The sequence below is a fragment of the Pagrus pagrus genome (genome assembly GCF_965226575.1).
Source record: "Pagrus pagrus genome assembly, chromosome: 5".
Taxonomy (NCBI): Eukaryota; Metazoa; Chordata; class Actinopteri; order Spariformes; family Sparidae; genus Pagrus; species Pagrus pagrus.
The window spans coordinates 34,067,987-34,212,165 of NC_140189.1; the positions used below are offsets into that span (position 1 = coordinate 34,067,987).

The 144,179-nt window shown below is 41.8% G+C and overlaps 3 protein-coding genes across 6 annotated transcripts in view; 2 read left to right on the forward strand and 1 right to left on the reverse strand.

Annotated features, from left to right (window-relative positions):
- Positions 1 to 10,031: 10,031 nt before the first annotated feature.
- On the reverse strand, positions 10,032 to 60,865 carry pdgfc (platelet derived growth factor c). Its single transcript, XM_084352999.1, has 6 exons — positions 60,130 to 60,865; positions 27,760 to 27,952; positions 22,316 to 22,496; positions 12,205 to 12,412; positions 11,856 to 12,076; positions 10,032 to 11,178 (listed from the first exon to the last, which is right to left on the reverse strand). Exons 1-6 carry the CDS (start codon positions 60,305 to 60,307, stop codon positions 11,065 to 11,067), a joined length of 1,095 nt encoding a protein of 364 aa, XP_084209125.1. The 5' UTR covers positions 60,308 to 60,865; the 3' UTR covers positions 10,032 to 11,064.
- An 8,503-nt stretch (positions 60,866 to 69,368) lies between these two features.
- Positions 69,369 to 101,215, forward strand: glrbb (glycine receptor, beta b). Its single transcript, XM_084353962.1, has 10 exons — positions 69,369 to 69,827; positions 72,916 to 73,054; positions 76,343 to 76,449; positions 78,330 to 78,397; positions 84,147 to 84,373; positions 86,070 to 86,152; positions 88,054 to 88,194; positions 92,671 to 92,823; positions 96,965 to 97,257; positions 100,042 to 101,215. The coding sequence occupies exons 2-10, from the start codon at positions 72,933 to 72,935 to the stop codon at positions 100,336 to 100,338; spliced, it is 1,491 nt and encodes a 496-aa protein (XP_084210088.1). The 5' UTR covers positions 69,369 to 69,827; positions 72,916 to 72,932; the 3' UTR covers positions 100,339 to 101,215.
- A 10,219-nt stretch (positions 101,216 to 111,434) lies between these two features.
- The window catches only part of gria2b (glutamate receptor, ionotropic, AMPA 2b), a 53,408-nt gene continuing 20,663 nt past the window's right edge, over positions 111,435 to 144,179 (forward strand). For 2 of the 4 annotated variants that reach the window (XM_084353529.1, XM_084353530.1), the window contains exons 1-3: positions 111,435 to 111,817; positions 111,903 to 112,043; positions 137,897 to 138,136. In XM_084353529.1, the coding sequence (XP_084209655.1) occupies positions 111,733 to 111,817; positions 111,903 to 112,043; positions 137,897 to 138,136 (466 nt within the window). In that variant the 5' untranslated portion in view covers positions 111,435 to 111,732. The remainder of the gene's footprint in view (positions 111,818 to 111,902; positions 112,044 to 137,896; positions 138,137 to 144,179) is intronic. The other 2 variants (XM_084353527.1, XM_084353528.1) reach the window with 1 other exon arrangement.

Consider the following 144,179-nt stretch of genomic DNA (forward strand, 5'->3'; position numbering starts at 1 on the left):
GGTGATCAAAGTCAAGCGCCCCCCTCAGCACCAGGCCGGGCTTTTGTGGCTGAAAAATGCCACCGCACAACATAAACTGAACAGATAAAAATGTGAGAAAAAAATACTGAGTTAAAAAATGTAAAAAGTAGAAAGAGGGTGAGTTTGTTTAAGAGATTGGCAGGAGAGACAAACACTTGGCATCCAATGTTGTCTTTGGTCTCCCTTCAAAGCAAATGTTGCCCACCATTATGTTTCAAAAATGGTGGCGTGTTCAAACATCGGTGTTTCCTCCTTAAAAGGACACAGGCCGGTCTGTGTTTACACGGTTCTGTGATGGGAGAGTTTATTTTAGCTTCACTCAGGACTTAATTTGAAATACTTGTCCACACTGTTAACAGAGAGAGGAGACACAGACAGGCAGACTTATTCAGAGCTCTACTTCGGTGTGAGTCTCATTAAATGAGTCCCAGTTTGTGCAGAGTGCACCACTGATTTAAGTCAAGACAAACATTTGCTTCAGATTAGTCTTGCACTGATTCTATCAGCACTGAATGTTGGGTGTTCACCGGTGCCTCGTGTAATTATGAGCGATGTTGTGTTGAGATTTTCCAGGAGCTGAATGACTGGAAAGTCTGCAGAAAGAAGACGCCCCATGTCATCAAGCAAGGCCGGTTTCCTAAATTTGTACACCTTCGCTCCTAGAACGTAAACTGACCCCGTCCGTTGTGTTTTTTTTCCCCGTGACCACATCAGTCGGGTAGATTTTTAAGAACTGGCTCAGCAGTGCCTCGACATGAATGGGACATTTAGAGGACTGCTGACTGGGAGCTGTGTTGTTCCTCACATGTGGTCTGTGACCCTCGTTTCAAACAGTGTCGAAAAAAGAAAACAGGATGCGTAAAGCATTTGACTCGGCCCATTTGTGCGTGTGACTAAAAGTGAGGCAATGGGGCAAGTCCAGACTTGCAGAAAAGAAAATAATTCATTGACCGTCAGCGTCTCCTGTGTTGGCTGCGCCAGATCTGTGATCTCTCTCCAAATACAAGGCAAACTTTAAACCAAAACCATTCACACAATCCTGGATGTATCCTTCCTGTGAAGACAAATATCTTACAGACAAATTGTTGAGAGAATATTACATACATTTCAAGAAGACACTGAAATTAGAAACAGTTCCTCTTAATTCGGTGTCATCCTTTCGTCTTGTAATCTTTCATGCCAAAATCTTAACTTTAGGGCATTTGAGAACTTTGTAGATAACAGCAAAGATTAGTTCTCCTAATCCCTTTATGCTCTATAATATCTGTTTAAGAAACTCATGCTCGAATTAAGGTTTAAAAATATGATGTATTTTTGCATATTTTTTCTTGATTTTGTCTTGTCCTCTAATATCTCTTTATATGATTAAACTCCACAAATCATCCCTGCTTGCACGCACGGGCAATGCAATTTCAGATACACTCATGCATCTCTAAAAATAACACTATACCTGGAAAAGTCTGGTTTGCGGGTACCGTATCACCCTTTCACCCTCAGAAAGAAACATAAAGTGGCATTAGAAACCATCCATCTCTGTCGAGTGTGTGACAGAGAGCCCTTGTGTTTAGTTAATACTCTGAAGTGAAAGCCAACATGGAGCAGCAGTGAGCTCGCTCTCTCTCCAAGGATCATGTTGTAACTAGCTGAGTGGAGGAGGCAGTCAGTGTGGCAGGTGGCTGAATGTGAAGCTATCATGATGAAACCAATGTTTCTTTATGTGTGAAGTCTAAAAATTTAACTTAAAGCCTTTTAAGTTAAATTATGTGGAGTATCTTTTCTTAGAAACTTTATTATGAGCAGCCATAGACTTATGTTATGTTACAATCAAGCTGTTGGGCTTCATCTGGTCCTTGAGACAGTTGTCCTACACTTCTGACAGTAGAGTAAAGTGTTGATAAAACCTTGAAGTTCTTACATGTTAATTTATCTGTTTAAACATACTTCCACAGAGGAATAATTCAGTCATGCTGTGGACAAAAGCACAGCAGATACATAGTTATTACATAAAATAATAACAGGAAGAAACTTCCTCATCACATCAACTACAGGTCTTTGTCACAGCAGACATTTTGAGGTAAATACTGATTGCACGGTGTCACAATAGCTGTTCAAAAATGACACCGTCCGTAGAGAGTTTCCTCTGGTCCATGTAAAAAGTAAAATATTGCCCTGTAAATGCCTTTTGCTTGTTATTATGTAAAGAGCAAATAATGTAATATTTAATTCAAAACGTATTGAATATCCTACATATCCAACACCATCAGCTCGGTGCAGTATATGTCTTGACGTGTCATTGAGATCCTACTCAGATATCCGTCAGTGTCAGAGGACTGTGGGGATCCAGGTCCCCAGGCAGCCACACGGAGCTCCAGGTGAATGATTAGCCACAGACCCCTGGGAGATCATGTGACCTTTACCACTGAGGGTCACACAGAGCAAGCATGTGTCACCTATGAGCCCACAACTAATCCGTCACTCGCTATGACATCTCCAGGTTTGTATTATGCATTCATTTTTGGGATGCAGGCATAACAGTCCCCAATTCTAAATGAGAAAGTGAGGAAGAATTATCTGATGAGATAACGTCTCTTTTACTGCCCGAGAAACTCAGGCTGATAAAACCGTTTATTTTAAACTTTTTAATAAAAGCAGCACAAGTTATTGCTTAATTCTTAAATATGTGGATAACCTTAGAAGACACTAATGACAATAACGATGCTTTCAGTCTCTGGGAGCCACGTCAAGGAGCTTACATGCACATAACTTGGGCCATGGAATGGGCAAATTTTAATAAAAAAAAAACAATAATCATATTATTAATTACATCTGTGCATTTTCTGCTGTGTCATCAAACGTGCATAGGTTGTTGTGACCTTGATTGCCATGAGTGATCTCACTCTACTCCTCAATTTCAGTAATTCATACTTACTGAACCCTGACCAAACCACTTTCCATGACCTAAACCTTTCTAAAATGTTCTTTTTCTTTCAATATAACTGCTAACTAATCTTTTCATGAAACTGACGTGAAAACAGTGGATCTAAATCATGCTCTTGTGACTTATTTCTGAGGTCACAAAGACTGTGTCCAGGCTATGTAACCTGCATTCGAGAATTTGTGTTCAACCTAAAATATTCTGTCTGACTGTTCTGGCTTGGAGCCCAAACGTCTTTAGTTCAGAAACATTTCTTTCATTCTGTGGATTACTTTTATTTCTGCCCTTCAGAGTATTAAAATAGCATACAGAAGACTAAGAAAAGAAAGAGCTGCCTTCCCCTTAGTTTGAATTCATCATTAGAGACCCACAAAGTGTTCCTCCAGGGTTAGAAAATCACAATGCCAATTAACTGGATGACATAGAAATCAGTGTCTTTTGACCTTGCTCTGTATTAAGGATGCATTTCCTTTATAGCCGCGGGCAGGCTCGGATGTTTGTGAGTAATAGCAGCAGCTGTGAGACGCTTGTCAGAGCTCATCAGTCCGGGACTCTCGCTATATCTACAACACTGCCACCACGTTGTGTTTGTTGTAGGAGATATGCCGTGACATCACACACTATCAGTGGCCCACATGTGCTCGGGGATAAAATAAGGCGTTCAATCTGATAACATTTGCTAAGTGATTTGAAAGTGACATGATACAATGGAGGCAGAGGAGTTGAGAGAGTTTACACCCTGACCCCTGTTGCATCTGCAGAATCAGCCTGTCCTCATCAGAAAAACAACCAAACAGGTTGACTGTGACAGCAGGTAACCCCTACTAGCAAGTATAATACTCAGGCAGCAAAGGAGGAAGTCAGGTGACATGGTATAAATGGTATGGTATAACATCACGTGACTTAAGTTAAGTACGTTACGTATGTACAGAAGTTACATATGTAACATATTTATTTTAACAGCCTGTCTAATGACCATATAGTCAAACTATCAGAGCAGCTTATTAGGACCAATGTTTACATTTCTTGTTGGGCGGCGACCTCTAGTGGCTGTAGTTATTATTACAGCTGCACACAAGTTTTATAGGAAAGGGGGTCAGGGATGGATTATTGGGTTAAACGCTGTGTTCTTTTAAATACTTACGCTAGTAACGGAAGTTATGTAGTGATTTAACCCAAATCACAATGTTTTCCTAAACCTAACCAGGTCATTTTCTTGCCTAAACCCAACCAAACTGTGAGCATATGAGGGACGCTGATACAGTTTAATGGTCATGTTGTTTTGGGAAAAGCGATATGTCATTTTGGGTGTTGCGAGCAATTGACCTACTCAGTTGTTCTGGTATGAGGATGTGTTTTATTTGAACCCCAACCACAAACCAGTTTTGTTCTGAAACCCAACAGAACTGTGACTGTATGATGAAGGTCCTGTAAGCTGTTTGCTTGTTTGCTGCGATGGTCATCTTGTTGTGGGAATGACAATATATGTAATTTTGGGAGTCATTGGTAATGTTCAGGTAAGAATCTACAACCCTTTATTCCATTAAAGTTGGGATCCTTTGTAAAACATAAAACAGGATGTGAGAATTTGTTAATCCTTTTTGAGATAAACTCAATTAAAAAGACATTTAATATTTTACCTCGTCAACTTAAACAGTGGCGACCACACAACTGTATAAAGGTATTAGTACATGAGCTCGGGAACACTTCATAAAAGCGTTGTCGGGTGACACAGTTCGCTTCGAATGATTGCATTGTATTTTCATTTAAGTTTTATGCAACTTTTTTGGAATAAGGGTCGTAAATGTTCTATATCCCACTTCCTAGTAGTTGTAGTGCATTCAGGTATAGCACTCTCCTTGTGGTTTCTCAGTTTGGTAGAAGTATCGCGTATATACTGTACACTTATGAATTTGATTTATGGCAGGATGTTTAATGTATAGTGTATAATAGAGTTCAGAGTAAATGTAAAAACCTTTCATCTTGGTGTGGTAACGTGGAGTGGTTAAATGTTAGAGGTAATGAGGAGATGAAGGCTGAAATGGGAGACATCTGTCAAATGACTCAACCTATACAGTATATTTAACATGGAGCTCTACTCGGCTGTGCTGCTTTGTAAATGATTTCCTGACCCATGATTAATACTACACTAAAGTCGAGGACCTTACATTCTCAGCAACAACAGCCGGTTTGCCGAAAACCGCTGCTGCAGCACCCTATAATTATCAAAACATAACATGCACCCGTCAATTTGGCCTTTCCATCCATATCCCGGGAACCAATTAGGGATGCTGGAGATGTCATCTGGATGGGGCTGCCATATTTTCCCCATCAGTCAGTGCTCAAAGACCCAGCATGGTTATAAACGACCTCAAGTTGCGATCGATTCCCACCACTGCAAGTCGAAATTTATAGTCAGTTGCCAGTTCCAGGAGATGGATGGCTGCAAACGTAGTGCTCTGCGAAGGCTGTAGTGAATCTGCCAATACTTCCCCTTGTAGATACGACACTATAGCTTGAAGGGAAATAGGACAGGACTACCTTTTCTGGATCACATCTGCTTTTTCCTCCTGCAGCATTAATCATGACGTTTCAGACTGAATATGTTTTTGAGTTTGTTAGCAGGATTACTTTTTCAAACGTAGTTATTCATTTATTCATCAGACATCTGTCAGACTCAGGGGAAAGAAAAGCTTCTATATCTGTGCTTTATCATTCTCAGAATGGCTGGTTGGCATTATTAGCATTCAACATACAGGCGCAGCAAACTGTGCGCTTGCAGCGAGGTGTGACCCATGCTTTTATTGAGGGCATGCTAACAGAATTTGTAAGCCACTTCAGGGACAGCATAAAAATGTCACATCTCTTGATTGTTGGGTGAGTCGGAATTTAAATGTCACTTTTCCTTTGAAGGTAAGTTGAGATTCACATATTGCAGTATTGCATATTGCAGTGCAGAAGCACTTTCCAACAGTGTCGTCCAGGAAAAGTTTGCAGTGATGGGAAATGGCCGAGATGGTAGGTTGAGACTGCAGGATCACAGTTGATGCTGCCATCGACTAAGATGCTGGTGGATGAGATATGAGATGTGACCAGGGGGGTTTTAGGCCTTTCGGAAGAAACAGTGTGACAGAAGGAGTTTCTTCAATATTCTGCAAAACAAGCAGAAAGAAAGCACTTTATTTGAATAGCTACAGCCACCAGCCAGATGGCTTAGCTGAGCATTAAGAGTGGAAGCTGGAGTCCAAAGGTAACAAAATCCATCTAATAGCACCCTTTAAGCATACAAATGAACATGCCATATTTCATTTCTTTAATCTGTATGAAAACTGATGTTGTCAAATGGCAATTTGTTTACAAATGGGTTATTTGCGGGTCTGCTTCTTGGTGTTGAGCAGTGACTTGAGCAGTTTTATCATCAATGCGTGGTTTCCAGAACACCAGCAGAAACTCGGAGCAGTTAATTAGTTGTAGAGGTGCTGGACGGAGCTAGGATTGAAAACGGACAGATACGAGCATGGTATAGCACGAGCATACACAAACACACAGACTCATTAGTTGATATCATTATTGAACAAACTAAATAACTAACTTAACATAACAGTGGATCAGTAGAATCACTCTACATTTTCCAATATATAGAACGAACCATTTCCATCTTAGGCCCTGTTTGTATAGCAGTTCAACAGCTATTGCAGGCACAGTGTGGTAGTTATCTGACACTGAAGTAAGCTTTGCCCGTCTCTTTGGTATTTTGCTGTCCAGCATAGAGCATATAGTGCACAGTTGGAAGGAGAGGTGGAGACACATGGGAGGTTCATTCAAATGAGGCAGTGCTCAGTGAGTTGTTGGTTGGAAAGTGTTCATTTATTAAATAAATTAATAAGAGTGATTCTCACACTATCTGTTATCCATAGCCACTTTAAACTATATGGAAATCTTCCCCCTACAAGTCATTATATCTTTGCAGCCATCTGAAGGCAGCAGCGCTACTACAGAATCACACACCTCAGACTGCTCTGTTATGACTTGGTATTCTGCCTGTTGTGTGGGAGATGTTGGATTACCGGAGCTCATTAATCCTGCATTGCAGGTTGGTGGTGCTGTGCGTTCACATCATGCTGCTCTACACCCTTTGCTGAGCTATTTCTATAATGCTTCCATGTAATTTGAATTGAGACCAGTGATATGACCGGCTGACAATGTATCACCACATCCTCTGATTTATATTTACCTTCATCAAGCCCTTCTGCACTCTTGCTGCTGGACATGGGCCAAAATAGTAGGTCTGATTGGGGAAATGACCCACACAGTCCCTTCCCCCAGGACCTACAGCTTTGTTGTTGTTGCATGTGCACAATTAAAATAGCTCCCTTTCTCCTAATAGGTTTTACAGAAACCCATTATGCACTCCCAATACAAACAGAAATGTGATTTTTGTAAAAAGAGAAAAGAAAACTTTCCACTGACAGTAAAATGTCAGGGACAAGTCTCACATCTGTGACGCACTGTGCTGAGTTCTGGTGCATTATTTTCTCAAATGATGTGTTTAAAGGTGTAGGAGGCTCCATCTTTTCAGCTATTGGAACATGCAGAGGAAAGGTCAAACCTGTAAATGACTGAAGGTTGTTCCTGTGAATTCATTAAATGGCTCTTTGTAGGAGGAGATGTTTGAGCTGAGTGTGGGCTGCCTGTTGTCGAGATGATTCTGTGTAGAGGAGGCAGAGAGAGACAGACATTGTGCCTCAGCCTTTGGTCAGAGCCAGTGTCAGACTCCAAAAACATTCAAAGACTTCAGTCAGTGAGATTCTGTGCGTTTTTTTTAAATTTAGTAACATCTGTGCTGCTTAGCAACCACTGATGTATTGTCTGCGCTACCTTGTGAGATGTACTTCGCAGTGAGTTTCTTCTCACACAGCTCTTTTCTTCATCTGTTCAGCCCACAGTGGCTTCTGCCATTCATGCTAATTACTCTTAGCAAAAAACTTCTGAGTTGGTTGGCAGGTTTAAGATTTTGTTTTTCCTCTGAGACAAAATGAATTAAAATTTTGCTTCTTGCCTTAAGTAGAGACACTTAAATTGTACCATGATGCTGCGGTCTAGCCTCACTGAGGCTCCTCTGGTTTCACAGCGAAGGAGGCAGTTAGCAGGGGGCATGTGGGTGAAGGGTGGAAGCGTCAAGTGCTGGATTGTAGTTGCAAACATCCACACACACACACACACACACACACGCATACACAAACACAAACATACTAAGAGCCAGACCAACTGCCCATGCTGTGTCACATCTTGTGCCAGTGCAGGGAGGTTTCCTCTGCACAGAAACACTGCACCGACTAAGGAAGGCAGTCTGTTTAATATTATAAAAACCACACTGGGAGCCGGCGGGTTTATGCAGTAGCATCTGGCGTCACCACAGATGCCTGCCAGGGTGCACATTAGATCAGAATAATTGGCCAGGACAGCAGCGTGAGATGGACAAATGAGAACCTCCTCCTGGGTGACCTGATGGCCAAGAGGGAGAATGAACAATGCTGCTCAGTGTCTGATAAGGAGCTTGTGAAATAAGGAAAAAAAACAGTTTAGGTGTAAGGGAGAATTATGTGAAATCATTCAAGTCACTCACAAGTACCAAATCCCAAAAAATCCTATGGTTACAAATGTTGCAAGTGATGTTCCCATGCCTCTCTACTCTCGCACACACATAGCGTACTGAGATTCAATATAATTTACAAGCTTACTCATTCATGCACAAGGCCAATAGACAGTTATCTGGGCCAAGTTTCAACCTCTCCATCAATGCATTGGAGATGAAAAAACTCTAGGTTTCCTGACTCTTTAAAGCAGCTACAAGGAACTTTCATTTTGTGTTGATTGTGTTGACTCTGTTGCAGGATGCATAGACATGAGTTAATGTATCTATTTGTTCATCCTCCCTAAAATTCATCCTCCGCACTCTGGCATAAAAAAATATTTTCAGTTCAATTACGTATCTGACCTGGATACTTCTGAACCATATCTAAAAAGCCAGTCTTCTCGCTAATGGTCTTGTTTGCTTATGTGCGTCATATACAGGCATCAGTATTAAACTGAAGCTGTTTCATAGCCAGTTAAAAAACTCATTGTACTACATTTAATTGTTAGTTACCCATTGTGATTAATGTGCTGAAGGGTTAAATTAATTAGTGTACGAATTATGCAAAATCAGAGGCAAGTTGTTCAAGAGTTTACAATAGAGGTTCATTTTTACCCTATTTGGTCACATAAAGTGGGACACTTGGACAACCCATTTCCCTCTCTGGTAAGATTTAGTACAAAATTGTCCCATCAGGATAAACCAGGACAATTAAAGGTTATTAAGCTGGAAGCATCATTCATGTTTTCACATTTCTATGCAGATGACACCATGTTAAAAGTCACCAAAAAACATTATGTATGCCTTGCACAAATGAAGAATTGTGTGGTCTCAAAACTTACAATACATTTGTCAATATACCAAAATTATAATCATAAAGATGTTGTTATGCCCTTCCAGCTCCTCATTTTGTTCAGCCTCATAACACATCAAACAATATCTAAATGATGCTCCTTCAGAAGTTTAGAGAAGGTTGTTAATACTTTAATTTGCACTTAAATTTTACAATGCTTTTTTGCATGTGTTAATTTAACCCAAGTTCTTTTTGTTATCTTTGTCGTGGATTTTCCACAAAGTACTTGTAAACTGCATAGAGAGGAATGCTACAGAGAGAAAATGATTTACTGTTATGAAATCCTGTTTGTTGAAAGAAAATCAGATTAGTAAGTAAGGCAACATACCACATGCAGAGCCTATGATCCTCAGCTCGTTCATTCAAACCTAAGGACCTTACTGTAAGACTGTTTTGTTGATTTTGCTTGGAGGAATATGTAACTTCATATCGTATCTTTTCAGAATATTATCAACATTTCTGCCACTGATCTTCAAACACACATCCAGCATTGCGTAACTTTGCTTTCGAACCATTTGGACACGGTTTTGCTGTTTAAAATCTCTGTTGAGTTTGTTCACTGTTCAACAGTCCCAAGTACATACCTCTACTTAGAAATGGAAGAATTTATTTTTGATGTTCAGTACAATGAAATACACAAACAATTATTGCAAAAGTAGAGATAAATAACTTTGGCATACAGAAAATGAAAAACATCCATGACACAATAGCAATGTAAAATTACTAACAATGCAAACTGGCGAGCTAATGCTACTGTACAGTGACACATATAGCAAACAAGACATTTTGGACCTAAATTTCCCTTTCATTAAACAAATAAATATTTAATATGAACAATTTCAAATGTTGCAAGAAAAGCTTGATGCTAGGCATTCGTGAAGCAAAGCAGATTTGAAATGAAGTGACGACTGATTCTACATGTGCAACTTTTATCCTCTCCTTGAGAATCTTTGGTAGAAAAGGCATGATAGTACAGTAAAGAATTGTAAATGACATATTTACACATAATACAGTCTTCTTAGCAAGGCATTTTAGCGATGATGCGGCTGTGTTTTACTACAGATTTAATCTGTGGTGAAACAAATACGGAGGAAAAGAAAACTCCTCATGAAAAAAGCACCTTTCTCTGCCTTGATGGTGATAATGGAGGGGTAGGGAGAGTCAGGCAGCTGGAGCCAGCTCACTTATAGACAAAAAAAGTACTTGAACAAAGAAGCTCCCATTTTCAATGACAGTATCAGCCCACGCTAGCTGAACTTTAAAAAAGACCTTAAGAAGACGAGGCAAAAATGCCTCAATGTTCTTATCTGTGAGGAGCAGAAGAAAACAGTCCTCAGAGCACAAAGGTAACAGTCCACATCTGCTCCAGTGTCTTGCTGTCTCTCTAAAATGCACTCAGGGCACACTATTGGTATTCCACAGCAGTCAAATCCATTCAGGAGATTTATTAGATTCCAGTCTGTTCTGCTTAATCCAATTAGCGAAAGGACAACAGGATAAATGGAGAATCTTGTTAGCGTCCAGTGGAAGTGGATGAGAAACAGAATGCTGCAACAGCGGCAGAGGTTCATTTCTAACATCCTGTGTCACTCCAGTGGCAGCGATTACATGTGTCAGAGGTCAGTCCCAGTCATCTTTACACACACAGGCACACTCCTCATGGTGCTCCAAGGGCACATCAGTCATGGTCTTCTGCAGGCCTCTGACACCGCTTCGATGTTTCAACAGTAGGACCTGTCAGGAAGGAGGATGAGTTAGTGTGAGACATTCCTGGATATACTCTTAACAATCTTCATATATTTGCATTTTTGTCTTAATTTTTGTGTTTTTAGGGTTGATGTATTTAATAATTTTTTTTGGAGGGGGTTTCCTTGTGCAATCTGAGGGTGTACATGATTGTACCCATGCATTTCTAAAATAGACAATTGGTTTTTACCATGTTTCAAGGTTTTAAAAGGACAAAGCAGACCTTTCTGCCCCATTGCACAGAAAGATAATTTGTCTAAAGAGTTTTGATAATACCAGTGGCTCAATTTTATGCTTATATTACTACCTTTCAGATCAGTTCACAACTGAAAAGGAAAAACAGCTGCTATTGTGTTTTGGACTGTAATGTCAAGATTGCTTCGAGGCTTGCTGCTACAGTAGGTGTGGGGTAAAAATGTTAAGCTGGCCTGATTGTGTCACTACGTAACATTTCATGGATTCACTAAACTGAAGTAATGACGTGCTCAAAATATGTAATGTTAAACATTATGCTGTAATGTGTGTGCTACTTTAAATTTTGGTTTCTAGTTTGATCTAGGAAAGGTCAGGATCACAGGATATGTACAAGAAATTCAATTTGTCCTTTAATCTTGTGTCTGAACAGGTTAATGTTCCTCGTACTTCATGATCAAGTAGATATTTACCTCATGGTATTTCTTCGTGACCCTGACGGGAACACACTGACAGTCGTAACAGCGGTGAGAGCAGCAGGCACAGTTTCCACCACAGCGCTTCACCAGGAGGCAGCTGGGCCAGAAAATGGCATCCGTCCTTTTCAGCTCCTCACGCAAGGAGACGGAAAAGTTGCGTGGAGTGCAGCTGTACAGTCGAACCTCCTCCCTCAAGAGATTGAGATCAGCTCCTCCTAAATAATACAGAGAAGAAGGAACGATCAGAATCACTTCCTCCTGAGACATGACTTTTGTTTCTACTGTATCGTTTCTTACTTTTCTATGTAATTGAACTGCAATGTACACGTTAAAAATGTCCTACCTCTGGCTTTCTTGTTGAGGATGAAGGATTTCCCCAGCACGTGCCATGTAGGTTTATACAACTCTTCCATATCCACCTGCCATCGCTCCGGCTCCAGGTATTGCATGACCTCCTCCATGGTGCTCAGTCCCGCCACAGCCTCTGACAACTCCTCAATACCCTGCAGGGATGGAGGGAGGACCGCAGGGACTTCTGGCTCTGATACACTCTGTGGGAAAACCAGCATGACGAGATGGAGAGAGACGGAAAAGAAAGGTCATTTATTCAGTCATTTATACAACAGAAAACGTAATAGATGTTAGAGTCCTGCTTTCTATACTTTTGATGGACCTGTACGATGAAAAAAATCTTCTTTTTCTCAGTCAGTGTGCTATAATGCTTGTGTGATATATATACTTTAGCTTCCAAACCAAAAACCACCTCATTGCACCAACTGCCTGGGGATACTTACAGAGCAGCCGCTTTCTGTGACATTTAAGAGCTTGTAAGCTCGCTCTAGGTTACGAATACCAAAACAGGAAAGTTACTCCGAGGGAACAACTTTGTCAGCAGTGACAAGATGTGTTTTATTTTGACAACATTAGTGGATGAAGAGAAGGAGAGTTTGACTCTGTAACGGTACATTTTATGTCATACAGTTAAAAATTGGGTTTAAATTGGGTTCAGGCTCATTAACTCTGCTCAAGTCCAAACCGCTGTAGCATTTAAATGACTGTCAAGGCCAGCTGGGGCCCAATTTAAACTCTATGTGTTAAGTAATGTGTGGAAGAGTTGAGACTGAAGCTCCTGGAGATTAAAGACAAATGGATCATTTGGTCAGGATTTCCAAACTGGCCAATCACTGAGTAGTCCCCTGATTCTGAAAACTGATTGGTTATATATATATATATATATACTTATTTACAGCTCTGCTCCGATGTCACCATTTTGAGTCATGTCTAATGTTTTCCCACTTTTCTTCCAGTTTTGCTCCCTGTAGTCTCAAGATATGCTTCAGTTTTCTGTCCATTAAGAGGGTTTCTTAAACGATTAGTGGCACCGCCTTCCCCCAGTTCCCCTTAAAAGCTTTTTTATTTGCTGTAAAAGGAATTTAAACGAAACATATGTTGCTTGCCATGGCACTTTCTTCAGGCAAAAAGTACCATACAATTCATACGGACCTTTTATCCTTGCATTTGTTGTAGCACTTAACATACCATTCCCCAAATCACAGTTATTTTCTAACATTCCCCCCAAAATATGTAATCTATGTCTACACTCACAAAGAAAACCATTTTTTCCCCCCAAGAGAATTCCCTCAAATTTTTTATATTAAGCTCAAAACAGACTTTTTTTTGCTTTGACTTATCATTTTGAAGTCAGTACTGATTGCACAGTGCCACAGGTGAAGGAAACGACACCATCAGCATATAGATTGGTTCCCTATAAACAAAGGATGTGCTTCTGTCAATGCGCAATAGTCACTGTTTTCCCTGGTCAGTATCCCAAGGAATGGTGCAAACTGGAATAACTGTGCAAACTCTACACACCCAAAGGAAAAGATCCTCACTGATCAAGGAGGCAAGGAGAAGAGGGAGAGTGATAGAAACCGAGGTAAAAAGAAGATAAAGGGACGGACATTCACTCAATGGAGAGCGCTCCAGTGTTGTGTCAAAGTCTGTTCCCCTGTTGATATGTGTTTTTACCACCGGGAAATGAGACGGTTCAAAGCTGTACTAGATACTAGATCAGTAAGAAATAAAACCTTCTAACTTATTAATACAACCAGGTGTTTTTCTTTGCGTTTTCATCGTACTGAGATCAGGGTTTGGAGGTCAAACTGGGATTCTTGCAGTTGTTCGCTCACGCGCTCTTTGCAACAGTTGTGCCAATAGAAATACCACAGGACAACATTTGGGGAGGGCAAGTTGAAAAGTTTTCTATTTCCACTTTAAGTACTTGTTGAATCCCACATTGGGGAAATGCTGTTGTTGTTATTCGTTATGGCTGTAGATGCTGGACCTGCAGACATGTCGGAGTGACAGGGCTGCCACATGGTTGGTGCTCCAAGCAGTTACATGTTTGGTGCCTTCTTAAAGAGCACTTCGGCAGTGCCCAGGAGGTGAACTCGCTCCTCTGAAGCTACCGGTCCACACCTCTGTGATTCGTGCTGGACTTGATCTCACCACCCTCTAGTTCCCAGGCCAAGTCCGTAAGGACTGAACTACCGCCAACTGCAGCCGACACTGCTGGAATAATGTGCGTACCTGCCTCAGCTTAAATCTGTTATCCTGCATATGAGGAAGGGACTCCGCTACAAAAAGCATTGTTGTCATCGGAGTCGTCAGCATCTGAATTCCAGCACATACAAAATGACATTCACTATATCTGAAACAGTTCCATGCACTGAAGTCGAGAGGCAAATACGAGTGAAATGTCTCATTTTTTAAGTTGTCAAACGTGATCACCACCCTGTCACCTCCCCTGCACACTTTGCATAACAGCATTTGTTCCGTTAGCTCCTGTAGGCAGCAGCATTATTTGTTTCAAGCTCGCAGCCCTCCAAGCTACAGCGTGCAGTCACAGAGAAGATTGATACCTGGGGTGTCGGTCTTCCCACGAGAGAAGAGGCTAATCTGTTAAACCTTTCAGTCCTGTGACGCTGCGTTTGTCCAACATGTCAGCTCGCTGGTCTCTCTAATCTTACGTGACTGACAGGTAGAAGGCAACGTTGTGACACTTACAAAAAATATGCAGCTCGAGGAGCATTGAAAACATCGGCTGCTGGCAGCTGGGTCTTTAAGCCTTCGGAGAGGCAGAAATGTTTGAAAAGCAAAATATGATTCCAGGAATCTGTATCTTCCCTTTGATGACTTATAGGGGTGAATTTGAAAGGAATCCAGTGAGAAATGGGGTTTGGAAGGAAAGTTTTCCTTTCGTCAGGGGCACTAACACGACGAGGATTTGCAGTTTGCTACTTATTTACTACTTGTGCTAAAAACTTTAGGATTCATGGCTCTGTAAAACCACCTGGACAAAAGTATTACATTTTATTTCAAAATGTTTTTTTTTCCACAAGAGAACAGCCATCAACTAGAGCAAACAGAGGAATTTAAGATGTACTCAGTAAAGGGCAAGATATAAATCAGTAAGACAAACCAACAAGTGTATTGGCATTTTTACGGTGAATAATAGGTGTAACATAGGAAACACCCAGAAGTTTTATTGACTGAGTACATTGCTTGGATGTAAGCAAAGTCCAAGTCCCTGGTGTTGACTTTCAAATAAGATGCCAGTGGTTTGACATGGCTGCACCACAGGCTATGAAAATACAGCTGATGCACAGCTGTGCTCATGCCACAGATCTGACTCATTCTAATGAGGCTGCCTTCACAACCACTGAACATATCTTTGGCTTATTCGGCACCTACTGAGATAAACGGAAACCAATGTGGAAGGAATATTTGTGGAGAAATGACTGGTCACAGAAGTAGAAGTAAAAGTAAAGTGAACAGTCCTTTTCTCTGAGCCGAGTTTCCAGACAGCAGAGGAGCTGTGATTGTTATTAGTTGAGTTGGCAGTGGCACGCAGCGTAGACTGGAAGCCATTAACAGCTTGTGAATGTCGACGGTGCAACACTCCCCCAATTAGCAGCTCTCTGCAAGCTCAGCTTCAGATGGAGAAGCCAGGCAATCCTTCGGAGACACATCAGGATGGTGTGAATGAAGCTGTAAGCAGCAGATGAGAGCTTTTACTGAAACAATTTCACCAACAAAATACTTAAATGGATCAACAACTTCTAGCTGGCATGAATTCAGAGCAGTGTCCATGTGTCAGGTTTCACACGTAAAGACTTGAAAAGAATCATCCTGAACGAAGGGGAGTCAGCCCCAATCTATGACCGACCTTCTGTAAAATATTTCTGAATCTATGATTGGAAATAGTCTTATAGATCTATAATGCAGGGCTCCAGACTTCCTTCACCCCCGTCCTGGATCTGTCCCGTAAAACAATGTTAACCACCCTGAAGTGGATTTAAACCATCTGTAAATATAAAATGTTGCTTCTTGCAGCACTGCTGGTTTCTGACCAGAGAGGTTAACAGTGAAAAGAATGAAGCCGACTGAATCCAACAGTCCGCTCCATACACACAGTCAATGGCAGAGTGTTAATATTAACTACATTGTGATGTTAATTGTCGATTGGGCTGCATCAGTGTCTATATCAGCACTTTGTGCATGTTGTTAGTTAAAGAAGTCCTTTTGTGCCTGAGACACTTTCTTATATTTCTGCCTTGGTATCAGAAGAGCTAACAAGTATTGTTTTTAGTATTGTATCAAAGTTTAAAATTCTGGTACTGTGACAACCTTATTAGCAACGACTAGCTGTTGGGAATAGACCCAATGCATTATCCTCAGATCTCTACTGGTAACATTATGTTCTTTCGCTGCCTCAGAAAAAGCAGTTTCCTGTTAGTTGCAGTTTATGTCAGAAAAACGACCTGAGCCAGCGGACTGAGGCAGGCTGAAAGGAGTTAGAGACTCAGTGGAGGTAATATGCTCGAACCAGTGTTTCAAAATGTGTGTAAATGTGAACATAACCATACTGTATAAGCAGAGGCAGAGGACATTCAACAAGATTACAATGTACAGCTGTGTTGTGAAAGGAGCACTTACATTTTAAATGGTGAAAGGCTGAATGTGTTTTTATTCCTCGAGATGACCTTCAACAGAATCACAGAAGTGTCAAAGCTTCAGACGAACCTCTTATCAGTGCCCGTCCCTCTGAACCCCCTGCCCCTCAACAAATAACCTCGTGTCCAAGCTGTGATTACCTCGTTTCCAGCTCTCTTTGTTCTTACGCAGCACAACCGCACGCTCTTATTTCTGGTAACTGAAATGACAGGTTCAGCTAACTATGTTGAGATGACAATTCTGAAATAGCATCATGGGAGAGCTCTGGAAAACAATATCTCCTCTTTTACATGGAGTCGCAAAACCACTTCCTTGCACAAGAGAGCTTTAAGTAAGCAGCGAGGGCTGCTGTGCGTGAATGAAGTGCTTTTTTTCTCTCGCGCGACGCCACACACTGCAATTGAGGTTGGTGTAAAAACAGACCTCAATTTCATCATGCCAACGGTAAGCCTCCTGCATGACTCTGCCATCATTACCATCTGCTTTTACGAGGATTTCATTCCTTCTTTCTCCTCTCCCATCTCCCACGATTCAAGTCCGAGTGTGTAAAACAATCTTCAATCCATTTAAACTAACAAAGCTGATGGAGTGATTTTCATGCCTGGGTAGCAGTGGGGTTTAATCCTGGATTTGGACCTCACGGAGACAATGATGTATGTTTTGTTTGCTTCTTAAACCCACCACTCAACACCCCTCACGCTCCATTCAACAGACTCCTTCTCTTCTATGTTTTAACAACCTCTCTGCCTCGGCGCTTTCACTTTTCCCAAAATCTCTTCCTGTGAATTACAGACCGGGTCTTATTTTTTTTCCCCCTTCCATCCCATGGAAGTGGTGGGGAGGAATTATTGCTTGTTTAAATATAAACTAAAGTGCTGGCCCCTGCGTGGCACGAGGTTCCAGTAGCTGCCGGTTGACCACAGAGGAAACAGAGTGCCGCTGTTCCAGCGTGCTCCTCCTCTGTCGGAGGAGAGTTCAAAGGGAAGCCAGGCTGAACGTGCGGAGGCCACGGCTTCCTCTTCCCTCCTCAGGGTTTCCGCACCTTCTAGAGTTTGAATATGAAAGACAAACCCGGTCGCTTGTTCCATCACATGGTTAGTGGCAGGCGTTTGAGCACCGCAGAAGTCACAGTGGTTTCATTCTTCTGCAAAATAATTAAATTTGACCTTTAAATTCCAAAACATCCAGTTTTGTTGGGTGATTTACTTTCAGAGAAGAATACTTCTGAAAGTTTAACATTTTTATACACAGTATTCATTTTTATAAAATAGTTAACTAGATATATGATTTATAGGACGGGGTATTGAACCTTAATAGAAATATTGTTTACTTATTCTTTGATCAGACTGTTTCTGATTTAAACATACAGTGTGTAATTTCTGCCGAAAGGGATCATGGGAGTTATTGTCTTCATTGTCAAACAACCACCACTGCTGATGGAAATCTATCAGTGTGAAAGGCAGAAATGTTCAAGTACAAGGTAATGTATTAAACTTTAATTCATGTTATGTGTAGTCAGGTCAGCAAAATAAAGATTGTAGATCTGGTCGTCTTGTGACATATCTACCAAATATTGCCATTATGAATCTATGTAGTCTAGGGGGGTGGTGGTGAAGCAAGAAGGCTTCCAAGTCACTGACCAACATTTGTAAGTGTGAAACCACTGGATGTTTATAAGGAGACCTCAGGACCTCTCCAGCAGTGTTTGTGGTGACAAAGCCGGTTATTTTAAGTCAAAACATGATCAGTGATGATCACGTCGACATCATGTGTTTGTGACCTGAGTCTGATGTTGTGAGGTGGACGGGGATGGTTGAGGAGATACATGTAGAGCTGCAGAAGGCTGCAAGCCTCTGATCGCAGTTCAAAGCAACATTTCAACATTTGTAAGTGTGAAACTACTGGATATTTTTGACAGGGGACCACAGCGTTTCAACATTTCTAAGCATGGCAACACTGGATATTTTAGGCCTTGGAACAATGTCCATCCTTGTTAGTGGCAACAACCGGATATTTCTGCAAGGTTTTTTTTTTGCAGAAGTCGGGATGTCTCCAGTTGTGTTTGTGGCGACCAAACTGGGTGTTCTTACCAAGACCAGAAGAAGACATTTTATTTTAGTCTTTTCCTTCCCCTGAGGAATAAACCTAACCAGAGCATATGCACAGCAGGGTCACAAGAAAAACATCAAAATTGAACATAGGTGTAACCTTTCACATATCTGTGGTTAACAATGACGTGCTGCCAATATTAATTCTGGTGATTGGGTTGCTCGTGTATCAGATGATTAATGTGTAAAATGTCCTAAAACAATGTCGAGCACTGAAGAGACAAGCTACACCACAGACTACTGCTCAGGTATAGTAAAACATGTTCATTAGATGACACATCCCTCCACTTCAGGAGACTTTAAAATTGAGTAACTCCTCATAACAGTGTCTGATTGGATTTATCCGTCTCCATTAAAACGGGAATCACAAACTACTGCAGTGTGTCGATGGCAAACATGGGGTACAATATGGAAAGTATCATTCCTGAAGATTGACTGACCAACCTCCCTATCAATAACCTAGCTGTCTGCAATACCACTGGGATGTTTTCAGCATGTCAGTCAATACTGCTATCAACAATGTTGTCTGGGGTTTTAGGGATGACAGAAGAATTAGATAATAATGTGAATGAGGAATAAAAGAACAAAAAAAAAAGCTTTTGAATGAGAAAAAAGTTACAGAGAGAGAGAAGGTAAAGCCCCATCAGTGACTCGTCGCCTCTCTGTGCTTGTCAGATTTCACAGTGCTTCGGGCCATTAGGGATAAATGAGGAGCAGAGATGTTTACTTAAAGCAAGTGAACAGAACTGAAACACGACAGGTTAAAACATGGCCGTCGTCTTCAGTTTATCTCTGGGCTTTTGTCAATGAAGGGAGCAGGGACGAGGGGTGTGTGTGTGTGTGTGTGTGTGTGTGTGTGTGTGGTCTAGGACAGAAAATAAAACCAAGTGAAAAGAGAATGAGGAATGGGAAGAGGAAGGAACAAAGATGTCAAGATGTACCCCGGCACAGAAGTCTTTTCTATCATTTTAACTGGATGCATGCACTCGTTGGAGGCAGAACTGCTTTTTATCTAGATAAAGTTAAAATTCAAAGGATGGAGCCAAAGAGCAGAAGTTGTGCTTTTAAGGTAATGTACACCTAGCTTAGCTGAATCTTGACCTCTGAATCACTGTCTACCATTTCAACTCGGTCTTACTCATAGGAACAGAACCCAATGTGTCATACAAACAATCGGTGCCACATTATGCAACCGAGGGCTGACACGCTAACAAAACGCCATTAAAAATGTACAAAGTGCTTTGTAGCAGTCTGGCCCTGCTCTGTCTGTTGTGTTGTGTGATGATTCAGGCACAACGGTCACTTTTTGGCTTCAACCAGCCGTCAACTCTGATAACTGCAGATTGGTTTTAGGTCTCTCACAGACACCTCTGTAGTAATACGGTACAGTATTTGCAAAAATACAGAAAAAAAGAAATAAGTATAATAAAAATAAATGTAACTAACTGTTGGTTGGCACACCACAGAGATTTCTAAAAGACACAGTTACCTGGTGAGTTCGTCAGATTATCTACAACAAACCATGATCATCACAGAAACATTTGATATTGACTCTGGAAGCCTCATGAATGTGCCTGCAGAAATAAATAGTATTAAGTATAAAGTAGTATGAAGTCTTTTGTGGCTCCAAAGGAAGCTGCATGTAATCTGGTGAATTTCCTCCAGTGATGTCTCTCAGGGGCTGAGCTGCATTGTGGGTAATGTAGGCCCCATGTTTTGAAACGCAGTCCACCGGTCCAGCATTGCACTGTTTTAACACTGTTGGACTCATTATGGACGGTTTCAGCCATCTTGGACATCTAGGTACAGCAACGCCACATGCAGGACTACAGTAAAAGCAGACATTTGTAAAGTTACAGCTTATGATTGTGATTATTTCAGCTGGAGATGCCTGGTTACCTGTCGTAGCATAGCACATCTTCTTCCTATAGAGCCTGCTATTGTTAGCTAGCTATTCCATGATATAGTATACATTTACTTGCAAAAATAACTTTGTAGTATCAACTGAAAATGTGATTATAAGACACATATGTCGAAATAGAGCAGAATAACCCCGTCCTGCCAAGAGGACAACAAAATAAAGCTAATCCCTCACTGACAAGGTTGAGGACATACATATATAGTATGCTCTGACAAATACTGTTGCTTTGGCTTCACCCATTAATATTGAGCGCATACATCTTGTTTCCTACATGGCTCCACGTGTACAACAAACCTAAGGTCTGGAATAGCCGCTCGAGTCTTGTGCTCTTCACTGGGTTTTAGGAGAGCTGCTGATGTGCTGAGTGAGTTAAGGCTTATGCTATGCACACAATCTCAATTTTATTGGATGAGCATCTGCCAAAAGTCTAAAAGGTGAATGGAAACAAAGATTAGTGAGCGATGGAAGTAGTGATTATGGTCTTTGTTACAGGCAAAGACAAGCGAAAGGGGAAGAGCAGAAAAAAAGCACTGGCTGTGTTTTGTTGCCAGAAATATACTGTATTTCAGCTCTAAGTATAGAGTGGAATAACAAGGTTTCTTTGTGAAGTGGGCCACAGTTAAAACACATAAGAGGGGATATTACTTTTGAACTGCAGTATGAGATGATAAAACGCAAACCAAAAATGAAACGGACAGACAGCAGCGTGACAATTTTCCACACAAAAAGCTCTTCTATCTCTTAATTCCTACTTTCATTTCAGGGGCTTGAATGAATCCCCCAGAGGGTCAAGAGGACCTCTCTGTGAATGTGAAACCGTTTATTTTCTCCATCTCGGTCGCAAGCAACACCATCAGTGACACTGAGTCACCTCATCTGTCATCTGTCTGCTTCTATAGATACAGTACAGGTTCAGACGGCGGAAGGTTTCATACAGAAAAGCAATAAAGAACACGACAGTGTGATTATTTATAAATAGAAACAATCTCAGCCGCAGAGAATGAGAAAATTACAGACCTGGAAACAATTTTAAGTGGATATACTCTGATATATTTTTGCGGACATTTTGTTTTGTTTGTGTATGAGCCGCTCTGACTTGTGTGTGTCTTCATAACTAAAATAAATGATAGTACAGGAGCCAGATGTTCCAAAGTGCTTAAACATAATTTCTCCCTGACGATGCTTAAAACCTCGGGTACACATAAACATAAATGGATGATTGCAAATGAAGGCACCGTGTTACGCAACAAGCAAATTATTTTAATTGTGCTTGCACGGTGAGATATAGCTCACTGCCGTGTGAACTCCCTGAAGCTGGAGATGGAGGCAGAGAAATGCTATGACGGTTTAAGCGCTCAGCTACTTACAATGTACGTTTTTTAAGCCCTGACCGTCGATCATGTACTTACCACAGGCAGAAGGGAGTAGCGGAGGCAGAATCCCGGCTCGGAGGGGAAGTACTCATCAGAGAGGAAGCGGATCCTGATCTGACTGCCTTTGGAAGTGTGGCTAGCTGGTGCCGACTGTGAGCCGCACCAGCGACCCAGGATGGTTTTCTCAGTCAGATCTTCTATCTCCACAAAGTCGTACCTGGTAGACAAAGAAAGACGAAATCGATTATTTCAGTCTCTGAGACAATCACCAGTTATTGATCCATTCCTTCATCATGAAATTGCCTTTGTCCAATATACCCTGACTTTCAGCAACTACTGGCTCTGTATTAGTAGTTATACCTCTACACAGACATGTTAGTTACCCAGCAAACATTTGGTTGAACTGTGACGGCTTGTCTCAGGCCAATCACCCCCGTCTGATGCCAATACTATGGTTAGGTTGAGGTTGATCTCAATATTTGCTGGGTAACTTCGATTGTACTTTCACTTGCTGCAAGCTTGTCAGCATCTTTAATGCTGTGCCACAGCGCTGCCTCCTCAGCTCTGTCCTGCCCTTCTGAAGGTGAGATTGTTAATATCAATAAAGCTGCCTGGGGAAATAAAAGTTTGACCTCATTAAACAAAGAATATAAATATCTTCAACAGCAGGTTACAACACCTCAGCGGTGACGGATGAGGTTTGTCTGTTATTTACTGCCTGAATTAAATGACTCAGAATGAACTGAATATTGCAGACAAATCTCAGGCCGGTTGACGGCGCAGAATAAGCAGCTGTTGCCTGCTGAGGCAGCTTTTTAACACGCCTATGACACTGATGCTACATGTTGTCATTGACATATAGTTTTAATTAAACATTGAGCTCCGTATGCTGCGCTGTATGTTGACTGTGGGGAAGCTGCAGGCCTCAACCATAAAACTATTTCTCAGTTTTCTGAAAACTCACTTTGTAAATCAATATATTGACACGACTGCTGTTTTAACGAGAACAAAAAATAAAATATGAGTCGCTCTGTGAGGGTGTTCTGCTGAAGCTGTCGGTGGCTGCAAATCCCATGCATTTTCAAATAATATTTAATTTTAACATGATGGGTTAAACTGGTTTCAAAGTGTTTAGTGTCACAATTTCACTTTTTTGTGTCACACAGTTTCACTTAACACAAAATCAGAATTTGAATTTCAATTGAGAAAAGTATAAATAAAAGCACGTTTTGCTTGTTGCAGGGATCAAAACCTTGCGACCCTGTAATTACATGACAGTCTCCCTCTCTGCCGGCCACCCTGCCAACCCATAAGACCAGTAAACATTATGAAGTGCAGGAGCATATGGCCATGCTCCAGACTCCTCTGGTGTGCCAAGGCCAACATTGACCAACCTCAGCACTTAAGACACGCAGTTCAGGAGTTCAGACTTTATTATTTATACCTGTGTGTGTGTGTGTGTGTCACCAGTGGCTGCGCTGCATTCAATACAGCCTTGTTTCACTGACTCTTCACAGTCTGGGATTAATCACTTTGCCATTTGCGTCAACAGGCACGCTAACCCCTCATTCAGTGCTGCCAATTCGGATATTTGGATTTCAAGGACATTGTTTACATTTTGCGCAGGCTTGACAGATTCAGTTCAAGCTGGTTTCAGTAAAACAACACGGAGGGACATGAGCGGGACTAAAAATGGATTTTCTGTGATGTTAAATAAACTGAGGGGGAGGGGGGGTCGATACATTTACCGACTCTGCTGCCTTTGATTTGGAAAGTTAAACAGGAAGTTTGTTGTCTGCTCAAACAAACAAACGTATTGGACAACTGCATGAGCGATAAAATGTTCAGCGCAAACCAGACCGGCATGAAATGATTTTGGTAGGAGGATAAAATATCAGTTTAGCTTCCTTCTGCCTTCTCGATGGAGGTCAGTGAAGAGAGAAGCTTTCCTCTCCCTCAGACAGCTCCAGAGCTCTGACAGATGGCTCATCAATAATGCAGGACGCCCTGATCATTACACATCGCCATGTGTTCAGAATCACCATGTCGAACAGCGGTTTCTCAGATTTACAAATGCACTGACATACATACCAAACTGTACGTACAGTCACCGAGCACGGCGAAGGAATCTTATATACAGGGCTGTGGATACCTTCCTGTGTTTAGTATTCACAAAGCTGTTCCCTTCATCCTTTTTTCCCCTTTTACATAATTAATAGATGCAATATCTACCACTGAGCCGATGCAGATTAGCAACACGAACACTGTGTTTTGAGTCATCCCCCTTTCAGACGAAAAGACAGGGAGCACAAATGCCTTTCTGTGAACATTCCTGTCTGAGAGCCGCCAAGCACGACTCTGCTGCCATGCCAACCAGCAGCAAGACCAATCCCTCTCCAATATGCCTCTCCTCCAGTGGATTTGGTAAGAATGCTTTTCATCGTGCCACAGACAAACAGAATAGCAGATGAGCATCTCGACTACACAGCCTCCCTCTCATCTCAGCAAAGGCTCCTCGCTCCGGGCTCGCGAGCAGAGCCCAACACATCTCCCACTGTTGTTTGTTTTATCCCCCTGCCATTGCTGTGAATCTCTGGACAGGAGATTACATTCTTGTTTATTTGCATCGCATTGTGCCGTGACACGAGTGTAAGATGTCAATAACATTGTGCGTGTGGTTTTTTTTTGCAGCAACATCAGTGGAAGGAAGGTCTAAAGGGCAGATTTTGCGAATACATTTATAAACACTCATGAAAGATAAAGGAGACATGCAGACAAGGCCAGCGGCTTGTTAATGCGAGTGTGTGTGTGTGTGAGTGTGTGTGTGTGTGTGTGTGTGTGTGTGTGTGTGTGGAGGGGAGAGGGTGAAAGTAGATAGACTTGTGAATGTGTGTCTGTTTCTGCTTGTGATTGCATGCTGCATTCATCAGTCTGCCAGCCCTGCCAAGAGTGTGTATCTTGGGATCTGATCAAGACCTGTTGGGTAAAAGGAAGGGGTGGGGCCGGGGGTGAAAAATGTGAGAGCAGGAGCGGTAGACGTGGCGATGACTTGCATGACCCTGGAAAAGGATGTTGTTATTGTCTCGCGCCCCTCCCCCCCCGAGGACACCGACTTGTGCAGTCTTGTAAAGGCAGGACGGCACAAAAGTTGTCAATCTGCACCCGCTGTGGAAGTTTCCCTCACCGGGTTTCGACAGCAACACTAACCTCATTCGTCAACGTGCACCCTTCCCCACCGTGGAGATGTGCTGGGGGGCTGATAAGCAACAGCCAACAAAGACAGGATACAGGAAGTGTAATGTGGAACAGAGGCATGAATCCTGGATGGCAGCACAATTAAATCAGCTCATCTTTAACCAGACTCTGGCAGAAAATCTGAGACAGAATCACAAACACCTCATTGATCTGTGAAGTTGAATGCCTGGGAGCTGTCACAGGAACAGAAGGATACAGATTCATGGCCACATCTTCTTTTAATTTCCTGATATATGCAGTTTATTTCTCAAAAGATAAATCCTGTGCTGCCGTGTCCAACATCTAAAGCCTGTCAGCTCTGTGGCCAACTGTCATTCCGCTTGTCATCCATTAGGGGGCTCTCCAGGAATGACTAGCGAGGTCACCCTCCCCCAGCTCCCTTCTCCACCTTTCACTGATTGAGCTCCTCCATGCTAACCAGTCAGATGTGATATATTGACAGCAGGGCACTGAACATAAAGCACAGAGGGTAAATCGATGGTTGGGGATCGGGATCCCCGTTTAAATTGAATGGCAACGGAGGCAAACCCAGGCAGTAATTGAAAGTGGGCTCCTCAGAAAGCAGAGGATGTACTGTATGTGTGTGGTTGTGTTTATGTGTTGTCAGCCGGAGGGCGTGGCGTGTGTCTTTCGAACAATCACGTGAGCGGCTAAATATATCGACTACATCAAGTAAAATATGCCAGTCTGAACCGCGTCATCATGGGGTCCCTGGGTGAAACAAATCACTCTGCTGCTGGGCTTTCAATATTCACGAGCTGCCACGGCAGACCAAAGGCAATTTCACAAATGGCCACACACTCTGACTCTAAATCTTTAGAGATGGACTACAACATAAGCAGGCCACGTCTTCGCCACAGCCAAGCACATATCTGGCATGCCAACTGGGGAAGCCCCAGTTTGATGGGAGTTGGCCGTGCAAGCAGAGGAGAAACTGTGCTGCTACAGATAACTGCTGAAGGTCGTCCTTTTCCAGACAATAAACAGGCCTACAAATACGTTTTTCTTATCTTTCAAAATGAAATGTAGAAACCTAGAATGCACTAATGTTTCTGGAGGTTGGTGCATTCATCAAACCAGCGAGGACACTGACAGGAAAATAATCCATGTGTTCAAATATTTGACCCTGTAGCACACATTACACTGGCCCAGAAAGATGACCGAGTTCAAGGACTGGAACAAAAAGAAACAAGAAGATCTTAGAAAATAATGTAAAAAATTATAATACTTACAAATACATTGAAGCAAATATAAAGTTCACTTTTATTTTTGTTAAATTTCCAGGTATAAAAAAAAAGTCACTGAAAAGTGTATTACATCACCCCATTTACACCTGGTATTAAAATGTGATTTGTATATGCTGACATGTTAACAGGATAAGGAAAAAAATGAATGTTGATGATGTAAATGCTTCTTTCTCGCATTGTGTTCTGATCTTAGGTAGGTGTAAAAGCAATCTGTACAACTTGCAGGCAAATTTAGATTGAAGAAAGGACAAACTTATTGTATTACATATGCCAAATTAACAAGAGGAGACAAATAATTATGTAGCAGACATCGTTTCACAGAGTTTATAAAGTTTCCTTATCTCAACAACTCACAAAACTCAGCCTGTTCTTGGGAGTCTGGGGCTGATTTGCAGTCGCCTCAAATTCCACTCAGAGGACACAGATCTAATCTCAACGAGGGTAATGAGAGTGCATTAAAAATACCGGGTGTAAATACAATGGCAAGATCAGATCGTTTTTAATACCAGGTGTAGACGGAGAACATTCGTCTAAGATCCAGAACTTTTCTGAGCAGAGAGCCGTAACTTTCACTTTCTTTCAAAATCGTTGTTTTTTTTTTATTAGCCGATCAATGTGAACAGACTCCTAAGAAACATGGAACATCTGGAATAATAACCAGATACTTATCTAGAAAACGCTCTCAGCTCTCTGCCAAGGAGGCAGTCAGTGTTCAATGCAAAACCGACAGTTCACCATCCAGTGAACGAGTCCTTATCTTGACCAAAAAACTCCTCTTTCGGATCCCAAGAAGCAAACAAGAAAACTCAGTTTGAGACTCGATACCAATGTTGGACAATGAAAATAAAGTCAAGTGATGCCTCTCGTGTCCAATAGACAAGCTTAGTAAGCACAAACATCATCATGCAATAAATAGTTTTTGATCTGCTTTTGTTCACACTGAGACGCTAGTTTAAGTCTACTACTGCATGTTCTTACTTGCATATGCCATCTTCAGGGTCCTCCAGACCAAACCTCTCATCGAAGGTGAGCTGGATCTTCATGTTACTGGCTGCCACTAGTCTCCAGACCAACTCAGTGCTCCTGGGATAGGTGTTTGGGAAGTCTGGGCTCTGGACCATTCCCTCTCCAGACACTGTTATGATCTTCTCCTGATGGGAATCCTGCACTCCTGCAACAGAAAACAGATTGTTTTGTGTTTTTGTGATTTACATATGGTCCCATTTTGATTGGTTCATATTAAATCAGCTGGCCATGGGGTGAACCTATACGCATTGTGATTCGAGGCATAAACATGTCAAGCATCTTGCAAAGAGGTATGAAATATAGACCGAGGGAGGATTTCCAGATTGATGCTTGCCTAATGTTTTATTCACCCTTAGACATATCCGGCCCAACTTCAACATGTTACCAATATCTTGTTGTTACATTAAACACATGATTATATGGGAAAATGATTAAAAACTTGGCATCCTTTATCTTTCAATGGAAGATTACCTTTAACCTTGCGGTTTGTTACCGACCACGAATGAGTCTAGATCAGGACTTTACTCTGATAAACACAGTGGTTGAGGGGTAGATATGGTGTCTAAGGGAAGGAATGAAATAACAGCTTAAAGAAGAGTGGAAAGGGACAGTCTCATAGCAACACATCAAACCAGCGAGTATAGCGAGAAAGCCTTGAAATCAGCTGAAAGTGTGGGAAATATTGACATGACAAGTTGCCCTCCAGAAGAAGCTTCGCTGAACGGGAAAACAATCACAGACTTTCATGAAGCCATTTAGAGCCACTGGGACGAGCGGCTGCAGGATATAATCACACTGATGAAGCTTGTCACTCGCCCCCCGAGGCGTCATCGCTCCACCTGAGCCTCAGAACCACCGCGATGACAAGACCCTGCAGCCGCGCTCATTACAGGACATCTCTTCAATTCAGCGGGTCAAAAATAACAGATCGAATGTTATTACATGAGTAGACAGATATTTCCATTTTCAGTGGTAGAAAAATAGCATCGATGTCTTCAGACACGTTCTCACTTCCAACTCGTCAATGCAGTTGTTTGATCAGTGGCCTGAAGCTTCACACTGTGATGCTCTATCCTCCCGTCCGGGGCTCCGTGGTCAGATAGCATTAATACGTAATATGCAACATCCGGTTAGTGACAAAATAAAGGCTCTGCGGTCAAGTTAGCAATAATACATACAAAAAATACTATAATAATAATATAAACTTGGTTAGGTTTAGGAAAAGGTCACACCCCTTCTTGGGGTGCTTCAAGAAGTGACACTAGAGGGTTACCTACTGCGGAAACGGCTGGTGTTCGCAACTAGTAAAATAATTATGGTTTTCAGCAACAATTTTGCATTTTGTATCATGTTAACCAGCATGCTAGTAACCAAGTGTAAGCTGGGTGTTGTGCAGAGCTCTGAAAGTCTGCGACAACAATCAAATTCAGTTGATATTCAGTGGAGGGATTTAGCAAGTGCTGGACATCCATGTAAGCTAACAGGCCAATTTGTTAAACTAAAATGCCTCTTTTTCTGTTTCTACCTGTGAAACTCGTATACACGGTGTTCAAGCTCTGAGTTAGCAGAAATCCCTTTGGTGAAGCCATGCTAGCTGCTTTCCTTGGCCTCCAAACTTTGCGTTAAACTAGGCTGAACCCGCCATGGAGCTGTCTTTTGAGAGTGCTGCTGAAACATAGGATTTTATTAAACTGACAGAATGTTTCATTGCTTTAGCTGCATTTTAGAGAGCAGTTTATCAACTGTGCTCTGAGGCAATGCTAAAAGAAATAAACTGAACAGGCAACAAAAGCTGCACCGATTCTTTATCACAGTAAGTGTTAAAATGCCACATGTAGCCTGTGTCAACACTCCCACAGATTTTGTTTCACATAACAAAAGTGATCACAACAATATAATTAAACACAGGCTGAAAATACTGTCATTAGTGTCAACGTGCGGCGTTGCAATGCTGATGTCTCCGTTTCTCAGGGATCGCAGTGATGAATTTATCCCATCCCCAGCCATTCCTCAATTAGTTTAAGCAGTATTTATTTTCGTACCACTGATGATCATTCAGTATTCATAAACCGATCCAATATGTCTAGCCGTCAGAGGACCCAACAGGGGTTTAATGTGCTCCGGAGAAGGCGTGCGCCGCTGGAAGTTTGTCAGTGCATTAAATGGATGAGTAACTGTTTTCCCACTGCAAGTGATGTAGACAAGTTTATATTTGAAACACATTTGGAGCTTGATTACTCTTTATTCTGCCATAAATTTGATTTAAGGATGTGATTCATACCTAGCAGGCTGATTCATTATGAGGCTATTTGCTTTCAACAGAAACAAAAACACAGACGAGTTAACGTTCACCCTGTCTAATGTCACAAAACAGCTCCACAGCAACTCTGAGTTTCTCAGGATGGTTCCAAGGAAAACAAATCTGTCTGAAGGAGTGGTCACTGAAAATAAGTGAGAGGGGAGTGACACCCACTTCTGCAGGGTGCTGTCTGTTTTTCACCATTTTCTGATCATTTTAAAGTCAGAAACGGTTCAAAGAGAATTTACAGTTCGCCCTCCTGTTGCTGCGCCTGTCAGCTTCCCCTTTCTCACAGGGCAGAATGTGGTTTACAGTGATAACCGTGGCAGATTTACTGCCTGAAATTCTTAGTAACTTCTGAAACAATGTGTCCTCGTTTTAAAGTGCGAACTCTGTAAAAAAAAAAAAAAAAAAAGGAGGGGGGGGTCTTGAATTTGCAGCTGATTGCAACATACATGATGTCGTCTGAGAAGAGAGGCGACATGCTGAGTTAGAAGTGTGAAAACTGAAAGGTCGGGTTCATGTTTCATTCTGACATGATCCTGTTTGGTTGATTAGCTCAACGAGAAGGAGGTTAGATTTACGTCTTGTTTTCATGGTGCAAATCATAAACTCAAAGCTACAACAAGAAATGTTCTTTGTTTTGTTGATTCTGGCCACTGCGGTGAAAAGATGACGATGGTGAAACAAAGTAAGCTTTGTTTTAGTGCCGTACCACCAGACTACAGATCAGCTTCTTTCCACAGAGACTCCTCCATTCATCTACAGCACTCCGGCATAAAGAATGGTTTTAATTTTATGACTTATCCAACAAAGATAAGTTGGAATCCAGCACAGATTCAGTAACAGCCAGTCGTCTCATGAAGAGGGATCAGTATCAGTAAAAACAGTCACGTGCTATCTTTAGACAGTAGAGATGATGCTAATGCGTGACTCATGATGATTATTAATGCAGGATGTGTCATGAATTGCTGTTGATCACCATGAAGAAATTCTGAAGTCAAAGTCACAGTGACTGTGGTTTTTTTACATAACGAAAAATGTTCTGATCACGTTGCTCAGTGAGGAACAGGACGATGTGCTGCAGGCGTGTTTTGGGGTTTTGGAAAGGCGATTGAAAAAAGAAATGAACCTGAATATCACTTGTTCTACCGCCATAAGCAAACCACGAGTAATCCAGAGCTCGACGGGCCTGCTGTGCCTGGTTAGAGATGCCAAAGTATAATTGGAGAATCAATATTCAGCGGTGGGATTCAGCAAGTGGTCAATTGTTTAACGAATGCACATCATTTTTCAAGTTAGAGTTAATATTACACATTTAGTTCAATGACATCAACACGATGTAACTGAACACCTGACTTCTTCTCCTGACTGATGCTGTCTGTCAAGAAGAGTAAACAGACGAAACCACAATGACATTATTTTTTCCTAAAAGTTACCTGAGGGTGCCGATATCACTTTGATGTTTTAATTTGGCTCCGGTGGTGAGCCAGGTGAGAACAGATTCAATGACCGTGTGCCAGATGCAAAAAAAAGAACAAAGCCGGGCATGACTTCTCAATGAACAGCCTCTTTCAAAACTCTGCGAAGAGTTTGGCCTCGAGTACAAACTGTCTCACCGAAGAAAGGACGGCCACCTTCTTTGGGCAGATCAAACTTCTTGCAAAATAATACGCACAGAAAACTGACACTCAATCTAACATAAGAAAAGCCCCTTAGAGCCATAGTTTGTGGTTCGGGACTACGCCTTCTTTACAGGGTTAATAACAGCATGATCATATTAAAATTAATAAAAAATTGTCTCTGCAGTCAACATTTCTTTTGATTTCTTTGCAGACACTACTGAAAAAAATGGCTCATTGCCCCTTTAATCTTTGCAGCAAGTAGCAGCAACAGGCTACATTTGATTGACTGTTTTTACACCCATTTGCTGGCTCAGGAGGAAACAAGCCGATAGCTTTCACGCTATTAAAGCTCGGCCCTCCATCACAATGACATGTTTTTAATTACAGCCCCATTACAGTGGGCTGCAACATACAGGCTCATAAAGAAGGTGAATAATGTGAAAAAAAGACGTGATTCTTTAATGTATGAGTCCAGATGTACCGTGCTGCATGTTTGATGGTAGGTGTACATATGGTACTGATAGAAGTGGTCAAAACACGACCAAAAATCTACTTGAAAAATGATAAATAGATGTGTGCTTTGTGGGGCTCGCTGTGTACATAACTTCTTGGGAAAATCTGTTAAATGATGACTGGAATGCCTCTTTATTAGGATTATAATTAAGAGGAGAATGTGGAGGGGAAAGTCTGAGCTTGCTTTTGCAGAGAAAGAGGAAAAAAGACAGGAAAGAGGCCTTGACATGAAAGCATTAGGTCCTGATGAAAAGGTATTCCAAAGATCTGCGAGGATGAAATCATACTTAATCCAAAAAGTCTGCAAATATCCCGCTTAATCCTGACGTACTCATCACAAGTAATTGCAGCGGGTGGGGGGGACAATGTGTTTGCATTCCACCTCGGTTCAGGTCTTTCTGCATGAAGATCAAGAACGAACCATCCGAGTGATTCCTCAATGTGGATCTTTTGTTCACTTGCATCAAAGCAGAAACTCTGAAGGGGTGTTCTCCTTCAGAGTGCGTCAGCTGAAAACTAATATTTGATTAAAGCAAAATCCACAAGGTCACAAACCAGCCTGCTCCCTTTTTTTCCCAGAGCTTTTCTTCATCTTTTTTTTTTTATATAAACAATTGTGTCTTTTCATGCTTCTCTCTTTTCAGCCTTCCCATTGATATCCTCCCTCTCAGATGAACTGTAAAACACAGACACACGCTACCAGCCGGGCCGGATTCTGGGTGTAACTCTGACTTGAAAATGACCTCACTCTCGGGGTTAACCAATGTCATCTAATGATCAGAGAAGCGGTCCCCAAGAGTGAATTACCTCAAACATGACTTTTCCTTGACCTACTTTTTTTTTTTTCCTCCGTGAGGAAAGTAGAGCCGACTATTAAGGGAGGAAGTGACTCTGAATAAATAGGAGCCTATACAGTGCAGCCATTGTGCTTTGTTCACACGTTAGCGGAGTGAACCATTCATGCTGTTAAACATTAACCTTTCCCCTGCAGACACAAAGCTGCTGCGTGCATGCGGGATTGTGCACACCGTTGCATTAGTGCACATCACTATTAGTGTTAATAATAATAACAAAACATACAATTAAAAGCTGATGAAGAAATCATTATATGCAGAAGACCAATCATATTGTTTGGATACAGTACTGTACACCTATCACCTCACACACGCTCACACATATATGCATGCAAAGACACACACACATACGTGCATGCATACCCAGATGAATTAATAAATGTTAGATGCCTCCAAGCAAAGATTAACTAATGAGAGCGGCCTCTTTGTCCAGACCGCTGCATGTTTCTCATAAAAAACCGGCAGCAGGAGGAATGAAAGCCATTCACTCTCCTCTGGCTCCTGTTGGACTCACTAAATTCATCTTTCCTCACATGATATTATTACAGTGTGTTACTACATCGGCCCTGAGCTTTGGAGTTTATCTGGTGGTCGTACTGCATGATATAGTAGACCTGACTTCGCCTTTCTCCTGGAAAAAAAAAGGAGCATTTCGGCCACAACCGCCGTTCAGCCCTGAGAAAGCAATAAATATCTCTATTGGTCAATAGATCCTGACGAGAATTAAACACATAAAAGATGTGTTAAAATTCTCATTTTGTGCAGGCCGAATCAAATTAACATGGATCTCACTGCCATCGGGGTTTGTATTTGCTCTCTAAGTCGGCTAAATTGTTATTTTCACACATTAAAGGCTAAAGATTGGCGGAGCGCTGCGCTGTGTTCTCCCAGCACACTCATACATCATGAATAACCATTCACGACAGCTATTTCCTGTCCGGTAATCGACAGCCAAGTCACCGCGACACTAAATCCAGATTGTTTTTAATTCCAGCCCTGTTACCTGCTGATCAAAATGAATGTGAGGCCCTGAGCGACAGAGTTGAAGCAGCTTTGGTCAGGTGATGAAACTGTACCTCTCAAAGTATTCCCCCTCTTCTATTTTTTTCTTTTTTACAATGCATGAATTTCAGGCTCAATGCAATCACTCCCACATCTGCTGCTTATTAAGACGGTGCAGTGGTTACTACAGGTGCAGTAAATTCCCGACCCTGCTTAGGATATTTATTGCTTTTGGGTTTACAGTGGGGCGGGCAAAAAGGAGGCTGAAACACGCCATGGGAATCTTTTATACCATTAAAGCATAATTTGGCTGCGTGGGACTCTTGTGTAGTGATTTAATGTGCCAGGCATATGCTCCTGTGTGTCGGGCTGAAGAGGAAGCAGGTTTGACACATAAATTGTCTGCAGAAGACGCTGAAATAAGGGCGGACAGAGAGCAGGAGCTGGTGATACAGATAACTTTATCTCAGCAACGCCATTATTATTGAATGCATGTATGTTGAATTGCATAAAGTATAAACTAATACGTGTAGGCTATTTTGAGAAATAGACTACACAGTACAACCCTGATAAAGTAAAACTAAAGTGTTAATAAGCATCAAAAGTACAAGTAAGTTATCATGAGTGATTATCAACCTGGACAATCTTGGATCAAATATGTAGCATTTTTCTGAAGATCTGAATCAGTGTTTTCATTAAATCCTATTGCAGATAATATAAGCTAATTTAAAAATTTGGCTCTGATGCAGCAGGCGATCTGCAAAGTAACTCGTAACTAAAGCTATCAAATAAAAAGCACTGTGGCAGAGTGGAAATATAAAGTTGAAGTACTCAAGTAAAACACAAGTATCTCGAAATTGTACTTAACTACAGTACTTGAGTAAATGTCATTATTATTTTATTATTTTATATGTAATATCGTATAAAGTGTGAATAAAATGTAAAGATTAAAAAGATCCAATACAGTTTGATTGCCAGCGAGAGCAAAGCTTATCTCCACACATGAAATGTCACAGATGATATTGATCACTGTGTCCATCAACAACTGTGAATCAATCTGAAGACCTGTCACAGTGGTAAAGAACATTAGACGCCTTTGTTTCCCCTGATGGAACAAATGATGACGCTGATCATATAGAAAACAGTCCTGACTGGCTGGTTTGTATCTGTTTTTTATCTGTGTTCTGCCAAATGTGTCATGAAAGCAACAGTAGCTCAGCTATGAGACATGCAGTTGGGCCATAAACCTCTAGGGGGCTCACCAACACTGACTGTCCTCTCACCCACAGCTGCAACAAAACCACAACAAAGGCTTCACAACAAAAAATGCGGTCGAGGTAAATACAATCCGTTCAATACATTTAACTTATACATTTCTTTTTTTTTTGTCTTGAATACTAAGATTTCAGCCTTCAAAACGCACCGTTTCAACTGGCTTCACCTCAAACAGGAGAATAGTAGGTTTGTATGATGGAGATGCCGTCTGTCAGCGTGTGATTAGACCCGTGACAAATAGGTGACATCACTGTGCATGGAGGACATAAGAGCGAGTCAGAGAGGGAACTGAGATCTGTGATGATTCATTAAGACAAACAGAAGCAGGTCTCTGACAAGCTGTTTAGATTTTTACACCGACGGGAAGAAGGAAAAAAGAGGAAACCATCACACTGATAATCTTACATTTGCAGACCAGAGTTCAGCTCCTTCTCTTGTCTGCTTCACTTTCTAAACCTTTCAAACATCCAACAGGTGGACTATTATGACCCGTGAAAGCCCTTTAACCGAAAAGGTCAAAGGTCAAAGGAAATCTAATCAGTCGCAGCACAGAGAGGGCTGCACCTCTTGGTTTGTGCTGTGTCGTAACATAATAATGTGATACTTTATTGATCCCTGCAATGAAATGCTCCATTTTCATGCCCCTCTATCTGCAGGGAGGCCGGAGCAGCGAGGGTGGCGGGGGCAGGGCGGTAATGACCTGCTCAGGAACACTTCAGCAGGGCAGATCATTTCCAGCAGGGGTGCTGCGCTCAGAGGTCGGCTGACTGAAGGGTGGTCTCTCTCTAAGCGAGAGGTCAACCTGGCCAAGTGGTGAGGAGGGACATCTGTTGACACCTGCTGCAGAGGCAAAGCGAAACATCTGCAGGACGTATCAGATGACCCAACCTGACACCACAAGTATGTGTGTGTGCGTGTGTGTACGTCTATCTACAGGTTTCCCACAGAGAATCCATAACGGGTGTTTATCTATATTTGCCTTTGTGACTAATCGTTCTCAGACTCATATTATTTCATAGGATAATCCTGCTGTGGCTTTCCTTCCTTAAAACATTTTTCAAATTTAAAAATTCATTAAAAAAGGTAACATTTATGAATTACTTTAATATCGCCTGTTGAAACATGCGTTCAAGATCACAACACATTGTAATTGGTAATAGGATGTAGTGGGAACGTGGGACTATGCTCATGTCGTCCTGTAGCATGAAGCATTTTGTTTCGTGATGTCACAAAGTCACAGAATTAAAGGCGGGACTACTGACGAGGCGTTTAAGGAGCTGTGTTTTCTGTGGGAGAGAGGAGCTTCTGTTGGTGTGGACTTTGACCTGTTTAACTAAAGATCTTTCACATGCGCAAGAACATACAGGGAGCGCTGAAGGACAGGAAACAATGAAAAAGCGTAACAGGACCCCTTTAAACTAATCCCACCTAATTTAAGAAGTGCTTGATATTTATGGGTGAAAAAACAAATACAACAAGCCTTAAACTTAGCTCACAGTTGCTAGAAAAGAATTAAAAACATTAACATCCGGTTAATTCTTCCATAAAAATAGCCAGTGTTGATTAACATATGAAGCCCTCGAGCCCCCGAAGGATTTAACTTCCATAACTGCTATGAAATGTGCTTTTAATACGATGCACAAAGTGTTATCTGAGAAATGATTACAAATTGTGATAAGGATTTATAAAGCCACAGCTGCAGGCTGTTAATGATTGTGAATGCACAGTAGTATACAAGTGCATGTGATGCTGTGCGAAAAGCAGACACACCAAAGCTAAACTGGAGTCTTTCACCCCCTCCGGCTTTGGTCCATCCGGCAGACCGACTAAAACTCGTCACCACACAACCGCTGCTCCTCGGGTTACAATGCTTCCCCGCCCCTGAATGATTTCTCGGAGCCTCTAATTAGTGCCCACACTTGTGTTTGGCATCCAGAAGGAGGAAGATTGAGTGTCAGTCTTTTCACTACAGCCGTCTATTAGTTGACCCTCTGGTATTTTGTGTCTGAGCCCCTGAGCCTGGATTTAGACATGAAATCAGCACCGAAATCAGCTGTAAAACGAAGCACAAACCCACCCGGCCTCAGGATTATGACCCTTTCTGTTATAGAATAAAGAACACCACTCATTTCAAGCTAATTTCTGATTTATGAGGCAACATTTCTGGTATCATAAACATTGATTTATTGTGGGTTTAAAAAAAAGAAATTAAATGGACGGTGGCAAAAGACAGACAGCGAACACAGAAAAAAAAATGTGGCTACAAGAGAACTTTTCAGGGCTGAACACATCACAACACCGACCGTGATTAACAAGTGATCTCAAGGCAATAATCAAGAAAAAAAGAAGCGTGTACAACAGAGACCCAAAGCCTTCAGAGCAAGAATCTCCAAGGCACAAACATATTTCATGTTTGCGTGACTGTCCACACAAGTTACAGCAGTGTACAGGCCTGTGAGTCTCTCTGATTCTCTCTTCAAATTACAATCAAAGCCTGCACCCTCATTAATGCAGGGTGCCCCATATCAACCCCAATTTCCTCGTCAGCTGTCAAACTCAGAATCAATATCAAAGTTAATTATTGTTAAGCGGATGGACTGACAGTTGAGCACAAAAAAAGAAAGTAAAAAGGCTGCTAGATGTTTCTCACAAGCGCTGGGAGACGGGCTTAACCTCCTCGTCTGGCTGGAAACCAGCCGCTGACAGATGAACCACGTCTTTTTTAAACTTCTTTCCACAGCTGCGGACGGCAGCTCCAGGCTGCTTTGTAGTCACATCTGTGAGCTGGACAGCTGGATGTTTGGGGAAAATTACAGTTTGATCTGTGGCGAGCCAGATTGGACGACAGCTTTGCCGTACCAGATCCAGACACTGCGATTAAGTATGATCAAAGATGCAGGTTTTGCAATGAATGTAGCGGCGAGGATTGATAGCTGATCACAATCCACTTTGTAGCTCCCTGGCTCCAGGACAGTAACTCTCAAATCTGCAATGAACAGCACGGAAGAAGTCAATAATCTTTTCAACTAATGATTTATAAATTGATCTGGGACCGCACATATCTACGCTGGAATCTCAGGATAGCTTAGGTTGCAGGTTGGAGTGCGGCCAAATTCACACGCTGAGTGAGTTTGTCTTCACACATCTTCCTCCTCTTGTCCTGCTACTTTAATCTTATCTCCAATCAAGACAATCCAAGTAACAGAGACCTCCCAGTGCTTGCTGTATAACAGTCCTCACTGCGAACAGCCATTTAAACAGAAGAGCTGTCTACAATTCCAAAAATCACATCATTTACGTAGCAAACATAACCTCTGAACAACCTTTTAAGAAGCTACGAGTCATGCAAGCAAATCTGGATACAGACTTTAAAATGTCTGATGAGATTTTCAGCTGTGGCAAATTGAATGATTAATCCAAAGCAACAGACGAGGAAACAAGTGAAAGAGCATTTTAATTGTGGCAGTTTAAGAATAAAACTCTCCGCTCTCTGACTCTGCTTATAGATACAGATTGATTTCTTTAAGCGTGTTGCCCTGGATCTCTAATTACTGCCACCCCACCAAGCCTTCATAACCTTTTGGCCCAGCTGTCTGGAGAAGAGGAGCTGCAGTGCAGAACCCAGGGTAATGAAAGTATATTCCTTTCAACCTCTATTTACCAAGGGAGGAGTTTGCTGAGCACAACTGCTCTTTTCCTGTAACATCCTGCTCTCGCTCACACAGATACGAGCCTGTTGCTGCCCGCTGCAGCCACAGTGACTTGCTTCGGTCAGAAGCACAGTGACAGAAGTTGTTGGAAGAGGCGATGACCTGCTGGTGACAAGCTTTGTTAATAATTCTGCTTTAGATGCCAAAACCAGATGCATGCCCTCTAAACCTCAGGGAACATCTGTGCATACGTCCCAGCATTACAACTTGCCAAAGGGCTGGATTTACTAAACCAAGCATGTTTGTACCTGGATCTTCAGAGTTGACATGAGTAGCAATTTGAGGATTAGAAAACGGGAAAATTGATGTTTCTGAGGGGAAGCGTCTGTAGGCGAGGGCTGTGACTTAGTGTCTGCAGGTTAATTCCCTTAAGAGGGGAATAAGATTATTATATAATTGCAATGCTGCTCACAGAGCAGCTCACCATGGATCTATTCATCCAAGGCTTTCCAAAGGATTTGTATTTCAATCACTATAGAAGCACTGTTTAAAGAAGTAGACTGGAGTATATACACGTTCTGGAGAGCAAAGTCAGACTAATCTTTGGATGAAATGTCTCACCTCACTCTCAACCTCTACTATCTAAGCATTGTTAGCAAATGTAAACAGTATATGACCATCACAATATTACATAAGCACCATGGATTTCACTGCTGTAATTCTTATAGATTGGTGCTTTACATGTTGGTGATTAACAGGAACTTAAACTCATTGCGCTATTGATAAAAGCTTCAAATGAGGTACCATTGGACATTATCACAAAGCCAAGCAGAGGAATAAGGCAAACAGGAGCCTAAAAATAGTCTAAAATTTGGTCACAATGTCAGCAATTCCTGGCATACCTGCCAACATGAGGCTGTACAAAAGACACACATTTTGTGGAGTACCCACACACGGCCAAGGAACATGTACAAAAAAACGACGACAACATTTTACATTTACATCACAAAACATATCTCCAAGTGCAACATTGTGAGAGAGTGTGTGTGTGTGTTGAGGAGATATAATTGCCAGGTACACCTTCAAAGAGAAGAAGAGGAGGGATGAAATGATGCAGGGATCCAGTCTGCAGAGTGGAGACAACCGAGACAGGAGGCAAATATCAATAAAGGCAAAGGTCTGGCTCCAAGTTGAGGGCAATTTTGAAAGCTTTGGACCCGTTTACCAGGTACCACAACACTCATCTGACACAGAAGCTGAAAAACAACCATTTGATTTGCATCACTTGTATCATGACGTTGGGATATAATTTGGGAGAAAGTGCCAATCAGGAGCACAGCGGGAGAAAATCAGGAGCGTTGGCAGGCAGGATTTCTTACAGAACAAAGTACAGAGTCACTCCCTATGTTTCCAGGTTACTACTCCATTCAACATATTAGAGCAAACAACAGTGATTCTCATTTGAGACAATCCTGCTCCATGGAGAATAAACCTTATGCACAAACACCTTAGGAAGCTAAATTAAAAACATGCGGCTGTAATTGAATGAGTGATGAGATTTACTCACATCCAGACCCATAGCTTTGTTTTTCAATCAGCTGCTGTCACCAGTTGATGTGACTGTAGCTCCTCTCTTGTTGCACAGGGAGGATTTTATTTAAAGAAACCTCTTGTTTGACCTTCAATCCACCACATACACACATCAGCATGAGTAATATCTGCTGAGGGCTGCCGTGATGTCACCAAACTCAGCGGGTCCCTCGTTTTTTTAATGTGCTTGTTTGGGGAATGGTTTGAAAAATGACAAATAAATGGAGACGCTAAGCACTTAGCACCCAGTTTGCCTTTTTAACAGTCTGCACAGGTCATTAAGCCTCTGACTGTCCATCACTTGACAAAAGGCCTCGCAGCGCTCCCCTCTGACTCTCTCTGACTGCTCACACAAAAAAAAAAACGCCTTTCAATCATCTGTGTCCATTTTCCTCTAAACATAACCCTGCTGTTTGATGCAACCGTTACCAGAAAAACAGAAACAAGTAATGGAAGTACACAGCCAGCCACTAAAAGCCTTATTTTATCTCTGGAAATGGTGAATATTCATGAAGCTGCATTTAAGGAACAATAGCTGTGTAATTACCTCCTGAGATAAATGGTTACAAAACAGATGCTTTTCTCTCTGGGGCTTGTAGAAAATGGATGGCTAGATCTGGGTAAATACGTCTTACTAAAACTTTCCAGTGCATTTTCTGAGCTGAGCAATCATGGGTTGTGACCTAAGAAGCAACCAGTAATTAGCGTGAATATGAGGAACTGCAGAGTTAGTTTGTCATAAATAAAAGAAAGGTATTCTACCAGAAAGCTTCTCTGATCAATATTTTGATATCAACAATGGATCAAATTACCACGTGTGATGTAGTGATGAACTATCACCCACTGTTGTCCTCCTCAGTATAGTGTGAGTGAGTGTTTTTCCATAGTCTTTATATTTTGGCTCATTGTTTTTTATTTACACATTTTATATTTTTGGGTTCAGTTGCACTGCTCTCATCAGCCGTCAATCAGCAGGCAGCAGCAGACAAGCAGTTAGCGACTAGCTGGTGAAAATGAAGATTTCATTGATGATGGCTCTGTTTCATCATGTGTCCCAGTCGGCCATGACAGTGAGTCAGCATGCAGAATACCGGGAGAATTAAGTAGCTCACTGAAATGGAATGCAGCCGGTTTTAATGTTATCTATTAAACCTGTGGTTTTCCTGCTGTCACAAGCCAAAATGTGGAAAAGCAACACATCCTCATACCTAAACCACTGAATAGGTCGATGGCCAGCGACTCCCAGAATGACATCACTGTTCCCAAATAAAACATGACCTTGACCTTCGTCGTACGGTCACAGTTTAGTTAGGTTTAGGCAAGAGAACTACTTGCTTGGGTTTAGGGCAACACTGCGGTTTGGGTTAAAATAACCATGTCACTTATTTTGGTTTCACAGGTAACAATCAGTGGTCACGTGGGTGAAAGTCCACAGTCCTTTTCAACTTCCTCCTGATACAAGACTTCACCTGAGTCCCTCCTTTGCTAATGTAATAATTACTACAGCCACTAGAGGTCGCCACCCAACATGAAATATATATATATATATATATATATATATATATATATATATATATATATATATATATATATATATATATATATATAGGCTGTAATAAGCTGCTTGAACAGTCGACCTATATAACTGCTGATGAAGGTTCTCAGTCATCCAGGTCAGGGTAAATCTAAGTGATGTATTGTAGTCAACTGGACGTGTTTCAGTTTCTTGAAGACGTCTCACCTCTCATCCAAGAGGCTTCTTCAGTTCTGACTAACTGGAGGGGAGTTGCAGGGTTTTAAACTCTGTGTGGGAGTGTCCTAACAGAGTCGTTTCGGACACGTGAGCTCTGTTTCAGAGTCGTTAGGGTTGGTGAAACGTCTTCAAGAAACTGAAACACGTCCAGTTGCCTACGATACAGCACTCAGAATGACCTATATCATTGTTTATATAAAGAGGATGGCTGGAAATCATCTATTAACTAAAGCAATGAGCTGATTATTTTATGTCCATAATTAAGGCTTCTCTTTTTTTCCAATACCCATCTGTTAGTGCTGTAATTACTAGTCCTGATTTAACAGGATTTATTTAGCAATGTTCAGCAATAAGTGACCTGATTAGAACTGATCAATTATCATCCAACAGCTGCAATGTGCCAATTATAAGCACTCATTTAAGTTAAGATGTCTCATTTGTGTCATGAATACATGAGGTATACAATTTACTCTGCCTATAAAAAACACTGAGGGTTTCTATAACCATAACCCTGAAGAGAAGGTTCAAAAGTTCATTGCTCATCAAGTCACAGCCGACTAAAAATAGCACATTTTTGGCAGTAAACAAGGATAATCCCCTTTTTCATCCATCCCAAATCAACTGTATCTCCCACGAATTAAGTTCTGGTACATCATCATTTGTTAGATTTTTTTCTCTATCAATCATTTTGAGGGAAATTTTTAAAAAATGGTATTTATCAACATTTTTAATGAACATGTTTTAATGATGTAAGTCCACGTTATCGTAAACCACGTTCTCATTATGTTCATTTGTATTTTTGGGACTAACGCCACTTTTGACTGCAGTAAGAGTGAACTGATGGATTCACTCTGTTTAACATAACAATAATAGAAATCCTGGCAGCAGCAGAGTGGTGAGAAATGTTTCATGTCTACAGCACGCATGCAAACATGTCGATGGTCTGCCGGAGGAGATCCGTCACCGCGAGCATCCGATGGCGCTAACAACGCCAAAAACAAGCAAACTCAGTGACCCGCTTCAAATCTCAGTTAAGGCCTGTCAGCAGGTGTGTAGGCAGACAAAGTGCTGAAAAAACTTTGGCTGTCAAGGCAGAAACTGAAAGAAAGATTCTGACAAACTGAGTTGTGCATGAAAGATCTGCCTTGTCAATGGCGTCTCATTAGCTGCTGTGGTTCTGGGGCCATTTTAATGCTGTCGTCTGTAAAAGCCTTAATTAGAGGCAGCTGAACAGATGTTGATATGATATAGAGGGAAAAGGAAAAGGAGGAGGAGGAAGAGGGGGATTTACACCTTTCTGCTAACTGGTTGGTAACCTGTCGTACTCTTCTTGCAGAGTCTGTCTTTCTCCGAGCATTTCTCATTCAGAAAGTGTCCTTTCAAGCTGGTATCACACAATCTTCACTGTGAAGAAGAAAATGGAATAAGAAAAGTGTTGGAGATATGAAAAGAGTCAGAAAGATGTTTAACAGTCTGCTCAGTCTGTTTCATATAACTTCAAAGTAGAAGAAGCTACATACTGTATCTCTGCATACTGTACCTCTACATACTGTACCTCTACATACTGTACCTCTACGTACTGTATCTCTACGTACTGTATCTCTACGTACTGTATCTCTACATACTGTACCTCTACATATTGTTTATTTAATCTGAAGAATTATTTAATATCATCAACTGTTTAAATGGTGCTATAAGGTATTTTTAGCTTTTTGATTATTTAGTTTTTTACGCTTGAGTATCTTTAAATGCTGCCCAACAAGGTTCCTGTGCACAGCTGGATAAACCAACAGCAGTTGTTTACTGTATACACTGATGCACTTATTACAGCCCCAAATGTTTGCTGTGGATTTAGACACGGATGGCAGATACATCTGAGAATGACTTGCTTCTACACGACACTGCAAGACCATCAATTTTAGACTTTTCTACTCTCCTCTAAAAATGACACTGTCTTTGTGTACAACACTGTGGAAGAGCCGATAGGACAGAAGCTGTATGTGTCATATACTGAAACAGAAGACAGCAGAAAAAGGCCTGAGGTCCTGTACATTCTTTACTCAAGTAGAAGTACAGATGCTTTTGTAGCTAACTGAACCTCATATTAGTATAATTCAAAGACTATTAAACTTGAAGGTCGAATCAGTAGGATGTGAAGGATCGGTGATTGTTGAGTCTCATTTCCTGGATGTCAAATACGTCAAAAAATTGAGATGATAAGAGAATCCAGGCAGGGGCTGCAGGGTCTCTGCAGATACGAGACACTAACAGGCCTTTTCGCTCCATTCTGTCGTGTTACACCTTTTACTTTCTTCTTCCAATGTCCTTCGTATGTGATATGCACTCTTGTGATGTTGGGGAGGTGGTGCGCAATGACGCAAAATAAAAATAATCAATAATTCCCCTCAGATGCATAAAAACTAAAGTAAATTTCTGTTTTGAGGAGGTAAGGAGTAGAAAGCACAGGTATTTGCCTAAAATGTAGGAAGTGAAAGTCAAAAGTTGTCAGAAAAATAAATACTCAAGTAAAGATACCTGACAAATCAACTTAAATACAGTTACAAAGTAGTTGTACTTCCCACCTCTGCTGGAAACAAAATGAAATTTATACGAATGAATAATGTTTTCCTTTTCCTAATGCCCATTACTGACGTGAGTGGCAAACTGCCCAGTTTATGTCATGTTGATTATCACCTGGATGGAAATAGACTCATTCCAGAACAAGCACACGCTAAGATTAAAGGCGCCGAACTAACACAACATGTATATTTTCTTGATGTTTTAAGACTTTTTTATGATTTCCAGACACTCTAAACTAAAAACATCAGTAAAGGCTGCACTGGATTTAGCTGCGCCTGTGCTCGGACACCTATGTTTTGCATTCTGGACCATTGGCACAGCTGACTGGCACGCCTAAATGGAGTTGAGTCATAATTAATGTTATTAGTTACACCTGTGCCTTTCCTGCCACGACAGGTCAAAGTGTCCGCTGTGAGAAATGCCTGTTAGCGAGCCGATCCCTCTGTGATTAAGCTTCTCCAGTCATTATTTGTTTATGAACAGTAGAATCAAAATGCATCCTGCCTGTACTGTGAGGAAAAAAAAAAATTGGCAAGTATCACATTACTTTCAGCTCTAAGCTCGTTCATCCTCTGATTGCAACACAGCGTGCAATCTCAGATCCATTTTAAACTTGACTTGACTTTTTCCACCACTTGACTAGTCATGTTGTACAATTCAGCTGCTGCTAAGCCACCCAGCATTAATCTCTCTCCTCTCCACACCTCTGCAGGAAGTTCCAGCACAACTTGAATCACATTCTGTTTCAATCAGGTGTGATACATTTAAAACCATTTAGCTTGTGCAGAGACAAATCAGCTACTCGTGGCACACACTGGTGTAAGGACATGTAGAGAGAGTAATGTAAATGACTGGACATCTCTGACTGACTTACGGGAAGAGTCAGGCTGGTGAATAAATAAAGTGCACTCTTCCAGTAATTCAGTCGGTGTTGCCAAGCTATTTTTTAGATTGTACAAGGACAAGCGCTTCTTTTTGCTGTAACAAAGTTACAGATGGGACATTGTATCGTATTCACAACCACAGTTTTGTCAATGAACAAGTAGGAGTCAAATAAAACAAGCAAAGCCAAGTGTAAGGATATACTCCTGCTGAAGAATATGTTTAAAAAATCATTAAAAGGATATTAGAGTATGTCCTCTATTACCCTTGGTATCATCTGTCTTTTTTTAGTGAGTGTTACAGTCGAGTAAAATTCCAGATCACCAGCAGTGGAAGCTGCCAGAGTGACTGTATGAAGCTGTAGCTCCAAGACAAAACACTTTCCAGGACCACTGACAGTCCTGTATGACACAGGAGCTGGCTCGAGGAAGAAGTGATTTCACTCTTATTTTATTAAATGAAGATTGCTGCAGATCCTGTCCAGTGTGCAGACAGCTACACACAAACGCACGCACACACAGTTGGCAAAATCATTCCAGTCAGTCATAAGACCTAATAGCTAATGTGCATTTTCATTCCACTTGGCCCGTAGAAATGGATACCCTCCCATGAGGATCCAAGTGTAAGCATGCCGTGGCAGAGCGTGTCCAGTCTGCGCCGAAAACCTATTTGTGCTTTGGGAAAAGCCATACATTCTCAAAATAGTATGTGTGATTGGGTTACCGTCTCTGTATGCCACTGGCATAGTGTCGTATATATCACATCTCACCATGTGCTGGGTGACATAATCCAGCCAGCGAGGGACGGCGCTGCGCCGATGATTACTGAGACAGGTGTGTTTTTTATTTCCCCCCTAAATGCATTAGAGCTGGGATATTTCACATCTCCATTTAATAGCTCCTGGTACTTTTCTCACTCTCCTCCGATGGCACATTAAGAAGACACAGTGGTGGTTTGATTTCCGTGGGCACGCATGACTTATGAGTTAGTGTTGTAAGTATTTTGGGTAATGGGAACTGAAAGCAAGAAAAATGACTCCGCATAAACTTTGGCGGGATGTGGGATGCACCGCGTGCTACATGAGCTATACATGGAGAGAAGAGGTGCTTCTGTGAAGATTGACGTTCACTATGCATAATTTATATGAGCAATTCATACAAGCCCAGTTACACAGCATCCTGAACCTGAAGCACACGAGGTTGCACTGCAGAAAATACACATCTAACATTCACTTTATTCAGTCGATAAGTCTACAGTTTAATGATTACCTTTCAATTCCCAGTTTTAGCAGCCTAGTCAATCGCCAGAATAACAGTTGCAGACGTAAGTTTCTGCAAAACCATGGACATGGTGAAACTTTACATTTCTTCAGCCTCAATTTTCAATGTTTCTCTTGTCACAGTGATCTGGTTGTGTTAGGCACAAAAAAACCCCAACTTGGTTTGGGTTACGAAAACATCATGTTTTGGCTCAAAGAACGTGTTTGGTCGCCACAAACACAGCTGGAGTTGTTCCGACATCTTGTTAAAAACACTTGGTTGTGTCACTGAAAACACGTCTCTAAATTGTCCAGCGGTCTCGTTAGAAACATTCAGTTGCATCACGAATAAATGTTAAAACACTGTCTTGTACTGTGCCACTGGAAAAGTTGAATAAAAAAACTGAACTGACTTAAAGAAATAGCAAATACGGTAAATTAACACTATAACCTGCTACTGCAAATGCACAAAGCTGCTGAGGAAAGTCTTTAACACATTTAAGACTTTTTTGCTCGGAGGTTAGTATGAATATAATTACAGTAACTGAAAACATCATCAACTGGAAAGAGGATTATACTGGTGAGTTTGCAGATTACTATTATTGTTATGTAATAAGTATCAAATCACACATAATGTGAACAATTTCAATAAGCAATGTAATTGTCCTCAACAATATTTGTCAGGTATGCAGTGAGAAATAAACTAATATTTGGTCTGATCTGAAGTCACCATGTGTACTACCCTGTAAATCCTTGTTAAGATCTGATTGAGCACAAACCTGAGCATTAGTCCACTTTTAATCCATTCGGTTACTGTTTATTATAATTATCTTATCTTAACTGAGCACATTCTTTCCATTATAATACTTTCTTTAAGTGCTGCTTACAGTTTTTATTTATGTTTTGAAGTCAGTAAAATGCTGTAATTACAGTTGCATCTTCATTTAATTGTCCTTACAGCTGCTCAAACCAAGACATTCATATGAGCACTGAGGTGTCCAGTGTGTACTCCAAACTGTATGAGGCATCTCACGCGTCAGTCGCTCTCATTGCCGCCTTCTAAAATTAGCACCATTAATGATGATGCTTGATAACCATGAAATGTCTCTGCGGCATCTGACGAATGTAGTAGCTCCGTTTCACACATGCGGAGCCCTTCACATCATAATGAAGAGGGAGGGAGGCAGAAAGAAAGCGGTCCAGTCTGTTTCTTCCACAGTGAGGTGTGTGCATGCTGGGACCTCTGAGACACTGTGGGCTTTGCTATTGGCAGTGCGGCTACATTGTCTCCAGTGATTCTGAGGAATTCTCTGATGGAAATATTAGAGAAGTGCAACATAAACACATGATTTTATTAGAAAATATGGCCCCGCAGGGAAGCGAATGAAACAAGTTTGGGTCATTTGTTGTTTACAAAAATCAATATCATAAAAAAGAAAATGTTTTCTTTGCACACTGTGCCGCCGTAATGCACTTTCAGAATGAATGAACATGTGTCTGGAGGGTCGCTGGGGATTTTATGCAGTTTCTAAGTTTTTTGATTATTAGAGGCATCGATCTTGAACTCATGATATATTACATGTTAAAATTTACCACTGGAACACAAAAGTGACTAATTTGCACACACTGAGGATGTTATTGATTCAGCTTCACTTGCCACCTCATAAGAAGCTACTCGGTTACACACTCGGTTATCAACATGGCACCTAGCAGTCTGTTTTTTTAAATAGCACTTCACCCACGCACACACCAGATCATCCTACCCCCGATAATGGTTATATAGGTCATCTGTTCAAGCAGCCTATTACCATCCATATTTACATTTATTGTTAGGCGACCTCTAGTGGCCGCAGTAATTATGACCGGAGCAAAGGAGGAAATCAGGTCCACAAAGTCTACGTAGGGAGGGTAGTGGACCTTACCCTCAGGAGAATGCACCAACCAAATTATGTTGAAACTCTATGTTTCTTTAGGTCAAACTCTTAATTTTATCTTGTGATTATGTTTTGGCTTAAAATAACTGTTTTGGTCACCACAAACTCGGCTGGATGTCCTGAGGTCTTTGTTAAAAACACACAGCTGGAGCCTGTGACACGTCCAAACGTGAACATATCAGAGGTTTGCAGAAACATTAACTGCCAACATTTTATCCTGGCAACTGGACTGTGTGTACGAAACTGAAGTCACGTAACTACCGTACTTATTTTAACCCAGACCATGATCCATTACAAAAAGTAACATTATAACCTGCTAATGCACAAAGCTGCTGAGGAAAGTCTGAAACACAGATTAACATTTAGTGGATAATCAAGACCTGACTGCTCGGAGGTAATTATAAATACAATGTACAGTAAATAAAACATCATCGACTGTAAAGAGGATTATACAGCAGAGCTTACAAATGACTATTATTGACACTGACTAGCAGTTTCTTCGACAGTGACAAGTTATGTAATGCATGTCAAATCACACACAATGTGAGCAATATCAATGAGCAATGTAATCGCACAAGTCCATAAACAATATTTGGAAATAATAACAGTGAGAAATAAGATAATATTCGATCCAACAAGCAAGTCACCATTTATACTACCTTGTAAATCATTGTTAAGATTTAATTGAGCACAAACCTGAGCAGGAGTACAATTTCAGTCCATTCAGGAACTGTTTAGAAAACAAGGACAGGTTTTAAATATATTTCAGCATTCATTGTGTTTCTGTTTAATGTAATTATCTCGGCTTAAGTGAGCACATTAATTCTACCACAAGACAACACGTTTCTCAATAATAACCACGTGTGTATTATTGTTAGCATGATGTAACCACACTGCTGGACATCAGGAGGAATTTGAGGTTTGGTGTCTTGTCCAAGGACACAGGAGGACACATGAGGAGCTGGGATGGCACCGTGTTGTCTACCTTAATGTTACCAACAAACGCTAATTCTGTCATAAAAGACACAGCTGTGGGATTCTTCAGCACTTGATCTGGGTCAATCTCCCTGTCAGTCAACTGCAATGCGATGCCCATGAAACCGCAGTGAAATGAAGACTAGAGTCATTACAGGAAACTTTGAAATACCTCTCTGATAGGAGGTGATGACATCTGTCAAGCTATGCAGACATGCCCTCCAGAGATGCTATCCAAGGTCAACTCATCTCGCTGCCAAGATTTTTAGTCCGGTGGATTTCAAGTTGCCGTAAGACAACCAATACTCACAGGGCAACTGAGGTCTGTATGAAAACAAGGCTACGCTGGCAAAGTTTCACACCTTACAGCCTCAAGCTGATCCAAGCAGTGTATCAATGCAAGCTTCTGTTTAAGAGGGAATCCGCTCTGTAACAACAGGAGTGATAATCATTCCTGACAGCATTAACAGCAGATTAAACAACTTTTTTCATACCGTCTTAGTTTTTACACTACATAGCTTGAGAGATGAATACATTAGCTTGTCTTGACACGCTCGGTTTTCGAAATGCACATACATTCTGACTTGTACGATGTGAAGAAGAAACCAACACAAATAGCAATTTTGAAGTCATGACAATTAGGCGTTGTGTTGCAGCAAGTTAGCATGCTAACCAGCTAGCCCAAGCCTGTCTGGTCCCAAGCTCCTGTGCTAGCAGTTTAATCAAGAACACTCCCCTGGTGCTCTGAGCTCCCAGTCCGGACTGCTAGCTGCATGGCTAACCAAGCTAAGTAGCAAACAGCAGTTAGCAGTTACCCTGGTGAGATGCTGCCTCCTCTTTGTTCGGAGTAGGACTTTAGAAAGTTGAACAATTCTTCTATAATGCACCTTGGAAACCATGGAAATGTAATGTGTTAACTGAATATCAGGAATACATGTGTTGGGTTGAGGTGATGTTGACCCACGACAGAAATATGTCAGTGGGAGCATTACAAGTGTAGGTCGGGACAGAACAAAGGGAGCTGAGGAAACAATGCTAACTCACAGTGAATGACAGGTATTTGCTCTGACAAGTAATCGTGACTTTAGGCAGACTTACTCCACCCTGCATGTTTAGACTGCACCAGCCAGACACTTTGCTCCGCCTGTCAGAATCAGTGTTAGCATTGGGACTATTTGCAGTACCTTGTTTGGACGTCCACATTTATACACTGTACATTTCTCTGCTCTCAGAGTCTCAGAGGCACGCTCTCCACTCACAATCGCACATTTTCTTTTCACTTTGTTTTATTCAGTCTGCTTCATGTGGGCCGCTTCGCTCCGTGCCAGCTGGTCAGACTGTAGCCACTTGACTCATTGTGCAGTAACAGCTGATAACATTCATCAAGTCCTTCCGCCAAGGAAGCTAAATTACTTTTCAATTCCAGTCATTTCTTTTGATAGATAAGGAAGAAAACATGACAGAAATGTTATCTGTATTTATTTTGCTTGTGAGGGAAATGATAATATAAAGTTGGTACAAGTGGGAGGGAAATTGAGGCTTTCAGAACAAAAATCAGTGATGAAACATCTGCAAAGCCAAACATTTGAATGATATTGCCAAACTGATGGTGTAACGCGTGGACAGTCCTTATCTGGTAATATTTCAGAGGGCAGCCAATAGAGGCAGGACAATGAGACCACTACACAAGCTGAACAGATAAGAAACTGAAAGAGCAGAAACACAGAGCCACATCAGCTACACTACACATCTATCTGACAACATTTATCTGGGCAGTGTTTGCTGAGCATGAATGCTTTTTCTCACCAACACCCTGATTTCCATTCAGACAGTTTCAGACACACCTGGGAGCTGCGAGTACACTCAGTGAACTTCTGATGCCGGCCAATCCAAAGCCCGGGGGTTAATTGTCTTTCTTAAGGGCAGCCAGTAGCTACGCAGATAAGGGCGTGCCTCACGTTAAAACAAATCCGTTTAACCTGCCGTGAACAAAGCTGTGTGTTCTCACTGTGGACTGTGTCACGAAGTCCACATATGAAACAGAAATGATTAAAGTCTGTCACCAGCAGTTGGCTATTCTGTTGCTATAGCAACCTGACTGCCACAGTTGTGTAGACGTTTAACGGACCACGCGCACACACACACACACACACACACACACACACACACGAGCGAGCAAATATTCTTGTTGATTTATGATTTGCTGGTTTTCAGCATTCAGATTCAAAATCAGTATAATTATCAACCTGCACAGCGCACTGAAATAACAGTTATTGTCTCTTTATGAATCTCAAAACAAAGTTATATAAATGGCTGATTAAATAATAAATCATAAAAAATAAATAGTTATGTAAGGTCGGAAAACTGCTGTTCTGTTCATGCTGGTATGGTGGCGCTGCTCAGCCTGCTTCCAGTTTTGCCCAGTGGCCACTTGTGGTATTGCAGCAATCCTGCCGCCCCAGAAGCATTTTCCTCACAGAGCATCGTTATTAAAGAGACGTCTGTAAAACTGCAAACAAGGTCAATAAAGACTCTTTTTTTAAATGAATTTTTGTCCATGGAGGTTTTTTATTTGTAAAACTTTCCGAGCACAGAAAAGCAATTTAAAAATCTGTGATGTCATCACAAAGTAAAGTCTATGGGACACGCAGGGGAACCAATACTGCCCCTATTCAGTGGGCTGCAATTCTTAATGGACTGAATAGACAATTTTTGGACCTGATATCCAGATTATAATACATCCATGATGTAGACTTTTAGTATTAGCCTGCAATAGGCTGCCTGTGTCAGGCGGTATCCTCCTCGCCTTCCACTGCCTGTGTCTTTATGTTTAAGTCCCCGTCGCTATGGGAAATCACAAAAAACAAAAACAGCCTGACTGAAAATTACAATTTACCCACACTCTTACCTGACTGCTAACAGTAAGTCGTAAACTTTTCTTTTGTGAAGATTTAGCCATTTTTATGCCAGGGCTCAACTCTCCATCGTTTTAGTAAGACTACACCCCTCCCACCAACCGCATTTTCAGCTGCAGCAGTGAAGTGGAGCATTTGGCAACTAACAGGCAGACATTCCTTCAGGTGTTGGCGGAGCCCAAAACAGATCCAAAAGAAAATATTGTATTTACAGTTATCATGTGGTCAAAAACATGAACCAAATAAATGTACACAAGCCCGCTGGATGTGTAAACACATTCGCCGTACCAACTTTTAAAGGTTGTGTTAACCCTAACCCTTTTTGTGCTGCCACCAAGTGGCCAAATAATCTATTATTGCAGGTTCAGAGCCCCGTGCTCATCAAGGTGTTACTGCTTCTTTCACTCCTGACTTCGACCATCACTGGCCAAAGCACTGACATTATGCAAAGCCAGCTTTACTGACAATGATTCAGCCGGGCACAGACAGACTTGGTGTCTCTGGACGACATTTCTTCTCCAGTGGAGCTTGAACATGTGACCCAGATCTCTTGAAAACTCCCTCGGCTGCTTGAGGAGGTGGGGGAGCTCTCGCTGCCTGAAATGACAAACAGCAGGCAGGCGGTGGCATGCTTTGCTTGCCAAATACAGCACTCCACGTTCAAATAGTGCTGACAGGGAAAACATAGACAGTGTTATCCAGGGTCCCCCTGCTCTGGAGTGAGATGTGGAGGGGAAAAACTCCCCCCGTCCGTAGACATAGACATGCCTGTATTCAGTGGACAAGAGTTTCTTCTGCTGCTATCGTGGAAAATCATATAAATGCAGATTTGGGGATTTTCTTTTTCTTATTTATAGTGAATGTTCACATGGGAGCTGATGTGCTCAGGGACTTTCAGGATGGACGGGCCTGTGAAACCAGTTAAAAACCCATTGTTCAAATGAAAAACTACAATGGCTTCATTGAGAAAATAAGAAATCATTTCAAGCATCCTCTTTTTTATCGATGCGGTTTTCATCTGACAACAGCGATATACTCAGTTTAATTGTTCCCCTCTTTGCTTCCTCTTGAGTTCATTTAACATCCGAGGCCGTCCATTTTCTTTTGATGGTTTTAATTCAGCCAAGCATACCGGCTGCTATTACGCTGCCCTCTACAATGATTAACTGCATAGTGCTGCATTCATTCATTCAAGCATATCCATCAAAGTGCAGCCTCTTCTAACTGGGAACAAGCTTTCCCAGGGAAGCGGGCTCGGGAAACATCTGACCTGTGTTAAAGAATGAATGGAGATTCCAAGGCCGGCTCGTTTTGTTTCACCGGTTTAAGAGCCGTATCGTAATTTCAAATTAAAACACTGAGTTAAGCACTGTGGAAACCACTTAAAATAACATAGTGGAAACTTGAATGCCAGCTGGCCACACTGGTAGCTGCCAGTTGGAGAGGCGTGCATGTACTGTATATAAATCCTTATGTTTGGTCTAGTCGGGACAGATTTGGTAACAACTGGCTGAGAGGGAGGAAAAACATTTGGATTGTCCCTAACTTTAACATGCATGTATGATTTGGTGCCTCACTTAGTGCGTGACTCACTTTATTTTTATCGCTGTGTGTTCCCACTGGAAAGATTTCATTTAATATCCCTAAATTTCCTCAATTCTGAAACATAGGACTCTCCTGAGTAATTTAAACATTACATTAGGTTTGTGTAATGGTCATTTTAATTCTCTGCTTCTTTTTTTTCCTGTTTGGTTGGAGGATGGCAATGAATACTGCAATACCCATGAGCCTTAGCTGCCATTTCCAAGCAAAATGAGAAAGCTCTGTTATTGCAATAGTTGCTTAATGCATCTAAAATTGACCCCAAAATCCAAAAGTGAATTAATTTAAACTGATGAACTCATTATGAGGTTTCTATGTTGGGAAATATTTAACTTCGGCCGGAGAGGGCTGCAGGAGTGAGCATGTCTGCACTGCCGGTTCGTCTTGAAGTCAATAGCTTTTAATGAATAGCTTTTGGTTAGATGCAGTAAAAAAGGTCTGTGGTTTTCATGTTTTGTTCTACAACATAAAATGCGTCAACAGATACGCCACTCATGTGTTTTGAAGCCTTTACGTGTCTTATAAAAGGCGGTTGCTAACAAGTGGCTAAATGAGACTACAGAGGTTGACATTAAACGTCATCATGCCGAACAAGAAAACCCATCTACTCACTCGTCTGCCTTTACAGATGCTCTTTACTTGCAAACTATTATAAATGTAGCTTTCCAACTTGTCGATTGGTCAGTTTGTAGGATAATAAGCTGTAGTGGTGACGCTGAGGTGATGTGACTGTGGTGTCGTTCATTTATTGCCTAATTCTGGGGATTTAATTTATCCTTATATATGACAGAGGATGAACATCCAGTTACCATGAAAAACGCCAGTTCCAGTTAAAAGACTGGACGCACCGGAAGTTGTGTACATAATTTGCGCCAGGTATCATTAGCATGAGGAATAAAGTGGCTGAGTTTGACATTTTTTAAAAGATATTTTCTAATGTGTTTGCTCATCCTCAGTCATTCAAACTGGAGAGTCTTATGCCTGTAGCAGCCTTATAAGTGCTTCAACAGTCAGTCAACTGCCAGGACTTTTACTTCTGAACCCTGCATGACCGAAACAACTCCTCTCACTCCACTACTTCTTAAGTGTGCTATTAAAAAGTGTTCAACAACAGCCGTTTGTGAGTAAATGGATGATGTCCACTTCACATAACACCTGGAACAGTCTTGCATCCTAACAAGGCCACCCAGTTTCTTTCCTGTCTTTTAAGTCCCCACTCTAAACTGCTTATTTGTCTGCATCATAATCTAATGAATGCACAATGCACCTCTGTATCTTCAACACTCAGTAGACGTGGAAAACTGCACATACGCCCGTGACCTTTACGACCCCAGTCCTCCCCCCTAATCTCGTAATCTTTAGCGGAACAGCAGCCTCTGTGATCATTGGCAGGTCTGGCGCGTTGCATACCTTCCTCCAGTGGCGCTCTGGGGGGATATGTGAGAGTATCTGCAGGTAATCCACATCTCCTACTAATATTTGCAGCCGGATTTTTCTAATAAGACCTGTGTTTACGGGTGGGCTGGGTGTGGGGGGAAAACATGGCCTTGTACGGGAAAGTGAGGCCAGACCACTTAACTAAGAGAAGTGATATGAAGAGGCGCCCCCTGAGATGACCTGCGTGATTGAAGAGCTGAGATGCATCTTCAGATGGATGTGCAGTGTTATACAACAGCCGGCTCTGCCAGCAAAATCATAGCCTAATGGAAGACGGCATTGTAAACACTACAGCAAGGCCAGCGCAGTGTAATGAAACAAGACTGTACAGTAGAGACTGTCGGTTAATATGCTTGAAGACGAGGTGCAGATGTAACTTTATGGTGATAAAACTGAGTCTGTTTGCTTCAGCGGTAGAACGACATCACTTTAAAACTGCCACTGTATCATCTATTCAACACACAGACTATAAATCCTGTAGTTATATAACAAAACACAACTATATCTCTGACAAAATACATTTATGTAAAAATGATTTGCTTTTCTGAATACCATAATGCTGACTGGGGTTCATGCATCATTTGGGGTCACCACTGACATTTATAATATATATATTTATTATACAATTATATTGAGTTACCTCAACATACTGAAATCTAAAAACAGAAATAACATCCACTAGGTTTGTGCTGATATTAGATATGATCAAATATCATGATATTTGCTGTCATAGGCGATATTTTTCACAATATCGAACAGCTGTTATGGCATCTGGCTTTTATTTTGAAAAGAATAGGCTTGCAGAGCTGTCATGACTACATGCAAAACATGCATTGATATTTGACAAGGCTGGAATGATACTAGTCTGGAGGAGGTAACGACAGGGTCAATTGCCTGATGTAAAGCCGTGCACTCAGCTCTTTGACATACAGACGTGGAGGACTGCTCGCCAATTTGGCAATATTTCAGGGTCAAAGAGGAAGAAAAATGGCGAACCAATGGATTTGAGCGAGGCTACGTGTCGTCTTTGCTGTAACCACACCTCACATCTGCGGTCTCACCTCAGAGATATGTGAGACCGCCGTGACAATATCGTCTAGCGTGATATTTGGGCAGGATCTTCTGGATATCGGTCATGCCTTACATCTGCTGTAAAACATTTTTTTTCACAGGGAGAGGACAACTTGTAGACATGACCGGAGATTGTGGTGGTGCTTGGGCTGAGGGGAGACATGCATTTGCGTTCAACCCTTTCATCTTTAAAAAAGAATAAGAATTTTGCAGAACTGCAGATGTCATCTTTAGCAATGGTTTTCCTTAATAACCCTGAAACCCCAGAGCCATGTGGCGAACACATGACAATGTGCTGTACACGTCAGTGTAACGTACCCCTCGGTGGTGGAGGAAGGAAGTGTTTATATTATTTATGACCACAACACACAGAATTTACATTTCAGAGCTCATGCCCATTGTGTTTGGCTTTTTGTGACTTTTGTCCAAATCATTTATTGTGACAGATGGTTACTCCACACACCACTGGCCCTCTGATATCTTATGGAGTCATCAGCGGCCGCTTGCCAAGTTTAATACGAGCGGGGACCGTAACTCTCCAGGCAACTACTACTAAACATGCCAGACAGGTCTGGCTCCCTCACCTCCCTCAGATCGATATCAAATTGTCTCACAGAGCTTCAGCAATCAAGCACGCCAGAACGGTGAGCACTCAGACACTCCAGTCAAAGGTTACAGACGGCCTGGCCGGCTTCGCCCCTCAGCCAAAGTGTGACCGCTGTTTTAAAGAGTTCTTTGACAGTTTAACATCTCTCCTCCCCACAGTTCCCCTTTCCCCTCCTCCTCCTTCACCTCCTTCATCCCTTTCCCTCCCTTCTCTCCTCCCTGTTGTTTTCCTTTCTCAGCCGTCCTGATTAAACCTGGAGATCCCGGCGGGAGGCTCTGATTTCCCAGCCCTGACTGTTACTGTAGTGAAGTCAGCGCTGCATGTCCTCACACAAGGCCAGTCAAACCCACCGGCTATAGACGAGTGAGCAATGACTGAAGTTTGACCAGTGCAACATCTGCAGGATGTGTTGGTGATTTGAACTGTTCTCTGTGAGGTCCTCTCGTGTCTTTATACTGCTGTGAAGTCTCTGTTGATACGTCGATTGAATACGAATATTTGACTACCGTATATTATTTATAGTTAATGAATGACTTACTAAAGCTTTATAGATCAGTTATAAGCCAACAACTTTCTAGTTATTAATTGTGGCAACACGTCCTCACTGTCTCCTCGTCAGATACAGCAGCTTGTTCAGTAGCTTCAGACTTTGACGTTCTACCTGCCCCTCGAGCTTCGCTTCTACTTGTAAATAGGTTCGCGGTCAAGTAAGCAATAATACGTAATACGCAATATCGAGTTAGACTTTCAAAATAAATCTTGCTAACAAACAGTTCTTTATGACATATTATAACTTTTGGACTTTTATTAACGTAAAGTACAGGTACAAAAAAACTACAAAAAATGTAAAAGGCCATGATTTCGGTAAAATAACTACATTCAGTCACATAACTCACACAAGCGACGTACATAACATAAGCTACACCATTTGCATACATTAACTTACTGAGGTAACAGAGCTCGGACGGTACGTGATTTTTGGGGCCGATGACGATACAGATATTGGAAAGAATTACGATATTGATAAATCGGCTGATATACAAACATTTTTTGCAATTACCCACGAGGTTATCAAACACTTGTGACAAACAGATGTAACAGAGGCAAAATATTTCACAGTCTGGTGATACAATTTGTTGTCATTATGTCTACAAAATAAAAAAGTTTTATATTTGGGCGGATCGGACAAAGCATACGCCGATACCTTTATACTGATACTGATAAAATTGGCCAACAGATATATCGGTAGGTTCTACGTAACATAACTTAAAAGCCAATCACTCTTATCTGTTGGTCACACTCTGGACACGAACCTGGGGTAAAAGTCCAGCGTTTAACCCACCCAGCCACCCCATCCACCGCCTCATGCAGACTTGTCTTGCTCTTAATACAACTTGGGGGGCTCTTCATGAAGTGATGCTACAGAGGTACCTACAGCGTCAAAACTACAAGTGTAGGGCCATCCGGTGTAGAGAAGAGTTGTGGGACATCGTCTTTACTGCTCCTGGTTTAGAGGCATACAGTATGCATGTAGAGGATCGGGCAAGAGCCAAACCATCATCGTAGCCTTTACTTCTACTGCCAATACATCCTGGACTGGGATTAGTGTTGTTAATTGACTTTTTGCATGCATATCATAATGCAGCCTGTAAAAGATCATTCAGAGTCAGCCTATAAAAATATAATAATAATAATAATAATAATAATAATAACATAAGACAAAAGTGTTTTGTGGGTAAAGTGAAGAACAAGTGTGTCCAACATGATGAGAGGACAAACTAAAAGAGTCGGTGCATCGAGTGCATCACAAGATGATAAATATAATTGTGTTTTATGAATTTGAAAGATGACCCTCTGCTCCCCACTACACACTACACACACTCACACTACACACACTTACACTCACATTACACACACTCACACTACACACACTTACACTCACACTACACACACTCACACTACACACACTCTACAAACAACAACAAAGAACCTGATTTCCAAATTGGCCATGCTGGCAAGAAATCCCTTCAGGCTCATTATTTACCTGATCCAACTGAAAGCACAGATACACTGTCACCTCCAGCCCAACTTGGACTCACATTAAACATTCAAACCAAACTGGATTTCTGAATTCGATATCTGAGCCCGGTGCAGCTCAGAGGGTGAGCAAATTACATCGCCCGGAGCCACTGCTGCTGCATGAATGGAGCCTTATTTATGATCACAGGGAACACTTCTCCCGGGGGACCTGGACTTTCAGAGGGTTTTCCCCCTTAAACATACACGGGTACACTTTAAAGGTAAAAGGTAATTTTGCACTTCCTCTGCCGGATAATGCTGTTTGAACTGAATGAAACGCGCTCATTCATTGCAGGTTTAAACTGATGCAAGATGTGCGTTTTGAAAGAAAGAATGGCTTTAAGCCCGGTTGGAATGAGCGTGTCGTTATGAAGTTCATGATCCATTTAATAACTTTTAACAAACAGATATAAAAACTCACCGTTCTGCTCTTTTACACCTGGAGGGTGAAACTTGCTGACGTGACTTGATTCAGCTCCCGAGCCATATTGTTGGAGAAGCGATGCAAGAAGGATTAATGATGGAAGGATCATTTGGATGAGTGGTGTTCGGCGATGACAAAGCGCTGTTGACGGGATGGTTTGGATCACCACACACATGCGTCGTTGACAGGACAGCGGTGCTGTTTTGGACACATTTGGAGAGGATAAACGCAGAGTAGAATCCACATAATCTTAATCATCAGTCCTTCTGGAAAAAATGACATTTATATCTCCCTAAATCAAGACAAGAAAATCCTCCTCCAGAGCTTCCAGAGCAGCCGCTTCTGCGCAATGCAAGTGCGCACCTGTTGGTCCTGTGGAAAGTTGGATTCTGAGTTGGACAAAGTTTGTCTTTAAGTGATTATAATCCTGGATTTAGTTGTGAAAGCGTCCGTTTGCAGGCGTAAAATCTAGATCATCAGACAGGCACAGATGCATTTTGGCTAAAGCGCGCGTCCACGCTGCGTTCTTGACTCCGTCTGAATAAATCCCCGCAGATCTTTACGCATTACAGCCAAAGCTCACACACACAGAGAGACAGCGAGAGAGCCCAGCAACCTGATACAGGCTGTACCCAGAAACCACTCGCAGCACCGAGACGAGTTCTGTTGTCTGGCGAGCTCTTGAGTCATAACTTGGTGCAGACTGAGATAAAATATCGCTGCGCGGCGGAGGGTTGGGTTTTTGGAGACTGCCAACTGACGGCACAACAGGTGCTATACATAAAGTACAACTTCCCAGCCGAGGAAACTCCCCGGCATGTTAACCATTCCGCTGCTGCCTCGTCCAATGAGGTGCTCCACACAGTTTTAGTCACAAATTGGCAAAACAGTCCAACAGTTTCACATCATGTTTCCAGTAGTGTTCAGGAAATGTGTCAGCGTCTCCAGATAACGGTCAGTTATGAAGAACAGAGTCTTGATACGAGGTGATTCTTAAAATTACATGAGTTCAGGTTCTCTTAACAATACAAATAATAACGTTGGACCAGCACAAGTAACATTAACAGAAAATGAAGAATTGTATCACTTTCTAACACAACAATTCTAATTTCTAGACTGAAGATGAGAAGATATTTGTGTTTTTAAGTAGAATATTCACTCTACACGGCCTCACACAGAAATATTTATGAAATGATATGAATGTTATAAAATGATGTGTTTTGTGTCAATCTCTGCAACTTTTGCAGAACTGAAGATCCTTTCTGGATAGTTTTGGCTGACAGGAAAGTGAAAAAGGAAGCTCTGTTTGAACAATTTGGCAGATCTGCGGAAAGAAAGTGAAATACAACAGAACTCACTTGCTACTGTGTGTATCCCATTAGCTCCCACTGTTGCTCCCCATAAATATCTTTTTTCCCCTTCTCCTTCTAATCGGCTACATCATTGTGGCCAGCTTACATTTTTTTGCCCCGTGCATCATGGCCCATCAAATTTATAACATATACACGGTCAAACAATGAAGTCCACAGTGCATATTCACATGGGGGGGGCTTCATTATTCAAAGAGGAAACTTTCCATATGAAAATCTTCCTAAGTAAGCTTGTTGTGACCGTGCAGTGATTGTTTAGAGCCTTGATTCATTCTCCACACACAGAGATGAAAGATGAGCGTGTACCCACACAAGACTTTTCAACATGCTGTTGTGCATTCTGCCTAAATGTTTCTGTGGCAGGAAATGTTTAAGGGCATCTCAATTTGTCATATCAAAGCAGAGACACCGCTTGGAACAATACTCCCTCCTGTTCCCAATTTCCTTTCTCCGCTGCACACTGTTGTACCTCATCAACTGCGTTTCATGTGGTTCCTCCCATTCTATTGTTGGCCAAATCCACCAGAGTATCCCCCACTGTACCGCTAAGTCTGCTGCAGCACAGACGCAACAATCAAAGGAGAGCTGGAGACATATTGAACCCATTGAGCCAGACACATGATGCAATGCTGCAGCAATTTACCCCCAGTCCCACATAGCTCAGAAACCACCACCTCAAAGAGTGAGCAGAGCAGCCATCTCCCCAGCATCAAGGTATGAAGGAAGGTTTTGTGGTTTTAATCAAAGTTAATGGCTGGGAAAAGGAGGCATGGGGCACTGATACAGTCATTTCATATGTGTGTTGCCCCCGTGGAGAGGGGCATATAGAGGTCTTCTTGTGCCTGCTGCAAGGGCCAAGGCCCTTTGTGTAAAGGAGAGTATCACATTCCAGCCCTGCGAGGGCCTGCAGCAGATGTCAGCACTTCAACGTTGTGGAATCCCTCTCTCTTTCGCACACACACTCATTCACCCCTTGAGGTTTTGTCTGTAAAAGCTGGGTATTTTGTCTCGTTGTCCACATTTGATTGCAGCTTCCATGGTGGTCTTGTGAAGCGCGGCGGCTTTGATAAAAAAGAAATATAATAAACATAGGAAATTAGAAACAAGGCAGACCTTTTGGGTCACGGCGAACACACGGAGACATGCCAGCCAGGAGGGCCGCGTGTCCGCCGAGCACACTGGAGATGGAAATGTATACAACAGAGAATTCACAGTCGGCGGCTCCCAGCGAAATCCCATTAGGCCTGCTTGCCTTTTCAGGACACATACTGTCAAACAAACAAATGCCGTCTCCAAATCAGTCTGTATTACACAACGCATCTGTCACAGTGTCGACAAAACAGCAGTTTTGTTCCAGGTGAAATGAAGTGAAACACAAGGGAGCAGGACATGTTTGTTAAATCCAGATCGCAGCCCATTATTGCACCTTAAAGGAAAAAGGCTTTTGAGATGACTTCATTTATATGTTAAAACCTCCTGTAGCTGTAGCAGCAGCAGCGGCGGCGGCGGCGGCGGCGGCGGCAGGAGGTGGAGTGTTTGCTGTGTGGTCCTGCATGTGAGGAGTCATCTGTGATTTTCACTGGAAGTGGGAAACGTGCCAGCAGAGGAATTTGGAACAAAATGACTCACAGTTTCTCAGAATTTCTCACAAACTGAAGTCTTCAACTTTCATCATCATGCCTGATGAGTTCCTACCACTGAAAACACAGACGCAACGTTGACCTCTGCTACTATATGTGGACACACTCATCAGAGCCCTCACTTGTAAGGATATTAAAGTGTCATGCTTGACTTTGAGATGTGAGCAGTGTGGCATCATGATGATTAATTGCCCCTGGCTGCACTTGGCTTTGAAACCAGAGCCCCCTGGTGGTGCCCCTCAGGGCTACAGTCAGGCCCTTGAACACGTGTTGATGCCAATACTGTGGAAAAATGTCTCGGTTCTGGAAAAAAACAACTCTTGTTTTGATTCCAGTAAAGGAAAGCATGTGTTCATGTGATTCAAATAACTTCTAGGGAAAGACATTAACATGCTGTCTTCTGAGGGAATCATCCATCCACACATCTTCTAATCTGCTTATCCTGTTCAGGGTCAGGAGCCTTCATTGTCACGCACACTTGATCTCCACCTCTGAAAAACAACTGTACAACCTTCTCTACTGCACTGATGATCGGTGTCTTCAGTGCCTGGTTTGTAGTTGCCACTCATAAAGAAACACACTCTGACTCAGACACCCCCAGACAGTCATCGTGATGAGAACCTGCTGCTTCTCCAAACATCTGCAAGTGCTTCTTACTAACTGGCTGCTGCTTATCTGAAAATTGCGATTTATTCTTCTGCGGTGATTGTGGAACTGTGACGTTCGGCTGTAAATTGCTCTATTTTGCAATGAAACCTGATGTAAGTTACATTGTTCAGTGGTCATATCAGCTCTTCTCTGCTCCACTGGAAGACGCATGAAGATGTCTGATTTTTGAGCAGTAGCAAAACCACAGTATTCAAACACTCCAAGTGAAATACTCACATTTAAAGTTTTACTAAGTAAAAGTACAGAAGCATTATCAGCAGATTAAACTCAGAGTATTAAAAGTAAATTATACAACATGCATATTTTGCTTTTGTTATTTAATCTTCTAATCGTCCTTGTATCTCATTGTCATTTTGTAATATTGCATCATTAATTCAAAATAAGAGGGAACAGGAAGTGCACCAGGTACCTTTGGAATAACTGTTGGATCCTCTTATTCTAAGAAAACCAGTAAAAAATATGTTTCAACTTAAACTTGTATCCAAATTCTAGTCATTTTATTTCTTTCACTTCAAATACATTGTGCATTAAAAGGCATAATTCCACCTTATTTTGTATGTTTTCTTTTAAAATTATGATGAATTTACACTAAGTTAGTTTTATAGTTTTATTTAACAGAAATATTAAATAGTCTTCAGACTTTATAAGCACATTTCATCTAAATATACCCTTTGATGCACAACGTCCACTGGAGAGGACAGATGCATTATCAGTCGAAAAAGAAAGAGGAACAAGAAAGATATCATTCAAATCAGAGTGTTTCTGACATCTTATTCACCTGAAAAACATAGTTTTTGTCTGTAAAATAACATATTTTGAAAAAGTTTTTGGCATGATTTCCTTCAGATATTGTTCTGTGATTTAATCCTTTCTGCATTAAAGGGTTAAAATTGTTCTCACGAGTCAAATCTTTCATAAGTCAGATAAAACACATGTCTGATGGAGTCTGTTATCAGAAGCACCGCTGTTAGTGCAGGTCTGATCGTACACTGGTGCTCGTACATGTGGCTCCAGAGGGCCGGCACGCGCTGAGGTCAGCATGTTTAGTGTTGTGCACAACCTATTACTGTTGTTCCAGGAAAACACTGAAATTCTTCCCCGACACATTCATCCATTAAGTTTGTCTGCAGCCAGTGTTTCACAGCAGGACCTGAACTGAATTCAATTTACATTCACTTGTTACTTCTGTGATACTGTCAGACTCTATTTGTTTTTGGACGCTCTGAAAATGAAGTCTGTCGTGTGATAGAACAAGCTGGCTGGCATGAAAACAACATTCCTCACTTGAATTCATGAGGTTTTTTTTTTGTGTTACTGAATTAAAATCGAAGAAACAGAAGGATAATCTAATCTCAAGCGGTGTTCATTTCTCAGGAATTCATCTGATCACATAAGCAGAGGAGCTATTATGTTGTTAGTCTACTATGAATTTCAACAGAGCTTCTCATATTTTCAGTGTAACATTGAAGAAATGTTGGACATCTCATATTGGAAAGAACTTTCCTGCTCCTGAAGGATTTCCCTGCTTACCTCCGAGTCGAGAGTAGAGTCCAAAAAATACTGGGAAGGAGCTCTGCTGCTGAACAGCTTGCTGGCTTGAAGCCTCCATCATGATCTTCGTTAGTGTTGCACTAGCTTAACATCTGCTGATGGCGAAGACTCAGATTCCATTATGGCAATCTGCTTATATATTGATCCAGGGGTCAAATACTGCACTGCCAAACCTCATCAATACAGTATTGTAATGGAGCTGACACTGCGCCGTGATGAATTGTATGAGGTTAAACATCGGCAAGCCGGCAGCTCTGTGCATATGTGCATGCTAGATATGTGCAGTTTGTGTAATATGTAGTGGTTTGTGTTGCTTGAAGATGTCACATGAAGGTCCTTTAGTTTTCTGTATAACCTGTATAACACAGGTTCATTTGGGTTCATGCATGTTCTGTTCACAGGCCTTGATCAATAGCTAAAGAGAACTCAGCAGCAAGAGAGACGCCAATACCTGGACATGTTCACCGTGCTGCTGTAATGAGGGTGCTGACCCAGAAAACAAAGGACCATTCTTCTCAAGCCAATGCTGCTTTTTTATTATGATGATATTTTATTTATTTTTTTAAATAGAAAGAAATATGATAATCTCAGAAAAACTCCTGAACAAGCTGTGGCCCACACAGGCTGGTAGAGGAGTTATCCTCATATCTGGGACATCATCCGTCTGAATCCTCACTCAACTTTAAGAAACTGTACATCATGTAAAAGTCTCATGATTCTGTTACTGTAAACCGCAGCTACTCGATTACAAATTCAATTAGACCAGATTTTAAAACCAGGAAATAGAAATGGACCGGACATTAATTTTAATTAATCTATTTTTTTATATTTAAAACCTTGTTCTTATCTTTTGGTAATGACGACTTTTAAAGTAGAGAAGAAGGAACTTGTGTCCAGTTTTTTTTAATTCGATAAGATACAGCTCATTACGTCTCAGTAGTTTGTGGAAAATAAAGTGCGACCCACTGTGGTTGTGGTTCTTCTCATCGTCATTGAAAAACACAGGGCTGTACAATGAAATGTAAGGTGGAGTCCCTATTTCATATTAGGAAAAGAAATATGATGAAGTGCTGCTGATGACTTCAGGAGTCTCAGTCTGAGGAGGGAAGCTGCTCTGGAGTCTGGTGGTTTTGCAGCAGATACTTCTGTATCTGTTGCCAGACGGCAGCAGGGTGAACAGACTGTGACAGGTATGAAAATATGCAGAGCTGTACATTTAAAAAAAAAAGATTCTCAAACAATATTTCATTGCTCCTTTTGTCAGTTTTGATATAAATCTAGTAAATGTGAAAAGAGTTTCCTTTATAGAACGAGACCAGGATCAGGAATATAATAAAGAGATCAAGGACAGCAACCGTTTTATTCTGGGTGTGTCATTTTCATACATGTGTTTAAAAAGGTGCTTGTTAAGAGATTAACAGAACAAAACAAATCTATAATTAGTATAATAGATGTGCTGGCAAAGAAAAGCATTTATTGTGAAACTCCCCTCATCAGAGCCCATGAAGAGTATTTACAGCACCACTCAAAAATAACAATTATACATCACTACTTTTTAATTTGGATTTCTTTACCCACATCAACATTAGGTTACCATTTATCAAAATGACTTCAAATCCAGAATCAAGTTGCAAATATTCAAATCCGATCAGCGCTGCTGCTGCCGAGTGATTCAGCTTCATCCATCATGGTTTTCATAAAAGTCTCATTCACTTTGACAGCTCATGCTGCGTCTGCTTCTTCATCTTCCAAGCTATTTATCTTGTCACTGAGCTGAAGTTACGTTCATGACGCCTCTCTGGGTTTCGTTAAAAAACCTCCCATCACTTCTGAATCAGAAACAAACATCTTCCAGCAGCACATTGTGAAAATGATGTTTGGTAGCAACACTTGTGCGAGTCTCCCTCAGTCAGAAGCTTTGATTTGGTTTGAACGTGGCACAACACGTAACTCCTCTGAGCTACAGTTGTGGTAGAAATCTGGTCTGCATGCCAGGTACAACCACCGTATATTGGTTCAATCCAGCCTGACATATTTCTGGAATGGCTCATGGTTGTCCTTCAGACACGTGGCTCGTAGCCAACCAGCGAACATTTCTGTAGACAACACAAAAGGATCCTTGTGCTCCATCGCAAGCCCCCTTGATTGTAACAGCAGAACCGTGCCCTGTGACATAAATCATTAGTCTCTATGCATATGGTGCTGATTAATTTGTGTATGCAAATGGATGCCCTGTCAGTCAAAATTATACCACGGGGATCGATGTGGAAAAGGCCGCCCAAGTTGTTTGACATGAAGTGATGAATGAGATATGGATCGAAATCATGGGAAAGAAATCAGCTCGAGTGTCGTTCTGCGATGGGTTTCATTTTCACTGAAAGAACAAAAGAGCCGGCTTCCTGCTCCGTCCTCTCAACTCGGCTCACACAATGAATGAAAAATGACACCAGCAGTCAAAAACACTCTTTTCCTAGAACCAACCACAATCAAATCCAGGCAAGTGTGGTGGTTTATTGTAATGAAAGCCAAATCTGTTCAGGGGACTCTATTCATAAAATACAAAACATTAAAGTCATTTCTATCACCACCGACATAATTAACTCTGTTCATTGTTTTCAGTTCTTCTCCTTCGATTTAATTCTCGAAATGTTGTTATACGATGTTGAGACACAACCTCTATTTCAAAAAATGTAATTCCTTCAGGTGAGGCAGCAGAAGAGTCATCCACCTGAATGAGTTTTTAAAGATTTCCACTCCAGCATGTGGCCGTTTCTCAGAGTGGAAACTTGTTAATGTCAGCAGTCATTCTCACGTTTCTGGAGCAGAAAGACTTCAGATCCTATTTTCTGATTGTCCCTCTCAGATTGGGGGTCTGAGGACAGACGGTGTCGTTCACTGTACAAACTGCACAGCTCCCTGAGGAATCGCTTGACTTGCCTGCAGCAAGAAGCTCAGCTGCACACAGAATAACATCAATCAGGTGTCGCATAAATGTCCTTTAAGTCATAGACCGTATATAAAACCAACGTTGAGACCATATAAAGTGATAATATTTGATGAGCTTGTAACCGTTTGGTCCTTTGCCAAAAAAAATGTTCAAGCTTCTAATATAAAGCATTTATTGAGTCATCAGTCAGTCTAATAGTTAAATCTGGCTTGTGTGTGAACTGAAGAACAGCTAACTGACAAACTAATCGGCAACTATTTTGATAATGGAGTCATCAATGAGTCATTTTTTAAGAAATGAAAAGGTAAAAAAAAAAATGTTATTTCTCTGTGAGAGTAACATTTCTTTGGGTTGTGGACATGGGACTTTTTCTGATGTTTTATTGACCAAACAATCCATCGATTTATTGAGAAAATAATCAGAAGTTTGCTGGATAATTAAAAAGATCATTAGTTTCAGCCCCATATGATGATGGAAATGTTTTTTTAACGGACAGAGCCAGCAGCTGGGTCTAAGCTCAGGAAAAACTGCTGATGGCCAACTCTATTTTTTTTTAAGTACTTGAAGGACTTGACTCTCCATCTGCTGATGAACCTCATGAGATATGATGTGTTTAACATTAGTTCATATCAGTAATAATCTTAAAACACATCAACCAAAATAAGTCCAGAATTTCACTCATGGCCGTCCATGCAAATGTGCCCTGATGTGTTCACGGACTGCTCCTTTAGTTCCATTTTTCCTTTCAGTCACTTTCTCATTTAGACATAAATCATCTCACCCATCAGATTCCACAATTACATGTAGATGCATTGAATCTATGTCAAGCTTATCTCAACAATAAATACCAGTGGAAGCCCTGAGCCTAATGTGCTTCATGGTCTCCAGCCTATCACACAGCCTGTGCCCAACGTCCATCTGCTGCTAAATACCACACAGACAGCGCCATAAATAGTGAGACGGGAGGGAGAGCGTTTCATTCTGCCTGCCGTCACGTCACGTTGGCTGGATGTTGGCTGGATGGATGCTGGATGTTGGCTGGATGGAGGCTGGATGGAGGCTGGATGTTGGCTGGATGGAGGCTGGATGGAGGCTGGATGGAGGCGGGGAGCGCTGCTGATGCTCAGGCTGATGCTGATGCTGATGGGAGGACTGATGATGCTCTCCGGCTCCGTGCAGCCGCTACTGCGCATGTTGCATGACAGGTACACGCAAGCCTCCATCTTGGGCATCCCGAGCTGAGGCGAAAGGGCAGCAGCCATATACACACACTGATCCACAACAACAACAGAACCGAGGCGCGTCAACTAGAAAACAACTAAACAACAGAGAAATTGGCATTTTGCCGAGATGTAACTTTTTCTCTCCGCCTCCATTCAACTAATTTGCTTCTCGTGAGGAGCGCGGAGAACAGAATGGGAGAGAAGCACGGAGAGCGGTCTGGAAGGCTCTGGTAACGACAGTCAGCGTCACTGGGTCCAGTTTTCTGGAGGAACTGTCAGGTGCCAAAGAGAAACGGTGAGTGGGGATGCGTGGCATGATTTGTGACGAGCGGTTTGTCGTGTTTTATGTGCGTAACGTGCGCTCATCGTGAGCTGAAACATCGCATGATCGCGTTCATACGCTCCTTCCTGCATCTCCCCCAACACCCAACCCCCGTCATGGTGGTCGCTGTTTGCTGTGCTCGCAGCCCCTCTGCTCCTCTCAGGCTCAGGCTCTGGCTCTGGTACTTACTTTTCTCTTGTTACAAACAGACTCGGTGCATCCACAGGTTGTGGGTGCCCCGGTCCTCTGCCTATAGGTGCTTCTGTTTTGGTTGTATATTTGGAGCAGGGGCGGGCAGGCCGCTCCTCCTGAGCATGGCACAGCGAGGTAAATAACAACAGATGCTCCAGAGAAGTGTTCAGTATGATCAAAACTAAATATTGAATGAATATGAAACATTATTTACACCACATCATCAAGCTGTATTGTATTACCATTAATATTAATAGTGCATGAATATTAAATACTCACTGTCACCTCCCTACAGGAATCATTTTTCATATAACGGCATGTTTTCGTCCCAGAATCTAAAAAGTGCTCCGCCCAACCAAGTTCTGTGCAGCAGAGCAGCGTGTTGACCTTGATCCCGTGGGGCAACGTGTGAGGCTGCTTGAGTCACTGTCAGCCGCTGCATGACGAAGCCTCCGCAGCTGCAACACTGCCAGCGGTAAAACACAGCCGGGCGATGCTCTACAGTAGTGGCACAGAGTTGACTCAGGCGGTGCCAAGGTCAATTTATGGACTTGTTCTCAGCTGAATCCACAGTTCCCTGCCCGGGGAGCGGCTCAGCGTGTCGCCCTTGTTATCTCCTTAAATTTATATAAATGTACACAGAGGACACGTGTTCGCTCCGAAACAAAATCCATGAAGTTTTTAAAAAGTCACTCAGATCTGCTCCAGTGTAGGCGGACCGAGAGCAGAGCAGACAACAGCCTCTGAAAACAGCTTGATTAAGGTTCAAGTTTAGCTGATAAACAATAACAATCCAGTCACTTCTTCATATTATCATAACTGCATGATGATAAAATTGCTTCTGAAGAATATTCTGTTCATTTTACTAACTTTTCTCTCTGTTGTTCTTGTGAAATACTGAGCTTTACCTACTTAGTCCTCGAGCACAGATACCCGTCCCAACTGTTCCCGTCTGGGTTCGGTCAAATCATGTGCTGGTGCAATACCTTCGGTAACACAACAACTGCTCGCTTCAGGTTACTTTCACTGCGTCTGAGTCGAGCTGGGTTCAGACGGTAAAAACAGAACTGCTACGACTCCCTCTGACTTGCTCGGGTTCGGACAGAAAAATCGACCCGAGCCGAGAAGCAACGTCAGACTCAAGAGGTTGCATCACAAGTTATATTTTCGGGTTGTGTGAGATGTTTATGCCCAAATACTGTTATTTTTTTGCTTTTTAATTATTTATGGTCATGTTATATTGAAGAGTTTCAGCTCTTCAGGACTGAAAAACTGTTAAAATATCAAAATAACTCAAAGGGAACAACACTCTTCGGTTAGTTTGCTCGTATCTTAAAACATGTAACCTGTGACGAGAGGTTGGATTGAAACTTGCTTTAATATTAAAGGATGAAAGCAGAAAAGGTGCCATGATGTGCTGCATGTTCATAAAAGTCCCTCCAGGAGGCTGAAGCCCTGTGATTGGTCAGATTTGCTGAGTGATTATTATTATTAAAATGAACTTGTGCAGAATTCATGAGGACTGGTGTTTGCAACATCGCAACTTCCTGGAGGGACTGAAAAGACATTTTATCTCTTCAGTGTCATGCGTACTAGACCTGGAGCCATCCTCCTGTCAGGCTGGAGCGGGTCAGACATCCTAGAAAGAAGACGGGTTTCTAAAAAGTTTCTAAGACATGTGATCAGTTGCCAAGTTAAACATTCCCGATCACTCCAGCTGCTGCCATCTGATATGTGTGTTGGTCAGCGCTGACGTACTTTGGACCGTCCCGTTTTGCAGGAATCTTCCAAGTTGATAAAACTATGTTAACTTCGCTCGGGGTGAGATGAGTTGTTTGCACTGGAGACGGAAGGTGCTGAGTGGAGCGCTGGAAACGATTTCCAGCGGAGAAGATGATGATCAATGCTCAGACGAGGAGCAGTCGGGGAGTTACTGGGCCGAGGCAGTGAGACAGAGAGGGAGAGTGTCTCTGTCTAGACAATAAACTGCTTCAGTTAATATACAGTCTTGCTGGCAGGGCGGGGGGGCGGGGGGGCGGGGGGGTGAGCCTGTTGGCTTTGCTGTTAGTCTCAATGTCCCGATGCAATGAAAGGGCAGCGCGTTCCTGCACGGGGAATGAATCACACAGGTACCATGGCTGCGAGCTGATTAATAGCCCCCATCAAGAAATGCAAAAATGCCGTGGCTTTGTGTGGAAGAGTGCATTTGTGTATGTATAGTTGTGTTGCTTTGGACCATCTAACAAAGAGATTAATGGTAAACACAGCGGACCATATTATCTTCTACGTTTTAATATTTGTGGCTTCAAAACGGGTTGAACTTTAACACCACAGCCGTCGTAGATCAAACCAAATGATACAGTTTAAAACGATCATGATAAACTGCTGTGGACAAACAAAAAAAGAGGTGAAGAAACAGCGTTATTAAGACTTTCTGCTGCAGGTTCCAGACTGAAGTCGAGGATATTTCAGGTGATATTTATCTCAGCCGTCCCTCAGAGGTCACAGTCACCTGGCGAGTCCTCAATGACCATCGTTATTCAGGTGCATTACTCTGCTGATTGGATTTATGCTGCGAACTTGCACTACTTGATTAAACCGTGTCGGGTTGATTAATTTACATTTCAGACATTCACTGTATGTGACACGCATCCAGAGTAAATGGGGATCCCTCATGTCGGGGAGGAAAGGGGCAAAGTCACAGTGGTGAGGGAAACAGATAAAAAGCTGGAGCGGTCCTGTCTTCATGTGCAAATGAGTGCTGAGATTTGTCGAATGTGAAGAGAAAACAATTGAGTTCAGGTTATTGAGCTGCACACCATTCAGGACCCTTCTCTTTATTTAAACAGTTTGTTTATTTCCTCCACAGGCTCAGCTCACAGCAGAATGGGCTTAAAGAAGCTCGCCATCTTTCTCCTGGTCCTCTCTCTTTGTCTAGAGGGAGGATCTGCCAAAGAAAAGGGAACAAAGAAGGGAAAGAAGAAAGGGAAGCAGGTTTACTGTCCATCGTAAGTACAGAACAAACAACACCTTGAGCTGTCATATGAAGCAGAAGGCGACAGAACGTATGGACTTCCTGTAGCAGTTACTGCAAATACAGAAGAGCTGGTTGAGCTTTACAGCCTGAAGGTGGCTTCTGTTTTTACACAGTGAAATAGTGACAGAAGAATAGTGATACATCGCTGCTGCAGACCTGACTGTTAGTCGTTTCATCACAATCATCTTGCCTGGAACCGATGTCCTTAAAATATGCATGACTCCAGTTCCTAACCCAGACTTCCTGTTGTTCAGTGGCTCAGTGGAGCTCCCAGTGACTGGTACTTTGACTCATCAGATGTGCACTGTGGGTATAAGCCTGGTAACCAATGGCAGGCTGCTTGTTACCCTTGCCACTGGGCCAAACAACAACAGCCTCCAGGCTGGAAACCCTAAGTTACCCTAGCCATAACCCGGGGCGCTAACGATACAAACCGTCATGGTCTGGGGTTTCAGTTTAGGTATTTCCTGTTTTATTCTGTGGGTTTTATCCCTGTGTGTCATGTTTTGTTTTACACTTCCTGTCTTTGTCTTTTTCTTGTTTTTCTTGTTTTCCTTTTCACTTGTGCTTTATTTGATAATGAGTCCTTGTGTATTTAGTCCATGTGTCCCTTTACTTGTTGTCAGTTCATCTGTGTTGGTCCTTGTCTCCTGCCTTCCTGTGTTCCCCACTCTTCATCCTGGTGTGTACTTAATTTAGTTGTATTGCTCTTGGTCTCTTGCTTTTGTTGCCTGTCTTTTGTTTTTTGGATTCAGCTTGTTATTAATCTGCCTGCCTGAAGTGTTGCATTTGTGTCCCCTTTGCTGAATCTTATACAAACGTAAAGCAAGTTTAGCGGTCGTTACGTTTTCATTTGGGGGGATTTTTTGGCCATTTTAACGCCGAGCCCAGTCACCGGAACAAAATGTTGGCATTTTGTATTTCCGCAAAACACAGATACATTCACCATATTGACATTTCTACAATACGTGTCATATCAAGTTCACATTACATGTGTATGACTTGACTTTGATATGGGGAAGCGGAGGGGATGGTGGTGGCCAACAAGACGCCGTTTCAACATGTGTAAATGTGACTGATATCTTCAAGGCGACCTCGGGACAACTTGAGACATATTTTATGCTAAAACACGATCTTCTCCGAACCCTAACCAAGTGGTTTTTGTGCCTGAACCTAACCAGACTTTAAAAACAGCTTTGTCTAAAAGTAAAATGGAAAATTAAACCTAAAGAAACATAAAGTTGCAGAACAAAGAAATGTGAAGTTTCAACACATCTGTGGTTTGCAGGAATGTACATTGCCAACATTTATTGTGTTGACTGGGTTGTAATGTGATTAGTTAAAAAAATACAAACAAGCCAGAGTGGTTTTTTTTACCCAATGACAAATTTGTTAATGGGTGCAGCGAGACGTTCCTCCTGCACTGACACAGCACTGTGGAGATCAGTCTGGCTATCAGACTAAGTGACTCATCAAGCGACTTGTATATGTGAAATTGGTGGGATTCACCCTTAATGTTGTTTAAAGTGCCTCAGTAGTGGCTCAAAGCATTACTGCTTTACGCTTGATGGATTTTACTTTTCCACTCTTTATCCACCAATCATGTTTGACCGAGTCTCATCAGCTGCTTCACTGCAGAGCTCCATAAGTCTGATATGAGACTGTATCACAGTCGGTTAGGCACGATCGACATCCAGGAAATCAATACCAAAATCTGCCAAAAACATGAGGTGTTCAGAGAAAAACTGAATACTTCCAACGTGACATGATTGAAAATAAAAAAGAATGATGCGACTGTAGCCGCTGCCTTAGCACTTCCTTATGTACAGCAGCTGTCTAGTAAATTATGCATCGTGTAAGGAGGTGTTTAATAAGTGGGGCAGTGGTCAGGTCATGGATAGTGGAGGTGAAAAGGTAAATTCTGTATATGTCTCATAAGAGAATTAACATCAGTATTTCCTAGCGTGCCTTCAACTATCCATTGTCTCTGTGCAGTGGAGAGCTGCACCCTCTGCCTCCTTAAATGGTAACAAATGGCTCGACAATGAAACTTTGGGAAATAAGAGGGAAAGCGTTTGATGTAGTCTCAGTATTGGCAAGTGTAAGCTGTATAACATATTTCGTGTTTAGTGCTGTGGATGCCTCCGTGGATCAAGGGGAACCACTTGGTTCCAGTTTAGCTGTTGTGCTTGGAGGTTGTCAGAAGGGTCTGTTAAAAGAGAGAAGAAACGGGGGTTTAGTGGATGGGAATTATGTGTTTCACTTTGATCAGAAGAACCGCAGAACGTACACACACTGCACAGCATTCCTGCGAAGCACTTTAACTCATCCTCGGTGCATGATAAGGTTTACATAATGATATGTAAAGTGCTTTGAGAAGGGGAAATTCTTTGGCAGGAGGATTCGTTGCCACCCACAAGGAGGCTTTCTTGTTCTCCTCTCGCTCCTGCCAGATGCTGTTCTCTCCCCCTCTTTGTCCCATTGTTTTTTCATCAGTCAACCTCAGAAAACAAACGATGTTTGGCTGAACGTCTTTGAAAGTCACCACTTTATGTTCCAGTGGTAATTTTCAGTAGACAGATGTCTTTTGCCATCTTGCAGGATGATTCACGGGGAAATTTTGACTTTTGATTCTTTAAAACATGGATATACGTATAATAAGTATAATGTTTGTCTAAACAAGCTATTTATACTCTTATTTACCCACATGCAAGATTAATTGAAATTACAATTTTTCTGATATTAATAAAGTTACTGAATTTGATCAATTATTTGACCCTTTTATGTTCAAATATCCTGAAACAATCTAGCCTCAGCTGTACTGTTTAGTGCTAATTAGCATGATAACATGATAAACATGTAAACATCACCTACTTAACATCAGCATGTGAGCATTTTCATTGTTAGCATGCTTATGCTAGCATCTAGCTCAAAGCACAGCTTCACAGAGCTGCTAGCATGACTGCAGACTCACTGTATTTTTATTAGAAATATGATGCTTGATGACTTAATTGTCCTTGAAAGCTGAAAAAAAAATCTTCAATCTGCCTGAAGGATAATGTTAACTTCCCCCCCGTCTTCTCAGAATGTTAAAAAGCTAATTTAATTCCTAACTGGTATCTCTCTCGGGTTAGAGTTTAATCAGAAAGCATACAGAGTAGAAGTGGGCGTACTGTGCATCTGCGCCGTTCATCTGTCAGGAATTTGAGCTGCTAATGTGATCGTGCCTGCAGTTCCCTCTCTGTCTCTTTGTTTGCAGACAGCTGTCATCTGAGGATCTGGCCAGAGTCCCTGCCAATTCAACCAGTAACATCTTGAACAGGTTACTGATCACCTATGATCCCAGAATAAGGCCCAACTTCAAAGGTGAGACTCTTCTGCTCTTCATCCGTCTCTGCCGACTTTTCATTTACATTTCTGCCGCAGCTCTGTCATGCTAATTAAAAGAAGCGTATGCCATTAATATGTACATCCATATTTCTTCCACAAACTTGGTGCACAAACAGATCTCTGAATTAATGAAGCTTGAGACATGAATGGAAATTAATTTCCTGTTATGCATATATAACATGTCCAACAACACAGTTACAGTAAGCTGATGGTCTCAGGTTGACTCAGACTGCTCAACACGGTGCAGTTTGACACGAGCAGGCTGCTGGGAATGAAATCTATGACTCTGGGTAACTCTTCTCTAACAGGTCCCTCTACTACAGCATCTATGTAAAAAGTAGTAAAAACAGGCTTTTGAGGCTTCACAGGAAGCTACATGTAATCTGATAAACTGCCTCCAGTGATGTTGTTAGATTGCATTGTGGGTAATGTAGGCAGCAGGTTTTTGAAAAGGAAACAGCCTGCATGGAATTTTAAAAGGTCATTTTTCTGGTTCTTTATCGATTTTGATGATTTGCTTTTAGACTGTCCATAATGAGTCCAACAGTGTTATAGGAGTGCAACGCTCGACCAGTAAACTGCTCTCCAAAACCTGGTGCCTACATTACCCACAGTGCAATTCATCAGCAGCTTCCTTTGTAGCCACAAAGACTTAATACTACTGCTTCACATCAGTATTACTCCCCAAGACCTGTAAACACACTTTGATGTGTAAAACTGGTAGAGCAGCCCTTCAAGACACAAATCTTAAAGAAATGACAGAGCATGAATTTAGTGACACTATTGTGATTTCACACCTCATTAATCCTATTAGTTGATATTAATTAGAAACATTGAAACCCTATAGAAATGAAAAAGCAAACCCCCTCCCTCTAAAATCTGCCACTGATTTTTACTGTCCTCCACCGGTCCGTCTTTAAAGTGTACTGCAAGTGTCGCACTGTAGAAAGAACCAGGCTTCAGCCTCACAGAAACAGCCATAAAAATAACAGGAGTGATTGGCGACCTCTGGCTCTGACTGATGGTTTTACCGGTCTCCAGGTAGATCCTCTGTTAGTTTCCGTCCTCTGGCCACTTGGCAGCTGGAGCTGTATCTGGGACACGATGTCTGATGTGTTGCGAGCCCCTGTGACCGGTCCGACGGCCAAACATCTGCTCTCCATTTCAGGGTGGGCTGAAAGCTCCAGGTCCATTAACATCCATGTCATAATCTCCCGAATTACATCCTGAACTGTGCCTTGTGAAAAACTTGGCCCAGGCCTAAAATAAAGCAAAAAAAAACACAAGAAGTGTGAACTGCTTAATGACCGTATAGACACGTTTAAGCCAACGACAGAAACGCTTCTTGAATATTAACTCGTTGGCTTGGTTGCATTAATGCGTGGAAGATGTGAGCTGCACGCCACCTCCACTGTATATGCACATTCATTTTGTGAATTGCTTGATAGAGTTTATCCGGTGAAACTCATGAGCCGCCAGTAAACACCTCAGAGGAAATCATTTATTCAAAGCAGGGCGAGCAGGCTGCATTCATCAAGGATTTTATTAGTTTATGCAAAAGGTAACGTGGAGAGAGATTCCAGTATTGTAAATGTTCACAGTGTTAGACTGACTGACGGTGCAACTTTATTACTTTGCAATGTTGTTAAAGTCCTTCACAAATCCATATCAGTAACACACTTTATCATCACTGTAATCGCCAGGTGCAATATGTATGAATAAAGATATACAGGCTTTTACAAAGCGCAGTGACACTTACTGTGACATATAAGCACAGAGGCACCTCGCGCTCGGTGCAAAGCAGCTGTAAAAGCAGAGCGGACTCAGTATCTCGTCTTTCCTCTTTCTAAATCCAGGAATCCCCGTGGAGGACAGAGTGAACATTTTCATCAACAGCTTCGGCTCCATCCAAGAGACGACCATGGTAAGAATTCACTTAAATCGCACTTTAATCTTGACAGTATTGATGATCAATACTTGTGCCAATCAGAGGCAGTGGATCAGAGCTGAAAACTGCTTCATCCTACAAGTTTGAGGAGGAATGCATGAGCGTGTTTTGTCGACGCTATCAGACTCTTTAGCAGTGAATCATTATGAAGACTGGGGGTTTTCATGCCTCATTTATCTGATGGCTTAATTGCTGATAAAGGAGTGCTGTTTGAAAGCGAGTGAACAGATTAGACTCAAGGACGGCGCTGGGTCGACTTGATCACTCAGGAAACAATAAAGGAAACATTCCTGAAGGTTTCTAATAAGCACAGTTTACCGGTGTGCTTTAATTTAAAGCTGCTAGGAGGAGCCAATTAACATCGAGTGTTTCTCTCAGTAAATATATTCAATCATGTGACAAGATAATTGAAATTAATGCAGTGCAGAGTGCCAGGATCCACAGTTTGACCTGATTGTTTTCCAAGGACTGCTCCGTGCAGCACAGTTTCACAGGTTGTAATCTGCAGTTTTATTCCAAAAGAAAAGATTTGCACAGAGTAAATGAAAACATGTAATAAAACAAGACTTCAACATGATGATTCTCCTGTTTTCAGTCCCAAGGTGTCAAATACAGCAACCTGAGCTTGTAAAGCTACATTTCAACTGAATTACTTTAGGTTTAGCACCCTTTGAACCCTATGTAATCCCTGCAAACTGTATCTAAACGCTAGATTTGCTTTGCGTTTCCTGTGGACAGGACCCTTAAATGTAGGCGGGGTTGTTACTTCTCTTTCCTGCCGCTTGACTCTAGAGGGGAAGGTAGAGCATCATCGTTTGACGCTCATGGCCACCGACCAAGCTGCCGTATTAGACAAGTTGGGAGTGAGACATTTTTTGAGATTCCCACAAATCATGCAGACACTTATTGGACCTCTGGGTAACACGATGGATCATGAGGCCAAATCTGATAAAACATCATGTTTTTCAGAAACAGCTGAGAATGAACAGGTACAATTTGCTGTGTTTGCAAAAGCAGTCATTCTGTTGTCAAATGCATCGCTGCAGGCCAACTCCACGTCATTCACAGTGTGAATATACTGGCAGTGTTGTGTCAGTTGCATCCACTGCCAGCTAGAGAAGACTACAAGTTGTGATTACAAACACATTTTAAATCTCTTCAAAAAAACCCAGCCAAAGATTAAATCCTGACACATATCAGCCTCGACGACTTGTGTTTGTGACATTTTTGACAAGTTCAGCAGGGAACCTGTGTACTGAGCGGCAGCTGAGGTGAACTCAGGGACTTTTTGCTGACATTTTTCTTGTATGAACAAACCAGATCTGGTAAGAGAACATACTGCAGACCTCAGGCATCAAGGTAACAGAAGGAGAACAAGTTTTTCAACCTTTGCGACCTTTGAGTCGTGTTGCAGGTCTGGACACTGTGTCAGACCAGTATAGAAATAAATGTTCTCCTACTTCATCCTCATGAGGAGCGACACTCTGAACAAAGCTTTGGATCCTATATCCTGGAACTGGCGCTGCATGAAAATCCACTTTGGAAATATTTCTTTTGGCTGCAGATGAGTAGAGTGTGTTCACTTAAAAACTCCTCCAGTGGAGAGTTTCGCACCAGGACCAATTACAGGGTGATGCATGCTGAGAGTGGAAAATCCTTAAAACTCAAAGTACACAAGTGGCGCGCACGAATACTGGAAGAAAAAAACATGAGATGAAGAAAAAGAGGGAAAGAGAAAGAAGAAGAAAAAATAAAGAATATGAAGAGAAATAAGGAAGAAAGAAGGAAGGAGGAAGAAAAGAAGATGGGACCGGAAGGAAAGAGTGAAAGATAGTAAGAGAAATACGGGCAGGAAGCCTTAGAGAGGGTAAAAAAGGATAAAGGGAAGAGAAGAGAGAGGGAAAAGGAGGACGAAACAAACAAGAGGAGAAAGGAGGAACACGAGACAGGGATGAGGAAATTGAGCAGAATAAGAGAGGAAGGAAGAAGAAATGAGATGGAGTGAAAGGGATGCAAGAAAGAAAAACGAAGAGGGAAAAGTAAAGAGAGCAAGAGAGGGAAGAATTGAAAGAAAGAGAAGCCAGGAGGAGGAGAGATTGGATCGCGAAAGAGCCAAGACTGAGACTGAGACACAGAGACGACAGACTCCCAGATGGTGACTTCTGTCCTCCCTCTTCCCCCTGGACGCCCAACGAGAGACAGAAAGAGAATGGAAGTGAGGAAAGTTCAAAACGAATCCGGGAGGAGACGGAGGAGACAGCTGGTCACCTCTCCCCCTCAATTTATCACTCTGTGGGGTTTTTGATCTCAGGAAACTCTCTCTCATCATTTACACCTCCCTCGGCCGTCCGCAGTAGTTAACACATCCACGTTCACTTTATGATCACATCCATCAGGAGAAAATGACTCATCTGATGTTGTGAGATGAAATAATGTGCATTTCTTTCTTTTTTTTCTTTACCACTTCTCAGCTTGAGTTTTCCTCGTGATTACAGCGAGCGGTTGTGTTAAATCTCTCTGGAATCAGATGCAGTCCTGGCAGCTTGACGGTGAGCCAGAGGGAAGATATATTTCCTTGTCTGGTTCTCAGAAAGGCGAGAGGAGCCAACAGTCTGTAGCTATTCATGCTGTCGCTTGAAGACTACTTGGACACGGGCGTCTAAAATTAGGTTGTATAGAAACGACGGCTTGCTTTCCAAAATGAGATATCAACAGTCTGACCGCCGCTCTACCTCCCAAAAATGTTTACTGGCAGGAAAATAAAGCACATTCTGCTGAATGTATAAACCATCCTAAGACCTCTGTTTGCAGAACGGTGTTAGCTGAGTCTTTTAAAAAAGTCCCTAATGCATTCACAACAGATGGACGGACGGAGGGTGGCAGCCTTCATGTGGTGTTTTGTCTCCTTATAGACATTGTGCCTATCATACATTTTCTGCATTATTGTCAGTGTGTATCCTCGATGTATACAGTATGATGTGTAGATTTACATGAGAAGTATACACTCAACACTTGCACAATGTTTTGTTTAACTTATTGGAGAATACACAAGAGTGCCTGCAAATACAGATATCACACACATCTGTATAAAAATGAGTTATTGTATGTGTTGACTGGTACTGATGAATGATCTTAGTGTATGTAGATAAATACTCAGATAGTCCAGTCCAGTGTGGAGCAGGATGACTGCAGATAAAAGGTGCCAAAGTGCTGAAAAACAGAAAGAAATAAATAATCACATAACCAATGTACTTCCATAGAACAGATGTACTATAAAACCACATTTAGGTCAGTTGGCTGCCTCTCACCCTCAGACCTGGCTGCAGCTCAAATGGTTTCAGTAGGAATATATTGTGCCAGCCAAACACACATCGACAGAAAGTGAGAGAAAACTTTAAGGAGATGAATCTGCTGAACTAAAATCCGCTCTGCTCATTCAATCTGGCTTATTTGTCAGCAAACACATTACATATGTCCGAGAAATAGGCCTAAGTGAGGATCACTTTGGTGGCTAATGGCTGGGCCAAGTACGTTTCCCCATCAGCATAATTCAGAATTGCATTTACGTTGCGTGGAAACGTACTGTAGTTTCTAGGAGAAGGTCGATGATGGCAGGTGGCATCTCAAAATGTTGCACTGGGACAGATTCCTCCTGCCAAAGATAAAATGGAAGAACGCCTGAAAGACCAAAAAACAACCCGTCATCCAACCGCAACAGATGAGCTGCCCAAGATAAACTTAACTTGCTTTGAGGCTCAACATGCTGCCAAGTTTAGGATGGAGCTTGTTGTGGCCTTGTCACTCACATGGGCTGAACAAGACTGAATAAAGCAAGCCAAAGATTTCTGTCAGGATTTCTTCACAGCGGCAGTAATGCAGGTCCACGTGGGCCCATACGAGTTAAATGTAGGTAAACACAGGTGGAGCATCCATGCAACCTGTGGACAAACCCACTTGGTACCCATATTTACAGCCCGTGTTTGACCCATGTGGGCCCACAGGACATGTGGACGGGATCATGTGACCCAAACACGTCCATAACAGAAGAAAAGCCTTAAAATGGATATGTCACCTTCCTCTCCAGCTCCAACAGACTTTCTAAGAAAATCTTTATTTATCACTTACAATCATAAAATGTGAAAGGAAAACTGGTTCTCTGCATTCAACCCGTCCCTGAGGAGCAGTGGGCGTCCAACATATGGTGCCCGGGGACAAACCCTATCTAAGTCAGTGTCCTGGTCAAGGGCACTGATTGGAGAGCTAATGCACATGTTTTGATGGTAGTGGATGCCACCGAAACACGGGGAGAACGTGCAAACTTCACACAGAAAGCTGTCCTGCCACTCTGCTGCCTAAAACTACAACTTTAACCTTTAGATGCACTGTTCTTTAGACCACCAGCAGCTGCAGTAACTGTTTGGGGCATTCACCTGGGCCAACAGTTGGTCAGACTCAAAAACACCCACGTGTAACAGATATGGACGTCAGAGGGAATGACCTGGGTGACCAGATGTCATTGGAATGAATGCACAACCATGTTTAGACACCGTATCCGATGTTTACTACACGTGTGGTTTGAGGGGATGACTTTTTCACTGAATGACAGAAAAATCACATGATACACGTTTATTCTAGTTCCATTGCTTCCATGGAAGTGATTTAACGTTAAGCTCGAGGTTTCTCTCCTCGTCCTGGTGAAATGTTTTAGCTCGTGCATTTTGCACCATGTTGCCTACAATCCACTAAATGCTCTCCGTATATGAGAAGAATTGCACCATTTTTAATCTGAAGACACCCGGGTGCATGAAGCAATGACAAATGCTGGCTTTTAGCAGACTCCTCATGAGCTACTGCATCAATAAAATTAAATCAGGCAGGTGATATAATAAAAAGAGGGAACAATGAAGGGATGGAAGGTAATTTCTTACCAGGAGCACACCCCCGTCACCACACACACACACACACACACATACAGCTGGTATTTTGGCAGCATTGTTTGACATGCCATCCATCTTCACACTCAGCATTAATAGTCCTTCCTAACACCTGGTCCCAGAACAGCTTGAGGCTCACCATCAAAGCAGGCACAAAAAAAAAGAAAAGTCCCAAAGTCTCACTGAGTGATACTTTCTCACCAACGAGAATGTGGAGGTTTCACTAATAAGCTCTCTAATGAGGTCTTTTCTGTGCCGCATGTTGCTGCAGTGAGAACATTTGGACTGTGTGTTTTCTGAATATTGAGTGATGTGTTTTTGCTGTAGCTGTAAAATGTCACTCGGCACGCTTAAGTGGTCTGTTTAAGTTGTTTTTGAAATGTTTGCTGTGAGAAACTGCCGCTTGACCTCAAGTTTAAAAAAAACCTTAAACAAAATGTGTCACACCAATAAGGTGGAATCATATTCCAAAACAGTTGTTTCCTTAAAAAACGGTGTAGAAAAGGTGCTAACTTACTGTTATTTATTCTTTAAATGCACATCAGACCATTAGTATCAGAGAATTATCTGAAGTGTTGGGGTTAAAAATGTTTTTTTGTCCTGTTTAGACTTTTTTAGACACCTCTTGGAGTGTTATATATAAAAAGGGATCTTGATCCCAGAACATTTTTCTGTCCATCTTGGCTCCTTCCCTTTGAAAGCATCATGAAAATAGTGAAAGAAAATTAATTTCAACCGATTCCAGAGAATTTTAAAAGCACCCAACTCGTGTCCGTTGTTGTACCCGACAGGATTACAGAGTCAACATCTTCCTGCGGCAGCGCTGGAACGACCCCCGGCTGAAGCTACCGCAGGACTTCAAGTCCGACTCTCTCACCGTCGATCCCAAGATGTTCAAATGTTTGTGGAAGCCCGACCTGTTCTTCGCTAACGAGAAGAGCGCCAACTTTCACGACGTCACCCAGGAGAACATTCTGCTCTTCATTTTCCGTAATGGAGACGTCCTCATCAGTATGAGGTATTGAATTGTATTTTAGTTTTCTGAAAATCTAGTCTGTACATTTTAGACAATATTTGAGACTTCTTTATAGAAAAGTTGGTTGCAAACTGCAGAAATTGCCTTTTCAAAACTTAGTAATTATTTTCCATTCCCCGTGTGTCCGGAGTGAACCTTCTTTAAATGGTAAAAACCCAGAGTTTGAATATAAACTTTGATGCCCTGGGTTCATTCTGGTGTGTGGATTTTACTGATGTGGTCTTTTGCACTTTTCAGATATTCATTTTCTTTGGAGGCATAAAAGTTAAAATAAATCCAGAATGTTGAATCAAAGCCAACATCTCTGATTTGTATAGTGAAAGAGAAATTGCAAAAAAAATGAAGCAGTACGAGTTTTTATGTACAAAATTAACTAAAAAAATAAGATAACTGCAACTGAAAACCACTGCTATAGCCTCCATGTCAGCTGAAAAGGACACTCCTTGCATTACTGATTGGTTTGGACAAACCAAAACTAGAATGGCACTCAGTAGAGCGCATACCTCCACCAAGGCCCAACATTCCCCTTAAATTTAATCAAACCTAATCCAATATCAAACTCTATAGCTTCACATTTTGAATTTAAACAACCCATAACTTCTTAACCATACGTTCAGCTCACCAGATCTAGATCCACAACAAGTTGTACTCACTCGTAGATACCAGCCATCTAAATACAGCAGATTTTTCCATCAGGATCCATGCATTATTCCCTGTGATATTAACGCAAATGTCGAAAAAACGCCCTATCTTGCAATGTTTTAGAAAGTGAGAAATAATTCCTGGATCTGTTCCTTTATCCAGATCCTTACCAAAAGTTAATGGGGTCTATTCTGGGCCGAGACCCATCATCCATCCAAGTTTCAGGGGAAATCCGTTCTGCAATGTTTGTGTAATCCTGCTGACAAACCAACAAACACACAAACGGATGAAAACGTAACCTCCTTGGCGGAGGTAATCAACCTCTTTCCAAACAGAAATTGGCTCAGTTGAACACGATGTCAGGCTGAATGAATCAAGTGAAACGTTATTCACCGGCCACATCAAAGTGCAAAGTTTGCCCAGTGCAGCTTTAAATACACAAGACTAAACAAACACATCATGAGGTTTAATTGGATATGACTATTACCTGGAGACCGTAATGTGAAAATGTAGTAATTGATCATTAGTATTCTGAATGCCTTGTAAATCTGCATTGATTATTCTAGTCCTGTGTGCATCTCGATCATTTAGGGAAGGATTTTTATCTTTTATTTCCAAAGATTCTCTTTAATGTTTTTCTTTCTGGGTCAGGAATTATCGAGGCTGTGGGCGGCAGGAGCGAAATCTCAAAAAGATCTCGAGACTGTTGACATGCATATCATTTGGTGGAAAAACATTTGATCTTTCGAGGGGCTGAATGTAAACTTGTGTGGGGCACAGCTACACTCTGCTGTGTCAGGTTTCCAGAGATAATCCTTGTGAATGTTGCTGTGATTTTGAGCGTAACCTGTTTTGTTTATCCCGTGCAAATGCATCTCTCTCTCCAAAAAAAAACCAAAACAAACAAGAGTAAAGAGATCCCAAGGCGGTACTGGTGTCATGCAAACAAAGCTTCTATGTGAGTGTAGTTGGATATAAGAGGGTAACAAAAGCCTGATGCATAATGAAAAACTGAATTTTCTTCATCCTCCTCCAGGTTGTCCGTCACCCTTTCTTGTCCACTGGATCTGACGTTATTCCCCATGGACACACAGAGGTGTAAAATGCAACTTGAAAGCTGTGAGTTTTTCTGAAATAATCTCACCTCAAACCGACTTACATGAAATAGATTTTTTGTCAGAATACGTATCTGCTCTGTAAATCACTTGTGCCTTGTTCTTGTTCATTTGTTGAGATGACAATGGCCATTTATAGTTGTGCAATCATTCAACAGAACTGTGAGGTAATCATTTATGAGGATGGAGAGACTATTTTGATCCAGCTCATCATATCTTGTGTGAAGCTGTAACATCAGGCTTCTTTCTGTTGGCTGTAGAGAACATCGGCGGAGCTTTGGGTCCGAGCAGTGAAGCCAGTGAGAAAGTGCCTTAAACCTGCATTCTCTCTTATAGCCAGCAGGATGAGACTCCACTGGTTTCAAAGAGAAGTCTGATTGTATGTAAGCTTATGAGAAAAAGATCCTACTTTTCACTTGATTTATTACCTCAGTGAACACAGCAGGTTGTTCATTTCATAACTTATGATCCCAGTTAGAGTGAAATAGAAAATAAAGCAGGGTATACTTTAGGCAGACCTATTCAACTGGCAGGCCTGTATTTGGACCACAGGCCTTACATTTTTTTTGTTAGTACGCTGATTGTCCCATTCATTAGTTACGTCTGTTCTGAAGGACAAAGGTAAAGTTTTAACGCAGGCTGTTTAGGTAGAGGGAATCGTGACATCCTCCTCAGCTCCACCCTCTTGTCCAAATTTGGCCAGAAAAACAAGATGGCGACGGCCATAATGCCAAACTCGAGGATTCAAAATGACGGTGGGGTCAGAGCCAGACAGCAGCCTGCTACACAACATGAGAGCCACAGACTTTGAATGACAACAACAACCCACATTAGCTCTCCTGCTGAAGACACACACACACACACACACACACACACACACACACACACACACACACACACACACACACACACACACACACACACACACACACACACACACACACACACACACACACACACACACCAGTTAAATGTGCACTTCCGTTTGCAGGCTAGACGGCTAATTAGCCGATCAGCTGCAGCACATTAAACAGCATGAAGCCTAAATATCCCTGCGATTTTTGCTTTGGTCCTCACTCTTCAACACCAATAACACGACTGTCTGTCTGCCCGTCACATGCAGGCCGCAGCACAAGGTTGTTTACTTTGTCTCTCGCTCTCTACGGTGCAACACCGACGCTGTGGCCGCCTGCCAGCTGCTGCCAATCAGACGCAACCACAGAGAGATGAAAACAAGCATGTCTTATAGTTCCCCAAAGACCTCCATTCTTCCTTTTTATAATACAAAACTACTGACAATACATTTAAAAACCATGCTGACATTTTTTTTGGCAGTGAAAAGGGATGTCGAAATGTGATTTCAGTTGGACTTTAACACATCTGCTCGCTGGTGTTTGGGAGATACAGTATTTATGAGTTGGGAATATATTTGTTGGTTTTATAAAATGGTGGTTTTGGGGGTAAATGAGCTTTTTGCTTGTATTTAGAAGCCAATTTCAGTTTCTAACACTTAGAGAAGTGGAATAAATCATCATATTTTAGGGCTGTTGTGAAAGTCTCAAAGCTAATTGAGCTCGACTGCGGTTATTGCATCGTGTATACAAAGCAGTTTGGACTTCGATAAGCAAAATAACTTCAAGCCATTTCCCTCTAATGCCAAACCAGACAGCCGAGACTTATAGCCTTCTGCTAATCCGTGTGCATTTACTGTATATTATATTTCTCTTCTCTGATCGTTTGTTTGCGAGTGTGCTTAACATGCAAGCGCATATCGTGGCCGTATACAGCTCTGTGTGTGTATGAATGCATTTGTGGTCGCAGTAATGTGGTTTCAACTGAGTATATGTGGATTTCTGTGTAGGAGTGTCTCACTTTTATCTCTGCCTTTGTGCCTCTTTCATCCAGTTGGCTACACCACAGATGACCTGCAGTTTATGTGGCAGACAGGAGACCCGGTGCAAATGGACGCCATCGCTCTGCCACAGTTTGACATCAGACAAGAAGATATTGATTATGGGAACTGCACCAAATTCTATGCAGGAACAGGTACTGTCCTTGTCGTGAAATACTTTATTCTGACATTTTTTTAAAAAAAAACGTTAAAATGCTCATTAGTAAGGAAACTAGTTCTCCTAAAGAATAGCACTAGCACTAGCCAAAAGCAGCCGGATCACTTACAGCAGAAATGTTTTGAACCAGTGAAGGTTTTTTTCAGCCCCTCCATCAACCTTCAAAGTCTTGAATCCTACAGTAACAAGGTTTTGACTTCAGTGCTGTTCATCTAAGAACTTTTCTTTCATCCATTAATTTATTATTCTCTCTGAAACGAGGATATTTTGTTCTGGGTTTAGGCTCAAAGCTATTCTGTCCTTAGATTTAGATCCCAAACGTGTGTTGGATTATTATTAACTTGGCCTTCATGTTTTCTCTCTTGTCCAGTGAGTTTATGTGCTCTGTTGTGACATCTCACATTGAAGGTATTCTTTGTGCAAAGTAAAAAATAATTCTGTGATCTTGGTCGGGGGATTTACTGCACAGCAATCGTCTTTGAGTTGTGTACTGTTGTGTTGTATCTCATACAAGCTGTGTTCAGGCCCCTGGATAAAGAAATCAGGAGAAGGTGATGAGTCTTTTTGTTGAGGTAAGATTAGTAAGGTGCAGTTGATTTAAAGATAACATTTTAGGAGATTAGATCCTGGGAAGCAGCTGCAAGCTTGAGTTTCATGTTCTTATCTGACCAAAACGTAATGCTGTGTGACATTTTTTTTTTCTGTTAAAGGCCGAGAGATTAGAAGAACTCAATCATCCTGTTTCGTTTGTTGAAGGAAATTAAATATCAGCGCCTCAGTAGTCGACAATATTGTAAAGATGATCTGTGGATTATTCTGCCCTGTGGAGATTTGCAGTCTTTTATGATAGAGACACGAGATGTATATGCACTGTTGTGTGACCACACAGTTAACTACGACTAATGAGTCCAGACATGATGAATCTGTAACTCTCCTCCTGTCCAGGTGAACTGATAACTGCAGAACAAGAAGCACAGCACCTAATAATAGTCTGAAAGTACAGACTATTGACGTCGCTTATCATGGCGTCTCCGCTGGTCAGGGTTTTCCTCATGTGGGATTTGTTAGGTTTGCAAAAATAATAATCTCCTTCTTCGCGTTATGCAAATGAGCAGCAAACTCATCCGCTCGTCTTTTTACAACATCCGGTTTCTTTTACATTTTTAAACGTGCGCAGATGTAAAAGAACAAAAGAAACCGGACTAACGGTATACATGTGTCGAATAAAAACTAAACCTTGTGCAAAAAACTAGGTGCATTTATCAGATTTCTCACAATCCAATAACGGCTTTTATCAGATAAAGCATATCACATTTTGCTGTTTACATGACCACTTGAATAATCAGGTCACTCCATGAATCAGATAATGATCGGTTCATTAGTGTGCATGTAGACGTGCTCAGTGTCAAGCGTTTGCTTTGAGAGCGCTCCACATCAGAGTTAGTTCATTCAGAATAAGGTTATTTTGAGGATCAAGTTTAGACAAACAGACCTCAGTACAGCTGAGGTAGGATGTAGCATAAGGTTACAAAAAAATAAGAAAATAAAAAGGAGTTGCTGCTTTTAGTAGAAATGTTGTCTTTGTTTGCTAAAGTTGAGAAATTAAAGTTTCCTTGTGGAGATTTATTGTGTAAAAACTGAGTTTGATTTACATCCAGTGTCACTCACCAAAACACATTTAGTCTGATTGGTGGTGTTGTGTGTGTCCTTGAGGTCTAACTAAGATAAAACATTTGCAGAGCTGTATTTTAACACTGAATCATGTATTGCTGAGATTCCTGTTTACTAGAATCATATTCATGGCTAAGTAAATGTGTCTTGGTGTTTGGGTGCACACCAGTGAATAGTCAGAGAAAATAAGAACATTAAAAGCAGTGGCAGTCTTCTTCTTCTTCTCTGCCTTTGTTGACACATTATTGTGTGCCGTGGTTACCGCCACCATTTATTGATCGGTGGAACAGTTGGAGTCAAACATATCCACTTGTCCATCTCAGCCCTTTAGTTTCTTCTCTGGTGTGTCTTGTTCTTGGATTATCAGGAAGCGCAGGTCACTCTGCATGGAAAATCTGACGTGCACTGTGATATTAAACAAAGGTTTGTGTGACTACATGTTCTGGTTGGAGGTAGTTAGGATGAAGTCTAACATCTGACGATGTTAGATTTCAGACATGTCACACTGACCTTTTTTTCCAGGATGCTGGCAGGTCGAGAGTAGTTCTTTAATGAAATAGAAGAAAAACTACAAAAAGTACTCCTGGTACTTTGCCATACATGAATACAGACCAATGCGAGTGCACAAAAAAAAAAAAGACATTCGCAGTGAAATGGAAAATCTCTATCAGCCAACAGAGCTGGTGTGACCTCAGTGCTCTCGCACTTGGGAGGCGCACTGCTGGCAATGAGTCAGCCTTTTAACGGGTTGCCATGGCAACCTGGCCAGACACAAAGATCACCTCTGTGTGCGAGTGGTTCGAGGCTGCGCTGCGACACAGGCAGCCCTTATACGCTGTATAAAGCTCGCCCAGAGATCCCCGGGCTAGTTAAATATTACTTCGGCCCATCCACTCTACCATCCCATTGGACCCACCGAGCAGCCTCAAAGAGAAGAAACAACGCTGCTGTAGGAGGTCTGATGTGTGTAAATGCTCACTCCATGCTGGTTTAAGACCACTTAATGTAAACCATATTTCCAGCAGAGATGGATCGCTTCCAATTGATCCCTTATGAATGGAAATGTATGGCGTGCTGTTAAGAAATGATAAGCTTCCATCCACTAAAAATAGTTGAGGAGGTGGTTTAGGTCTGAAACAATTGGAAGCGGTGCTTTTTTGGGGGATGCTGCCCTGAATCTTCAAACAGGTCTCAGCTGAGACAACGTTAGCTGAAATGATGGTAAAGTCCTCGTGGCCATTGACCTTTTTTCTTCTCCTTCTCTTGTGCTTTCTCTGTTACTAATGGCGTACACAGCTTTGCTTTGCGCTCAGGCAAAAGGAGGCAGATCAGATACACGACTTCACCTGGCTCCTACCTTTTCCACTAAATGCCTAATAAAGATTTAGTAGAGCTAGTCAGGGGCCATTTCTCTCCCGCTTAGTTTCAGTTCAGGAGCCGGAGTCTCCTCAGTTCATATTTCAAGACCAAATAAGTCGTCTTATTCAGACTGTTATTTCGAGTATCAGTAGGCAATCTGTTACATTTTTGGACAACCCCTCCTCCAAGCAAAGAGTATAGACCCAAGATGAAACTGACAGAAGGGTGGGCTTCAGGCAACATTATTAAATCTCAAAGAGGTCAAGTTACAGAAGATTTCCTGAAGCAAAGGTCCAGAAATGTTTAACAAGGGAGCCCAAAATGCAGAGCAGAGACTCAGTGGCTTGATGACCAATGTAAGATATTATTGCCAAAAAAGAGGTGGGGGGGGGGGGAAGGGGGCTCCGGATGACGAAGGTGGAGGGAGGATGGCTGAGTCAGGCTGGGCAGAGCAGGGAGGCTATAGAGGCTGCAGGGCTTGATGTGTAAGCAGTTGGTGTTGATGCTGCTGGGATGATGAGCGGATGGATGGCAGGTGTGCCGGCAATCAGGCCAGATGCAGGTAATCATGTACTAAGGCAGAGGGAGAGACACACCCCCTGCATTCACCAACAAACAGAGACTGCTCTGTGCTTATCTAACAGTGGCGTTTTACATCGCTGCTTCCAATAATCGCCACAGTCTCAGACATGAGACAAACTCATTTTGAGCTCATGGGACGAATGAACGTGTTGCAGTCTGTCCATTCTTGATTAAAAGCTGTTTTCACTGTCAACTCTTTCCTCTCGTCTCATCTCTGGTCTGTGTGTATTCATGTCTGAGTGGCATCACGGTGGATGATTTTCAACACATGCAATTGTTCTGTGAGTTTCCTCGAGGCTGCACCAGGTAAAATAGAAAATGTAATCAGTTATAGGTCTGGGTCTGGATAGGATGGTGTCTGGGTCCAGACCTGAACAAGTGATCTCAAAGAGGGTGGAGAGGGATGGAAGGTTAAAGATGGGGCTGCGTTTAGGTTATTTTCATGGACGTAATAACGGAAATCTGGATACAGCGTTGGAGGTGGAGCCCTGTTCATCTCTATAAAGCTGCTCAGTCGCGCATGCAGCCAAAAAAGCTTTACTTCCCGGGTCTCGAATTACCTGGATCCTCCACATTGTTGGACCCATGGAGCATGAGCACGAGCACTACTGGCGAAAGGTCCAGTTCATCCCCCAACTAACTTGGTGGGATATTAATCCCCTGACTCTTCTAGACTTTCCAAATGTTATCCGATCGAATGGATCAAATTCTGATGGTGAGTCATTACTGTTGATGATGGCAGTATTCAGTATTCTGCCTCTGATTTTTTTAATGTTCAGGCAAAATGTGTCTCACTGAAGTTATTTAGTCATATCCGACCACTGTCTCCTCCTCCATGCAGGGTACTACACTTGTGTGGAGGTCATCTTCACCCTGCGGCGACAGGTTGGCTTCTACATGATGGGTGTCTACGCCCCCACGCTGCTCATCGTGGTCCTCTCCTGGCTGTCCTTCTGGATCAACCCTGATGCGAGCGCCGCCAGGGTCCCCTTGGGTACGGATTAATCGATCTATTCCACCGTCTTACACTGACTTTTGCCGATACAGTTGATCTGTAGATATTCCTCGGCTCGGCTCGAGTGCATGCTGGTTCGCATGAGAAAAAGCAGAGGGTGAGAGCGTTTCTGTTATCGAGGTAATTAAGTGTAAAAAGCCACGAGATCAAACACAGACCTGTAGGATTTATATGTTTTTAGGGATCACTGACATTATGGCTTCAGTCATCTCCATTATGACATCATCAATCACTGTGACACCATGAAGGACTTTATCTATCAAGCATGGTGCCACGTCGGCTGTTATTCCGTATGTGATACATCAGTGAATGCAGCTGTAACTGACAGATGGGACCCACAGCGGTGCAACATTTATCTGATGTAGGTCTAAATATATGTTTTACTTGTTGCTCCATGTAAAAGTTATGCATGTGTAGTGACTGAGGAGACCAAGATTTAACCCATCGTTAATATACCTGATTTCCACTTCTGTCATTGATCTGCTGACACCCTCAGGCTCACCAAGAGACCTTAATGTCAAACATTTTATCTAACTGGTTTCAGCTTTTCCTGTCGAGCTGTGCCAGCGCCAAATTCTAACAACATTTAGTAAGTTTGGGCCACTCGTGTTTAAAATATGCAGCTTCACGGCTGAGCTGATGGTAGGAAACGAGCACAGGCTCTTGTGTGTCTCAGCATGGGCAGCGAGGGTTTTTCGAGAGGCAGAGAAAAACAGGAGCCACTCAGCTGGCCAACGAGCCACACCTGATCCCTATTAACCCAATTAATGAAGGGCTGTGCTGAGGAGCATGAGGAGCAGAGCTGCTTTTTCCAAACCTGAGAGGCTCACAATGTGTCTGCACCGAGGAAGGTCCAGCGAGATTACTCGACCGTTAGCCCGGGCCCCGAGGGGACGCAACAATGGTTCAGAGCTGGTAGTGCTTAATTTATTTTGTGTTTCTGTTTACACACTGAATAAATCACAGGCAAGACACAGATGAGCCAACTCCAGAGTCCCTCCTGCTCTCGCCGTTGGTTGCTGGCACTGTCCTGGTTTAACACAGCCCGGTGTGATGGAGACGAGGGACAGAAACTCCCAGACTAGATTCATACACTTTATTTGGCTCAGAGTGGAAGACAAGGTTGATATGAGGTCATTAAGCACACTCGTCTCAGCACATCCTCATTGTTCACCAGCTCCATCACTGTGGTTCTGCAAACCACTTTATATTTCTTTATGTCGCAACTTCATGTTTCTTTTCAGTTGTATCTTGTGACAGCACTGTGCTCGTGGTCTGGTTTGGCTTAGTCTCCACTTAGTTTGGGTTCAGTCAACAACATATTTTGACTTAATTACCTGTTTGTCACCACAAACATGGGTGGAGACGTCCCGACTCCTCATCCAAAATATCCTGTTTTTGGTGCAGCAAACACGGCGGAGTGTCACGCTTACAAAATGTTCAGATGCTGAGGTCGCTCATCAAAAATGTTTCGTTTCCACACTCTAACTGTCGTCTCCGGCTCGGCAGCCTTTTCACTGATATAACATTTGTTATAAGTCACCAAACAAAGTATTGGATATCGTCATCGAAATCAGTCCTGTGTGACACACACTCATCAAAATACTTTTACCAAAAAATCTAGCTTGAACACAAGATAAATGATCTATTGTTACAGTTAAAACATCAATATTTTTATACAAGCAGTGGATCAAGTGACAATATGAAAAAAGGTGACAGTGTGAATAGGTTGATGATGATAGGTTCCTGCTTTAGTAGTAGGTAACTGTACATGGGAATACTTTATGTAAGCTAGTTAGCCAACAATGCTAAAGTTTGCAGCTGACATTAAAGTAGACAAACACACTGTTTAATCCATTCCTGACAGTTTTAGGGAAATAAGTTGATGCCCTAAAAATCTTCTTAGTCATAAAATATATAAGAACGACAAAAACAGTCATCACATTAAAACCGTCAAACAAACATAATCCGATAAAGGCCTGCAGTGCTTTGTGCTGCTGCCTACCTACTTTAAAATGCTTGTTGGCTAACAGATGCTCTAAAAATAGAAAACACAAATACAAAATAATATTATATATATATGAGGTATTTCCCATACATGCATGCTAACGCTGCACACGGCAGAACTGACCTACGCTATTAAAGATTCAGACAAAGCTTGTGTTTGCTGGAAAAAAAAAGGCCATTCCACTTCTTACCTCCTCCATAATTCAGCTCTGTTTGTAATGTGTCAGTGTCGCCCACGTACAGTATCACACGGGCACCTCGGTGTGTGCAGGGCTGCATGGATAAGATAATCCATTGTTATCCCACTCCTGTCATCCCCTGCCTCCTTTTCTCCATCCTCCCTCCAGTTGTTTATCACCACTTTCATCCCATCATCACTCCAACTCCTCCTGGAAGCCTCCTCTGACTTCTCTGTAAATGGGATCAGTCCAGGTCAGTCGACACGCAGGTGTGGGACCACTCTCATTTATTGCTCTGTGCCGTGTGTTTGTGTGTCCGTGTACTGTGTGTACTGTATGTGTCCGTGTGTCCGTGTACTGTGTGTACTGTATGTGTCCATGTGTCCGTGTACTGTGTGTACTGTATGTGTCCATGTGTCTGTGTACTGTATGTGTCCATGTGTCCGTGTACTGTGTGTACTGTATGTGTCCAAGTGTTAATTGAACGGTGCGTTTTTGTGCATTTCCATGTTTTCTGTCCACTAACAGTAAAAATGGGTTATTGCTGTGTTACAGAAACATGTTGTTCGTGTTTTTCTGTCCGATACAAAGGCCAGCTTGATGTTGTACATGCAGCTGAGTGTGTCATTGGGGACCAAATCTATTTCAGTCAGGCCACCGCTCATGTTTACCTTCGCTGGTGGATAACAGGCAGGCTTTCAGGTTGACGATGCTCCTTCACAGTTTATTTCAGAGGGGGAGTTTGATTAGAAATCCTGAACCCCATACGAACTCTCCCTTGATGAGAGACCATAATGAGGCCCGGAGGCGAAACCCATCGGTCATCACATTGTGTTTATTATCTCTCTAAAGAGTCGTTACAGTCAGGAAAGGGGAGTGAAGCCCTTCACTGGTGCCTCTGATACCCTCTGAAGAGTTGTAGTAATTCTTCCTGCTGTAGCCTGACAGAGTGCTGCTGTGCACGGCCGATCTCTAACCTGTAATCCTGTTAGCCATCAGAGATAAAAACAATTTAAAATTACTATCATTAGAGGCTGTCTGAAGCTCTTGGAGATGTCCTAATAAAGGAGGTAAAGGAGCGCTGATGAATTTCTAATTGCAGTCATGTTCTCAGAAACCCTGTGTGGATGTGAGTGTTTTATTACAGCTGTTCACACCGGAACATGAATCTGTTCTGTATTTCTGGCTTTAAAGAGGAAATGTAACACTCTGGTCTCTCAGCAGCAGATGAATCAAATGCATTTTCTCAGTGAAAACAAAAGCGACACAAGAAGAACAAGAAGAGTCTTATCGGTCGTGTATGTTGAACTTCATGGTCATATTTTATCACACGATAAACCAGAGCTGAGCTTTGATCCTACATCAGTTTCTGTCACAGACTGAAATGTTTGCACAGCTCCAAATATCAAAAAGACGTCAAGTACCAGAGTTGAGCTCAAACGCCTGATCGTAGTTATTGTCATGTTTTACTTATTCTTTAATCACATAAGTAGTTATTTATCACTTATTGCTAACACTAGCTAGCTAACGGGCACACACGTGATACCAACGGCACTGTGCTGTTAGAAGTCCGAACCAACCGACATAATTCTTACAGAGATAAACATATTTTTAAAGAGGATTTATATTGCTGCCTGTTTTTAAAATAAAAATTGCATTTCAGAAAATGTTTTTCTTTTACTAGAAGAGTTAAGAGTTTTGTTGAAATTGAAGTTTATATTTCACAAAGCAATTATAGCTATCAACAAAATACAGGCACAGTCGCTGGAATTGAATCAACCGAGTGGACAAAGCAGGAATGAATTACAGAGTGTAGAAGAAAAGATATATGATGGATGGTGGAAAAGTTATAATTTCAAACTTACAATTTTCATCCAACTTCCTCACTTCACTTTTCTGACTGACAAGGTCACTTATCCTTTGTCCTTTTTCAGGCATCCTCTCGGTGCTGTCTCTGTCCTCTGAGTGCACATCCTTGGCTTCGGAGTTGCCCAAAGTGTCCTACGTCAAGGCCATCGACATCTGGCTCATCGCTTGCCTGCTGTTTGGTTTCGCCTCGCTGGTGGAGTACGCCGTGGTTCAAGTGATGCTCAACAGCCCGAAGCGCATCGAGGCCGAGAAGGCCAAGATGGCAGCCAAGGAGAAGGCAGCGGGAAAGAGCCCCGCTGCCAAGAACAACACGGTCAACGGGACCGGGGGGACGCCGCTTCATGTCAGCACCCTGCATGTCAGTAGATCTGGTTTGATAACTTCACTGTGTGTTTGTGTTTGTGTGTGTCTGTGCATGTGTTGTTCATCATTCAGTGATTAAGAGAGTTACTGTGTTTTCTTACTCAGTCAAACCAAACCATCTTACAGTTTTACTGAGATCAGCTAAATTAACTCTTTCCAGTGATATCAGTGTTTCAGTCCTGTTCCTGAGGGACCATGATCTGCATGTTTTAGATGGTTCCCACCCAAATGATGAGCTTGTCATCAAGCTCTGCTGAAACCTGATAACGACACAGGAATCGGGTGTTTCGGGGCAGGGGAACATGAAGGTGAAGTCCTGCCTCCAGTAATTTAGACTTGTTGGCAGTTCCCTGTTTGCCTCTTGGTTAACAGCAACCCATCAGCTATCGTCTCTGATGATGTAGCCTCTGGGGGAAACGGTCAGTGCTTCAGTCTCCAGGCCGAGACTTCCTCTTCCATGTGTCAGTCAGTGTTTACAATCTGATTATCAGCCTGAAGTGTCCAGAGGACGTTTCATCTCATCTCTTCAAACAGATATCTGCATATGTTTTTAAAACCTAATGAAAAACTAAAGCGTCATCAGCGACAGGCTGAATGTGATCCATCTCTTCTGCTCTCCGCTCTGTTTAGCTTCATGTGACCAAAGATGGATTCTTTGGACATGAAGCAAAAAACAAAACAATTTTAAAAAAGTCAAACTAACTCACTGAGCCTGGTGATGTGAAATCATACTTAAAATTCCTGCTTATAATTCTGACTTGATTTTGATTTGAATTCTGATTTTTCCTGTTGGGAACAAACTATATATGATTTTAATATGTATTATATCATACTCATATCCATAATCAAAGTATAAGCATAATGTCCTCTCAGGTATTAGTGCTGTTGTTGATCACCACAACAACTTGCCGTGTGTTTGTGTTTATGTGTGTGATTCTGAGGAGCCTCCTGCCTTCATTAACACACAGTACAATGAGAGAATCCAGATCCAACATCCTCAGGCATAATGATCTCATCAAAATGCAAAACACGGAAACCTATTCATTAAAAAAAAATTGCCATTGTCCACACACACACACACACACACACACACACACACACACACACACACACACACACACACACACACACACACACACACACACACACACACACACACACACACACACACACACACACACACACACACACACACACACACACACTGTAAACACAGTCAGGACTCAAGTCGGACGCTCACATGCACATCAGGCATGCCGTATGTTCTGCGGGTCTTCCAATTGTACGCCTAATTGAAATTAATTTAGCTCTCGGTCTACGTCTGTCCGAGGCACATTCGGTTTAAGAGGATTACATTATTCCGTTGAGGTTTAATGGGTTTTCTTGTCAAAACCAAATCAAAATAATGAAGCTCTAATGAGCTTAATGACTTCAGTGAGTAAGCATCCATAGTCTGATTAGATCCCGTTCACCCCGCAGGCCTTCAGGGAAGTCGATGAAAGGGATTTTTTTTGGATGGCACTAAACTGCATCCTTCTGCGGTTTCATATAAGTTGTCCGATATGAGAGCACGTCAAGGGTGTCGAGGGTTTACGAGTCCTCAGATGAAAGAAGAGCCATATTAGGCAACATTGTAGAAGACAAAGTAAATCTAATTTTGGCTCCGAAGATCTTTCGTTTTTCTCTTAAAATAACAGCAGTTTTGTTGTATCAGCGTGAGTTCTGTCCAAGTTTCAGGATCAAACAGCTTCTGGTCTGTTTCCAATCGTGTCCCGCAGCCCGAGAACAGCTTCAGTTTACGTTCCTCACAGTTCTGATGAAACCTGCCTGCAGCGTGGACGTGATGTATAGAAAAACAAATTTGGCTACTGTTTAAGCACACGACGCTTTTAATGTGTCAAACAGTTGTCAGTGAAAGTGGAGCATTCAGTTATCTTTGGCCAGTGTGTCATTACAGAGTCTGGGATGTTTCTACCTGATGATTTATGCAAGTTGGTCTGTAATCTATAAAGGAATCTATAAAGAGAAGACATGGATGTAACCAAGGACAGACAAGTAATGCTGTCTTGTCAGAGAGACTAAAAATATACGTTGTTTACAAGGTAGATTTTCCAAAAAGGTTGGAATATCTTTTTGCACTGTATTTCCCCTCATCATCCTCATTGATTTTTGTAAATATATGCTTATTCTGAATTTGATGCCAGTACTTTTCAAACTATTTGCATCACGGGCAGCAGAAGACGAGGACAGGTCCATCAGTAACAGGTGATAGTGTCATGATTTGGTCTGAGGAGCGGCTTCGTTGAAACGCTCAGTCGTTCACAAGCAAGGGTGGGACGAGGGTCACGGCTTAGTGAAACACATGGTTGCATAACGTCACTACATTCAGGCTCACGAACACTTCAGTTACAGATCCGTGCATCTTTCTGCTCACTCGTTAAGCAATCAATCTTTCTGGATTTCCCTAGCCCCCTCATAACTAGGGGCCTACATAGTACTGTATGCCAACATATCCTTAAAAATATTTATCCTGCAGTATGAAATAATCTCTGTTAGCACCAGCAGTCAGAGTGCATGGCTCTGAGCACTGTAGTCCCAGGCTGCTGCTCAGTTTTATACCACTTTGCTGTGGTGACTCTGCCTCGGGGCTGCCAGCAGCGCTCTCAGGCTGTTTCCTAATCTTATCTTGCTTTATATGTCTCAGATATATGAATGAATTTTTGGAACCCTGCAGGATTTAACAATCAATTTCTCCCTCATGTCGCTTTCTTGCTCCCAGGTGGCTGAGACCCGCTGCAAGAAGGTGTGCACCTCTAAATCGGACCTGCGGACCAACGACTTCAGCATCGTGGGCTCGCTCCCGCGGGACTTTGAGCTGTCGAACTTTGACTGCTACGGGAAACCGATCGATAATGCCGGCGCTGCCGGCAAATCCCAGTCCAAGACCAACAAGAAACCTCCTCCCCCGAAACCAGTCATCCCCTCTGCTGCCAAGAGGGTCGACCTGTACGCCCGAGCCCTCTTCCCTTTCTCCTTCCTCTTCTTTAATGTGATTTATTGGTCCGTATACTTGTGATTATCTTGAAATGATCTTGTATTATTAATCCCCCACTTCACTCCCTTAAATATCTTTATTGATCATTGAAAAAGTTTAATTCCAAAGTGAACATTGAGAAGTGAGTCTCAGCCAACAGGTGATGGCTGAGAACACACTGAAACTACAATGTATCGTTATTATTACATTTATCTTCACATAAAAGTAGACAACTGTCATCATTCGTGTATTAAAATGATTATAACTTAATCTTTATTTACCTAAAATGGATATTATAGCATCTTGTATTGAAATACTTTATTTATTGATAATGGTACTCGAGAGGTGAATACAGGACTGCAGATTAACTGCTGTGATGGATGATGTGTGAACAAATCCACAGAGATTGATTCTTAACGAGCGAGCAGAAAGATGCACAGATCTATAAAGAGCATTTGTAAATAGCTATTTGATTTTTTCGCCCTCGCTAAGCGGGAGTCTTTCCCCGAGTTTAATAAGTTCAAGCATTTTATTTGCAAAGTGTAACATTGTAATTACCTTGCATGTTAAAAAGATGCATGTATATGAAGATAAAAGCTAAACGTATATATATATAATATATAAATATATACAGAGTATTTATTACATTTTGTTATTCTTATGATTTTGCTCTTGAAAAGATAAGTGGATATGTGAGACACCGTGTTCCTGTCCAGATGGTCATGTGACACTGCCACTCCTTAAACTAATGTATCGTTTGACATCTTCCCACCTGTAGCGTGTAAATGGGTCACTGAGTCGTGACCATATGTCTGTGAAATTTACAAGCAAAGTTTAAAATTAAAATAAATAAATGATGATCAAATGACTTTTCACCATTTGCTGTGAATAAAGATGAACACATATTTGAATACTTAAACGCTGTTTTGTTATTTTTGTGACAGTAATCAGTGAGAGTGCAGCTGCGAGGTTCTGGTCCGGACTCTTGCCAGGAGGTTCAGACCCAATCCTGCAGTTTTGTCTCATATTTGTCGGGGACACCGGTCGGTTGGCACAGTTCTCTGCATTATTTCCCTGGCACACTTTATGTCAGATTATTCCAGTCAGCAGCATCTAAAATACACATTCAGGTTTTAATGTTGGTTCAGATTTCTGTTCTGGACATTTATGCACATTGGCACATGTCTAATGAAAGTTCAGTAGACTCAATGTAAGTAATCAACTGTGGGGGTGTCGTGGTGATATCCATTGGATGAAATTTTTACCCTGTTCACCATTTTCTGTGAAGGGCTGTTCCCTCAAAATGAGTTTTTTTCTCATGCCATAAGCAAGAAACCTTCACTTCACAAGCACTTGCATGTACTAAACTTTCCAGTTTTACTCCCATCTGCTGTTTAATCTGAAAGGTTTTCATAGAGGGGTTTGTTCATATCATTTATAAAACATCGTGGCCCTGAAACAAAAGCTGTTTGTTCTTTTGTTGACAGAATATACTGATCTACAGCCGAGTGATTGAAAGAGACATCAAAATCTCCTCTCCTGAAATCTTATGATAATATGTCACTGTCAGAATGAATAAAACATTATGAACTTGGCTTTGAATGTTCAGATTTCAGTTCTGGGAAATTATGCATATTAGTGCATATTTTATTACATAATGCATTCACATAAAATCTCAGAAAACGCTCATGGTGATTCACCTTCAGTGGCTCCTCTTAATGGAATAACTGCCCACTGTTTAAAACAAACAGCATTTTTAAGCCATTTAAAATAATGTGTAATTACTTCTGCCTTTGACCATTAAAAAGATAATATTAATAAACTAATTACTGTTTCCAATATCTCTGTCTAACACAGTTTGTAATACATTTAGTCCACAGCGCACTTTTAATCTTAAAGGAAATGAATTACGACCCTCGACAGGATAGTCTCTGCGCTCTTGACCTGTAAACATTTACTACAGTAACACAAACATTTAACCGGCCCTGGCCTCCCCTGCTTATGATCCTGGAGGGACTTGCACCAGGTTGAGATCGTCTGTATCTCCAGCATCTTCCCTTTGCTCTGCCGACATGTACCTCCGCACATCACCACACAAACACATCTGCTTCTTCCACCGAGGCTTGACCTCCCCTAATCTGCCAAACCAGCCACCTATTATTCATGCAAACCTGCTCGGAGAACGACCCCTGACTATCATTGTGAGGCTCCTCGTATGAAATCTGTCTCCGGCTTTAATGAAGCAAGATAGATGCCGACCTCATGTCACGACAACAGGGTCATATTAATGAAGTTTGTGGCAAATTGGCCCAAGATTGCTCACGTAAAGGAGAGACAAACTGTCATTGCTGGGCTCTTTCTCTTTTTTTCGTTTTTTTTTTTTTTTTTTGGTTTTCACAAAATCAGAAAACAAGACTTCTGTTTTTTCTGTCTGTGGCTGCCATGGTTACAGACATGGGAGAGAATTTTGGTCTGTCACTACAAACACCTGCCTGAGACGCAGCACGGGAGTCGGACTGAAACTCTAACATGAAAGACGAAACATGAACCGCAAAGAGAAGCAGACGTTTTCACAGATTAATGACTGTATGTATCTGAATGTGGTTAATTTTGACTTACTGGAGCTCTGACTGAATCATAAATGAGTGATTCTGCATTGCAGTGCCCTCCAATGGCCACATCTATACTTGTTTAATGTAATCAGGAGACAAAATGCTCTTCTCCTGGGGGGAAAACAGATGTAGTGCCAGGCTGTGAGTAAAACATAATGATGGCACAAGGCAAAGCAAAGGGAGGCGTCCACTCCATGCTTAAATAAAGAGACATGAAACAGAATTATAAGTCATTTTCAGAGGCGACATTACTTTAAATTATTAATCACCCAAACCTTTAGAAGATATGAAGTGATGTTTGGCATTTTAGTAGCTGCTATTTCTTCACATCTGTTTAACATTTTGACATTTCTGGTCATTATGTGAGGCTGTAATCTGCATCAAACACAACAGACGTTAAAATATGCACCGCTCAGCTCACCAATGATCCGAGGAAACGATCCACAGCAGCAGGACAGTAGAGGTATCAAACAAAGCCCTCGTAACTGCTGTGACTCATGTGTCTCTTTGTGTGTGTGTGTGTGTGTGTGTTTGTGAGTGTGTGAGTGTGTGTGTGTGTGTGTGTGTGTGTGTGTGTGTGTGTGTGTGTGTGTGTGTGTGTGTGTGTGTGTGTGTGTGTGTGTGTGTGTGTGTGTGTGTGTGTGTGTGTGTGTGTGTGCTCCACCCCCGCACCCCAGCACCCTGCCAGTAGCTCAGTGCAGTAACCTATATCACACAGGGCGCTTTCTAATCCAACATGACCTCTCACCAGGCTGCCACACAGGCCACCAAGAAAACCACCATGACAGTCAAGGCAATGATTAGTGGAGGAGCAGTGGGGGAGGAGAGGCCACGGGGCTTATTGGAAGCTCATTTACTGTGAACGAGGCTTTCACACATCAGCGTTGTGCTTTTACAACCTTATTCTAGCCTCAGAGATAAACACGCAGAGTAAATGTTGATTTTCTTATCAGAAAGGAAGAGAATGTGTTGTTATCATCAGTGTTTCAATTCTCAAGTCATATCATAGAATCAAGAGCTTGTTTAAACAGTATAGTGATTAATTGAAGCTACATGACATCATCATTACCTGCAGTCTGTTTGTTAGCTGTCTTGTTTGTTTACTCGCCGTCATATTTGTGCGTCATGAGGGAATTTTCACGCTTTTATCCGAATTCTCCGACATAATAGGTTATTTTCCGAATGCCACAGTGGATTTCAGGTCAGCCACCATTTTCCAAGCCAGCAGCTGTTTGGTGGCAGATGATCTCTTTTTTTTTTTTTTGGCAGTAGCTCGAAATATGTGGAAGTCTCACAAAAAGTGTGGAGGATGCCGTTTCCTGTCAGAGGTCGAGGTGGCGAGAAGTTTGGTTCCAGCCAGACTGAACCAATCTGTAGAAATGGCTGTGACCGCGGTGCCGTCATTACAGTTAGTTCTGCCACGAAGCGGAGGAAAGGTGAGAGTGAAATAATGTCGAGTCTGAAAGAGTCTGAAAGAGTCTGATAGTGGAGGAAGTGGAGGAGAGAGGAGGGGAGAAGCAGAACAATAGATAATCCAACTGAGGAACAATAAATAATGTTGTGTCTCAAACTATTTTTCTTCACTATAAAACAATCGTAAAAAAAAAATACAAAAATGTAATATTCTGGCAGCAAGGGATGAAAAAAATACTGTAACGTCACACAAAAATACAGTAGTTTTCTGTAATTGAAATACACTTTTTAGCTTTGATTTTAGATTAGCCTTCTAATGTTTATTTATGGATATTGACACGTAAAATCAGTGGAATCACTTAAATATGGTCAACACAGTCACAATTAAATAATAATGCGCAAAACTTTCAAACATTTGCATTTCAGAACATAAAACTGCCAAAGTAGGTTGATAACTAGTTTGGGAAATATATTAGAAAACATTTATTCAAAGCTTCTGGTCTGAAAACTACACAACACTTCATGTGACGACAGAAACAACACTGCTTTTACTGTTCATCAACACAAACCTTATTTCATTTAATAAATGTAAACACAGTATTAAAAGTGAATGTAAAATTTTCAAGAAAAAAAAGTGCGTGGAAAAAAACAATTTTCTTTTAAAAATTGAAATTTCTACAGTTCCAGATTTTACAGGTTACTTGACATTAGACGTGTAAATTCACAGTATATTTTTGTAATTCCGTTTATTTTGTGGGTTTTGAAGATTCAGGAAAAATGTAACTGTAAAATAAACAGAAAGATTTTCATCAGATTTCTTCTCATAAAACTGTGTTAGTGATGCATCTTTGACTGTTTTGCAACAGATATTCTGAATTTGTGTTCATGACCGCGGGGCTCATAAAAAACAACGGCTGCTCAGCTGGAAACACAAAAACCATCCAGCAGTGCGGGTGCAGGACGATGCATCATTAGTGAGAGACTCAATACAGACAGCTGGAAACTATTACGCTTGTTGATGAGTGAATATTTTCCTGCTGTTTGACAACACTTCTTCTTGGTCACGTGCTTTAATAGTTCTCCCAGCTGTGACGTTTTGAAGTCACATTTTACGAACTTAACATGACTAAGTACGAACACAGGAACTAATCACACGCTCGACTTTCAAAGCAAGAATCTGTTTAAAACAGCATCGTAATTTTTGGAATAAAAGTTTTGAAGTGTTAAAACTCTGTGCAGATGAAAGTGAATATTTTCCCTCAGTAACTTCTTTTAAATGACTTGCTTTGCAGTTACTTACATAATGACTGAGTGAGTTTCATGTTTTCCATCTGATCCGAGGACAAAAAAAATAAAAGGAGCTCAGTGCACATTGAATGCTATTGACGTAAGCTGATGCACTCAAAGTGTCCGGCCTCAGCACTCTTTCTGACCTTGGGACCGATCCCTGCAGTTTTAACTCCCACAGAAATGCTCCAATGGCAGTATATGCTTGGCTTAGCAACTTCTGTGTGTCCAACGGCCTTGTTATGTATTCACATCACCTCTTTACTGTATGCTCAAACAGCCTCTAAGACAGTGTCACGTCAGCAGCAGCTGAAAGTCACGAAGGTGCTGCTGCTTTCTATTTCCCCGATCAACGGCAACTGTACAACGAGGAGGATCACTGAAACCTCGTCAACATAGAGCTGAATGATGAGTTCAAATGCTGTTCTGGTGTTTGTGCTGCGTTTGTTTCATTTAAACTTAAGTCAGAACTTTAGTTTCAGTTCTTAGAATAATCTAGAGTGTGAATATCAACAAATAAATACTATGAAAGGTGTTTTTCATATGAAAATGTCTTTGATAAAACGGCTCTACTGATGTTCCTCATCCTCGTTCTGCTCGTGCTGCAGGAGTCTGTTCTGGCTGTAGGAGACATAATGTCCTCTGAGTGCTTTTTGTTTGTGGGTGTTCTCGCTCAGCTGTTTAATTGCACTTGGCATCAGTTTTTTTTTTCCTGAGGTGATCAAAATGTTGATGTGCAGTTGTCTAATAATAGATCAACATGTACATTGAACAATACATTTAGAGTGATATGCAAGTTTATTAAAGGGTAAGTTCACCCAAAAATGAAAATTCAGTCATTATCTACTAGTCTCCCGAAGCGATTGAATTTCAGATTAAAAATTGATTTGAAAAGATTTGCACCCTCAACACACTGTCAGACTTGTGCAGTGGTTTTAGCCGAGCAGCTACAGTGAAGACTTCAGCTTTAAAATGGTGTAAATAATGTCTCATCCCAATAAACCCAATAAATATATGACGCATTTAATTAAACTTTACCTGTTCAGCCTGAGTGGAGCCAGATTGGGCTTATTTTTGAGCACCTATGGTAACATATGAGTTAAATATATAGTTTGGTACCTGAGAAATTTTAAATGGCACAGATGTTGCCAAAATGGCACATTTTGAGTTTCCGCCTGAGTCTAAAATACTCTGTATTTTGTTCTGATTCACTTTATTAGCATAAAAGTTGGCAGTTGGAGGTAATGTTCAGATTCAGCTTCGTAGAGATTTGGAGCTGCAGCTGCATCATTCATTCTAAAATTGTAATAAAAAAAACAATCTTTCATTTATGCTGTGTGCCAACTTAATTTACTCGGACTCAGTGACAAATATACTTATAAATACACATCTGAACAAATATTTAAAGTGTTCCCTTTATTATGATGCTTTGATTATTCATATAGACCTTGTAGTTGCAGAGATACACTCTGTTAATCATCGAGCAGAGACACAAAATAGAGGCGAGTTAAGTATAACAGCAAAGTTGCTGCAGCTGGTCCGCTCCTCTAATATCAGTGCAGACGGGCAGGGGAGGAGCAGTGGCTGCCAGTGTTCGTCTGTAAAGCACCACTAACGTTAGTGGCCAGTAACAAAGCAGTGCTCTTTTTATTCGATGACTTGGTTGATACTGTGAAGTTGTGAACATGAGTGTCCACGCTCTTCTATCCCAATCAGATGAATGTAAATGGCATCGTGATCACCACCACAGCCGAAGACGCCATGTTGGAAATGTCACAAACACCATCGACGTCAGCTGATGATGTATGAGGGACTTGAAGGGTTGTCCCATCGCATCGAGGGCTATTTCAACCACGACCCCCTGCAGCTCTGTTTTGAGGGGCGAGCGGTTCATTCAAAAACGAGGGGTAGAGGTGAAGTGGGGTCAGGCTGCATGGAGCCATATCATGTATTGTTCAGTTGTTTTGTAACGTTTTCAAAAAAGTCCCATCTACCTCAGGTGCTCAGGAGAACGCTGCAACAATGTTTTGCTGTGAAACTCTGGAAATGTTTTACAAAACCACAAAACTTCCCACAAATGTACATCAGCTTGAGGGTATAATGACAGAATTTTCATTGTTGGGCTAACTTATCCTTTAATCACTAATGCATTATGTGCATTCATGTAAAATCTCATTCATATTATGCATGTTGTTGTCCAATACATTTCTTGGAGATATCATTGTATTTTTACATAGTTCAAAATTACGTCTGCAGCAGCGTAGCCTGATGGCTAACACTGGCACCTCCTGAGAGAGACGCAGCTCAGCTGGATGGGAAACGTATTCATGAATGTAAATGAAGGAAGTTCCTGTAAATCTGTGCGTGCACAGTGTTAAAGTGCAGATGTGTGTTGAATACAGTATCTCCCTGCCTCCTGCTCGGTGCACGTCAGGACAGACTCCAGCCTGGTGGAACTTTCTGAAAAGAGAGAAGACAGTAAAGAAAATTAATCACTCAGCTGCACAGTCTTCAAACATTTCCAACCAATTTATAAGATGGAGCCTATGCATTCATACTTCACGCCGTCTAGTTTCACAGCTTCTGTTTTCCTGCATCCACATGGATTGAGTAGTCGCCTCATTTCAGTTTATTTTTGATAAAAACATGTAGGGTGGCAGATCTCCTGAGATTCTCTACAAACCCTTCTTTGTGGGTCAGACGAGACTGAAAATAATTCCAAAATAGATAATAAATAGGTGAAAAGAGGGAAATCAGGCTTCTCTTTAGGCTCCTGATGGACTCCAGAGGACACTCAGAAACATTTATCCATTGATTCTGTTCTGCAGCTAATGACAGCAAGGGAATCATTGCATCCTTTACCAAAAGGTCATGTGTCAGATCCCCAAACAAACAAACAGAAAGCAGTGTTTGTCCATCACAAGTGTCTCGTTGGAGAGTCTCTGAGTGAGACACTTAAATGCTGCCCATTGTAAATCCCTTTTAGATAAGAGCAGCAGCTAAATGCCAGGTATGTAAATGCTTTCTCTGAAGCAGCTGCACAGGATTTCTGAGACAAACCTGAGTGGTGAAACATTTCTCAAAAGGTCACTGACTTGTTCCACCAGTTTCAAAGTGTTGGATTCTCCCGGCTGTTTTCATCAGCACGTGTGGTTTATTTGTGTAAATTGGCTCAAAGGTAAACACACTCACACAGCAAGCGGGTTCATGATTTGATTACGAGTTGCTCTCATTTCGCTGCTGAAACCCATCACAATGCTCCTTAGCGTTATGACAGTTAAATTATCTCGCGGGCTGCAAATTCACTACATTGGGGAATGTGCTGTAAGATAATCAAACTGAAATTACATTTCAATCTCGCAGCAGCAGAGTGAATCCATGCGTGGCAGAACCTCCAGACAAGGTCACACGGATCAACATATGTGAGTTCGGGAAGCACGAGCAGCTGAACATGCAATTTACTGCCGTGAGGAGATGAGAATGAGAATGGGGTCAGAGAGCAAAGGTTCGGGTGTGCAGTTCAGGTTCAGCAGCAGAGTCTCATTTTTCATTGTTTTGCATAAAGATGAATGAGGCAGTAATACAAGTTTTAAATATGCTGACTCACATGTACCAGACCTCCATTGTAAGGTTGCAGTTTATGTTTAGGCAAGAAAACTACTTGGTCAGATTTAGGAACACGTTGGGGTTTGGGTTACAATCACTATGTTACTTCTGTAACAACGATCTCCTGAATGAAAGCCCTGTACTTGTTTAACCCGGCTGTCCACCCCCGACCTTCTCCCTGCACTGACTTTTTAAACTCTTTACTTCTCCTCACTTCCTCCTTTAAAATTAAGAGAATTATCAAAATCAATTCCCTTCAATCAACAAATTGACTAATAGTTTCAGCTCTGATGTTCAGAATGAGTGAGCGGGCAGATAAAGGTCGCTGAAGATCACTTCAAGAGGTCAAATGGACTGTGAACCCAATATGGCTCCAGCAGAGATCAGACTTACGACCTTAACATAGGATGAAGACGTCCTTAACAGAGCTACCACAGGAGCCATCAGCAGCAGCAGCTGTGCACCAGGCACATGACAACATGCCTCCGATATCTGTATTTGACATTTTAAAACTGAAGGTATTTCTAAATTGTATTTTTTTCACAGGCACATGGAGGATTTACTTCTACAGTTTAACTCAGAACAGTGATTGGAAGCATCTGGAAGACTTAATCCTCCTGAACACAGTGAAACACCGCTGAAGAAATGTGCCACCGTGAGAGCTGCTGTTGACCAAATAACAGACAAGCATCAACTTTGAAAAAATGTGTAATGAAAAGATTATTTGAGCTGAGACCTTCAAATGTGTTTCAGTCTCCTCTACAGCATGTTAAAGGCCAACATCCCATAATGAGAAAACTCATCAAGCTCATCAGCTGGAGGCCATCACTCATGCCCCCCAGGAATACCCATCACATGGATCTCCTCTTTAACTTTGATCCAGCGTCTTATTCTCACCCTCTGCATAACAATCTCATGCAAATCTGTGCACAGTTGTAACTACCATCTTGTGCAGGGTTAAATGGAGGAGAGCTGCCTCACAAGCAACAGGAAATAAATGGCACGCCTGTCCCCCGGTTTTATGATATGCATATCTCAGCCTGCACAGACAGATGTATATTAATCATTGGACAGAGTGAGATAGCAGTCTGGGAGCAAACTAATGAGGCTCAGAGCGAGTGGGAGAGGACGAGGTGGCAGTGAGAAGCAACAGTGTGTCAGATTTCAGCACCATGGACAGCACATCACATGCAGCTGGCTCCTTTATAACGGATCGGCCCCAAGGTCAGAGAGAGTGCTGAGCTTTTACAGAGGTGGGAATGTAAAGGAAAATATCGTTTTTTTATAAGTTGGGTCTTATTTTCTTGCTTTTGTCCATCATTTATATTGGACACAACACTGTAGTCAACAAGGTAACTGCTGAAATCATGAGAACAGCAGCATCGCTACAAGAACATGTGATGGCACGAAACAAACGTGATCAGAAAATAAGACAACAGTTTGTTTGTTTTTCAGATTATTTAATCGACTTTGAAAACTGAATGAAAAGAAAGCGAGCGCAACAGACAAACCTGCAATAATTCATCGTTTTCAAAACAGGAAACACACACAAGAAGCCACAGACAGAGGGTGAGATGAGGGGGATTCAGTTGGCTCCAATCTGCAACCTGCAATCTGCGAGATGCCACAAACATCCCACGCACTGGACCTTTAATTTAAAAACTGACAGACAAATAGTAGATTGTTCGATGCTTAAAGTAACTGTTGGTTACAGCTCCAGCTGACTCTGTAAAGTGCTGAGAAAGTCACACTGAAGGTGTTTCAGGCCTGTTTGCTGTAATATTGACTGAAAGAGCTCCAGTAGTTTAGTAAAGTTCAGGTGACACAAGCTTGGTGGGGATGTGACAAGTCAGTCCACATGAGGTTCTTGGTGCTGGGTTGGAAATCCTTCTGACACCCGAGAAAAAAGCAGACTGACCTTTTGAAAAACTCTGTCAGGTTTAAATGTCCTGCTTCATATCAGAAACATGAACTAACTGCACACGAGAGGACAGTGACTCTGTGATGTTGTGAATCAAACGTGTTCAATATGTTTTCATGTGTTAAAGCTCCAAATGAAACGTATTCAACCAAAGACTTCAGCTTTTTCCCATTCTAGTGTGCACTCTTGTCGCCAAGTACTTATCGCTCGGCTCTTTCCGCCTCTTTCCGCCTTTCTCATTAACATTCATCACTTGTGGGTGTGATGCTGAAAGGATCTCCGGCGCGCCGAGCGGAGACGCGCAGTGTCCCTGTGCGTTTAGAGGAGGTATCAGCTGCCGGCAGGAGGGGAGCGGCGAGGAGGAGCGGAAGAAGAGACAGCAGACCTACATCGCAGCGACCATTCCTTCACTGCTGCTGCTGCTGCTGCTGCTGTCCTTCCACTGCGAGACACCTGCACAAAAAACACGGTCCTTTTCCTGCTGATCATTTTCTCCCCAAGGCTGAAGGTGTCCAATATGTGTCGGATCTAACCTCTCCGGAGAGGAACGAGGAATATCAGACTCTCCTGGTGGATGTGGACACCTAAACTGTGGACATGGAAAAGATAGTGAATTTATCCGTTTCAGTCCTGCTGGTTTTATGGGGATGCGCGCTTGGAGGCTCGCCCAGTGTTCAGATCGGTAGGTCCAAGCGAGAAAACGCGTTAGAGTCTGTGCGTAAAAATGATGTGTGAAAATTGTGACTGATGTTTTGTGTCGGTTTCAGGGGGACTTTTTCCGAGGGGCGCGGATCAAGAGTACAGCGCATTTCGGATAGGAATGGTTCAGTTTGGCACCTCGGAATTCAGATTGACGCCTCACATTGACAATCTGGAAGTGGCGAACAGTTTCGCTGTTACCAACTGCTGTAAGTGCCAAAAAATATCCCCCTCCTCCTCCTTCAAATGAATCTAAATGAATCTTTCATGTCATCCATGAAATGTTGATGCCCGTATTGTGCGCTCTGGGTGAATGTATCATGGCAATCATCTGAGCTGTCTAATCTACATTCTGCCAGCAAACATATCGAGGCGGTGAGAAGGGTAGTTGAGGAGGAACAACATCGTGTGGGCAGGGGGTGGGGGGGAAAGTTGGTTTCCACAGTAACAGTCAGTCACATCCATCCCATTTTCATTCCTTCAGATTCCGAGATCAAACACGACTCGGCTGCCAAAATATCGACCGCGCTGCTGCTTTTCATCCAACAGTCCTGGTTTTTAATTGGTAAGCGAGTGGAGAGAGATTGAGTTTGATGCCAGTGAACACCCAACATGTTTCATGACTCAAATGTCATTTCTATGAGGCGAATAATGTAGATCTGACTTTTAATCCTTGAAGAAGAAAAAAAAAGAAAAGAAAAGAAACATGCAGCAGATTCAATCTTTCAACACATTCATTCTCCAGAAGGGAAAAACCCAGACAGGACTCGCTGAGATGAAGCTTTTTTGCAGTGCGCGCCGCTGTCACGTCTCTCCTCGGCTCAGGAGGAGCGGTGTTCATCCATTGTTGCCTCCTATGAAACAGCCTACACACTCAGATGTAACACTGAGCGGTGCTTCAGGATTAAACATGGACAGGATGAACTGACGCGAGGCCCTCACATGATTGGCAGCTCTTTAGGGGATAAAAGCTTCTCACCAAACCTTAAATCACGACTCTTCAGTCTCTCATGAATCTCCAACACTTTATCAGGTTTTGTTATTTTAATCATTTCTCTGATCAAAAGAAACAAGACGCTGACTGTTCCGTGTGAAACAGGCAGAAAAAACCGCTTCTTAAGGTCGCTATTTTTTAATAGCCTCAGCTCGAACATTTCATTAGGCGGTTGCCAAGCGACTACTCCTCTCAACAGTCCCCTACACATAAATCAAACGCTTCTGATTGGTGCGCGCATCGGTCCAATCGATTTCATTACCATATAAAAGCTTCCTGCTCGGAGAGGCTCATTGCGCCCGACAGATCCCAGCGAGAGACCCTGTCGATGTGAGACATGCAGAGATCTCCGTCCACTGTGTGCTCAGGAAACATGATTAGATTGTGTCCTGCTGAAAAAACAGGAGACAGTTGTGAGACTTAAATATCTGTTGTCTTCTTTACTGTTCACATGGAGCTTCATCCAGCAGTTTCATCAGCTGACTTGTTTTAAATGTATCTCACATGGTCAAAAATGTATATGAAGCTCATCCCGAACAGACCTGCTGCATGTCTGCATGTGGTTTCTCTGTCCTAAGTGTGTGTTTAGTGTTACATGAAGGGTAATTTGATAAAAAGTAGATAGATTTGGTCCAAATCTTTGCAGACAGCTGCTTTTAAACACATAACTTTGTTATCTTAATCAGTTATGATAAAAAACTGGAGTAATCCTGACCTGATTGACTCAGGCTCAGTTACAGTGGCATGTATCTGATTACTTTAGTCTGATCTTTTTAAGTGATTTGATGCGACACATGCGCCAGAGAGGTCAGAGAGGGAAAACATCATGAAGTAAACACAGAAAGCAGCACAGAGCAGGTCAGAAATGTAAAGAAACATCACAAAAGTGTGTTTTAACATCTTGTTCTCAGGTTTGAGGAGTAATAGAATACATGTAATGGGATTATGTAATCAGGATACAAAAAAATGTAACTATTACGATAAAGTTAGAGAAAAACAGATGTAATTAGATTACAGGTACGTTCAGTAAAGAGGGGATTACTAACAGGATTACAGTTTTAAGATAGATGATATACTGTCTGTAACCACGCGCATGCGCACACATGACAACACGTCACGAGTCTCACAACATCACGTGAATACACACGAATACACACTCCTTATTAAGATATAAATAATCTGACTGACATTTATTTTTCTCTGGTCTTTATTTGCATATGTTCGGTATTTAGGCAATCCTAAAGTAACAGCAAGTAATCAAATTACATTACTCAATACTGTGATACTTGGATCACGTTCCGTCATGGATTGAACCTAAAGCAGAAACAATAGATTAAACACAGACAACAACATTGTAAATGTAGAGAAACATCAGAAAAGCCTGTTTTATTTTCCTCTTGTTAATTTATGACTCCTGGCTTCAGCTGATCCTCCTACATGTTGTTGTGAAGTCAGAGTCTGCTCCTGTAATCCCTGTCAGTGCTTTAAGATGATGTTTGGTCAAGCAGCGTCTTTAGTGTGCATGTCATCAGCTGAACGGAGACTCTTCACATGATGGTTCATGCTCAGTTCACATCCACTCAACAGCACAGCCTCGGCTCGGTTATTGTTGGGCTGACATTTAACCAGCAAATTACCAAAAACCTGCACACATACCGGCGACCCTGACTGGAGAATGAACTGTGTAAAGAAAATGATAAATGAATTTGATCCTCGATGTCGAGCTGAGTGAATGACCGTCGCACTGAGGTGGACAATAATCTGAGGGGTTTCTGCTCCATCAGCCCTCAGACTGCACACCTTTTCAGAATGTGTGTGCATGAACTCCACCTGCTCCTCTAAACGACTGCTTGTGTGGGAGTTAGAAGTAGAGGAGAGGGGGGCGAGGTGAGGTGAGGAGGTGGTGATGGGGGTCGCTATGAAGCCAGTAGATGGCAGTCTGCCTCACAACCCACCTCCACATGTAATTACAACAGATTAAAACCAGCACTCTGTCTTTCTGACTAAAGTACGTTTGAACAAAAGGCAGACGGCACGCGGCGGAGAATGAAAGGAGAAATATCAAAGCTGACATGGCATACTGAAAGCTAGAACATTATAACTGCAGCTTCTTGTAAGCTTTCTGCTGAGACTCCTCACACACACTCCATTACAGAGGAGCTGCTGCTGCTGCTGCTGTGAGCTTTCATTTTGGATCCGACGAAATCACATTTGTCTTGAATGTGGAGGGAAACATAAGGGAAATGTGTAACTAAATACAGTTTTATTGAAGTGGACAGGAAGTGACAGATTTGCATTTCGCCTGAAATATTGAAGGAGCAGATATTTTTATCAGCTGTGAACAGAAGCTGAGTCCTGAATCTCAATATTGTTTGAGTCCTGACCAAACTGTGTCTGAGCCACAAAGTCCTGGAGACATTGAAGTTGACACAAAATGCTCATTTATACTTTTTATTATCTGTAATTTTCTGATATATATCATAACTTAATTCATTGTAAGCTTAATTGGTCCAATAAAGTATATTAAACATTTATTTCCTTGCAAGAAATGAGACACAGAACATATGGATCTGCACTCCACGGATGTATTACACTCGGGTTGTACTTGGCCTGTGCTACAGCATACTCCATCAATGCAGTGTGTCAGAGACAGTGGGAGGGAGGATGATACATTCCTCCATCAATAACAGTTCATCTGGACAGGCCTGCATCTGCTGCCAAGACCCGGGGAGTCATTGTGACTGTGTGTGCAGTTATATTGGTGAGCCGTCCACCCGGAGCAATACATTTCAAAGATTCCTCTTCAAAGTTACGAACATAGAGCCGCCTCTGAGAACCCCACATGGTTTTATGGCGAATGCACCAAGAAACACTTCAGTGCTGTTAAAAATATCAGTGCATGTTGAGTTTTTAGGTCATCTTGTTGTTTGGTTTTTAAACAACGTCCTGACTAATATTTTATTAGTTTAGAATTTTGGGTTGCCAGGTTATGTCTATCAACAAGTTTCCTGGGAAGGTCACCAGGGAGGTTACTGGGGAAATGATTATGGGCGACACTGCACGGCACCATAAGCAACAAAGTCTCATAATAACCAACACACGGGCGGCACTTTTAAGCAGCGGGGGATAAGCAGTAATGATATAGTTTGTAGTGTCCTGTTACTATGGAAAACACTTGTTCTGGTTAAGTGATTGGATGTGCCAGAAGTCACGCCCATAATTCACGCAAGGTATCATTTGCACCAGGAATCAGGTGGAGAGTGAATTAACAAACGGGTTGAATTGATATTAATTATGTGGCAGAGCTCACAGGCCAAGTGGACTGGTAGATGAAAGCTTCCACTGGCCAAGAAATATTTGGATAAAATGCATATTAAGAATGACTTTATTATTTATTTGTTAAAAATGCTGCAGTAAAACAACTTCATCATCGTCACAGGAGACCTGTGGAGAAGAATCTGGTGGTTTTAGTTTGTGGACAGTTTAGTTTGTTTTTTAAAATTGTGCCTATGTAAAAAAAAATAATGGGATATTGTTCCCATAACGGTTTAGATTTCTGAGTTTATGAGGTGCACCTGAATGCACCATGAAGCCCCGACCCTGTCTATGAATGATTTGTTTAGCATCACTGAATGAATTAGATGCAGCACATTCTGTATATGTTGAAAATGTTTCTTGTGGACAACATGCTGATACCGACATCATGGCTCATACTGGGATATTTCCCCGCACAGATACACTGATGATTAAAGGAACATTCCACCAATTCGCACATAGGTCAGTTTACTTGTCATGAGGAGTCAAATTCAGCCTGTGAAAACAGTTGTCGGACGTCTTCTGTGGCATTCATTAAGACTACAAGGCTACTCAGGCAATCAAGATACATCAGCCGGCGCTGCTTTGATTTAGACTCTTCTTGTTTAAATGTGTCTTTTGGAAGTCTCTCAGCTAAACAAGAGCTTTACTAAATATCTTGAGAACAGCTTCAGTGGGAAATATTTCAGCCGTGTAAACCATCAGTAGAAAACATTAGGATTTAGTTTCAGGCAAGGGGGTCACAAAATGTGATGTGAGATAATTACCAGTGTGGAAAACAAGAAAATTCTGCGAAACAAACTGATACTTGTTCTTCTTTGCTTTTATCAAGTGAAATACTGACCTCACATTAACCTTTAAATTATTCAAATCAAACTGAGAAGGGAGCGACACTGTACGATTGAACTGCCTCATAGACACACACCCTATGACGAGGGGTCACAAGTAGACATGCTATGTATTAAGGGGTCACAAGCATAAATGTCTGGGAACCTCTCTGAAGCCTAAATTATGCATGAATGTGCAATAATCAGTCTCCAGAATGCAGAACAGCCACAGCTTGCACATTTGTCATCAGTGGTGCAAAATCTGACACCTCCTCTGACAACTGTTGTGCTACTTGAAGGACTGAGACGTTCATCACAGCGTCACCTCCCTCAACTCAAATGTTTTTCAACTGGGAAAGTAGCAGGGATGGACTTCTCCTTTAATACAGTGAAAATGTTGTTCACCTGACTATGTGCATGTGTCTGAGTATTAGCCTGCCACATTTAACTTTATATTCTGCTATATGCTCCCGTGCTTTTATCCCTGACGCCCACCTCTTTCAAAGCAAACCACTCTTCCTCCTCCTGGGAGCAGCAGAGCAGTTTGAGGTCACTGACAGCCGGCCGGCGATTTAACACTTCAAAGTTCTAGTTTGTCATGGTTGAATCGCGTCATACTGCAATTTCATGCATCTACATGCGCATGGTATCTCAGGGACGTACACATTCAGGGACCTCGCTGTATGATCAAAAGCCTAAACCGACCATATATGCGCAGCGGAGCATTGGTTATAGCCAATTTATTGTTCACACTTAATTAAGCGCATTCTCCTCCATTTTCAGAGGGAGCTGTGAAATATTAAATAGGCCTGGGAGCTGGCCGGTCAGAAAATGAGGCTAAAGAACCCTCTGTGGATCTTCGCTTGCCCTGAATACAGCCAAGAACCGAGCCTTTATCACTCTGTCCTTAAAAAACAGAAGACTGCGATAGCATCAGTTACGACATGAATCAAAGGCTCTCAGCTGGAAGTCGACTCCTGTCTCACATCCAATGACTCAGTTTTCTCAGCGCCTCCGAGGCAGGTGGCTTCAATGCATTTTTTGCCCTGAGCTTGGCAGGAAGTAAACTTTTTTGTCCTCCATCCAAGTGCCTGGTGCATCTCATAATTCACCGGCTACACAGACTTCATGTTTAAGCAGAAAATGATGATTTATTTAGTAGACAGACTGATGAGACACAGCTGAGCTTCACAGAGTCTGACTGGTGGCACTTTGGGTTAGTGGCTCAGATTGGACGCCAACCCAAAGCATCAGTATTTGTCAACCTGGGATGTAACTCAGTTATTAACTATCTGTTCTGCTTCTCCAGTTGCTTTAGTAGTTACACTGTGCTGCTGAAGGGAGGCACCGGGGTCGATGGATCATTTTAAAGACATGTTTCAAACTAACCATCAACGACACAATCGAAAAGATAATCTAAACTATTGCATGTTGATTTTCTTACAAAATATACTGTATATACATATGTATGTATACATAAACTCAAATACTGTACCTGAGTACAGTTCTGGGGTACTTGTACTATACTTGAGTATTTCCATTTGCTGAAACTTCATACTGCTACTCCACTACAGTTCAGAGGCAGATACTGTACTTTTTCACTGCACTACATTTCTTTGTCAACTTTAGTTTCTAGTTGCTTTGCAGATGTATTTTAATAATACAAAATAAAATCAACAAATACATGATGATGTTCAGTTTAAGATGGAACTTAATTGATCGCAGAGGGAAAATTAACAAACCACCCAGCCGATACATTATATAAAGTAGCTAAACCATCAGTATGCATCAATATTTATGAGCCAGTAACATAATATATATTATTCTGCATAATAAATCATTTTACTTTTGTTACTTCAACTTAAGTACAAGATCTGAGTCCTTCTGTCACCTCAGGAAAAACGTTTTTTCAGTTGTCATTACATAACTCACTTCATCTGCAGCAGAAGACCGTGACATGTCGTCTAAAGCCGAGCGTGGACCAAATATTTTGCTTGTAGAGGATTAGGTTTCATTTGATCATTTATTAATTCATTCATTCGCAGTAGCAAATTTAAAAAATATCTTGGTCTGAAGCAGCAGGACTCTGTATCTCTGCACCAGTGCCACAAAAGATGTATGTCTTTGTTTGGCAAATAAAGATCCACAGATTGTCTCCTCAGAGCACAGATCCTTATCCTAAAAAGATGTAACCGAGGCTTTATCCTTGGTCCTCTATCTTGATGTCCCCTCCCATATCTTTCTGATAAATAAAAACAGGTCTTTCATTCTCCTGCAGCCTTTGATCGAGCTCTAAAAGCTTGGACAGCGACAACAGCATCAAAGTCAACAACGCCGTTTACCCTCACTCTTTCAATATGTGAATAAGTCAGGTTTCAGATACGGCTGTCGCTGTGGCAGAAGACACATCCATCATAAGAGTCGGCCGATGTGTCATGGAGATGCAGGGTATCTCGAATGATTACAGATCAGCTGTCATCGGTTCATCACTGATACGACGGAGAACAACATTTCATAACTGCATGAAACCAAAAACAGATGTTTACAACTTTTACCTTATTCAGGCTTCAGCTTAGAAAACACCAATTAAAAACTGTTAAACCAAGGTTATCTGACAGAGATAAAGTCTTAGAAAGTAAATAAACACTTCTTCTTCACTCCTTTTTCAAAACCTGCTGCCTACATCAAGTTATTAGCTTACATGCAGACATGAAGACCTGTAAACAGACTTTAGTGTGTAAAATTGGTGGCGTTACCCTTTAAAGTTTAACTAAACATTTGTAGCTAACTTGAAGTTTACTCGTCTGATAATCAGAAGAATTTTCTTTAAAGCACAGAGTAACCTTTCCTGCTGAAGGAGGATGCTCATTAGCATGCACAGAGGAGAATCTGTCCTTCCCATCATCGTGGTGATTAAGGTTTGATCCGGTTGCCTTGTCTGGTCTTATAGGGTGTTCTTGTCAAACTTATTAGGAGTTGAGAGTGTGTGTGTGTGTGTGTGTGTGTGTGTGTGTGTGTGTGTGTGTGTGTGTGTGTGTGTGTGTGTGTGTGTGTGTGTGTGTGTGTGTGTGTGTGTGTGTGTGTGTGTGTGTGTGTGTGCAAAGAGAGAGAGAGAAAGATAAAGAAATGGGGAATGATGAATAAAAAGGACGGACGGAGACAGAATGACTTCAGAGTGTGATAAGCGGAGCACGAGTGCAGTGAACAGGCAGACTCTCCGTTGTTATAATGTTATGTCTCGCTGAGCAAAATGTAAATGTAATGTAAATGTAAAAGGCGGATGTCTTTAGGCCGGCTGTGTCCTTTAAAAAGAGCAGGATGACTCAGGCTAAAGGTGGAAAAAAAACACTTTAAGTGGCTGTTTGTTGACGGCAGAGAAGCTTTTAGCGTCCTGTGTAACACAATAATTAAGATTTATTCCATTTATGCTTAATTCACCTTATGTTTGTATCTAAAAAGGTACTGGGATAGGGTGCAGGGACGACTGACTAATTGTAATTAAGAAACATAATCCATCCTCTTTCTCATTCTGCGTAACGTTGACTCACGTCAGCTGTTCCTTCACCTGCTGAACCTTTCTTTAAATGAAAGGTTTCTATAAAACCTACAGTGTCGCGCCTCCCAGCGACCCAATAAATCAACATGGAGGCCTGATGAATACGTTTCCCTGCAGGTCTGCTCTTTTAACGAGAGACCACTTTGTCCACTTCATTCAGAGCTTTGATCCGCTCCAGACGTTTCTTTATGTTGTCAGCAGCGCTGTAACGTAGCGTCTGTTCTGCAGACAGTGCTGTTGTTCCCTGATGCTCCGCCTGCTTAAACAAAAGCTCTCATCTGGACTGTAGCCAACGCATCTCACAGCTGTTGGCTTGTCAGGTGGATTTTCTACAATTCTGCAGAATTATTTTTTTGATTCATCAAAAAGTGCGTGCTTCGAAACAGATATCACACTTTCCGTGTTCCGTACTCATAGAGAACATTCAAAGAAAAGAGAAAGAAAGAAAAACTTTTGATGCTTTATTAATGTGAACGTGGTTATTGTGTTCTGACATTTTGTAATCTGTAAATTTCCCAGACTCACATTTTTAGTTACAGTTACAGATTTCCTACATTTCCCAGAATAACTCAACATTCGTCATAAAACGAATTGTTCGAATTCAGCTGTTAGACATGAATCTGGGAGGAGAAAGTGACGGCAACTCCAAATGTAAAAATGTTAAATGTTAAAAGGGGAAAAAAACTGTATTGCCAGCCTTGTGACTGCTTTGCATTCTGGTCTATTGAGGCTGAACTGCAGTCTGTGTCTTTGTACATAATAATGAAAGTTAATGAGTTCATATATTAACTGCTTTCACAAAACGACTTAACATCTCTTTGTTACATAAGCAGACGTGGAGGAAATACTCCAATCTTTTACTCGAGTAAGTCAGTAATATTACCACAAAGTACTCGGTTACAAGCAGAAATCATGTGGAGCTCACTTTAATAACTTTGTTTAATGCTAGGTAGCGTGTGATTTTCCCTTTGAGGCAATTAAGTTTGATCTGTTTGATGCTATCATCATTTATTCATTGATCACTGTATAAATAATCTATATCTTTAAAGTGACAAATAACTTAAAATATCTAATAAATGTAGTGAAGTGAAAATACAACATTCCCCCTAACACTAAATAGAACAGTAGATTTGTAAAGTAGCATACAATGGAAATACTCAAGTAAAGTAAAAGTACCACAAAATTCTACTAGTAAATTAACATAATTTGCAATATACAGTTTATAATATAGTCTCCACTATCAGTTAAAGTTAACAAGATAAAAGTCAAAATGATCTGCACACTGAATCTCTCTTTACACTTAAATCTCTGTGTTTAACCTGACTGCAGGACGATCTTCCTCGTGTGGACAGTGACGCTGAAGTTAAAAAGCTGTTTATTCTCATCACAGATGAGTGATTGAAGTCAGTGTTTAAGAGTGAGCTCTCACAGGGGGAGCTGATTGGGTCTTCAGCCCGTCCTGCTCCCCCGCTGCCGGGCTCTGTGATGATGTTTGTCCCCATGAAAGGATCCGTGGGTGTTTCACCATGTGACATCCTGTCAGGCCACCGTCTGCGGGCAGCGTCTTTGATGTGCCCGGTCTCAGGGGTCAGTGTGGGATGGATTCAGTGGAATCTACAGGAAGTCCAGGGAATGGAAACAGGATGGTTTTCTGTTGTTTTGCGTTGCTTTGCAGTGAATGTCTCATTGTGTCTTTGTGTTGGGACGGTGTGTGTGGGGGTGTTTTTATGTCCTCTTGTGTTTGTTTGTTCTGGTTTTGGCTTGATCTAATACCCCGCTGCTCTGCTCAGAGATAAGAGGGGAAAAAAGCAAAGAGAACAGTCCGTCTCCAACTCGCAAGGTTACCGTTAAAGCAAATCAGAATAAGACAAAAGGGAACCAGAGGAGCGAAGGTGGCAGAGATGATTCCAACACAAAACAATGTTTTGGTTTTTTCCACCAAAAATAAGATTAGAGAAGCGTTTCAGCAGCTGCAGGTGACGAGTGCAAGAGGATGCCCTGAAACGACACAACTCCATTTTCTGTTTCAGATCTGTTCCGTTTTCTATGAAGGCGACGTTTAACGGATATTTTTGGGTTTGATCTCGCTGAACCTTTTTCTGAGTATTAGGCAGAATAACAGCATTGTAATAACACTGATTTACTATGTGTAGACAGAGAACTGCCTACTAGCTGTGTCCTTCATATCTACAAGCAGGGACACACCTGACTGCTCAGTTTAGAAGTTGAATGGAATGATCTTTACTTTAATTTTATAAAACCATAAAAGCTGGTGACAGCATGTTCTGTAAGTTATATAGTGCAACAGTGAAAGAAATGTGGCTGTTTATGCAGGTTTCAGTGCTGCGAGCACCACAAATGAAATTACATTCACTTCCATTGTACTGGCTCTTCACCGTAAACGATCATTAAATGTTTAAGTTTTGAGCCAAAATCAAACTTGACCTCGTGGTCGAAACACGTTGACTTTATTAATGACCATAATAAAGGCTTATAAATATTTACTTCTTCTTTTGATACGTTTTCTTACCTCGTTTTCCAAAAGTACCTGACACAATTGTTTTTCAGAACAACCGGATTCTCCCTTTTTCAAAACCTCAAGTTTGAAATGAGCTGAACAAGGTTTGGCCGACCTTTTATCTTTTGTTGTGATAATTTACTTTTCTTCTTCAGAAAACCTTGAATCTGAGCTCTAGAAACTAAAAATTCTGTATTTCAAAAATTGTTGACTTTTTGACACTCAGACTCGTCATGAATCATCAAACTTTTTTTTCTAAAACTCCAAAATTCAAGTTTCTGAAGAAGAAAAGTAAATCATATCTTCCAAACCTTGAGAGTTTGACTTAAAACTTAAAAATGCACATATGTCTCGATACAACTACAGTTGAGTGAGAAACTGTTAGTGGGTAAACTGACGCGTTAAAGGGGCATTTAGTAGTTACTGATCTTTCTGGACCACGACTGGTATTAGTGGTCTTCAGCAGAAATGACTGTAATGCTGAGAGGAAAACATTTGATCCCAGGTTTTCTGTGAGGGCAACTGAATCATGTCAACAATGTGATGCAGTGCTTTGTGTTCACAGATATCATATAAAAATAACTGAATACAGCGTCTCAGCAGCGTCACACACAATTCCCAACAGTAAATTCGATTCAGAAAGGGACCCACCACAAGGACAGCCAAGTTTGTAATAGGTGCCAGGACAAAGCCATTAAATGGACAATGACATGGACAATTAGGAGTCGATAAGAAAACAAATAGGAGTGAAACATGATGAGGCGGAGAGAGAGAGAGACTCCGTCCACTGGCGGCTCCACGAAAAGCTGGGTCAGCACCCGGGCCCGCTGGCAGGTGAGATCAGTGTGTGTGACAGGTCTGAAAGAAAGGGCAAACAAACAGACAAGTGCACACACACACACACACACACACACACACACACACACACACACACACACACACACACTCACTCAGAGACGATACGGACTCAGGCAGCAGACAGGCAGAGGGTGTAATGATGCAGCAGGCAAGAGGCAACTCCAACTGTCTTCTCCTGTTTCAACAACACTAAAGTTAGACTGTTGCTCCTGAAGTGGACAACAGAATGGTTGCTCATGTACAGGCAGGCCGGGTGAGAAACATGTTGGTGTTGTGTATAATGTAGCAGTCGAGTCCAACTCAGACATTTTCAAAATGGCACAATCTGAAGAGAAGGCCTCACATCTCGTAGCAGCTCCACATCCCCCCTGCTGTGATAAAACGGCAGGAGAAACACTGGGAAAAGGGGGCAGCTGCATAAATTATCTGACATTTTCTGATTTCACCATTTATTTTTTTTGCCGGAAGGAAATCAGAGTAATAGCTTTACATCCAATAAATACACCCGAATGCTGACCTTTTATTCTCTCTGAGCTGTGAGTATAAATTCATAAGAAAGGCACATTTCAGATTTGTATCATCGTGTTTCTGCTCAGTTGAATGGACGGCTCTTCTACAAATGTAGTTCATGAAAATTAAATAGAAAGTTAAATAACATCTGAGAGTCTACAGCCGGGATAGCAGCTCTGTGAGTCTGTGAATGCTAAATGAGCATGTTCCCATGTTTAACATTTGTCTGTAAAATAAAATAAAAAGGTTACGACATCGCCCTGCTCATGGTCTGGTCAGGTTTAGCCGAAAAAAATACTAAGTTACGAGTTAGGTAAAGTTCTTGATTTGGCTTGAGTGGTTCTGGTGCCACATACATGACGGGAAAAAACTGGACCTCTTGTTCATTGTTTAATTTGTTAGGCGTGAACTTCCGGACGTCTCTTTGTCTCTCCCAGCCTCTGCTTTCTGTTTCCTCTGTTTCTGCTGTTCTGCGCCAGTCTCCTCATCTTTAACCTTTGGGCCAGGTGGTTGGTCCCACCCGTCGAACCACACCATTGGTCCCTCGTGCCATTCTCAGAAACCCAATTGGTGGTTGCCAGTGCCTGTAACAAAATCAAGCAGGACTCCAGGTGCAGGTTATCAGGCAATCAAGTGAGTTAAGGGGGAGTGGAGACACCAAGCAGTGACAAGTGCAGACAAACCAATCAGCACGCAACAATGTAAAATACTTAAAAACAGTCACTTCTGCCCTTTGACACTGTCACAGGTCAGTCACCTGCTGGACTGTCTGTACATAATTTTATGATACTCAATGCAATAGTTGTTGATATATTTCAGTCTGGACCAAAGTGTTGAACCGACTGACCAACACTGCGGCCCTGATAATTATATAGTATCTGATCCACGCTCAAATCCAATATAATGGATGTAAACTGTGATGAGTCATCACTTTGCAAACTTGTTGCAGATTCATTATCCAGACTTTACCTGTAACTCACACACATTAATCTTTACTTGCTCAATCAAGGGAAGTTTGACTGGACACAGTTAAGAATATAACTTACTCAGAGAAAAACCATCCGTAATCCTCAGGATGTCTTCGTGCATCACTGTCCTAATCACATTAAATACCTTAATACACTGCTATTTAGTTTTCAACCATGTGAAAAGATTACAGCTGAGCAAACATCAGTACGACATGGTCCAGTGTTCTGTCAACGTAACAAGTTTCTGTGCCTTCACAACAAAGCAGCCTGTGTTGGCCCGTCAAATTTGCATGAAAATCCCCCACGGTGAGGAAGACATCAAACCCATGAAGAGGACGACTGCTGCAACCTCCATCTTACTTTTTAATGCTTTCTTTATTGTTGAGAACCGAGGCCACTGGAAGGTCACAACTCTGTTTGCTTCCTTTTGAAGTACAAGTACTGCGTAATCTCCATCTTCCTCTCCGAGACTTTCTCTGGCACTAGTTCAGAGTCTGTAAGCTTTGACAAAGACACACTGTCAAAAGTGTTTTAAGCAGCCGAGGAAGCTGTGGATGAAAAATGTTGTTGTCGTCCTCTCAGTAGGATGTTTCATGCAAATAACAGTCAGTGTGCAACTCATCATCTCCTTTATGGCATTTAGAAATGTTTAATGATGTTGTGTCCTCTACTGTATAGTATACTATAAACTTATACTGAAGTATTTACCTAAACTACAGCGTTTGAAACAGGCCTCTATAAGAGACAGACTTTTATTTCTAATTTTTCCTGTTTTTCCTCTATTTGTTTGTGCTGCATGGCCGCGGCCCTGGCTAGTACACATTTAAGAAATACATGCTTTTATTTTCAGAGTTATGGTAAAAAATAATGTAAATCCACATGAATCTAATATAATGGCTCAAGAGAACACTTCTTTCTGATGGGCACGAGCTCTATTTTCAAATAACCACACAGACTCATCTCTGCTGTAGTTTCTACAAGTTACACGAACACCATTTTTACAACCACATCACCTCTGAAGTTATTCATCCAAGAACTGAACGGGAGCGATGGATAAATGGCTGTGTGATAGGTCAGGGACAGAGAGATGAACCAAAGGCCAATGAAGAGACAGTGAGTCAGGGGTCAAATGGAGATGGTGAGCTGATGAGAGGCCCGGGGTCATCTCGAACGACCCAGGGAGGTGATGATCATGAAGGTCGCAAGTTACTCAATGATGGGATCTCGTGGCTCCATCTTTCATCCCCTGTGGTTCCTGTAATGAGAGAGAACAGAGAACAGAAGGAAAAAACTGGTTTGGGGAGAGAACGAATGTGAGATAAACAAGAGAGAGAAGGGTTTGGGACAACTAATTAAGCTGCGACTTTTAAATATTTCAATTTGCTTCAGCTATGATATGAAAAGTAGCTTCAACAGGAGCCATCAGGATCATGTATATTGTCTCACTGCTTTCAGCTGATCCTCATTCATCCTCAGCAAACACCGAGTGTCTGGTTTCTATGGCAGCTGCTCCCTCAGATGCCGGATGAAGCTTGTGTTTTTATAGATGTAACTAATTTTGGTCTGGCAGGTCCCGAGATCATTAGAACAATAGAACAGCCGATCCAAAGTCTGCTTTGGTATTTCCACTAAAGGTCAGTGGACGTACGATATGTTTTATTACAGGAGGCAGATGAAATGCGAACAAAGAGGCCGTGTGTGATGTATGTGCCGACTGCGTAGAATCAATACGGCTGAAGATTTCTGTATTGTGCTTATTGGGAAGGATCGGTGTGCCGCTGCACAGAAACACAGCACAGTGCTTCTCTTTCTCAGATCTAACATGTGAGAACGGAACTAAGTCTGTGTTTTTGCGATAGGAAATATAATCAAACGCTGCATAATTTACTGTGAGCATTGCTTACAGACTGCCACTAGTTGGAATATTATATGATCTTTTTGGAAGAATAGATGTCAACAAAGATTTGAGTATCACAATTGTGTTTCTTTAAAATATAAACTGTTTATAATTCAAAGGCAGTGGGGTTTTCTTGGCTTCATTAGAAGGTATTAGCTAGCTGCTGTTATTTACACTATCATAAACCATGCCACAAATTATGCCGCTGTTAGATTAAAAGGGTCTAATTGCACTTCCATAAATTCAGCGGGCTTGCAAAAGACAGATTTAAAACAGAGTGGTTCTCAATCGTCTGGAGGGAACTTTACCTCCTCTGTGGTGACAGGAAATGTGCCAGTCCAGCTTGTTTCTGTCGCGTTTATGTTTATAAAAATGGACTCAATCACAAGACACAGAGGCGAGCAGGCATGTAGAAGAACAGAACGCAGGCTTAAATGCTGATAACCACTGTCCAACATCCAAGCAGCAAAAGAGCAGGCAACGGAAAATACCAAAGTAATACAACAACTAAGGACAAGCCAGAAAAACATGGGAAATAAAACAGGAACCAAAACCATGACAGCTCCAACAGATGCATCCCAATCATAAAGTATTTAGAAACCCAGAGATGCAACATTAGGAGAGGAAAACCAGAAATGAGGGTAAAGGACCAGACGGTCACTTATATTTGCACATCTTGCATTGACAATGATAAACTCGGCGCTTTATGTGTTGATGATCACCGACCCTAAAATGTGGGTTATTTACAATGTGACAATGTTGACGTTGTTAAGTTATTAATATAAGTTTTAATTGTTAAGACTTTTAATGTTATTCATATTTTAAAAAATTCTACTCGTGCCAAAACTGGAAATAATAGTTCAATTAAATAGCAATAATGATAATGGAAACCAACAGACTCTAGACTCGCCACTGTAGAAAGCACATTTTAAAAAGCAAAGACCAAAGAGCTGTACAATTAAAAATAGCAATAATCATAAAAACAAACAAAAACACAAAGAGAAAAGGACAATAAATGGAAAAGCAATCTCATAATGAGCTAAAAGTGAGGGAATAAGATAACAGCAGCTGACCAGAGTGCTGCAGAATCGCTAAACAGCAAAAACCATTAAAAAAACCCAGCACAGTAAAAACACAAAGACCAGGACAATAACACAGAGAGGCAATTCCCATTAACACCAAAGGATTCAAATATGTTTTAAGATCTTTAAACAGGCGGTATCGTGGCCTGCCCGACATGCAGAGGCACATTTTTTCTCATTTGGGAGGCTACAACTGCAAAGGCAGGATCTCCTCTGTGCTTCAGCCTTGTTCTTGGGATGACCAGAAGATGGTTGCAATAGTTAATTTCCACATTTGGAGCAAAATAAAAACAATTTTCTTTTGATAACTCCAAACGTCAGTGTGTATAGGAGAGGTCTGAGGGCACCTCTGCAACAGCTTGAGACAAAATGAATCTAGGAAGATTTATGGCTCTTTGATACCTGCGTTCAGGAGCATTGCTGAGGTCAAGGTCCAGGTCTGGTCTGGATCCTGCATCAATGCAACCTGATGGTATCGTTTTGTTCCAGAGTAAACTGGAAAAGACTGGAAGGAGGAGATAACCCCGGTGACATCATATGGCTTTATTTCCTTTAGTCTTGAAAAATCTCCTCCAGAGCAACAGAATCACACAACTGTTATCACTGATCATCACTAATAAACTGACTTTAAAATCAGTGGAGCTGTTTTCATGTTATTTATGGTACCGATTCCAAATTGACAGGAGAAATGCTGGTGCAGCTCGTTGTTAGTTAGTAGTAGGTGATGTAGCTTTAGTCAGCAGTCCATCCTAGTCAATAACAGGCGTGGATGAGCTGTTCGGGCAGCCTCCAGCCCCCCACCCTCTGCCCCTCAAGCATTCAGAAGTCAGAGCAACAAAAGGCAGAGCTGAAACGACGATAGGGAAATTGGGGGCGCTGTACAACGATCGAGTGCTCAGCATAGAGAGCATTCATCAGACTGTGTTCTTGTGAAACCTCCATCCTCCATCCACGGCCCCGTCAGAAAGCCTTCAGGAAACAGGTCAGTGAACAAAAGGAGAAAGCGAGAAAGAGACAGGGAGGGATAGGATGGGAGATGGGAGGAGGAGGAGGGGTCAGAAGTTGATAAGAACTGAGCGGTACTGTTCTTCTCGAAACCAGCTGCCGGAAGAGCTGCTCCGAGGCAGACAAAAACACTTCCCAGTGGGGCTCGCCGGCCCACAGTGACACCTCCCACAAGTCTTCCTATCGGCCACTCGAGCACGTGACTGAGAGCTGGCAACAGAGTTTCATAATGACAAGATTTTTTAGAAGTTTGATTTCCGAAACATTTCAAACTATTTTCACATGAAGTATTTATGTTAATTCTGATAAATATAATCCATGTGGTTGATTCCCTGACATTTAAAGCCTCGACACTGCTGTACATGAGATGAGATGAATATTTTCTGCAGAGTAGAGAGGGAACATGGCTGAAATATGTTACCCTGGCAACAGTCTTCGGAGGGAGAGAAACCAGATCATGCTTTATGGGCTGCAGACAAAGCTGTTCGAAGTTACAAAACGCTGCCTACGCACCACGAATTTCATCTTTCATTGGTTATTGATAAACATTTTGCTTTCCTGAAGTGTTGCATGTTCCAGCATGTTGAAGCACATTGTTTCTTTTATAATCCTTTAACCTAAAGAAGTCCTTTGGGAATGGTGAGAATAGGAATTCAGCTGAGGGCTAAACAGCATATTAATTTAGATCTGAAGAAAAGATGAAAGTCTCAAAAATTATTCTTGTGTCAGAGCCTCGAGTGAGAGACATCTCTGAACATTTTCTATTCCTGAGGTTTAATGATAGGGAAGCAAATACCTAATAAAGAAGGAGTCTGATATTACACGAGCGTTTAGGAAGACAGAAATGATTTGGGTTTCTTTGAGTTGTCCTTGCTTCACCTGCAGCAATGGAAGACCGACAGGAGGCCTCTGTAAGACGCTAAAAGCGTGGAGATCACCCGGGGGAGCTAAAACATGATTTTTTTAAATGCTTGAAATGTGTCTGCAGCCGAGGATGAAGCGGAAAAATAAACATTTTATATTTAATAGGGAAGTCTTGCAATTCTGGGTATTTTTACAGTCCACATTAGTTTTGCTGTGAGCAGTTCTCATGCAAACGTTGAGCTTCAGAGCTGCTGGTGAGGAGATTTTGTTATGTTTGGACAGAACTGGTCTTTATGCTAAATTAAAGGGTAACGCCACCAATTCTACTCAAATCCAGGAGTTTACAGGTCGTGGGGAGCACTGCTGCATTTGTGAGAAAGTACTACAAAGAGCCTGCATTACCCACAATGCAAATTAATTACTGAGTGACATCATTGGAGGCAGTTTATCAGATTACATGCAGCTTCTTCTGGAGCCACAAAATGTATCATACTACTATTTTAACTCATTCACAAGTACTCCCAAGACCTGTAAACACACTTTAATGTGTAAAATTGGTGTACTTACCCTTTAAGCCAACCAGCTGCAGGCTGCAGATACATACTTAGCATGCAGACATGAAAGTGAGATCAATATTGTTATTTAACTCTCAGCATTAAGTGTTTTGGCTTTTGTTTACCAGGAAATAACATTCATGAATAACAAATGAAATACTTTGCAATCAACAAATACATTAAGTCAGAAACATAACGCCAGTTTCTTAGAAATTAATGTAATTTCTATGAGACAAGGTAGAATATTTTGCTCTTGCATTTGTAATAATGCAACAAGTCTTAAGAAGGCTGGAGATGTTGGTTGGGTATTAAAAGGATGTGAAGAGGCTTTGAGACCGAGGACTGTGGCTCTCTCCTCCTGTTTCATAGCAACAGTCAACATGTTGTTTTCCTGAACGATGGACGTCCACACCAGAACAAAAACTATTAATAAATAGTTTTCATACCATAACTACGACTGTGGCAAACAATATCTTTGAGATCTGAGCGATTTGATGAATAATTAGTTTTTAAAGATGGCAGCTCTTGTACAGAGTGTTGGATTCTCCTAACTCCTCTCATCTTTGGAGAGTTTGTGAACCCATATCCTCGTGCAACCTACAGCAGTAACAGGTCAAGAACCATCTTCCTACAGTAAGCTGCCGACATGTCATCGTTCATAACTGTGGATACTCATATCGATATCATTATAGTTATCATGGACGGCCCTTTAACCAAAGAGGATTTAGTTACCTGAACCATTCTTTAAACAGTGTGTAGCAGTGTAGTTGTGTTTGGACCGGTCATACGGGTCACTTTGGAAAGGCGCTGACAAACCACCTACTTTGTCTAATTTGCTGGAGACATACAAGGTCAGACTGTAGGCACGCAGCAACTATATCAGTGACAAATGTGCTCAGGTCGCTCTGACAGAAGGTGTGGTGGCTTTAAGCGGCCTCGCCAACGGGCCACAGATCAGTTTTACATAAAATCCCCAAAGTCTCGAGGCCTTTTCTGTGTGGTGAGAACAGAAGTGTCGAGGAGGGTGAGACATCCAACAGTCAGTTCTGTTAGCTGTGACTGGACTGCTGATGATCATCACCACAGTGACGTGTGTGTGTGTGTGTGTGTGTGTGTGTGTGTGTGTGTGTGTGTGTGTGTGTGTGTGTGTGTGTGTGTTAAACTGATTCATCATTTTGCTGATGCACTGGGCCTCTGTTGGTCCTCTATTAAATATCACATAGATGTTGTCCACTGCTGGTTTAATGAACGTCCTTTTTTCAATAAAATGTGACTCTGGCACTAAATTAAAGGACTAATTCATGCCAAGGTTCTCAACAGCATCAAGTCGCTCTGTATAAAAGTTGATTCAGGTGGTTTTAAATATGATTTTGAAAACATTGCTAATGTCTTACAAAGATTATGACAACTGTGAACTTTAAGCATATTAAAAATAATGACTTTTGTCCATTTTATTCTCATCAGACCTCGGTGTACACATCTGTAAGTGTTGGGTCTCATTAGTGATGATTAGACTAAATTAATTTTCCACAAAAAAAAATATAAAAAAATTAATTAAATAAATACCAGTAGCTGTCATCCTTTCAAGAAGTACTTTACTGATGTTGGTGTGTTAGATGTGAGCTGAGTTTGGGTGCTTTATTAGCCAATTAGTTAATTTATGCAGGTTTTATCTTTGATCAGTGACGGAGCAGTGGTGTAAACAGTGGTGGAGTGGTGGAGATGCCTTCAGTGCCATGGTGGTGAAAACGAGGTCAGCTAATTGGGACGGCTAAATATATTTCACAGGGTGCACCTTCTCCTTGGAAGGTGACGCAGTGCCAGAGTCACTGCTGCGACAAATTTAACACACTGCTGATAATGAGGTGATCAGGACCTTCTGATGACCACACAGTGTCTGATGAGTGCTTTTATATATATATATATATATATATATATATATATATATATATATATATATATATATATTTGTTTTCCATGTGGAAGTTTGAGTACACGTTTGTTGATGCAGTTTAATCTCATTATGTTGGATTTAGAAAATTCACATTTTTAACCTCGTACAGCTGCTTCTGATAGACCAATCAAATAAAAGATTTTTTGTGCATGTGAATGTGAATGTGAAGGTTGAGCGTACGTCCTTCCTCAGGGCACACGACGCATGAATGAACCTCACTCACAACCCCCACTGTGACTCACCTGAGTTTCACCTGTGAGTGTCGAGTCAGTGAAACCAGCCCCGCATGCAGCCAGCGCAAGTGCATAAAACACATGCACAGCTTGGATATATATTTAAAAAATACAATATTTCTAATGATATTTTAAATGCAGCTGAATAAATCTGGAACATCCAGTAATATGCATCATGGCTGTCTGCTCTGCTTCTACATGTGCAGATTTCTCTTAGGAATTCATCTTATGTCGTTCATTGTCTTCAACACAAAGCTCAATGCTATTGACTTCACTGGTTCACAGAAGACCCATTAAAAACATCCAAGAGGAGTTTTGACACCAACCAGCTCACACAGCTGAACACAGACAAACCAGACACACATGCACATGTGCACGTACAGTTTCTATTCACTGTGCACTATTGTCTGAAACTACAATGTTCGGATTACAAGTCCCCAAGTCCTCAGTGTGTTTATCTCACTTGAACATTCCCAGATTAAGTGAGAACTGCATTTTTTTTCTCATTTTATCTTTTCGAACAGAAAGATATGGAGGGAAAAGCGGGTCCAGACCGCAGCTTACAGACCCGGCAGTGAGCAACAACAAGATTTGTTTCAACATTTTGCTCGTGGTCCATAATTAGAGTGACCTCATCAACACGGTTAAGAAAAAGATTTACCCAGTCACTTCTTTTCCTCTGTGTTCAGAGGGGGATTTCTGCAGGCAAATGCTGCCTGGTTTCATTGAAAAGCAGTCAGATGTGACCGAGGCTTAATGGCTTTTTCAACAATCCTCACTGTTTCTGAAAGTTAATGTTTGTGGCTGGCTTTTCTTCCTTAATTAAACATTTCTCAGTTCCTCACAGAAGAGGCACACGTAGATCAACCCATCACAAACTTCTTGCACAAAATCCTCTCTGAGCGGTCGCTGCATGCAGAAACGGGCGGTGCACTGCTTCTGGATGTGAATCACCACACTTGGTAATAAAGTAACATGTTGTCAAACTGTTCGCTCTGGCATAAGCTGCTGCACAGTCGTGGGGATATCCAGTCGCTAAGCATGAGCTCAGAGAGTTTTAATCCTGGTCGAACTCAGCAAGCTCACCAGCAGAGAGGGTGTCAGCAGAGAAAGCCTCAGAAACTCGACAATGGAGAGAGTGACGCAGAGACAGGAGGAAACTCTACAGCTCTATTAGCTTCAGGGGGCGGCAGTGAGGAGCGCTACAACATATTTGTTCTCCTCTTCGATGCCATGATGAGATAGGAGTTTTGTTCCTCGTCTGAGAAACAAACGTGGGATTTGTCACGCAGTCCGTATCATTCTCGTGTTTCAAAACACAAAATGTGACATAAACATAAACAAAGATGATTTCATCAGCTATAGTAGATGAATGCAGTGATACAGGGGATGTGATGATGGAGAAGGAAGGATGAGGAGGAAAACATGAAACAAAGGATATGATCATGTTGTATCCTCTTGGTGAGAATTGGGCACAGAGTGTCATCAGTACTGTCCTCGCTTCATTTTTATAAGAAATTGTTACCAGCTGTGACAGAGTCATCTGGTAACGTGTTCACCTCGTGTGTGTGTGTGTGTGTGTGTGTGTGTGTGTGTGTGTGTGTGTGTGTGTGTGTGTGTGTGTGTGTGTGTGTGTGTGTGTGAAAATCTGTCGACATCATAAAACTTTATTCCTGAAACCGAATTTAAATGAAAAATTTTCAGCATAATTTTTAACTTCTTTCTTTCTGGCTTTGTTCCCTTCAGTCAGCTGTTACCCAGGAACATAAGTGCCATGAAATACATGTAACCTCAACTCTCCTCTGAGGAATGTTTCATCCTCTTCGCTGAATTGTACAAAATCATTTTCCCATCAGATGTTGGCAGTGAACGACGACACATTTTGGGTTCTATTAGCTCCGGTTAGACAAAAGTGAAATTAGATTAATGAGGCCTGATCTCTCTGCGGCCACAGCTCCGGCCAATGTCATCTGCTAAACAGATTAGGAACGCTGCCGCAGACTGATGGAGGTGATCGGACTGCTGTTAACGGTTTGTCTCCGATGACTGTGATGAACATTTAATTGCTCGAGTCAACGAATCTGTAAAGACTTTGGAAGCACATGAATACTGGCAGGCGATGAAAGCTGGCCTTGCCCCGGCTTATTTTGGCCCATTCTTGTTGAGCAGTGCATTTCTGAGGACTCTGAGGGGTAAGAGGCAGCAGGGGCTGTTGGGGTAACCTTAAGCTCAAAGAGCTTTTGATTATGGAGCGAATGCTTTCAGCACTCTGGACTAATTAGAAAATCTGAGGTTGAAGTATATGAATAACATACTTTCTGCATCACAAAATCTTGCTTGATGTCGTTGAGTGGAGCATTCGACCTACTCTTAACATTTTGGCTCACTCGCCAAGGGCTGGTTAACTTAGAAAATCACCTGCCAAGTATATATTAATCACTGATTAATTTGATAATTTTTCATTAAGGAGCAGCTTCAAGCCTGAACATGTCAGTGTTTCTTGTGGTTTAACTTCCTACGTTGCACCAGTGGTGCAGGAGTGTGCTCAACCGTTTACTGTGGAAACTGTTGCAAAGATGAGCTGAAACCGACCTGAAGCTGTCGCCTGAGAGCCACATTTTTTAGCAGGATTTTATTTTGATAATGTTTTGTCACTATCTTTGTCACTTTTCTCATTGAGTTGCTGGTTAAAGACGTATGTAATCTGAATTCCCATTTCAATTATTTTCTTTAAATAATCTCCTCCGTCTCCTTCCTCCTATCCTCCAGGACTGTCCTGATAATGTAACAATAATATAAATTAAGATTATGGCCACCATTTTAAGTTATTTCAAGTTTTTTTTTCTCCATTACTTCGGTACAGCAAATGACTCTTTATACCACAATACCCATGAGCCCTGGCTGCTGTTGCTATGGTGAATAGCTGTTGCTATGGAGAATAGACATGAATCAGAACTGTTGTGAATTCAGCTGCCTCGTCATTGTAGTGGGAGCAGACATCAAAATTAGTACCTTGCATGTGAAAGTGAGTTGATTTAAGGTGCATGTTATCAGTTTTCTAACAGCTGCAGACCATCAACATGTGACAGGATCAGAACCTTGATGCACAGAGAAATGCACTCGTTGGGAGTGGTAGTTGACTTCGTTCTTTTTCTTTATCAAAGAACCAGACATTTTCGGGTAAATTATCACAGTTTTTTGTCCATCCAAGCCTTTGCAGTGCTCCAACTATCAGCCACCTGCTGAACCACTGTTCTGTCTGAGCAGAAAATGACTTTTACTTCTGGAACCAAGTGTGCCTGGAATAATTTCATAACCCTCTTCGAGACAGGATGAATTAGTTTAGGTTTAATTTAAGTTCTTCACGGTCCAAGTGTGTCTGTCGCGTTCAGCAGGGACAACGTCTGAGAACAGACGAGGACTGAATCTCGCAGACTGCCTGATTCATTTACCAGAGACAAAGTTTAATGACCTGCTGTTAATTTCGACCCAAACTCCACAAATGAAGCTGCTCAGTGCCTAACGGTACAAGAAAGTGGCTGTTAAGAGTACTCACTGTGCAGGCGTGTGACAAAATTAAAGCAGGAATTGAACCTTTCCAGAGCATCCCCTCTTTAAATAAAGGCTGAAGAAAAGCTCCTACGTGACTGTGTTGAAAACATTCCCTCATTCCCATGTTGCTCAGACCACAGCAGTCTGTCTTTATGCAGCTCAGCATGAGTGCATCTCATCAATGATGGCTGCCACAGCCGGTACAGAAGTGGCAGGATGCCTACTTACGCCAGGCGAGCTAATATCTGATGTATGCACTCCATTTCCCTTCGTCAGCAAGTCATCACAGTTATATTGTGGAGAGTGAAATCACTCATTAGTTTATTACACTGGAACACACATATGTCCACGTCAATAAGCCTGATTAACTTACATCTGATCAATACACATTTACAAGCAACATGCCGATCTGCTGACCCCGGTGCGCTGGTTGAGAAACAGCCTGCAACCTCAGGATTACTGACATACTCAGCATCCAGCCATGTTTACCTTCAATCTGAAGTGCACTTCTCTGGTCCGTGCATAATGAATGTTAGAGGCCAGCAAAGGCACTGTATTGTATGTACCTGAGCACGGGTCATGAATGATTGAACAGATGATTCTGCAGAGTCAACAAGATGAGGATGTAATACAAATAATGAGATGCAAATACCCACAGTCTTCATGAAGGCAGGCGGCATTAAATGAACAACTACAATCATTTAACTAGGAGGGCCTCTTAAGAATATATATTAAGGACGTTAAATAATGTACCGCGGACACATCTACTGCTAATAGGTGGCGGTGAAGCAGCGCAGCGTAGCACATGCACTCTGCTACATGACCCTCATAGGAGAAGCCTGACATGATTTTATGCCTGAGCAGAAATCAAACACAACACGGCACCATTACAGCATATCATGCCTCAGCACAGATATGAAGAATTAATGTGCGGTATTTTGGTTAATGCATGACTCGTACTGTACACAACATGGCTTATTCCCACTGTATCAAAAAGTCATAGGTCCACTCATTAAAGTTTCACACGTCGACTGGCCTACAGTGGATCTTTTTACCGTAACACAAGCACTCCCCTGGCAGTACTTATGGAAAGCTATCCATTAATCAGCCGGAAGAGAGACTGAAAGAGACGTCTCGTAATGCTTGTGTGCAGCCCTCATGTGCACTAAAGGATTGTAATAAACGTCTTGGATGCATACATTGTCATGAGTTATAGCGGAGAGCTGTGAAGCATTCACAAATAAAAGTCAGAAGAGTTTGTTTCTTAAATGAAAAATGTGATTTTCCTGACTGAACACAAGGAAGTATTTGCCTACAAGATTTAGAGGATCTTTGCTGAACTTCTACCTTAACGTACCTCTCTCCTGTGCTTCAGTCTGTTCACAGTTCTCACGAGGAGTCTACGCCATTTTCGGATTCTACGACAAGAAGTCTGTCAACACCATCACGTCATTCTGCGGGACGCTCCATGTCTCCTTCATAACCCCCAGCTTCCCTCTGGATGGGAATCAGCAGTTCATCATCCAGATGAGACCTGATATCAAGGGGCCCCTCCTCAGCCTTATCGAGTACTACAAGTGGGACAAGTTTGCCTACCTGTATGACAGTGATCGAGGTAAGACACCATTTTGTGTTTCTTGAAGGCGTCTTTCGGGATCAGATTAACCAAAAGTTGCCTTTTGCCCATTTAATTTCCTCCTAAATAGCTTTAAGCCTTTAAGCCTGCAGTGAGTGAAAATTTAAAAACCCAAGATTTTTAATGACTCTACGTAATATTCTGCCAGACTTACCCGCTATCTTTGGAGACTTGGGCATCTCAAATGAAATTTAAAATAAAGATCCTGGGGTTATAACACTGTCTGGATGCACAGCATGAGTTTGTTGGAAGCTGCAGTCGTCCTTATGGAATATATATGAGGATATAGCTACATATTTAGACCAGGCAACTGAATTCATTTTAACATGACAGCGGTTTTAGTCCTTCAGATGAACAAAGTAATTACTTCTCTCTCAGAAAAGGGAGCAGCGATTTGACTTCATCCAATCCAACAATCGTGCGTAAACTGCTTCTCAGAACGAGCAGCAGTTATATGCAAAACAGCCCGCATGTAGCGCAGCACAGGTACATCTAGGGAAAGGGCATTTTGGTTCATTACAAACAGCTTGTCACATACAATCAGCGATAGCACCTGCTGTGTTCGAGAGTCTGTTTAATGTAACATCAAGGGGAGGGGAGGCAGAGTCATGTCCGACGTACAGTCGAGGTGATGATGTGCCTCGCAGACATGTGACTTTTTTGCATCATCCGTGCATGATATGAACACTGAGTCCTAGAAATCTACCTAGAAATCCTTTCTGTATGTTCATGGCAGACATTTTGGCTCGTCATAGGAGGAAAAGCACAGGTGTGGCCAATAACGTCAAGGATGTGTCCCAGTCAGCCATGTCAGTGAGTGAGCACAGTGCCACAGCCCTGAAACAAGTTCATCATAGTGACGTTCCACCTGTGCTTTTCCTGCTTTAATGTCAAAATGTCTGCTGTGAACAGGGTTATTTATGCGGATAGTTATTAAATATCATGCAGTAGAACCAAAAGGAGGAATCTTTAAATACAGACCTTCTCAGCCACCAGAGTGGCTTTTGAAGACCTATTGTACTTTTGTTTTGCTTTCCTTCAGTGTTTCATAAAAGTTCTTGTGCATGTAAAAGATCTTAAAAATGAAAAAGGTCATAGTCTGCGCCAACAGAAGCTCCTCTCTCCCACAGAAAACACTGCTCCTGAAACGTCTCGTCAGCAGTCCCACCTTTTATTCTGTGACATCACTCTACATCATCACGACAATTCATTAAGCACAGCTGCTCTGTTGTTGTTAGCTGTACTGGGTCAGGCCCGTATGAGCTGACCAATCAGAGCAGACTGGGTATTAGGGACGGGGAGCCTTAAAGAGACAGAAGCTAAAACAGAGCGTTTCAGACAGAGCTGCAGCAGAATGAGGAAACTGGTGTGTTTTTTAACACTAAAGCATTTAAACCTCTTCTAGTCGTCACTCAAAATAAAATGATGAACCTGAAATTGATCGTTATATATCTCCTTTAACAGGAACTGAAAACAGGAACTCTCATTGGTTGCAGTGTAATAATACATTTCCTTACTTTGTTTTTCCACTCAATAGAATCCAATATGTTGTTTTGGTTTGTTGCACGTTCACTTCATGTCTTTCTTCAGCTATGCACTGCTTCACATTCACACCTGGGAGCTACCCAGTCTTGTATTGTTGGCCTCTGGGTCAATGTGGCCGTTTACTGAGGAGACAAATGACACACACACGCACACACACACACACACACACACACACACATGCAAACCCACTTACTTATCTGGTTAGTGGTTCAATAATAATTAACTTGGTGGATAGTTCAGTAGATTCCTGCTTGTTTGAACAACTTGTCATTTCGAGTCCTTCAACCATTGAGGCCTTCAACAATCTTTAACTCCCATAGCTGTGGCTCGTAAGAGTCCATGATGAAAAATAGCATTAATTTTTATCATTCTGCACATTAATACAGAAATAATGATATTAAAGAAAAACCTTTCTTATGGAATATGAGGAGTAAACGTGTCTCTAGGCTGAGCCTGTGCTCCTGTTATTGCGATCCTGGATAAGATCACAGATTGATTTTGTGCGAGGCAGTCAAAGATGAGAAATTATCCACCCTCGAACTGTAATATCCAGACTTACTTCATATTCAAATCTATTCCCTCTCTATTCTTTGATCCCTTACATCAGTGACTTTTTTCTTCTTTTCAATGCTGATATAAGTCTGGAAATTTTAATTTTCTTCGCAGACGTTTTTCTTCACTGTCTGAATGCTTCGACACAGGACACATCGTTTATCAGCCTTAGCAATTTTGTGTTTTTCCAACTCACATCCAGCGTCTGAATATCACACAACATGGCTATTTAAAACTGGAGACAGCTGAGAAAGACGAAAGTAACGTGTGAGGTTGAAGAACACGGGATTGTGTTACCTCACTTTGCTGCGTCCTGTGACTGCTAATTACGATTCTTCTGACTCGTACCCTTCAGCCTCCTGCAGCACAGAGGGACCATCAGGACTGTAAAATGAAACAATAAAGTTTTGTTCTATTTTAATACTTTTACTGCAATAGAAGAATATAATCAAGACCTCAGCAGTATCAAGTTACAGTGGGCTTACATTGTAAAGTCGTTTTAAAAAGGGCAACACTTCTTAAGCCCGTTTATTGCCTCCCTTTATAGAGAGAAAATCACTCATTATTTTTATTTTCAGAGGAGTTTTGGGATCACTTTTAAAAAGCGCTTTGAGGCCACTGAATGGCACTTGATGAATGCTCGAAGATGGCTTACAGGAACAATTAAATAAGACACTCGCTGGCTAAAAATAAAAGGAAGTGAATCTATGCTCGGAGAAGTGGGATACCCAGTGTAGTGCCAATGGCTTGGGAGGGATTTAATGCATTTCTGCTCTGCATTACCTTCAGCACTCCATCGCTTCACATCACTTAGTATCTGCCGCTGCACCTTTTCCCCTCACACACACTCACTTCGCTTTCACTTGATCTATCTACAGTATCTCCCTCCCTCTCATCCCTTTTCCACATGGTCCCCTTCCTCTTCACCCACAACCCATTGCTAATCTTCCCCAGTCAGCCTCGCTCTGACTGACGGCAGAGCCAAACACCGTTCCCCTCCGAAATCGGAGCGCAGGATTCCACCAGCTGCTTCAGATCGTCCTCGCGCTGATGCTAGCTCTGACCTGCTGTCTCTACTGTACGTCCGCGATGGCACTGAAGGCCCTGTTGTGCATATTTCATCATTGCATGGCTGTCTAATTAGGTCAGTGTGATCCACTCATTCCCATGGCAACCAAAGTGTGGAGAGAGAAGGAGAGAGAGATGGTAAGTGACTGAGCTGGTTGGTAAATGATGCAAGGATGAGTGTGTGGGTGTTTCTCAGTCAAAGAGGGAGAGGAGCAGTAGAGTTGCCACTGGTTAGAATAAATTCTATTAGCACGTTGAGACTAATGGATGGACCAGCACCACCACTGTCAGCTGTTGTCAGTAAGTCAGTTGACATAATGGATGTTTGTACGTGGGCGGAGGCACTCTGAGCGTTCGCTTTTGTATTCCTGAATGCAGATCTGTCCTCAGTCTGACTTTTGTGCATATTCTTACCAAATCTTTGACATTTCTGCAGCAAAATGTCTAAAAACAAGACTTTTTTATTTACATCCCAAATGTTTTCAACAATGTTCAAACCCAGAGAAATACACATTCCCGCAATCCTATGGAATTGTGCCTCATTGCCAGATTTTGTGTGAATTCAGCTGAAGCGTATAGCTTCATCCTGTCTGCTGTGTGTGGCCACTGGCCAGCCCTGTGGGGTGTAGTTCAGACACGCCCCTCACCATGTTCAAACAGACGCAGACCTGTAGCTCTCATGTCACAGAGGAGAGGCCTATTCATCGGGCATCATGCAGAAACATTCATCACAGGGTTAGAGAGAATGGCAGTTTCACTTTAAAGCGTACATAATGTGACCAGAATTAGACATTTTCAGATTTGAATACATAAGGAACTCTTCTGGAAAACTACAGAATGTAGAATGTCCAAGCTCCGACCACGGCACCTGCTACTAGCCCTTTGTGCGCCTTTTGCTGTGATTATAGCCATTATGTTGCTGTGACTATGGCTTTTGCTATTGCTGTTCAGCAACGTTTTGTTTCAGCATCTAAACTGTGCCCATCACCACAGTCAACCACTCACCTGCTACTGTTGGAGCTTAGCCCTAGCCACGATCATCTATGAGAGGATGAACTCTCCTGAGAAAATGACCAAGCCGATTCCAGTTCTTTCTCTAATGGCAGCCCTGCAGGCGAGCACAAAACTCTGCCCCCATATGTTGCAAACAGAGCCGGTAACCACTTACCAACTGATTTAAGTGGTGCTTGGTATTGGTATTATGTAGACAGTGGACAGGTATACCTGGGGAGAAATGTTGGACCTTTACAACGGTGGATGAGCGAGGAAACAATAGCTGGAAGCAAAGAGATTATAGCTTATATGAAGCTGCATTTGCAGGTATTGAACTGCTTTGCTCTATGCATTATTTATGAGCCTCTTCTTATTTCAATAGTTCTGCATTACATTATGCGTATGCTCATACTTTAACGTACATCGACTCGTTGAGATGTTGTGATAAATGAGAGTGAAGTTAAGCTGTTACAGTCGAGGCTGCATGTGCTCATGAGAAGAGATGAAATAATCTTCTCACTGGGAAAAAAGAAGTTCAAAATCACACAATAACGGAAAGCTACTTTACACACTAGCTTGTGTCCCGTTATCCTCCTTTGACCTTTTAAATGCAGGGCAACTCCGGGGTAAATGCGAGATCACATAACTCTCCAATGCAGTGGTGGCTCTGTGCCTGTTTGAATGGATGGCTAATGTTGGCTGCGAGCCAGGACATAACATATGTCTCATTCGAAACAGACGCGATAATAAGCCATTCTTCCAAGGGGAGTACGCAGCAGTCTGTGAACTGCGGAGGAAATCAGTGGAGCCAAGTCTCCACTTGAGTTCTGGATTTAGAGCAGCGACAACGGTTTTTATTATACGGTTATCACAAGGCTCATTGTACAGATACATAGATAATATCTGGAGTCGGCTGATGTGCAGCAGGGTGGAAAAAGAAAGCCGAATCGTTAGAGTTGTGTAAACAGCGGTGTACTGCGTGACCTTTAGATGATTGTGGGGGTATTAACTCAGCGGTAAAGACTGTGAAGCTGTATTAAACTGAGAATACACCTTCAATCCACACATACCACGGCTAATAATGCATTACTCATTACTCTTTTCAGTTACTCATCCAAGTCACTCCTTTAAAAGAGCAGTTTGTAAGATGGCTGATTGTTAAGTGGCATTCCCGGGTCATCAAATACTGATGTTTCTGGTTAGTGGCCAGCCGAACCTACTTAATAAAGTATCAGTATTTGACGACCTGCGAATGAGACTCAACAATCAACAATCTTACAAACTGCTCCTTTAACATGTTGGGGGTTAAAAAATGAATCATAAAAAAATGAAAAAAATCTGGCGTATTTAGGTGGCTGGTGTTTAAAGAATGAGTATGAAAGAGGACTGCACTCGGTGCCATTCTAGTTTAATCATGAATACAATAGATGCAGCACGTGGGTCTGAAGGCACGTTTGATGGAGTTGGACTGAATAATGCAAGTAATGGAACGAACAATGTATCTAATCGCTTCTGCCAGTGAGTGATGCATTACGTACTACTGAGTACTTCATACAAAAGACCTGATTGATTAAACTTTGTCAACATGCACAAGGCCTCTTACCACAGCTAAAATGACAAATCTGTATCCATTTTTTAAAGTTTGCTTGTGGCTGCATTCACACATGGTTAGGTCCATTTCACCGGTGGTATTAAAGTGAAGAAAAGATTTAGCTCCGGTTACCTTGTGCCCGAACATAGAACACTGGTCAAGATATTGTTGTTGAGGCCTCGTTATCTTGCCATTAAACCCACTAAAATAACGTTATTGAGAATTTGTGTCTGCAAAGTGAAACATTTTTTTGCTTCTTTAATTGTTTTGTAG

What these genes read in the sequence shown, in the direction of transcription:
- pdgfc (XM_084352999.1), bottom strand. Translation starts at nt 60,307, where the DNA reads ATGTGTGTGGTGATCCAAACCATCCCGTCAACAGCGCTTTGTCATCGC. An exon ending in AGGTGTAAAAGAGCAGAACG is followed by an intron (nt 27,953 to 60,129) that starts GTGAGTTTTTAT and finishes TTTCTGTTGCAG; the next exon opens with GAGTGCAGGATTCCCATCAG. An exon ending in CCTCAACAAGAAAGCCAGAG is followed by an intron (nt 12,077 to 12,204) that starts GTAGGACATTTT and finishes TGTATTATTTAG; the next exon opens with GAGGAGCTGATCTCAATCTC.
- glrbb (XM_084353962.1), top strand. Translation starts at nt 72,933, where the DNA reads ATGGGCTTAAAGAAGCTCGCCATCTTTCTCCTGGTCCTCTCTCTTTGT. An exon ending in GACGTCCTCATCAGTATGAG is followed by an intron (nt 84,374 to 86,069) that starts GTATTGAATTGT and finishes ATCCTCCTCCAG; the next exon opens with GTTGTCCGTCACCCTTTCTT. An exon ending in TTCATGTCAGCACCCTGCAT is followed by an intron (nt 97,258 to 100,041) that starts GTCAGTAGATCT and finishes TCTTGCTCCCAG; the next exon opens with GTGGCTGAGACCCGCTGCAA.